The 136,675-nt window shown below is 52.1% G+C and overlaps 9 protein-coding genes and 1 non-coding gene across 23 annotated transcripts in view; 5 read left to right on the top strand and 5 right to left on the bottom strand.

Moving 5' to 3' along the window:
• The window catches only part of Clcn7 (chloride voltage-gated channel 7), a 28,105-nt gene extending 7,131 nt beyond the window's left edge, over window positions 1-20,974 (top strand). For both annotated transcript variants that reach the window (XM_028854586.2, XM_028854588.2), the window contains exons 2-25: window positions 3,131-3,199; window positions 4,687-4,758; window positions 4,886-4,951; window positions 5,430-5,562; window positions 5,910-6,019; window positions 6,932-7,012; window positions 8,214-8,276; window positions 8,384-8,467; window positions 9,568-9,661; window positions 9,945-10,009; window positions 10,510-10,626; window positions 11,056-11,110; window positions 11,783-11,843; window positions 12,450-12,588; window positions 13,193-13,286; window positions 14,944-15,113; window positions 16,219-16,270; window positions 16,559-16,686; window positions 16,910-16,995; window positions 17,298-17,427; window positions 18,221-18,280; window positions 18,363-18,539; window positions 18,920-19,000; window positions 19,210-20,974. In XM_028854586.2, the coding sequence (XP_028710419.1) occupies window positions 3,131-3,199; window positions 4,687-4,758; window positions 4,886-4,951; window positions 5,430-5,562; window positions 5,910-6,019; window positions 6,932-7,012; window positions 8,214-8,276; window positions 8,384-8,467; window positions 9,568-9,661; window positions 9,945-10,009; window positions 10,510-10,626; window positions 11,056-11,110; window positions 11,783-11,843; window positions 12,450-12,588; window positions 13,193-13,286; window positions 14,944-15,113; window positions 16,219-16,270; window positions 16,559-16,686; window positions 16,910-16,995; window positions 17,298-17,427; window positions 18,221-18,280; window positions 18,363-18,539; window positions 18,920-19,000; window positions 19,210-19,296 (2,274 nt within the window). In that variant the 3' untranslated portion in view covers window positions 19,297-20,974. The remainder of the gene's footprint in view (window positions 1-3,130; window positions 3,200-4,686; window positions 4,759-4,885; window positions 4,952-5,429; window positions 5,563-5,909; window positions 6,020-6,931; window positions 7,013-8,213; window positions 8,277-8,383; window positions 8,468-9,567; window positions 9,662-9,944; window positions 10,010-10,509; window positions 10,627-11,055; window positions 11,111-11,782; window positions 11,844-12,449; window positions 12,589-13,192; window positions 13,287-14,943; window positions 15,114-16,218; window positions 16,271-16,558; window positions 16,687-16,909; window positions 16,996-17,297; window positions 17,428-18,220; window positions 18,281-18,362; window positions 18,540-18,919; window positions 19,001-19,209) is intronic.
• A 133-nt stretch (window positions 20,975-21,107) lies between these two features.
• Window positions 21,108-30,836, top strand: Ccdc154 (coiled-coil domain containing 154). Of its 8 annotated transcripts, none has more exons than XM_037201476.1 (16): window positions 21,108-21,765; window positions 22,014-22,227; window positions 22,327-22,516; window positions 22,716-22,762; window positions 23,043-23,138; window positions 23,566-23,689; window positions 26,365-26,466; window positions 26,553-26,681; window positions 26,753-26,880; window positions 27,178-27,304; window positions 27,394-27,531; window positions 28,893-29,012; window positions 29,134-29,210; window positions 29,467-29,584; window positions 29,714-29,800; window positions 30,077-30,836. In XM_037201476.1, exons 1-16 carry the CDS (start codon window positions 21,759-21,761, stop codon window positions 30,743-30,745), a joined length of 2,373 nt encoding a protein of 790 aa, XP_037057371.1. In that variant the 5' UTR covers window positions 21,108-21,758; the 3' UTR covers window positions 30,746-30,836. The 8 variants fall into 8 exon arrangements, with proteins under 8 accessions (XP_037057371.1, XP_037057374.1, XP_028710423.1 ...); XM_037201479.1 differs by having other exon boundaries at window positions 21,108-22,227; window positions 30,077-30,181; window positions 30,350-30,836; XM_028854590.2 differs by having other exon boundaries at window positions 21,108-22,227; window positions 26,756-26,880; window positions 30,077-30,264; window positions 30,350-30,490.
• A 442-nt stretch (window positions 30,837-31,278) lies between these two features.
• On the bottom strand, window positions 31,279-32,293 carry Percc1 (proline and glutamate rich with coiled coil 1). Its single transcript, XM_028854614.2, has one exon. The coding sequence runs from the start codon at window positions 32,240-32,242 to the stop codon at window positions 31,433-31,435; it is 810 nt and encodes a 269-aa protein (XP_028710447.1). The 5' UTR covers window positions 32,243-32,293; the 3' UTR covers window positions 31,279-31,432.
• Window positions 32,294-44,121: 11,828 nt separating this feature from the next.
• On the top strand, window positions 44,122-45,143 carry C8BH16orf91 (chromosome 8b C16orf91 homolog). The gene is made up of 2 exons (XM_028854671.2): window positions 44,122-44,226; window positions 44,306-45,143. Exons 1-2 carry the CDS (start codon window positions 44,195-44,197, stop codon window positions 44,685-44,687), a joined length of 414 nt encoding a protein of 137 aa, XP_028710504.1. The 5' UTR covers window positions 44,122-44,194; the 3' UTR covers window positions 44,688-45,143.
• A 3,281-nt stretch (window positions 45,144-48,424) lies between these two features.
• Unkl (unk like zinc finger) lies at window positions 48,425-97,200 on the top strand. Its single transcript, XM_028854545.2, is given in 16 exon segments — window positions 48,425-48,464; window positions 48,467-48,500; window positions 49,420-49,629; window positions 61,466-61,642; window positions 62,589-62,722; window positions 67,456-67,591; window positions 72,056-72,173; window positions 73,693-73,777; window positions 74,892-74,974; window positions 76,679-76,738; window positions 81,849-82,026; window positions 90,921-91,004; window positions 91,622-91,849; window positions 92,619-92,821; window positions 93,251-93,505; window positions 94,485-97,200. Coding segments are annotated over 16 exon segments (2,181 nt in total). The 3' UTR covers window positions 94,641-97,200.
• On the bottom strand, window positions 50,165-50,270 carry LOC114681263. Its single transcript, XR_003732878.1, has one exon. It is a non-coding gene; the product is annotated as a U6 spliceosomal RNA (small nuclear RNA).
• On the bottom strand, window positions 97,096-104,304 carry Gnptg (N-acetylglucosamine-1-phosphate transferase subunit gamma). Its single transcript, XM_028854546.2, has 10 exons — window positions 104,089-104,304; window positions 103,950-104,017; window positions 98,644-98,698; window positions 98,493-98,576; window positions 98,321-98,414; window positions 98,134-98,248; window positions 97,968-98,050; window positions 97,766-97,897; window positions 97,596-97,677; window positions 97,096-97,506 (listed from the first exon to the last, which is right to left on the bottom strand). Exons 1-10 carry the CDS (start codon window positions 104,277-104,279, stop codon window positions 97,409-97,411), a joined length of 1,002 nt encoding a protein of 333 aa, XP_028710379.1. The 5' UTR covers window positions 104,280-104,304; the 3' UTR covers window positions 97,096-97,408.
• A 56-nt stretch (window positions 104,305-104,360) lies between these two features.
• On the top strand, window positions 104,361-106,886 carry Tsr3 (TSR3 ribosome maturation factor). Of its 2 annotated transcripts, none has more exons than XM_028854547.1 (6): window positions 104,361-104,528; window positions 104,615-104,834; window positions 105,229-105,422; window positions 105,879-106,055; window positions 106,184-106,247; window positions 106,508-106,886. In XM_028854547.1, the coding sequence occupies exons 1-6, from the start codon at window positions 104,417-104,419 to the stop codon at window positions 106,710-106,712; spliced, it is 972 nt and encodes a 323-aa protein (XP_028710380.1). In that variant the 5' UTR covers window positions 104,361-104,416; the 3' UTR covers window positions 106,713-106,886. The 2 variants fall into 2 exon arrangements, with proteins under 2 accessions (XP_028710380.1, XP_028710381.1); XM_028854548.2 differs by having other exon boundaries at window positions 104,426-104,509.
• Baiap3 (BAI1 associated protein 3) lies at window positions 106,710-120,898 on the bottom strand. 3 transcript variants are annotated; one of them, XM_028854539.1, is made up of 34 exons: window positions 120,690-120,898; window positions 116,117-116,250; window positions 115,823-115,910; window positions 115,546-115,626; window positions 115,200-115,307; window positions 114,583-114,642; window positions 114,360-114,426; window positions 114,057-114,252; window positions 113,711-113,755; window positions 113,514-113,591; window positions 113,287-113,389; window positions 112,849-112,956; window positions 112,669-112,764; window positions 112,467-112,570; window positions 112,213-112,333; window positions 111,637-111,761; window positions 111,461-111,551; window positions 111,283-111,339; window positions 111,104-111,201; window positions 110,952-111,003; window positions 110,704-110,834; window positions 110,476-110,599; window positions 110,257-110,400; window positions 110,073-110,165; window positions 109,786-109,977; window positions 109,627-109,695; window positions 109,461-109,540; window positions 109,281-109,389; window positions 108,895-108,966; window positions 108,666-108,746; window positions 108,463-108,583; window positions 108,263-108,386; window positions 107,979-108,184; window positions 106,710-107,896 (listed from the first exon to the last, which is right to left on the bottom strand). In XM_028854539.1, exons 2-34 carry the CDS (start codon window positions 116,239-116,241, stop codon window positions 107,793-107,795), a joined length of 3,453 nt encoding a protein of 1,150 aa, XP_028710372.1. In that variant the 5' UTR covers window positions 116,242-116,250; window positions 120,690-120,898; the 3' UTR covers window positions 106,710-107,792. The 3 variants fall into 3 exon arrangements, with proteins under 3 accessions (XP_028710372.1, XP_028710373.1, XP_028710371.1); XM_028854540.2 differs by lacking the exon at window positions 120,690-120,898 and adding an exon at window positions 120,105-120,356; XM_028854538.2 differs by lacking the exon at window positions 120,690-120,898 and adding an exon at window positions 117,871-118,417.
• A 5,474-nt stretch (window positions 120,899-126,372) lies between these two features.
• Ube2i (ubiquitin conjugating enzyme E2 I) overlaps window positions 126,373-136,675 on the bottom strand; it is a 15,234-nt gene continuing 4,931 nt past the window's right edge. For all 3 annotated transcript variants that reach the window (XM_028854599.2, XM_028854600.1, XM_037201565.1), the window contains exons 2-7: window positions 136,470-136,546; window positions 136,249-136,332; window positions 135,314-135,386; window positions 130,967-131,076; window positions 130,753-130,832; window positions 126,373-128,392 (exon numbers count right to left, since the gene is read on the bottom strand). In XM_028854599.2, coding sequence (XP_028710432.1) covers window positions 128,329-128,392; window positions 130,753-130,832; window positions 130,967-131,076; window positions 135,314-135,386; window positions 136,249-136,332; window positions 136,470-136,535 — 477 coding nt within the window. In that variant the 5' untranslated portion in view covers window positions 136,536-136,546 and the 3' untranslated portion in view covers window positions 126,373-128,328. The remainder of the gene's footprint in view (window positions 128,393-130,752; window positions 130,833-130,966; window positions 131,077-135,313; window positions 135,387-136,248; window positions 136,333-136,469; window positions 136,547-136,675) is intronic.

The raw sequence follows: 136,675 nt of genomic DNA, 5'->3' as shown, positions 1-136,675 counted from the left end.
ATGCTTACCCATAGCCAGCACCTCTCCCACCATCCTCTTAAACTTTCATGGTTTCATTTCCATAGCCTTGTGGGTCTGACTCTTGGCACCTGTGCTATGGTGGAACAGTTGTTGATGGCCTTTGGCTTGTCTAGCTCTTCAGTGACAGGTAAAACAGACTGGCCACTGCCCTTCTCTCTGCTGTGCCCCTCAGCCCCTACTTCCCTGTCCTTGTGTTTTCTCCTGGTCACGCAGCACCTAGGGGAATTTCCCTGAGGAGGTGAACAGGGTTCATGGTGGGTGACACTTCAAGAGCCCTGTGGGCTCAGTCAAGTTCCATGTTTATATGAAGTTCAAATGCAACCAGAGTACTGTGCTGTCATCCTGTTCATGGTGGTCCTCAGAATAGACTGTCCCCAATAAGGCATATAGAGGGTGGCCTGCTTATATGTAGCCTCTTGGCACAACTTGCCTGACCCAGCATGCTTGGTATGGTGAGTCTGTCTTTTCTTTTCTTTTCCTTCTTTTTTTTTTTTTTTTTTGGTGGTGTTTTAAGACAGGGTTTCTCTGTGTAGCCCTGGCTGTCCTGGAACTCGCTCTGTAGACCAGGCTAGCCTCAAACTCACAGTGATCCACCTGCCTCTGCCTCCCCAGTGCTGGGATTAAAGGTGTGCTCCACTACCTCTCCATCGAGTCTGTCTTTTTTTAAGTGAGATTGTGGCAGGACTGGAGGGGACTCTCTAAGTGATCCTTGCCCTGCCTGTCATGTGTGGGTCATGTGAACCAGGGTGACCAAACAGAAAACAACCTTACCAAGAGCAGCCCACAGTATCCCAGCTGGAAAGTCCAGAAGTGGACATGGATTGGGGGCAGGATGTGTCCCCTTCTAGGTCCCCTCCAGGTGAAATGGTTAGATGTTTGTCACCTCCTCTGGTGCTCTTTCCTCCTGATCCCTGTGGTACCTGAGGATACTCAGGGTGGAGGTTGTCAGCCAAGCCCAAAGATGTGATTTGGTGATGCTTTCTCCATCCCCCAGTTGTGAACATGAACCCCTGCCTGTGTATGCACAGGAATGAGCGGGGGCCAGGGGCAGCCAGCCGGGTACCTGACTTCCTGCACTCTGTCCCACAGGATGCCTTCCTCATTTCTGTCACCCTATGTTGTAGCTGGTCGGTAGATTAGGAGTTAATCTATGATAAGGCACCAGAGGGAACCCCTGGCTGTGGTGAGCATACATACAGCTGTGGGACGTTTATAAGTGTTAGTCTGCTGCACCCCTAGAAAGGCTCCAGGGGAAGGGGAGCTCTTTCCTGTATATTTGGGGGTAAATGTGGAAACATTCCACCTATCTGCAGCTCCAGGTCACAGTGCCTGTAAGAACAGGAGTCTGGGGTCCTGGGTGTCGGGAGCTCTGCAAGGGTTTCTGGTGTTTCTGGGATGGAAGGAGACAGGTAAAGGGAGCTTTGGGTGGCTGTGGGCTGGGAAGGGCAAGTTCCCAAAGCTTGTTGGGACACAATATAGGGATGAACCATCCAAGGAGACAGGCCCCTCCTGGATTTCAGGGCCCTTAGACCAGAAGCTTCCTTACTGGTTCTGGTTTCCTTTCCTGTTGTAGTTATGGTTCTTAACTGGAAAGAGAGGAAGGCTGAGAGGGACTTGAGTGCCCCAGCCTGGATGCTTCTCATGTATCAGCTGTATTTTGTGTCCCTAAGAAGTACTTGAGATGCTGGGAGGTAGTGTCACACGCCTTGAATCCCAGCACTCAGGAGGCAGAGCCGCACGGATCTCTGTGAGTTTGAGGCCAGCCTGATTTACAGATCAAGTTCCAGGACAGGCTCCAAAACAACATAGAGAAACCCTGTCTCGAAAAAAACCTAAATTAATTAATTAATTAGTTAATTAATTAATTAAAAAAAGAAAAAAGAAATGCTTGGGAGCTGGAGAGTTGGCTCAGCAGCTAAGAGCACATACTGCTCTAGCAGAGGACCCAAGTTCAGTTCCCAGTACCCACATCAGGCTGCTCCCAACTCCAGCTGAAGGGATCCAACATTTGTGGCCCCTACAGGCACCTCCATGCACAGAGACATATTGACACACAGAATTTTAAAATAAATATTAAAAAATAAGTGTAGCTCCAGTGTGGTGGTGCACACCCTTAATCCCAGCACTCAGGAGACAGAGGCAGGCAGAGTTTGAGGCCAGCCTGGTCTACAGGATGAGTTCCAGGACAGCCAGGACTACACAGAGAAACCCTGTCTCAAAAAAAGCAATAATGATAAAAGTAACAATAATAATAAAATGTAAATGCTTGGGACCCCAGTGAACCTTGATGGGGTCTTTGGAACAGGAAAAGGGTAAAGGAACAGTGAGGCTGGGCCTGCAGCTGCCTCGGGTCTGGAAAATAGCTCCAGGGACAATTCCAGTCTGCGAGCGATCTGCTGGGCTGGCCTTGGTGCTCCCGCTGTCTTCCACACTTGGTTTCCATCACAGCTACTTTGCTTTCTAACAGTGAATGGAGGGCCCCATGGCTCTTGCCCAGCAGCTCAGAAGTTGGCCTTCCCAGGAGCCCCTACCAGCACTTTTGTAAATACCCAGGAAATAGTTGAAAATGGGCATAAGTGCCACCCTCCCCCCAACTTTTCCACTACCACTTACTGGGCTAACAGTCTGGAAAGTGTCCTAAGAAAGGGCACTGGCTGCCCCACACCTACCTCAAGCTGTAGCACCACAAGAACTTCCACCCTTAGACCCACTCAGCTGTTACAGCTTCTGCTTGGGAGGGCTGCATTAGCATGCTTGAAGCAGAGAGAGGCCTAGAGAAGCTGACTAGACATGACTTTGTGGAGGTGGTAGGCAGGGGAGGAACCATAGCTTCATGGCAGTGGACCCTGACTTGCTTGGACACATCCTGTAGCCCTTGGCCCTGGTGCATGGTCAGTTTCCTCTCATATGGAGTAGACAGGATGGTATATTAGGGTGAGAAAAACTGGGCTTTCTGTCCCGTGCTAGCCTTCTCAGGGACAGGCTGCGCATGTCAGGAGCAGACCTGGGTTCCAACACCAAGGAGGGCAGGATGTGAGGGTGGGAATGAGAATGAGTTGTATTCTCCCTCCCTCATCTGGTGTCCTCATGGCCTCTCTTCTGTTTGTAGTCTCATTCTGCACTTTTCCGAATTGGACAGATGAACAATGTGGAGCTGGACGATGAGCTTCTGGACCCGGTGAGTGGTGTTATGTCCCCTGCTCCCACTGAGCTGACCTTAGCAAAGGGAGGTGGAAGGGTAGCATGGTCGGCAGAGATGGCATGCAGAATATGGATACGGTCTCTGAGGCCAAATGACCAGCAGCAGCCTCAGATGTGAAGGGGTGGGCAGAAGCACTGTGGAGGAGGCCATGGAGCACAGAGGCCTTTGGCAGGAGTGAGCTTAGTGTGAAGATATCTAGGTGAGATGGGTCTCAGAGGGATGAGGAATCCTCAGGCATGAAGAGCAGCCATTTCTTCTGACCATGGGATGGATTCTGGCATCCCCAAAACAAGATTTCCAGGGACTAGGAGGGCACAGTGCTCTTACAGAGTACCAGAGTTCAGATCCTAACATCCATGTCAGGTGGCTGCACTTCCAGTTCCTGGGGATCCAGCACCCTCTTTTGGCCTCCATAAATGCCTGTACTCACATGCACATGGCTATACACAGGCACACACATGCATACAGATAATAAAAAATAAGTCTTGAAAAAACAAACATGAGTGTTTCATGAGCCACTCCTCTCCTCTGGAGTTTGCTTGTCTTTGGTGCTATCTGCTGCGGTTTTGCTTGTCCAGAGGGCAGTGATGCAGAGTGTTCTCACAGGCCTGAGGGTGTAGGTGTCCTCAGAGGCCAGGGGCATTGGATCCCCTGGAGCAGGAGTTGCAGGCTGTTCTAAGTCGTGTGGTGTGGATACCCAGAAACCAAACTTGGGTTTTCTGCTAGAGCAAACACTCAGCCTCTGATCATCTCTCTAGACTCCTGTTTTAGCTTCTTTTAGTGCTTTTGTTGTTAATTTAGACTCGGGGATGGAACCGAGAACCTTGGGCCTGCTAGGCAAGCACGCTGTCACTTAGCTGCCTCCTTTCTTCTTAGGTGCTTTGCCACGTAACCCAAGTTGACCTTGAATTTCCAATCCTCTTGATTCTGCCTCCGGGGTGCCAGGATTGTAGGTGTGCTCCACCACACCTAGCTTTGTTGAGTGTTTCTAATGCTTTTTCTGTGTTTATAAGATGGTCTGTGGCCTGGCAGTGGTGGCACGTGCCTTCAATTCCAGCACTTGGGAGGCAGAAGCAGGTGGATCTCTGAGTTCCAGGACAACCTGGTCTACAGAGTGAGTTCCAGGACAGCCAGGGCTACACAGAGAAACCCTGACTCAAAAAAACAAAAACAAAAAACAAAAAAATTTCGGATGGTTTGTAGACCTTTGTCCTGATATAGCACATCTGTTGATTTTTTTAGGATGTTAAACTAACCTTATACTCCTGAAACAAACCTATGGTGTTTGCAGGGTCACATTGAAGGGTGTTTGTGTCCAAATCTAGCGGGGGGTGGTTTGTAGGTTTCTTGTGACTTCCCAGCCTTGGGTTTCAGATAATGCTGAACTATGAGATTTGAGACTCAGCCCCTTTTCTTCACCTTGTTCCTATTAAAGAGCATGGGACTGCCTTTTTCTTCCACAGGATGTGGACCCTCCTCACACCTTCCCCAAGGAGATTCCACACAATGAGAAGCTCCTCTCCCTCAAGTATGAGGTGGGCTCCCCATCCTCCCTCCTGAGCTCAAGCCCTGCCTTTCCAGCCCTCTTCCCTGTCACCTGGCTGTACTTGCACTCTGGTCCCTGGTTCAGTAATCAAGTACCTTGTGTCCTGGTCTGTGTAGAGCCTGGACTATGACAATAGCGAGAACCAGCTCTTCCTGGAAGAGGAGAGACGAATCAACCATACGGTGAGCAGGGTGGGCTTGTGGTTTGTTGGCCTGGGTGCTGGCACGTTGGGCCAGGCAGTGTCCCTGTTCCATCCCCTCCCTTTTCTCCTCCGAGCCTCTGGGTTCTACTGCCACGCTTTCATGATTTGTGTGTGGAGGATGGGGCTCTGAACATGTGACACCAGATGCTGGAAACTTCGAGGAGTGCTATAATCATCATGGCCAATAAAGCTTCTGCAGATGGCAGACAGTGCCTCGAATGCTAGTAGCTAGTTGTGAATTTGTGTAGGGAATGTGACTTACCTCCTTGTGACTTCCTGTGGCCCTCAGTGGTCATTGAAACATTGGCTGGAGGCTGTTGTTAGCAGATTTGGGCTGAGAGCTGAACTTTGTATTGTGTGTGGTACAGCCCTTGAGTCTGCCAGCGCCAGAGCAGTGCCAACAGGCACCTAGCTGCAGTGCCGGCCATGACTGCACCATGTTTCCCATCCCTGTCTAGGCTTTCCGGACGGTGGAGATCAAGCGCTGGGTTATCTGTGCCCTCATTGGAATCCTCACAGGCCTGGTAGCCTGCTTCATTGACATTGTAGTGGAGAACCTGGCAGGCCTCAAGTACAGAGTCATCAAGGACAGTATCCTCTAGAGACACTCAGCATGGGGCACATGGGGTGAGGGTTCATTAACAGAACACAAGCATGTGCCTTCACAGCAGGCAGTAAAGAACAGAGCAGGCCCAACTCCGTAGAAACTACCCCTACCATACACACACAGGTCAGCATATGGGTGGTGTGTTCATAATCAGGCTGTGAGATGTCTCTAAGTTGTCCACTTAGCACCATAGCCTGCTAGCTAGTCAGTAGTTATGCTGGTCCAGGTCATGAGATGATCTGGGCCAGATAGACCGGCCATAATAGTGAGACAAGCAGGGCAGTTGTATGCTCCAGATGTGCAGCAGTACCTGTCCTTGACGATCCCTGAGACATCGACAAGTTCACAGAGAAAGGCGGCCTGTCCTTCTCCCTCCTGCTGTGGGCCACACTGAACTCCGCCTTCGTGCTCGTCGGGTCCGTGATTGTGGCCTTCATAGAGGTAAAGCCACTGTGTGTAGGAGAATGGTTACCCTAGATCCAAAGTGGGCACAGGTCTCAGTGAATGGATGGGCCCCTCTGTCTTACCCACCATGGACCCTATTAGCTTATGAGGATGGAGGCTTTCTGGCAGAGAGCACCACAGTGTGTACAGATGAGAAGTATTCAGTCAGAACAGAAAGAACACTGGGGCTTCCTCAGCTTAACTCCTAGTGGTACCATATTTAACCCAGCAGTACAACTCTTACCCAATATCCCCTGGCCACCCAGTTCATACCCAGACCATATGTGTGCCACACCTACCCTGTAGTCACATGTAGCTAGAGCTAAATCTTTCAGGGCCTTCACGTAGCTAGAGAATGAAGTATTCTAGGGCCTACAAAATCTCAGGAGTTTGGACAACTCTTGCAAGGATCCAAGCAGAGGGGGCAGCAGGACCAGCCATTCCCCAGGGAGACTACTCCCATCCCACAGATGGCCCCTCCAAAATGCATCTTCATTCCAAGGCTCCCGGGGTCCTCCCTTCTCCAGCTCCCTCTATGCTTCTTTTCCTTTTTATGTAGTGAAAGAAGAAATAGACAACATCCAGAACCTTCTATGTGGATATAGACCAGCTATCCCATATATAGGAAGTTTTAGTTCCTGCTTGGGACATGATGAGTGTCTTGTCCATCCTGGGGTATTTCCTTCATCTAGCTCACTTGGGGATACATGACCACCAGACTCTACCCTTGGCCCTTTACACATGCCCATTAGGTTTTTTTTCAGGGGTCTTTCCATTCTGGGCTGGGGTAAGGAGGAACCTCTATTTCCTGACATGAAGCCCTTTTCCACACCTGCTCCCCATGTTTCTTGTGGTTGTAAGGCTGCACCCCCTTACTCTACCTGCTCAGTGGCACTTCTGTCTTTCCAGCCAGTTGCTGCTGGTAGCGGAATCCCCCAGATCAAGTGCTTCCTCAATGGGGTGAAGATCCCCCACGTGGTGCGGCTCAAGGTGAGGTGTGCAGGATTTCTGCTGGTTTAATTAAGTCTGTCTTTGCTTGACCCTCCACACCTGGCACAAGCTCTGTGCACACCAGCTCTTGTGTGTGCACACAAGGACAGATTGTACATCTGAAAGTGGCAAAAGCTGGTCTTTGTCTGCAGTCAGCAGTACACATCTATAACTCAGGACTCTGTGGCCCTGAGTGTTTCAGAGCCAGAGGGGCTAAGCTAGGCTTGGAGACGGTCTGCCTTCCTTTCCCTAGTTTCCAAGTTCTCTCTCATACTCATAATGTGTAATACTGGCAGCATCCTGATGCCACAGAGGCTGGGCAGTTGTCAGCACAGTCTGTTTATTACTAGTTGTTTTTGCCTGACCAGCCTTTCTGCCTGAGTCTGGACAGACACTGCCTCCTGCCCCTGTCTCAGAAGGCAGATGAACATTGGCCTCCTTTGATGTACTCCCTTGCCTAATACTCCATCACCTCCCTGGGGTGCTCCCCGTCCTGGTGCCCTATAGCCAAGGAAAGGCAGTGTAGTCACATTCTGGAAAGCAAGAGACCTGTGCTGCTACTCTGCTGTAGACTAGGGTAGACATGATGCTTTTGGGCATAGCACTGACTTGTTACCCACACTAGACTTAGTGGAACACGAATGTTTCGCTAAACACCTTTAGCTAACAGACTAGGTTTGGGAGGCTTCCTCAGAACCTGCATTGAACATGATATCCTTCCCAGGGCCCCCTCCTACCTGCACCAGGGGCCATGTATCAAGGGAGGCATGTATAAGTTGTTTTATTGTTAATGAGCCCAGATGACAGAGTAGCTTTCTGTTCACCTTTGACTGCCCTGAGCATCCACCAGGCTCATGCAGTTCAGGGAGTCACAGTCCCTCAGCCTCCATCTTCATGGTTCTTGGCCTGATATGGGGAGAAATACTGGGGTATCCGTGTAGTGGGTGCCCAAATCTCCAGGTGGAAACACCCTTATGTTCATGAGATGGGGGCCATACTTTCAGTCCCGGCTAGTAGTTGTCCTCAAGATAAAGCTGTACTGGCCTAGAGCAGAGGCGTAGTCGTAGGGCAGCATTTGCAGTGTGGGTGGATGATCAGGGTGAGTTCTCAGCAAGAGTGCTGGCTCTTCTTGAGCCCTTGGGGCTCAGGCATGGGTACAGCATGTTTATTCAAACTCTGCATCTTGTTTCCTTGTTTCCAGACGCTGGTGATCAAGGTGTCCGGTGTGATTCTGTCTGTGGTAGGGGGACTGGCTGTAGGAAAGGTAACAGAATGAGTGATACTGGTCCCTTCTGAGTCTGGGTTTCTGTCTTTGGGAGGACCCCGAGACCCATGCATGGCCTCTGAGTACTGATTGCTTTGTGCTCTCAGGAAGGGCCAATGATCCACTCAGGTTCAGTGATCGCTGCTGGGATTTCACAGGGAAGGTCGACATCACTCAAGCGAGATTTCAAGGTGAGTACTTCCATACATACATGGACTGGGGATTCACAGACGTGTCTCAGCTGGTCTCCTGCCCACGCAGTCTTCATCCAGACTTCTGAGTCTCCCTCAACATCCAGTTCCTGCCGGGCAGTGGTGGCGCATGCCATTCATCCCAGCACTCAGGAAGCAGAGGCAGGCGGATCTCTTGAGTTTGAGGCCAGCCTGGTCTACAAAGTGAGTTCCAGGACAGCCAGGACTGTTACACAGAGAAACCCTGTCTCGAAAAGAAAACAAACGAGCAAAAAACACATCCAGTGCCTGTCCCTATCTTTAACTCTAAGGACAACCTGGTCTGTTCCCAGTCCAGGTAGTTACAAACCATGTGGACTCTCCATGTCAGTTCCTAGAATTCTGGTGTTATATGCTAGTGTGATTCTGTTGAAAAGGATCTATAGCTCTGACTAGCTTCTCACAGGGACAGTCGCTTAAGGGAGGTCAGAGCTTTAAATGGCTACTCAGGTACATGGTACAATTTTATCATGTTTCTCACTGTTACCAGCAGTAAGATGGGCGTTACACTAAACTTACATGTTGATAAGTCTATAGCCGTCTTTGAAACAGTCACTCTGTATAACCCAGGCTGGCCTTGAACTTAGGATTCTGTCTCAAGGCTTCTGAGAGCTGAGGTGCCAAGGATGCACCACTAAGCCTGACTGAACAATCCTTTTTAAAGTCAAGAGTAAGTTTAGATTTTTCCACCCATTGGATTTTCTCCAGTTAGTAAGGTAGAGCTGGAACAAGAAGTTCATAGACTTCTTGCCTGTGTGAAGTTGGGTCACAGTCACAAATGGAATCCTGTGGTTATACTCTCAGCTGTGGGGACATGGGCACCCCAGCTCTCCTGTTTTCTGTCACTATCTCTAGTATTGCTCTCTGAATCCAGTAGCTACGGTTGTGATTATAATGATGTGATTGTTAGAAAAAGGCTCCCTGCCTGATTATCTAGAAAAAAAGGTCCTGCCTCTTACATCTCTTCTTTGGTCCCTTTGGTGGGACCTGTTTCCAACTTCCCTTCCTGTGATAAGTGACCCTTCAGAGCCTCCTCAACACCCTCCATCTTTCTCTTTCAGATCTTTGAATACTTCCGCAGAGACACAGAAAAGCGGGACTTTGTCTCAGCTGGAGCTGCAGCTGGAGTGTCTGCTGCATTTGGAGCCCCTGTGGGTAAGGAGGGGCCAGTTCCGCCTCATCTCTGGCTATGCCCTGGGGTGCTTTGTGGTTGGCCAGGATGGGGAAGCAGGGCTTTTCTGTAGGCATAGTTCTATTTGTAGGTAAGTGCCAGGTGAGGGTGTGGGCAGTGTCTTACAGCCACCAGCTGTGGCCTAGTACCAGCTAGCAGCTTCCCTGTGTCATGTTCTTAATTCCCTGCGGCCTCTGTTGGGCACTGGCAGTGGGCAGGCTGCCCAATGGCCTGGGTGGCACTTTAGGCCTGCCATTTGCCTTCTAGGTGGGGTTCTGTTCAGCCTGGAGGAAGGCGCCTCCTTCTGGAATCAGTTCCTGACATGGAGAATTGTAAGTGCCTGAGGAAGACGCCCTCTGGCCAGGGTGATCATGCTTCTCCCTCCCTTGAGACTCATCATATAGCCAGTCCATCCTTCTGTACTGTAGAATGCCCCAGGGGGTCCAGTTGCTCTACACGCGTCCCAGGTGTCTTGGTGCTGGGAACCCCAGAAACACTACCTTCTCTTATGTCCTTCATTGGCTTGTCTGTAGAGCAGCAACGCCATCTTTGCCCACTTGGCTCCAGTACCCTGCTTTTTGTCTTAGATGGGGTATCCAGACACACAGCTTTCCAAATGACAGTAAGTCCCAGCCTCCGTGTCTGGCTCTGGCATTCAGATGAGAGTGTTCTATATAACTTGGAGCCTAGGTGGGCCAGATGTGGCTTTGAGGTGTTTGGGTGGGTCAGGTAGAGCTGTGAGGACACTGAGTACTGAATGGGCCGGCCAGGGCTCTGAGGGTGCTGGGTGCACCAGGCAGGTTTCTAAGGCTCTGGCTTCTCTCTGCCACAGTTCTTTGCTTCCATGATTTCCACCTTTACACTGAATTTTGTTCTGAGCATCTACCATGGAAACATGTGGGACCTGTCCAGCCCAGGCCTCATAAATTTTGGAAGATTCGACTCAGAGGTAACTTGTCAGCTACATTGTTCCACCTTGCCCTTTCTGGTGCTACCTCAAAACCCTGTTGGCTGAGACTTGAACATGGCTTTGGGAAAATCTAGTTCTTAGCAGGGATGTTGAACTCTTGCTTGTCAGTTTGAGGACCCTGTAGTAGTGCTCTGGGAGTGTGCACAGAGTCTGCTCCCTCGGGGCTGTGAGTGTACTACAGCTGCAGTGTGAGACTCTCCAGTATTAAGTGTCAGGCTGCACAAACCACCCAAACCAGTTCAGCCGTGAAGGTTATAAGGTCTTCTCAAAGACCATTTATCTCACCTATGGACCTCTGGTTCTGTATAAAAGTGCTAGAAGGTTCAGTGCATGTAGACAGAGTCTCTGTTCAGTCCTGTGATTTAAGCAGCAATTTCTTAAAGCCTTTGCTTTTCCCCCTCTGCACAGAAAATGGCCTACACCATCCATGAGATTCCTGTCTTCATCGCCATGGGTGTAGTGGGTAAGGCCCCTCCCTATAGCATGGACCAGAGTCAGTCTGTGTTGGGGAGGATGGATTCCCAGCTTTAGAGTGGTGCAGGCTTGGAGTTGTCTTTGTCAGGATCTCCATCCTCACCTCTGGGCACTGCCGTGCTAGAATTCTTACTAAGATGCATGCAGGGGTGGGCACTTCAGAAACACCCCAGAGCTTCAGACCTGGAATGAGATTCCCCTGGGGTGGGGGGTTTACAACATCTACAGGGTGAGGCCTCCTTATCTAAAACACTCAGGGCCTGAAGTGGTTCAAATTTCCTTTTTTTTTTTTTTTAACTCCCAGAAAATCCCCCCCCCACACACACACATACACAGGGTTTCTCTGTGTAGCTTTAGAGCCTTTCCTGGATCTCGCTCTGTAGACCAGGCTGGCCTTAAACTCACAGAGATCCTCCTGGCTCTGCCTCCCGAGTGCTGGGATTAAAGGTGTGCACCACCACTGCCCGGCACCTCCCAAAATTTTTTTTTCCTCCCATGCTCAGCTCATACTGCTCTGTAAGAAGCTGAGTGGAAGGCAGAACAGCCTTAGTGACAAGACTGGGAAGCCATCTGACGGTGCACCCTTGGCAGGACCTTCCCACTTCTGGGGCCACCTCTGTCCTCCCTGTGAACCTAATGTTAGTCTCTTTTCTGGTCACAGGAGGTATTCTTGGAGCTGTGTTCAATGCCTTGAATTACTGGCTAACCATGTTTCGAATCAGGTGAGAAAGAACCCCGTTTTGTGTGCCAGATTGACAGGCACAGCCCCACTGGACGCAGGAAATGGACAAATTGTAGCAGCCTTGTCAGTGATGATCCTTTCCTGAAGGTCTACCCAGCTGAGCTGCTCAGGATAGGTCGGGAATGTGTGGCCTGGGGGAGAGGGACAGGAAGTGGAAGTGGGGGAGGGGCTGGAGGAGCTTCAGAGGCTGAGTGCTCCTCCCCTGAGAGACATTCCTCAGGTCCTGAGGTCTGAAAGCTAGCAGCCCTAGGTGAGTTAGCTACTGACTACCTTCTGCCTGGGGTGCCGGCCCTTTTATTAGAAGAGAAGCAATCAAATTTGGGAAGACACTGTCTTCCTGGTTTTTTTTTGCACAGGTCTTAGCTGCTGTGGTGGTGTAGCAGGGTGAGTTGTTACTGAGTAGTCTGTAGCCATAGGGAGAAAGATAACCCTAGGAGTCTGGGCCGATTGATCATTAAACCTGTGTTGTTTTGCCCTCTCATCAGTGGGTTCTGGGTCAGGTTGCCATGGCAACTGCCAGGAGAGGGCAGGTGAGGCTACCCCTGAACATCCCTGCAGCAAAGTCCACCCTGGCTTTGGTCTCTAGGTACATCCACCGGCCCTGCCTCCAAGTGATTGAGGCCATGCTGGTGGCTGCTGTCACAGCCACAGTGGCGTTCGTCTTGATTTACTCATCTCGAGATTGCCAACCCCTGCAGGGAAGTTCCATGTCCTACCCGCTCCAGGTAGGCATAGGCCTTGGGCTGGCCCTATGAACAGGACCAACTCTCCTGAACTCTGGTTTCCTGGAGGTAACAATGTTAGTAGGCCTTAGGCTTGTTCTGTATGTAGGATCCCATAGTAAGCTGAGGCTGTCTTTCAGGTGCTTGGGGAGTGGGTGGTAGTACTAGACTGATCTCACCATAGTCATTTCCAGACACCTCCTGGAGAGAGCTTTAGAATGGGGCTCAGTTTAGATTAGAGAAGTACATACCTGTAACTGTACAGAAACCATATAGGGATACTTGTAGCAGCTCATAAAACCCCCAAACGAGAGCTGCCTCTCTTCTTAGGCAAGCAAATGATGTGTCCTCCGTGTAGTAAATGGCACTCATCCCAGAAGACTGGGCCTACTGGTTCCCAGGGCCAGTGTCTAACTGTTGATTCTGAGGCATTGCTCATGCAGTTCCTAGTTTCCTGTTTCTTCTGGATAGCAGGGACAGATGGACCTCCATCTCCCAGAGAGGTGGTCATACAGTGAAGTCCTGGCTGAATTAAACTTGAGCACTCAGCGGCACAGGATCTGCCCTGTGGCCATCTCTCCCTCTGTCCTTTCTCTCAACTCTACAGCTCTTCTGTGCAGATGGCGAATACAACTCCATGGCTGCAGCCTTCTTCAACACCCCTGAGAAGAGTGTTGTCAGCCTTTTCCATGACCCACCAGGTATGTGCAGTCAGCGTGGCCAGGACTTACTAAGGACAGTGGGCAAGTTCTTGGCCCAGAGGTCACTGCCCTGGGCTAGGAGTGAGGAGTCATCTCTGGTGTGGTGAGGTGTACTGGAGTGCAGGAATCAATGTCGCAGAGTTGGAGACATGGGGTTGCACAGTTCTGTGGAGTACCTGGTAGCCAAGCACCTGGACAGGGACTGACTGGGGTCCCCATCTTCTCCTTCCTTCCTAAGGATAGTCACCTGAGTCACCTCCATCTCTCTCCAGAAGAAAACCCAGCCTGGTGACTCCATGAGCAGGCCTTTCTGGGCTGCACCATACTCCTGATAGTGCCAGGCTAAACCCCACACACCATGCCCAAGCAGAGCTGGGCAGCCTGAGGCCTGTGTCTCCAGCTCCTCCCCTTCTGTTTTCCTTGGCTGTCTGCTGCTGTCAGTGGTAAAACTCTGACCAAACCAACTTGGGAAGGAGTGGTTTATTAGCTTAGAGAGGGAAGCTGAGGCAGGAACTGAAGCAGACTATGGAGGAACACTGCTTTCTGCTTGCTCAGCTACTGTCCTTATACAGTCCAGCCCACCTGCCCAGGGATCATACTGCCCACAAGAGTGTTGGATCCTCCCACATCAATTAGCAATCAAGAAAATGCCCCCCCAGGCATGTCCAAGCCAATCTGATGGAGGCAGTTCCTTCGTTCCCTCTTCACAAGTGTGTCAAGTTGACAACTGAAGTTAACCATGATATCCATCCTGCCCACAGTGACAGGTGTTTATAATTCTTGCCTGTCATAAGGCTACTGGGGACTTCCTGTTTGGGAGGCTGTCCACGGGAAAAGATCTTGAAAATTAATGGATAAATTTGGTATAGAATAAGCCAATGGCCTTCTACACATAGACCTCTGCCCTTCCTGACCTGGCCCTGCTAACCTCAGTAATCTGTGCTATGGTGCTCTTAGCCACACAGACTGGCGCATCCCCTAACCCTGGCCGCCACATAGGCCACTGTGGTTCCTCTCTATTTGTCCTTACTTCTCTGGTTTCTCACCCACAAATATAACCTTGGCATCTTGTCTACATCCCAGGTCTTGGAGTTTTGTCACCGAATTACTGTAGCTGGGAGTGGTTTAGGAGCCCAGTAGGACGCGTCTTGGCCACCTCTCACCTCTGGTGTTTTCCCTAAATTGGTAATTGTTGCTGGGCTCCCAGGCTTAGGCCATGCTCAGGCTCAGGCGATCTGTCCTAATGCAGCTGGCATATGTAAAGTCACACCAATTGTGAGTCCAGCTGAGCTGGAAGTCTGCTGCTCGCAGGAGTGTGGGCTTCCTCTTTCTCCTAGACGAGGGACTCCACATGGGGCAGAGCACATTCACTGCAGGCTCTTGCTCATTCTGGGGAGTTTGGTGCTGACATGGAGCCTGGGTGGTCCCTGAATTTGATACCTGTGCTGCCAGCTTGAGGTCACCTTGCTGCACTTCTCACCATCCCTTCTGACTCTGGGGACCTGCCCTTCACCTGGAGAAGCTGAGAATGCAGAGTTTCCTGGGCACCACTGGGAATCTGGTGGCCTGGTTCTCAGGTTGGAAGCACATGGCCGGCAGGCCATCCCTGCCCAGGCCTGAGTCCCAGCTACAGCTCAGTGACCTTCCTTTTCCCTAGGCTCCTACAATCCCATGACCCTAGGCCTGTTCACTCTGGTCTACTTCTTCCTGGCCTGCTGGACCTATGGCCTCACAGTATCTGCTGGTGTCTTCATCCCATCCCTGCTCATTGGGGCTGCCTGGGGCCGACTCTTTGGCATCTCCCTGTCCTACCTCACAGGGGCAGCGGTGAGTTGGGAGAGGCATGCCAGAACTCCACTGCTCAAGTGTTCCGGTGACCCTAGGAGCCAGAACAGGGGAAATCGGGGTATCTAGTGCAAGTAGACAAAAGTTCTGACACTATCAAGTAGTCCTGTCATGTAATGGTGGAGACATGTTGGGGAGGTGAGTGAGACTATCACAAGGGAAAGGAGCCCAGATCCTCCAGCACTGACCTGCATGTAGGCCTCTTAGCCCTTCCTGTCACCAGCTCCTGGTGGAGCTTGGGGTCTCCATCTGTGTGTATGTTTTCTCACTCCAGTCGTTTGAGTGAGACTGCCAAACGATAGAAAGGATAACAACAGGAAGCCTGTGTCTGCCCCTCCCCGTCCTCAGGCTCAATTGTCTGTCGAAATCTCCTTTTGGTTGGGGTCTGTCTCTGAGATGTGATTCATAAGAATGATTGCTTTGAACATAAACAGTTCAGTGGCATTTACTAGATGCTTAGCATTGTGCAGCCATCACTTCCAGCTCCAGAGCTCTTTCTTCACCTAGACAGGAACCCTCTGCTGTTCAACGTCGATCCCGTCTTCCCTTCCCCAGCTCTAGTAGCCTCTAGCTTCCTGCTGTCTCTGGGCTCATCTGTTGCTAACACTTCCTAGGGCACACAGCGTGCACCCTCATATGTCTCTGCAGTCTCCAGTTGAGTGTGACGTCTGCTTGTTCATCTCTGTTGTAGCATGTCCTAGAATCTTTTCACAGCTGAATGTCTTTCCTTGGGTGATCCAGTGTGTCTGCGTGGGCAGTGGCACCTTGTGCATACTTTTGCTCTGCTGTCCTCCTTCATGTAGGTTTCTCAGCACAAAGCAGGCACAGTCTTCTGAACTCATGGGTGTGGGCAGGTGGTAGGTAGAGTTTGTATACCTCGTCCCTATTCAAGGCACACCTAGCTGGAACGTTAACACACAGGTTGTAGCAGAGGGCACTGGAGTAGAATGTTCTGCATGTGAGCCTTGGAATTCACTACTGTGTGTGGATCAGTAGGCCAAAGCATAGCATCTTCACTGGAATGCCCTGGCAGATTTGGGTGAGGGTTGCCACTGCCTCTGATACTCAGCCATGTTGCCTCCCACAGATCTGGGCAGACCCGGGTAAATATGCCCTGATGGGAGCTGCTGCTCAGCTTGGTAAGCCCCAGCTTTTGCCCTGTTTGGTGAGTGGTTCTCACTTGTACCCTGCCCACCCATTGTGAGTTCCACCAAGACTGGCCTTTGCCATTCATGTGAGCAAAAGAGGACGTGAGGCAGGTGAGGTCATCAGCCCCATGGCATGGCCAGGTAGCAGTAGTCAGGGCCCAGCAGTTACCATCCTTGCCTCTGGGGTCTGGAAAGATAGGCGGGTAAAAAGACTGCAGACATAGGCAGAGCTGGGGATCCTGTATTAAGAGGGATAGGGGCTTATGACTACCCCCACAGGTGGGATCGTGAGAATGACCCTTAGCCTGACAGTCATCATGATGGAGGCCACCAGCAACGTGACCTACGGCTTTCCCATCATGCTGGTGCTGATGACTGCCAAGATTGTGGGCGATGTCTTCATTGAGGTATGCAGCATGAGAGGGGTGGTTTGCCTCTACTTACCCTGATGCTAACCTTGTAGCCTAACACTGGGGTTCGAGGTTTCTTCTGCAGCTGCAGAAGAAAGAGGGCCCATTGAGCCACTCCCATATGCCCTCAGGACTAGGGCAGTTGTAGGGCTCTGAGGGAGGCAATGTGCCTTCAGGACCCCGGGCCGGGCAGTGTCCTGAATCATGATTCTGTACCCAGGGCCTCTATGACATGCACATCCAGCTGCAGAGTGTGCCCTTCCTGCACTGGGAGGCCCCGGTCACCTCACACTCGCTCACTGCCAGGTATGGCCAGCTGGCCTGCTAAGCCCTTGGGTTCCTGGGTGCTGTGGGTGGATGTGGACAGGGAAAACACTGAATGTCTGTGGAGAGCCCAGGTACCGGGGTTCTTACTGTAGCTGTCCATGGCTGGTTTTCCAGTGCCTGGTTAAGTCTGTAGCATGGAAATGGGGGTCTTGGGGTCCCAAGTCTGACAGCTTCTTGTCTGTCAAGTATTCACATGTTACTAAAGCTCTTAAGGAAGTACCTTGACAGCACATGATATGAATGTCACAGAGATAGGGTCAATGGGTTGGACCTCTTGGCAGGGAAGTAATGAGCACACCTGTAACCTGCCTGAGACGGAGAGAGAAGGTTGGAGTCATCGTGGATGTTCTAAGCGACACAGCATCCAATCATAATGGATTCCCCGTGGTGGAGGATGTGGGAGACACCCAGGTACTGTGGGCACCTCTTGTTGAGTATCAGTTCCTTTTTATTTTGTGCCCATGAGCAGCATATATTGGAGGAGTTCAACATGTAGTTCACCTGATCAAGATACCTTTATTTTTTTTCAAGATTTATTTTTATCCTGTTTATGTGTTCTACCTGCATGTGAACCACCTGCGTGCATGGTGCCTGCAGAGGCTAGAAGAGGGTATTGGATCCCATTGGAATTGGCATTACAGTGGTTGTGAGCTGCCATGTGGGGGCTTGGAATCAAGCCCAGGTCTTCTGCAAGAGCAAAAGTGCTCTTAACCACTGATCTATTTCTCCAGCCCATGATCAGGAAATGTTGTGTTGGATATAAAGTAAAATCCCTCTCTTAGCTGGCCTGTCCCCACAGACTACAAGCCTTGTATAGTTCTGACTGGACTGGACTTCTCAGTCATGGTGTTGGTGGCTGTGACATCTGTCAGGAGCTGCCAAAGAGATGTGAGACCAGCTGATGTTTACCCCCGGCCCAGTTCTTACTCTGTTGGGATATGTTGGACATTGGCACTGGTGGCTTGAAAGAAATGTGAGAAACTTGCTTGGCTTAGGTCTTGCTACCTGTTGATCCCATTCTCAGCAGGTGGCTTCCATGCTCTGCTGACGGGGTTAGCCCTGTCTCAGATACTTTAGGGATTAGCAGGATTGTGTGTGAGAGATGCCCATTTCAAGGCCTGTGCTTAGAGGTGACCGCTAAACAGCAACCGTGGGCCAGAGTTTCCCACTGCAGTCTCAAGGCCTCTGACTCTTTCCTCTCCAGCCAGCCAGGCTCCAAGGCTTGATCCTGCGCTCCCAGCTCATCGTGCTCCTGAAGCACAAGGTGCGCCCCGCAGTCCATGGGTGGGAGTGTCCTGGGCACCATCCTTCATAGTGGCAGATATATAACTGGCTGCTGCCTGCAGGTGTTTGTGGAGAGGTCGAACATGGGTCTGGTACAGCGGCGGCTGAGGCTGAAGGACTTCCGTGATGCCTACCCACGCTTCCCCCCAATCCAGTCCATTCATGTATCCCAGGATGAGCGGGAGTGCACCATGGATCTCTCTGAATTCATGAACCCCTCTCCCTACACAGTGCCCCAGGTACTTATTGACCCAAAGGGGGCAGGGCTGCGATATGGTTGACCTCCAGGGCCCAAGCTCGATGCCTTGTACACTTTGAAAAGGTGGTAAGGAGCCTCTGGAGTAACTGCTACCAGGTAGAGAGGAGGCCTTCAGGGATGGTGCAAGTCAGGCTTGCTGCCTGGGATGGGCCATCTGACAGAATTTATCAGGGACAGCCTGAGAGAATTTGGGCTTCAAGTAGCATTGGGCCTCAGAGAACCCCACTAGTAGCACATAGGGGCTTGGAGTCAGGTATGCAGGGAAGGCACAGCTCAGGACTCTGGAAATGCCTGGTTTGGGGGTGGAATCCCTTTCCACAGTGGAGTGGAGCCGGCTAAAGGCAGTTAACTACCTTGCAGGAGGCATCTCTTCCTCGAGTGTTCAAGTTGTTCCGGGCTCTGGGCCTGAGGCACCTGGTGGTAGTAGACAACCGCAATCAGGTAAGGCTGTGCTCTGTCCCGCTAGAGAGTGCTGGAGCAGGCTCACACTCTGCTTCCTGTATCCCTGCTCTCTGGTGGGTGGACATTGGGTCTTGTCTGTCTCGGGACAGTGACCCTTGGGACCTAGCCTGTAGTTGCACGCCTGCTTAGCACTGGTATGTGGAGTATGCTGTCATATGGAGAGAAGTGACCTGGTGTTGTTTCTGCAGGTGGTCGGCCTGGTGACTAGGAAGGACCTGGCAAGATACCGCCTAGGGAAGGGAGGCCTTGAAGAGCTTTCACTGGCCCAGACGTGAGGGTTGGCTCTACCCTTGTGCAGTGGCACCCGAGCCCCTCTGCACCTCCTCCCAGGGTCCCTGGTCTCAGCCAAAGCCTTGCCCCCTGGGCAGTGCAACAGCAGGAGCAAATGCCCTCCTGGGCCTGGCTGGTGTGGGGCCAGACCCTTTGTCTTGGGCAGTTGGTTTACATCAGCAGCACTTCCCTTGTCCCCAGACCCTCCACCCCTTGGACTTGCCCCTCTCCTGGGTTCCTCCTCCAAGGATGAAATGGTGTGTGATCACACCCCTTGTGGCTCACTTCTCAGAGCCAATAGAGGCTGGTGTGTGTGTGTGTGTGTGTGTGTGTGTGTGTGTGTGTGTGTGTGTGTGTGTGTATGTGAGAGAGAGAGAGAGAGAGAGAGAGAGAGAGAGAGAGAGAGAGAGAGAGAGAGAGAGATAGGGGGTGCAGGCAGGCGTGAGCTCCTACCTATTGCTGTTTCTTCTGATTCTGAGCACCTATGCTGTGGTTGTGGTTGTACTGCCCAGACCAGCCAAGAGCTTCAGCAGCAAGGGCATGAGGAGCTGCGCGGCCTGGAGCAGGCTCTACTGGGGAGCCTACATGTGCCATCCCATGTCTTTATCCAGAAGATGGGGAGACTGGTTCTATGCCTAGGGCTTGAGAGCTGAAAATCACATGAAGACTGAATCTGAGTTCACCTACATCTGCCCCAGGCTGGAGGTCATGGCATTGTGGACCACAGCAGGTCTTCCCGCGGCACTTAGGACCCTGATGGCCATAGTGGCTTTGCTATTGACTGTACTGTGTACACCCTTGGGCAATGGCCTTCCAGGACCTGGCCATCCAAGGGTGGCCCTAAGATGGACCTGTAGCATCAGAGCCAAGGAGCCTCACCTCTAACCCTGTATTGTCAAAGCTGGCTCCACTGGACCAAGCTAAACCTGAAATCCAGAGTCAGTCTTCTCCCCAGGACGCATTGTAAAGGTAGTTGCAGTTGTTTCTGACATGTCTGTTACAAGGCCACATAGGTCCTTCTTTGGAAAGCTGCCATCTGCTGCCTCTCAGTTGTCCTCCCTCCAAAGGCCTGGCTCTTCCTTCTATGAGGAGATTGACTAAGTGTGTCGTTGAGTTTGGATATGGAAATGAGAGACTCCTTTTCTCTGTCTAGGGCTCAGCATTCTGGGGAGTTAGGCACTCAGCATGTTGATAAAATAAGTGCACCTTCTATGGACAGTAGCTGCTGTCTGTGATGGGCAGTGGTTGCAACTCTTGAGGAGTACTGCAGCTAGCCCAGGGCCCAGTAGGGGGGTCATCCAGGGGCCCTGACCTCCTCATCCCCATCTTACAGCCTCGCTCTCAGGCTCACTGCAGAGTGTGGTTTCTCTCACCTGCTTGGATGACATCCTGTCTGTCCCCAAGCCTGGGCATGCCAGGCTCTGCATGACAAGAAGTTTAACTGACCCACCATGCCTGCTCCGCTGGCCCTGGTGGGTAGGTCTTCGTGACAAAGCCAGGGGTGCTCTGGATTGGGAAGGGCCATATCTAAGTTGAACCCAAGGGCATGAAGAACACTGCACAGGGCCTCAGAGACTCGGTACCAAAAACGCATGTGCAATCTGTCCACAGTCTGTGTTGACTACATGTTGAAATGATATTTTTGGATATATTAGGTTAAATAAAACAAAACGTCTCTCCCAATATTCTCATTATGGCTCTAGGGAAGGCTGAGTAGCATCATTTGTGACTGCCATTCTACCCTCTGGGTGTCTTTTCCCAGATTCAGGGCTAGCTATGTCCCATTTGCCTGGGACCCTCACTTTCTGCTCTATGTGTGTGACTCAAGGGCCTGTGAAGGTTCATGGACAACCTCTTCACCATGGCCATAACCCAGTAGCTCCAGAGCCAGAGGAGACCCTTTTGCAAGAAAAATGCTTCATAGTCCCTCCACATCTTTCCAGGAACCAGAAGTTAGGGAGCCTGCAGGACAGGGTGGATGAGGACTCAGGTTCCACTGGCAGTTGGCCATGAAGTCATAGGGTTCTGTTGAGAAAAGGAAGGTTCTAGACTAACTCGGCTGTACCTGCCTCCTTCAGCAGGATTCACTGAGGAGGCAGGTATAAGGGCAGGACCCCACTACCTCATACTTCAACTGCTCTCAGGGAATCCACAGCCTTTCCTCCTGAGTCATCTTCTCCCAAAGGTCCACAGTCTCCTCTCCGACCCTGTCTTCTCAAGATCCAGACCTCTCCTCTCGGCCCTCACCTCCCTAAGTCCCATAGCCTCTCTAAATCCTTGCCTACACTGTCTCAAAGCCTTCTCTTCTACCCCTCAACTGGTCCCCAGTCCCTGCAGCTTTCTGGCCCTGATTACTCGCCTCCCTTCAGCCAACCTCTCAGCCACCCTGGCCTTGGTGTCCAGCTCTGGGCAGTCACAGGAGCTGATACCATAACCTGAGCTACAGGTGGTGACTGCAGGTGAAGCCATGTCAGGTGAGTGTAGAGGAGCGTATATGCAGAGCAGTCCCGCTTCTGGACCTCGTAGGGGTTGATGGAGCTGGCCAGGTGGAATATTTACTATTCTTGCTTCCCAGAACTGTGTGTCCTTCCTCGGGGCCCTTAACCCCTCTTACCTGAACCTCTAGCAGGGCTGATCTCTGTGACTCAGTAAGGGCTCAGGTTGGCATTGAGCAAGTTTACTGCTGTCTCCATGCATGAGCTCCCAAGGTGCCTCCTTCCAGAGCTAGCAGACAGCTCCTCACTCGGACTTTCACCTCCTTCACAACTGAGCAACGTCACACTCGAGGACCTGGAGCTGCTCTTAACAGAAGGCCTAGCTAGTCCTGAGCCCTTGTGTGTGGAGACCCCGGAGAGGTATGAGTGCAGTGGCCTGGTATCCAGCTCCTTGGTCCCTGAACACGACACTCCTAAGCAGCGGAAACTGCTGGAGCAATGGTGAGCCTTGCTGAGTATGAGAAACAGGGAGATGACACACTGAGGGAGTTAACCTCTAAGAGAGACACAACTTGACCCAGCTGCTCTGGCCCTGATCAGGGTAGCTGAGCTGCAGGCTGAGGTGCTTCGCCTGAGGGGACACAAGGACCGCTGTGAGCATGTCACACTGGGCCTGCTTCGTGAACTGCTGCAGGTCCGTGCCCATGTGCAGCAGCAGGCCTCCGAGCTGCACCAGCTGAGGCAAGAAGTGCAGCAGGCAGCTCGGAGCCCTAAGAAAGAGGCGCTAGAGGTGAGACCCTGGGCAGGGCAGCAGACATAAGCAAGCCGCCCTTTTCCTGGTGCTTGGAACAGCTTCCTGGGCCCTGACCCTACTGATCCCACTGGTTCCATGCTCTGACTCCTACACATCCACCTGCATCAGTGCTGGAGGGACTTTGCAGACAGCATACTTGGCCTACCTAGTCCTTCTTTCCTCCTCCTCCTTGCAGTTGTCTGGACCTCAGAGCCAGAACCAGATAAAAGCCCTGGATAAAAGGTACACACACAGAGACAAGCATAAGCTTCAGTGGGAGGGACTGGGGCCCACCCATGCTTCCCACAGTAGCTGGTGTTAGGGTCCACGTGGGTGTCTGTTCCCCTAACTGGACTTGTTTAAGTAAACGATACCTATAATAGTCCAACTCAGACTGGGTCTTGCATACAGTGGGGCAGACTGCACAGATGGGGGAGGCTGGTTGCAGAGCCCCATGGCTAGACCTGCAGCAACAAATGCTGCCTAGCTGCTCTGGGGCTGACAGGGCAACTCCTTGTGCCAGGCTGGTGGAGGTCCGAGAGGCTTTGACACAGATCAGGAGGACACAGGTGCTACAGGACTCAGAGCGGAAATGTACCGAGCAGGAGATAAGTCTCAGGTGGGCCAATTCCCTGGACTAGCTCCAAACCAGTTTTGCATACACATTGGGAGTCTCAGGCCTGACCAAGGCTGAGAAGTCTCAGGTGGGCCAATTCCCTGGACTAGCTCCAAACCAGTTTTGCATACACATTGGGAGTCTCAGGCCTGACCAAGGCTGAGGTCCTATCTGCCCTGTGCCCCTAGTGCCACCAGTGGGCCATCCTCTGCCATTAGTGACTCACTGCTGACTACTGGGGGCCCCACCTGCCTGCTCTCCTTTATTAGGTGCCTTGCCCTCACTAGGGACTCCAAGGTCTATTTCCACTTACGTGTGTTACCTGAGCAGGTTGTGTACCCCAGTCTAAGAAGGAGTTAGGGTCCCAAAGCCCACCAGCATCACTGTGGTTCCCCAGCTGAGTTGGTGTTACCACACCTGCTGCCTCCAGGGTGACCAAGCTGACTGACTTGCTGAGGCAAGAGGAGCAGGGCCGGGAAGCAGCCTGCAGCACCCTGCAGAGGAACCAAGAGGACACCAACCAAAAGGTGGACCGTGGGTTGGCCAAGATGCAGGTACCTCTTGAAAGCCAAGCCTAGCTAGCCTAGGCAGGAGTCATCCAAAGGTCTCTGAGTAGACCTCTAGTGTCCTGAGCCTCTGGCCTTGCCGCCAGTGGGTCTCCCTTCCTCCAGATGTTTGCCAGTCTATATAACACAAAGGTATGCTCACCGGTACTACCCTGTCTGATGTGGTAGCCTCTCATCCACCTGGCATTCACTGACATTAGCTACATTCTCAGGCATTGAAAACCTACCTCTGCCGTCACACAACCACGTTTCAAGTGCTGTGTGCCTATAGTTTGGGGGGAAAGAAATCATGGGCAGGAACAGAGACCTCTCGCTGGCCATCTCAGTGAACTATCGGAAACAGAACATCTGGTCCTAAAGCTACTTCTGCAGCTATTTTCAGGTTTAGCATTTCCCTCAAGTAGCAGTCACAAATCCCCAGGCCAGCATGTTCTCCCTTCTGCTTGGAGCCCTTAAGGGGTGGGGGACTGTCTTCCTCATGGGGCTAAAGAACAGTGACGCATACCTGCCACCCAGCTCCTTGGCCCTATAAACAGAGACCAGTAACTGCAGCTGCTGTTCTGTGTGTCCAGGATCCTCACAGGACCGGGTGGGCAGAGCATACTGGATGCTTCCAGCTGTCCCAACATAATTTTGCTGCCCAGAGGTAGTGGCATCCCTCTCAGATCTTCTGGGAAGCTAATGCATTGGCATCATCCAGAGCATAAAAACTTTAGGCTAAGGATAAGCATATTTCTCATATGCTAGGCATGGAGGGTTCAGGCCCTTTGAGGGCTCTTCAGCATTGGTGTCAGGACTTTACACCCCAATACCTGTTTTTATAATAAAGTTTTGTTGGCACGGAGCCACGAACATTTGTTTAGCATAGCGACAGTGGCAACTTTGGACAAGAGTTGGGAGGCTTCAAGGGAGACCCTGCGAACTTGAAATGTTTGCTGTCTGATCGTTCAGAAAAAGTGGCTGAGGGATGGAGTACTGGCCTGGCATGGACAGAGTTCTGGGTTCAACCTCCAGCACCCCTAAAACTGAGTGTGGTGGCACATGCTTGTAATTCTAACCCTTGGCAGCTAGAGACTAGATCAGAAGTTCAGTATCATCTGCCGCATGACAGATATGAGGCCAGCCTATATCTGACCCTATCTTAAAAGAAAAAGTCTGGCAATGGTGGCACACACCTTTAATCCCAGCACTTGGGAGAAGAGGCAGGCGGATCTCTGTGAGTTTGAGGCCAGCCTGGTCTACAGAGCAAGTTCCAGGACATCCAGGGCTACACAGAGAAACTGTCTTGAAATGCCACCCCCGCCCCCCCCCAAGAAAAGAAAAAGAGGCCAACCATGTTTTAGGTTCCCCTTCTACAGGGGAGGAAGACCAGCAGTGTCTCAGATGATGTGAAAGCTTCCTTGAGAATCATCTTCTCCGAGACTACAGCCCAGGGCCTGAGAGCTGGCTCTGTTGGCAGAGCTCCTAGGGCTGTGGAGAAGGTGATAGGTAAATGGATATTGTGAGGCAGAAGGTTTCTTAGAACTTCCTTTGGTACGTGTAAGGAGGTGAGAGCCTCACTGTAAAGCCCTGGCTAACTTCAAACTCACAGCAACCGTCCTGTGAACCTCATCCTCCTGAGTACTGGAGTTACAAGCCTGTGCCACACAAACGGCTTTGTCAAATCCTAACATTCCTGGGGAGACAGAAGAGAGACTCGTATTCATTGCAAATAGGGAAGGGACCAACAGGGTTAAAGAGAAATTCGAAGTCCAGCTTGGCAAATCAATAAGCTTACTGGGGCTTCTTAGAGGCACATGGGTAACACAGACAATGCAACCCCAAAAAGCTCCCATGACCTCACCATCAAAATTTCACCTCTTCTATACTCCAGCATTGGACTAGTTGGGGAGGAGGGAGTGGTGGTCGTGATTTCACAGAAAGGTCTGGTGACTCCCCTCCCTCCCTCCCTCCCTCCCTCCCTCCCAGGGGGACTGTTAGCCCCATTCCCATAGACAGCTGTCTGCTTAGGACTGTTTCTCATGGCCATGACCATGGACCAAGATCTCCAGAGGTCACCAGCTGCTCAACTCCATAATGGCACTGGCTATGTCAAGTCCTAAAGGGGACAACTGTACTACAGAGGGTGTGAGGTGGGGGGACAGAAGGCTGGGTTGGACCTCGAACCTCTGCCCTGTGCCTTCAGACCCTCAGAGCAGCAGGAGAGCAGCAGAGAGAGGAGGCAAAGCCCAAAGGATTACATCTAGAGTTCCCTCCCACCCTCTTGATGAGGTCTGTGCATGAGGTGTTCCCACATGGATGGGATGCTCTCACATACTGGGTGTGTTTCCACATCTGCTTTCTTACCGAGGCACCAGCTCAGCACGGAATTCAGTGCCCACTGTACAACCTTCCCTAGATACATATGGGACTCTGAATGTGTGCCGAACTGTCCAGACCTTTATAACCTTAACCTTTAGGTCGCTTCCTGGCCCATGAGCTAGTGTTTTGGGGGACAGTGGGTCCTATCTGCCCAACCTTCCTTCCTGCCCAGTGCATGCAGCCTGCCTATGCAGGGATTGGGAACATGGGGGAATGTGACCTGGGTGAGAGAATGGATACCCCAGGCAGGGGGGGGGGATGTCCAGTGGGGAGGCTTCAGGTGGCTGTGTGACCCCTCCCAGGACCAGGTGACTAAATTCAGTGAGGATCTGAGCATCCGCTTCCTAAAGAGGGAGACCAAACTGTGCAGTTTTCTTCAGAAGTGTTTCATGGCCATGGAGCAGGTGAGGGCCGGGTCGGGGCCCAGTGTCCTCATGGATTGCCCACCGGTGGGCTCACAAATTCACAGCAGCTAGTGCTGTCTCCACAGAGAATGAAATCTTCAGAGAGCACACGACTGATGGCAGAAAGCAGCCTTCGAGAGGAACTGGAGAGCCGCTGGCAGAAGCTGCATGAACTGACAGAGGAGCGCTTGCGGGCCCTGCGGACACAGCGTGAGGTAGGCCTGCTGGCCAGGTTGGCTGGGAGATGCAGGGTAGTCACCAAGGCTCAGGGCCACTTCTGCCACAGCAGGAGGAGGAAGGTCACCTGCTGGAGCAGTGCCGGGGCCTGGACAAAGCCGTGGTCTACCTGACGAAGTTTGTGCGACAGAACCAGGTGTCACTGAATCGTGTCCTGCTGGCTGAACAGAAGGCTCGGTGGGTGTCATGTCAGGACAGTGGGCCACCCAGTCCCTTGCTCAGCTAATCACTGGCTGAGCTCAGCTGGGGAGTGCCCTGCCGCAACCCCTGCAGCTGCAAGTTAAGCACTAGGCCAGTTGGATATGCTATGACAGACTAGCAGCCCTCTGCCAGAGCTCACCCTGACCCTTGCTCACAGCTCTTTCTTGGTAGCACCCATCCTCTGGTCCATGGAATCACCTGGAAGGTCCCAGAGCTAGCAACCAGGTCCCTCACTGGCTAGTGCTAAGGGACAGTTTGAGCATCAATATACAGGGAGGCCAAGGTGAGCTTGGAGGAGAGCCAGGCTGGAGAGCTGGCCACATACGTCCATGAGAATCTGGAGGCTGTGCAGATGGCTGGCAAGCTAGCCCAGCAGGAAACCCAGGGCGCACTGGAACTGGTAAGGGGCTGAGTGAGTGGTGGTCAGCAGGGATCCCTGTGGACATAGGCATCTGGCTAGAGCCTCCCTGACCCCACACTGTCCTGCAGCTCCAAGAGAAGAGCCAGGTCCTAGAGGGGTCAGTGGCAGGGCTGGACCAGAAGCTGAAGGGCCTGAATGACCACTGTCTAGCTCTCAGCTGGAAGCTAGACCTGCAGGAGCGAACCGTAGACCTGAAGCTGTCCCAGGTGAGGCGGAAGACCCACAAGGAAGGGCAGTAAACAAGATGGGGCCGAGGGTAGAGACCCGATCCTCTGAACCAGGCAGGGTGGCTCCTGCAGTACTCACAGCCCCTTGGCACCATCTCTTTCTCTTTCTCCTTCCTTCTTTCCTTTCTTTCAACACTTCCCCTTTTACCCAGGAGGTGGTGGCACACGCCTTTAATCCTAGCACTTGGGAGGAAGAGGCAGGTAGATCTCTGTGAGTTCAAGGCTAGCCTGGTCTACAAAGTGAGTTCCAGGACAACCAGAAACCCTGCTTGAAAAAGTAAAAAATCAAAAAACAAACAAACAAAAAAAAACCACAAACAAGAGACAGGTGGATCTCTGTGAGTTCGAGGCCAGCCTGGTCTACATAAGCGAGGTCCAGGAACGGCACAAAACTACACAGAGAAACCCTGTCTCGAAAAACAAACAAACAAGCAAAAACACAAACAAACAAATAAACCTCAAACACCTTTTAAAGGATGTAGTTCAGTGGGTTTTGTTTGGTTTTATATTTTATTTGTTTGGATTTCTTTAATATATATATATATTCTTTTATGTGTCTGTGTGTACATACCACATGTGTGTGAGTGCTCAAATAGGCCAGAAGAGGGCATCAATCTCCTGAAGCTGAAGTTACAGATGTTTGTGAGCCATGGGAACCAAACTCCAGTCCTCCGGAAGAGCAGCAAGTGCTTTTAACTGCGGAGCCATTTCTTCAGCCCATTATTTTTTTTATTGTTGTTTTGTTTTAAGCCATGTAGCCTAGGCTGGCCTGATACTCCTAATTTCCCTGCCTTAGCCTCCTGAGTGTTGGGATCACATGTCTGAGCTCAACCCTAATCCTAACTAAGACCCAGTGGTTTTAGTACATTCATAGAAAAGTTATCAGCCAAGTCAGCTTCAAAGCCTTCTCATGACTTAAGATAGAAACCCCAGAGCCTAACAGTCTCTCTTCTCCTCCATCTAGTTCTGATTTGTGTGCACTAGGCTTGGGTTTCTCTCTTGAGCTGCCTTCATGGGTCATCCCTGTTGTGTGGACCCACGCTTCACCCCTTTACAGCTGGATAATATTCCCACATGTAGACAGGCCATGCTTCACTTATCCCTCTGTTGATAGACACATGGGGCTGTTCTCTTCCGTAGCTCCTGTGACCACACTCTCTGGTGTGTCTCTGTGACCACCATGGCTGCCATAGGCCAGGCATCTCTGTCTCCACAGTGGCTGTCTAGGCACCTGCAGGGCTATATACAAGCATACTTACAGCCAGACACTCTGCCTCCTGGCTTAGTCAGCCTAGTCTACCCCTCTGTGTACCATCCCTCACTGGATGTTGAAATTGTAGGTACAGGCTGCATGGGAAGGTGTGGAGAGGAAGTCCCTGCAGGGTCTGGTCCAGTGGCTGAAAGAGGTCTCAGCTCACTTGCAGGAGGTGCAGGAAAAAGTGAACAGCCTGCCCCAGCAGGTGGGTAAGGCCAGGGTGCAGCCAGCCTGGAAGATCCAGGTCTTGGCTGGGCTTGAGCTAGCCTGGTGCTCCCAGTAACTATACTGAGTCATCTTGGGCTCCTACATCTTCCACATTTCAGATAGAAAGTGTCTCCAACAAATGTGTTCTTCACCAGAATGATGTGGACCTGAAGATCTCTGCTGAGGGCAAGGCCAGGTGAGATCCAAAGCCTCCCAGGGACCTCCTGATTGTCACTGGTCCCCACAGTACTCTTCCAAGCCCTGTACCTCTCCACCTGTGCTTGCTCTGTCCCCAGCCAGTCCCACCCTGAGCTCTACCTCCTGTGGTATAGCCTGCATGCACTCTCAAGTTTAGCCCTATGACAGCCTCAGGAATCCTAGCTCAGGGCTAAGCCTTCTTCCTTGGGCTCTGGGACACCACCCCCCCTACAACCAGCCCTTGGTGCCCACAGAGAGTTTGAAGTTGACGCTCTGCGACAGGAGCTAGCCACCGTGCTGATGTCTGTGCAGTTTCTGAAGGAGGAGAACCCTGGGCGTAAGATTGCAGAGATCCAGGGCCAGCTGGCCACGGTACCCCTTGGGCCCCAGGAAGTCACCTGTATCTGCTTCCCTAAACTCCGGGGTCTTGGTGATTCTGTAGTAGTGGGTACATCTGGACGTCAGCAGTCCATGTCTACCCATGATTGGAGCTGTGTTTAGTTTCAGAAGCAAATAATAAAGTTAGAGAACAGCCTCCAGGCCAACAAGACCATCCAGAACCTCAAGTTTAATAACGAGACCAAGCTGGTGAGAGGAATCTCGTGGAGAACCACTGACCCCCTCTCCCTCTGCCTACCTGTCCCAAGTCCCTCTGTGCCTGTCTTCATGGGGCCCCAGGCAGTTCACTAGCAGGGTGGTACTGAACAGTGCTTCCTAGCCATGAGGCCCTGCTGCTGGACTTCCTCCCTAGAAGATGTCCCCACATACACACATCCTCTGCCCACCCCTGTGACCCATTCCCCATTTCTCTGCAGTTGCCCCGCCCCCATGGGTCCTGTTAACACCGTACCTCTGCACTTGCAGCGCACAGAGGAGATTGCAGCCCTGCGGGAGAACATGCTGAGCCTGTGGAGTGAGGAGGGCCCCTGGCCACTGACCCTGGGCAGCAAGCGGGTATTCATGTCCCTGGTGAGGCAGCGGTTCTTCATCAAGGACATAGCCCTGGGCGAGCTGGTCTCTGTGAACTCCTGGGGCGTGTATCAGGCTGTGAGGTGGGCAGCTGAGAGCCTGGGTCTCCTAAGGGTAGCAGCCCAGCCACAAGGAGTTGCGTTGTGGATGAGCTGTGTCTCTGGGCAGGTGGCTTCAGTGGAAGACAGTCCTCTTGAACTTGGTGGCCCATCAAAGACCAGGAGCAATCTCAGCGATGACCCACTGGAAGCCTGTACCCAAGATCATGTCTCTGACCCTGTCCCAGAAATAAAGACTCCAGTTCTCGTACCTGTTGGAGCCAGGGTCTCCTGTTGTCTGATGGAAACGGCTTTTCCACAGCTCATAGGCCTGATAAGGGGTCAGGTAGTGAGAGAGACAGACCAAACTCAGAAGGCCCAAGTTGTCTGGCCCTGGAGGACCCTTCCTGCCCGGCCTAGCCCAAGGCACTTTTATCACTTCTCACGGCATTTTTGTGTAGAGGCACCCAGGCCACACCTGTCAGGACCCACCCCGGCTACCTGTGAGGACAAATGTAAGGAGTGAGGACACGGAGTGTGTCCTCACATCATCCTCAACCCTGCGCAGCTGCCATTAACCCTGAAGTGCCACAAAGGAAGCCACTTGTGAGCATGAATCTGGAGAGTCAATATCTGCTTCTTTGTGTGATCAAGTAGTGTCCCTCTTATGGCCTCTCGAGAAAACCTGGCCTTTGCATGAAGCTCCGCGTCCTCGCCGCCAGCCTAGCTGAGGAGACGGCACTAGAATCCTCAGCCCTACAGAGAGAGACGGCAGGGAGGCCTAGCCGTGTTTGGTCCCTAACCCAGCCGCCCTTTGCCACTGACTTGAATCTTGGGGCTGGCTTGGTAAAGAATGGGTCTCCCCAGAGGGACATGTTTGCAAGTGACTCACAGTTCCTGCCTAAGTTCTGTCCACTTCCTGTGGGCAGAGTGTTGAGGCCTGCCGTGTGTAGTGGGATCCTCCAAGAACTAGTAGCCAGGTGTGGCTAGGTCTAAACAAGCGTTTGCTCTCCCTACTCAGTGCTGGTGGCGGCAGTTCTAGGCTCAGGATAAGCTCAGATCCTCTCAGGCCTGCTCTTCTCTTGAGGGGGACGTCAACTGTTTGGTTGCTTGGATAGACCCACTGGGGAGGTGCCTGGGCTACAGGAAGGAGAGGCTGGGTGCCCGAGAAAGGGCCCCTGCTACCCCAGCACAATCCTGACCCTCCCACTCATTAGATCTCAGTCAGTTGTGTCCCCTCCAGAGCCTGGGCACCTCCACTCTGCAGCTCCGCGCTGCCCTCAGCAGACCAGCTGGCCAGAAGATCACTGAAATCCGGCGTGTCTGCATGCAGTAGGCCTAGGGGGCTGGGCACAGGCTCCTTCCAGAAGGATGGCGGCAACTTCCTCTGGGTCATGGGGGTAATGTGGCTGTACTTGCGCTCCAGCCTCAGTCTTTGACAAGCTGACACTCTGGGCCTGGAGAACTGCAGAAGCCCATAGTCAAAGAGCTCGGCCAGGGGCCCCAGTGGTGGCACCCTGTCTCCTCTGGGGCCCAGCCTGTGCACCTGACCCTCAGGCCCCCCAGGCAAATGCACACCGAGTTCAGGAGCCTCCTCATCCTCCGGGGGCCCATCCCGGGCCAGGCATACTAGGTCAGCATAGTACAGATCCCGGGCAGAGCAGCTGGCTGGTTGGCTGTCAGAATAGACATCCTGGGCATCTGGGTCTTGCCCTGTGTCCTTGCGTCCAAAGTACCGCTGGATGTCGCCACTGATGAGCTCTGAGAAGCGCAGCAGCTGCATTGGGGTCTCAGGGCTGCTGGGACTCTGGGGAGCCACTCCTGAGCTCGGGGAGTCTGGTCTACAGCCCTGTGGCACCTCATCTTGCAGCTCCTGGTCTCCCTCTTCCTCCTCTTCTTCCTCCTCCTCCTCTTCTTCCTCTTCAGAAGTTTCTGGAGCCTCCAGGTCTGTGGGCAGGAAGGACTGGTGTGTTGGTAGAGGCAACCGGAAGTCACAGACAGACCGTATCACACCAGCAGCCATCTTGTTGGAGTTCCAAACTTCTGGTGGGCGGTGGTCCCGGGGTAGCAGACACAAGCTAGGAGGGAAGTGAAAAGGTAGGTTGGCAAGTCACGGGTGGCAGTGCCCACTGGACACAGCCCGAATGTATGGTCCTGAAAAGGCTGCCTCGGCTCTTTTCTCTCTTGATCCCTGGGCCTCCTGAACTCAGAGAGACCCTACCTGCCATAGTCAGAGAGGTGTACAGGATCCTCTTGTATAGGGTGGGGCCATCACAGAACAGAGGAACCATCAGAATCCCCACAGTTGTGGTCACACAGGCCACAGAGTAGGGTAGGAGGCAGAAGTCCTGGAGATCAGTGCCATCCAGACAGGCAGGCACAGGCACTGGACAAGGAGTCTCCCTTGTCCCAGCATGGATCACTGTGGAGACAGGACCAACACCTGCCTTCACAGATCCAGACCCCTGGCAGATGCTTGGGGAGCTTCAAGGGCCGTGGTGGCCAAAGATCCCCACCTAACCTGGTTCTTACCTAGCTACAGTCACGGCTCTGGGGTTCTTTTCTGAGGTGGTACATTGTTGGGGTTTAGTTTGTTTGTTTTTTGCTTTTGTTTGGTTTGGTTTTCTTTTGTTTTGAGATAGGTTCTCTTTTATAGCCCTGGCTGTCCTGGAACTTGCTATGTAAACTGGACTGGTCTCAAACTCACAGAGGACTGCCTGTCCCTGCCTCCAGAGTTCTGGGATTAAGGACATGTGCCACCATTGCTGGGTAGGGGTTCTTGTTTTTTAAGGGTCTAGCCAGACAGTGGTGGTGTGTGCCTTTAATCCCAGCACTCAAGAGGCAGAGGCGGGCGGATCTCTGTGAGTTTGAGGCCAGCCTGGTCTACAGAGCAAGTTGCAGGACAGCCAGGGCTACACAGAGAAACCCTATCTTGAAAAATAGGGAAAAGAAAAAAAAAAGGGGTCTCAATCTGGGCATGATGACATATGCCTTTCATCTCAGTATTCAGGAGACAGAGGCAGGCAGATGTCCGGGTTCAAGGCCAGCCTGGGCTACAGAGTGAGCACCACGACAGCCAGGGCTACACAGAGAAACACGGTCTAGAAAAACTAAAAAAAAAAAAAAAAAAGAAGAAGAAGAAGAAAGAAAGAAAGAAAAAGAAAGAAAGGAAGGAAGGCGTCTCAGCTTGGAGAACCTGCGTTAATCTTGCCTTAGCCTCCTGAATGCGGGACTGATAGGCATGAGGCACCACACCCAGCCAGCCCTGGGTTTTGATACTTGATCACAATAGGAGAATACTTGAGTGCCCCCCCAGACCTCCTGCCAAGGGTGGGAGGGAGAGATGAAAGATCCCTAAAGGAGTGGACCCCACGGATTACTGTGCAGGTCCAAAAAGGCGCAAGGACAGCTACTGAACCTGAGGAAGAGGAGGTGATTGGGAGAGTAATGTGGCTCTTCCTGGCTAGTGGCCCTGAAATGGCGGAATCTGGATCCTAGAGTCACCAGGCTCCTTCACAGAGAAAGGGGAGCAAGCATCTAACTAGGTGTTTCAGAAGAGGATCCCTCTCTCTGAGAGGCCGGGGTATGAGTGGCCCCTTGGTCAGATCCCCTCAGGGTCAAACTGCACAGCCCCTCCCTGCTGTCCTGACACCCTGAGTTTGGGGAGCAGAGACTGGCCACTTCCATGTCTTACATTGCTGGATCCCCCAGTCCCAGGAGGTGCCCAGTGGTCCTGACACTAGTCTTTGAGGGTGATTGCTAATGGAGAGCTCAGTGCAGACGTATTCCCTGTGGGAGGAATCCCCCCCCCATCCCTCCTCACCATCCCAGAAGACTCCAGCCCACACACCCAGGCTCCTACCTGACTGGGACTGCAGCGCTCACTCAGCAGGCCCACCTCCACCCGGGGTGCAAGCATTTATAGCTGGGCTCCACAACTGCCTGGGGCCGGCAAATATTTGGCAACGGCATTGTCATCGCAGACTGGGCAAACAGATCCCGTTTGCTTTAGCACCCAGCAACCAGAGCCCCGCGGGGGGAGTGCCCGCAGACCGCCTCACCTGCACGCAGCCTGCCCGGGGACCGTGGAGTGTTTGCCTCAGGCCCAGCTGGCCCACACCCTGGACCCGAGGATCCTTATCTGTGCTGCTGATTGGGGCCCCATCCAAGCCTTGTCAAATAGGCGGAAAATTAAATTTCATGCTATTTTGAGTTCTGGAGTACGCCTCTCCAGAAGACATCCTGCCTGCGGTGCATGCTATAAACCATGCTCTGCGGCAACGGGTCGGGGACAACGGGAAGGGACAAGGCTATGCAGCAACCGCCCACCAGGTCCAAGATGGGAGCTAATACTTGCAGCCCTTATAACCTCTTCCACGCTTCTCCAGCCTCTGGGCCTTTGTGCTCTGAGATCAACCACAACCACGGTAAGGACTGTGAGGACTCTCCTGTAGAAGCTGCCACCCACTTGCCCAGAAACCCAGCTGTAGCTGTAGTTAGTCTGATTGAACCCACTGCTGTCCTGATCATCCTTAGTGGGGTTGGCACAAGGCACCTCCCTTCTTTGGATGCTCCTACACCTAAGCGGAGTTGGGGGCCTCCAAAGCCTGCCTGTCCTCTGCAGTCCTCCTGAGGCCCTCTGCCTTTCTGGTGGTGTATTAGCTTCCTCTGGCTTCTTTAATCGCTGATCCCAAATTGGTGGTTTAGAACAACAGGAAATGACTCTCTGTCCTCCTGAAGGCCAGAGTCCAAACTGAGATGTCAGCAAGGCTGGTTCCTTCTGGAAAACTGAGGAGCTCCTCGGGGTGCCAGCCGCTTGGTGTTCCTTGTCTTGAAGCCTGTCATTACCACCAATGCTGTCGTCTTCACACAGGCTTTCACTCTTTTTAAAACCTCGAGACAAGGTCTTGCTCTACGGCCTATGCTGGCTGTATGTAAACTAGCGGCCAGCTGAGTGCTGGGTTCACAGGCATGCGCCACCAGGCTTGGCTGGCAATTCTTACAAGGGTGTTCACCAGAGAATTTAGGGCCACCTGAAGCCAGCACATCCTCAGCTTCACTAGCCACATCAACAAAGACTTTCTTCCAAATACATTCATATATTCAGCGGCTTAGGGTAGATGTGCATTTAACGGGGACACTATTCTAGTCGATCCAGGTCCCTTCCAGGAAGAATGTGGCCCCCGGGGCATTCAGCTGCCCTGAAGTAGCCCCCAGTGAATTCAAGTGTCATCAACTATGGTTCCTTCTGCTGGGGCTAGTTCCAAGTGTGGTGGTATTGTGTTCCCCAAAATATTGTGTACTCTAATAAATTTATCTGGGGTCAGAGAACAGACAGCCACTAAATACAAAGGCTAGAAAATGGTGGCACTCACACCTTTAATCCTAGCATTCCAGAGATAGAAATCCCTCTGGATCTCTGTGATTTCAAGGCCACATTGGAAAAAGCCAAGCATGGTGACACACGCCTTTAATCCCAGAAAGCCAGCCTTTAATCCCAGGGAGTGGTGGTAGAAAGCAGAAAGATATATAAGGCGTGAGGACTAGAAACTAGATGCATTTGGCTGGTTAAGCATTTGGCTGGTTAAGCATTCAGGCTTTTAAGCAGCAGTTCAGCTGAGAGCTATTGGGATGAGGACTCAGAGGCCTCCAGTCTGAGGAGACAAGACCAGCTGAGGATCCGGCGAGGTGAGATAGTTGTGGCTTGTTCTGTCTCTCTGATCTACCAGCATGGACCCCAATAACTCGTCTCGGGTTTGATTTTATTAATAAGAACTTTTAAGATTCCTGCTACATCCAAGGGCAGGAAAGCAGCTCATCCCAGCATGCTTTCACTATCTTAGGCCCAAAGAGTTTGCTGATTGTCTCTTCACCTGGCCAAGGGGTTAAGAGGGATGTGGGTACCATTTACCTTCCCCGGGTCCTTCCTTGTTCCAGACGCTACCTCCACTTCAGGCAAGGACAGCACCTTGATTTCAAGTGAGTGTGACCTTCTTGGGACTCTAATATTCAGGCTGAGGGCATGTCACCTGACACTCTAGCACACTGGCCTTCAACCTTTTCCTGTCCCTGAGCCCATACTTGATGGCTTCAGTCAGTTTGTGGCTCCTGGAGGTAGGAGGTTAAGTGAACCAACCCTGAAGATACTCCCCACCTAAACAACAACATCAAAATAGGTCGGGCAGTGGTGCCACAAGCATTTGGGAGGCAGAGGCAGGCAGATCTCTGTGAGTTCGAGGCCAGCCTGGTCTATAGAGCGAGTTCCAGAATAGGCTCCAAAAGCTACACAGAGAAACCCTGTCTTGAAAAACAAAACAAAACAAAACAAAAAATATACTTCCCACCTGGTCACTGGAGTCAGGACCCTCACCCAGCAGGGGAAAGCCAGAGGGATATGAAAAGTCCTCAGGGATGAGACCCTCCAAGGGCTACACTGAATTGGGGATGTGCTGAGATTGGTAGACTGCTTGCCTGGAGTGCCCAAAGCTCAGGGTTAGATCTCCAGTGCCATATAAACTGCATATGATGGTGCATGCCTATAATCCCAGCATTGAGAGGTGATCCTTAGCAAGTTCAAGGCCACACTAGGCTACATGAGACCCTGTGACAAAACAACCTGTAGGCAAGGCTGACACCCTGGCATAGATGTCTGGAAAGCTGCTCACATCATAGGTTGTATGCCTGGAGAAGGGCAGCCTGGAGCAGGGCTGACTTCTGCCGTGGAATGAAGTGTGCCTGGCTAGGCCCAGTTCTGAGTGTCCATTCTGCTCCATTTACTTCTGACCATGTCAGGCTCCAGGGTCTAAAAACACCCGCCACTCTTGGCTGTGGGTGACCCTGCTTCAGCCTCAGGCAGCTTACCCACTGGAGCCCAAACCTGCAGGAGGACCAGGCACGGGGGCGTGTGTGTGTGTGTGTGTGTGTGTGTGTGTGTGTGTGTGTGTGTGCAGTTGCTCCAAGCTGAAGCCACATCACCCTCTACTGCTGGTTGTGAGGGCACGCTGGCTCAGGAAAGGGATGGAAACACGTGGATGATGTGACACTGACAGGTGAGCCTGGGGTCTACAGCTGAGCACTTGCTGGACAGGCAGGGAAGAGGTAGCCAGGGCCTGGGGGAGTTGGGTAGAGTACCCAGAAGGGCAGGTGGGCTGTGGCCTGCACTCCACCCCCACCAGCACTGGAGACAGGGAAGACATACTGAGGCTGTGGGTGCCGACTGCCACCGCTCATGTGGTCAAGTCTTGGGCTTTCTAGACCTCGGGCTGGGTGCTTCAAGGGAAGGACACAGGACACAATTCTGCCCTGGAGAAGGGCCCACCTGTGTGACCAAAGAATGGGCTTTGGAAGAGCCGGGTATGAGGCAGGGGATGTAGATGGACAAGCTGAGGCAGGAAGGGTGTCCCAACAGAGGAAAGCATCTGAAAAGACCCAGCCACCGCCAAGGAGCTAGAATCCCCAAGGTCCTCACAGTCTTCACCATATAGACATGGGGGGCCAGAGAGCCTGAGGCTAGAAGATGCCTCACTGCTGGCTTTGAAGATAAAGGAAAGGACCATGAGCCGAGGGATTTGGGGACTTTCAGAAGCTGGGAAACAAGGAATCCAGTTTTTCTTGCAGTCTCTGGAATGTCATCTATGCCTTAATTTCAGGCCAATGAAACTCTCCTGGACTCCAAACCCTTCTTGGGAAACCCACCTAGGCCACACAGCTGACCTCATAAACATTGGCACAAAAGGAACACCGTAGTAAGAGTCATGGCTGCAGATGGGGCTGGGTGGACTTGTAGGACCCCGTGGCTCCCAGCATGGGGATCCCCTCTACCAATGTCCTAATTGAGATCATGCTCAGGTGAGGTCAAGAAGTCCAGAGCTGCCGAGTGGTGGTGGCGCACACTTTTTTTTTCTATTATCAGCTTGATACAGTATAAATTCTTATCCTAAAAGTGAAATGTTTCACTGAGTCTTGCCCAGTAATTGAGTAAAACCAAAACTTATTATAATCCACAGTCATCCTAGGGTCCCCCTGCTATGTAGCCTCCCTGGTTCTGTGGGTTGCAGTCTGATTGTTCTTTGCTTTATATCTAGTATCCACTTATGAGTGAGTACATACCATGTTTGTCCTTCTGGGTTTGGGTTACCTCACTCAGGATGATATTTTCTAGTTCCATCCATTTGCCTGCAAATCATGCTGTCATTGTTTTTCTCTGCTGAGTAGTACTCCATTGTGTATATGTACCACATTTTCTTAAGCCATTCTTCAGTTGATGGGCATCTAGGTTGTTCCCAGGTTCTGGCTACTACAAATAGTGCTGCTATGAACATAGTTGAGCATGTATCTTTGTGGTATGATTGAGCATTCCTTGGATATATGCCCAAGAGTGGTATGGTTGGGTCTTGAGGTAGATTGATACCCAATATTCTGAGAAACCAGGTGGCACACACTTTTAATCCCAGCATTTGGGAGGCAGAGACAGGTCGATCTCTCTGAGTTCAAGGCCAGCCTGGTCTACAGAGTGAGTTCCAGGACAGCCAGGACTACACAAAGAAACCCTGTTTAAAAAAAGGAAAAGAAAAAAGAAGGCTGGGCAGTGGTGGCACACACCTTGAATTCCAGCTCTCGGGAGGCAGAGCCAGACGGATCTCTGTGAGTTAGAGGCCAGCCTTGTCTCCAAAGCAAGTTCCAGGAATGGCGCAAAGCTACACAGAGAAACTGTCTCGAAAAACCAAAAAGAAAGAGAGAGAGAGAGAGAGAGAGAGAGAGAGAGAGAGAGAGAGAGAGAAAGGAAGGAAGGAAGGAAGGAAGGAAGGAAGGAAGGATGGAAGGAAGGAAGGAAGGAAGGAAGGAAGGAAGGAAGGAAGGAAGAAAGAAAGAAAGAAAGAAAGAAAGAAAGAAAGAAAGAAAGAAAGAAAGAAAGAAAGAAAGAAAGAAAGAAAGAAAGAAAGAAAGAAGAAAAAAGAAAGAGAGAACTCCAGAGCCAAACAATGGTGATCCATGATTGTAATCCTAGCCCTGGGAAGGCAGAGACTGGAAGACCCTGGGATCCAGCTAACCTTGCCTTCTTGAGTCTCAACCCAGTATGGGACTGTCAGAAAATAGAAAGGTAAGGCTGATCATGGTGGCACAAGACGTTAATCCCAGCATGTGGGAGGCAAAGCCAGGCAGATCTTTGTGAGCTCATGGCCAGTCTGGGTTACATAGTGAGTTCCAGGACAGGCCAGAGTTACCTAAAGAGACTCTGTGTCGAAAAATAAAAAACAAAAACATAAACAGCACCTGAGAAACCACACCTAAAGTTGTCCTCTGGCCTCCACATACATGAATACACACATTCACAAGTGCCCTTCCCACATACATGCACACCCCACGACACATGCACATACATATCATACATACAAGCACACATGCAAGGAAACCAAAAAACACCAGAGCCTCAGCTGTTTCCTATGTGTGGAGAGGCCCTCTCCTGCAGAAGGAGGGCGTGGGAGGTCACTCCCCAGGGCTGCCTCCTCCCCAGGGCTTGGGTTTTACATACCCCCACCCCCACCCCTCCCTTCCCCCCTTGTCTAACCCAGGCATGTGAACATGGGAGGAGGCCTTTGACAGCTTTAAGTCCTGACCTGACCAGGTGCAGAGATGCTCGCTGGTGCCGGCTGAGAGAAGGCTGTCCACTGACAGGATCTTGTCCTTACCCTGGAGTAATTCTGACGCTCTTCACTGCCTGGCAAGAGACTGTGGGGGAAAGCCACAAGCTGGGATGGAAGATTCTAAAATGGGGAGAAACCAGAGCAGAGTGCTCTCTGGGAAGAGAAGCCTAAGAGAGGCCTGTGGGGCCGGCATGGGATGGGAGGCCTGAGGGAGGAACCAGAGTGCTGCTGCGGGAGTCCAAGCGAAAGGAATGGGGATCTCACACGGGGCAGTCTGAGAGTGCCGGTGTAGGGGAGACCCGGAGACTTAAAGAGTGTGGGTAGGGAGTCAGCCCCCCACTTTTCACCGCCATGTGTTGTCAGCCATGTTCACGGCAGACTAGGTGTCCTGCAGGTAGAGACTGAACTCCAGCTTTTGTCTGGTAAGGCTTGGTTGGAGGACTCTGGGTCAGTGGAGACACACACTTTCCTAGAATGGTTGCCTCATATGTCTAGCTGGCAGTTAGTGGGTGGATAAGGCCCGTCTGGGCCCCTGTCACCCTGGCTTTGTCACCTGCCATTTCAAGACCCTGGAGGGGGCCGGGGCTGAAGCATATGTCCTAGCATCTGCTCCTAACTGGGCAATGGTTTGGGCTGGGCCCAGAAAATCTCTTTGCCCGCTGTCTCCTGCCCCGCCAGCCCCCACTGTCAGACCTCAGACCCTGGGAGAGCAGGACTCTGCTCTTACAGAGACACAGACCTGCCTGGCCCCAGGCACCTGGTATCTATCTTCCTGGGAAAATCAATAGCTCCAATATGTCAGCTCTTAAGTGGAGCTACAATAAATTACCCTGCCATTAAGCACAGTGACGGCTGCCGCCTCTGCCGCCCCATTAGAGAGACATTAGGCTTCCTATGAAATTTCTCTGTGTGCTTTGCAATAATGAGGGCTGAGGTGTTGATTTATGTCCCTGAGGGGCGAGGCAAAGGCTCCATACACAGTATGGTGGCATATCACATCTTGGAGCTTCTACTACAGGGCTGCTTCTCCAGCTTCCTGGCCAGGCTCCTGTAGCATAACCTTCTAGAAAGAGTGATTCCTCCAAAAATGTTTGTTGGAGGATGGTTGGTCCAGGAGTAGGTGGCTAAGGAATGGGGTCCAAGGACACAGGGCACTGCCCTGGACCAGATGCCTTCAGGAGCAGAGTGATGCTAAGGTGGTGTCTGTATCAGTTGCTGGGGTTCTGTGACTGAGCGCCATAAACTTGGTGACTTAGAACAACAGACATGTGGGGCTGCGGAGACGGCACAGCAGTTCAGAGCACTGGCTGCTCTTACAGAGGACCTGGGTTCTGTTCCCAGCACCCACATGGTGGCTCACAATCATCCCTAACTACAGTTTCAGGGGGTCCAGCACCCTCTTCTGGCCTCCATGGGCATCAGGCACACACACAGTGCACATACATATATTCATTGCAAAACACACACACATAAAATAGACATTTTTTTTCAAAGGCAGGGTTCTCTGTGTAGCCCTGGCTGTCCTAGAACTAGCTCTGTAGACCAGGCTGGCCTCAAACTCAGTGATCCACCTGCCTCTACCTCATGAGTGCTGGAGTTAAAGGTGTGTGCCACCCCGACTTAAAATTTTTTAAATTAAAAAAGAGGATATAGGCCAGGTGGTAGTGGCACACTCCTTTAATCCTAGCACTTGGGAGGCAGAGGCAGGAGGATTTCTGTGAGTTTGAGGCCAGCTTGGTCTACAGAGCTAGTTATAGGACAGCCAGGGCTACACAAAGAAGCCCTGTCTTGAAAAACAACAACCAAAGGAGGATGTATTCCTGATAGTCTGGACTAGAGGTGTTCGCCACCACCACCCAGCTTACAAAGACCTTCCATGTGGCTGGTGACCCGACGGTCTGGACTAAAGGTGTTCACCGCCACCGCCCAGCTTACAAAGACCTTCCATGTGGCTGGTGACCCACGGTCTGGACTAAAGGTGTTCACCGCCACCGCCCAGCTTACAAAGACCTTCCATGTGGCTGGTGAGGCTCAAGCTCGGGTCCTCAAGCTTGCATGGTGAGCACTTTTACCGACTGAGCTGCCCCCCCCCCAGCCCTAAGTTTCTGTCTCTGATCTGAGACAGTCTTTGAGACTGAGTTGGGCTCACTGGTCATTGTCAGAGGCTGGTCCCCCCCAGGGTGAAACTAACTCTTGCTTCACCTCCTTGATGGTCCCATGGCTTGTCCTGGGCAGCTTGTGTCTGGCTTCCCTAGAGTCCTGTCTAGGAGCCTGGCTCCCTTCACACCTTAGGGCCTCAAGAGCTCTACCTCCTTCAGGAAGCCAGCCCAGCCCACCCCACCCCCAGCTTGCACATTAAGTTAGTATATATAAGCCTATATATTAGCCTATAGTTAAGGCCCTAGGTGCTGCTAGGTCCTTGCCAAGAGAGTGGTGTGGTAGCGTGGGGTTCTGTGCTGGAACAGGTGGGGCAGGGAGGAGGAGCTGGGCAGACAGGTGCCTCTGTTGACATAGCAGCTCTTAGCCAGGGTCCTGGGTTGGGCCTCTCAGCATGGGGAGGTCTCACAGGTTTTGCTGGGCTCCAACATCTCTAGTATCCCTCCTGCTCTAACATAGTGAGTGCCTGGGACAAGCACGTGAGTGGGAGGCTTTTGCCACTACTAAGTGGGCACAGGAGCACAGCATACTCCAGGTAACAAGGAGGCTGCTGATTCTGTTTCATCCTGGGGAGGATTACAGCTCCCAGGACCCTCTTTTGCCCACAAAACAGTAAGTAGCCAAAAGCTAAGGTCACCTTCACGATGACAGACTGAGTGTGCTGCCCCAAGAGGGAGACCGTGAGCAAAGGGAAAAACCAGGCAAAAACCAGGTCCCAAGGTCCCAGCCTTCTGCACTTGGAGGGAACAAGGCATGTGGATTTACAGGTTGCCCAGTAAGCCTGCAATTGGAACAGGTACCAATTTCCCTGCAAGATTCTGGATCTAATTTACTTCAGGTCTCTATTTCCCTGGGTGGGGAGAAGTTTAAGTTCAGCTCTCCAGCAGAGAAGTTTCAAGGGAAGACAGGTCAGCGGGGCTGAGTGTTTGGAGGTGAACTTCATGTCTTCAGGAGCCAGGTTGCTGCACTGTGAGGGGTTGTCTCTCCCTCTCTGAAGCCTAGTGAGGGCACCCTCCACCTCTTTAGGGGTGCTGTGTAAGACTGGGCTTCCCCTAGCAGGAATGTCTACCTCACTACCAGTCACAGGCTGAAAGGTCAATTTCCCGTCTAACTTCTCCCTTCCCATGCTCTGGTGCCTTCAGACACTATCCCCTGAGCAAAATAGAAGCATGGGGACTCTGCTTGCCCAGAGGGGATCCTAGGTTTCTGGGACTCACAGCTGTCTGACCCGTGAGACAGAGAGGGAGGTGTTCATATTTTTTTGTGACTGGTTCATAGATCAAGAACAAATCCAGAGTGACTGTCATTAGTGGGCGTGTTACCACGCCCAGGTGTGATATAACTCATGGCAGTTTCTATGTAGCATAGGTACACAAAAGATACTGTTGGGGCTGATCCTGTCTTTTGATTTTGTATTTTATATCGGGTTGGTGTTCTAGCTATATAGTCCAAGCTGGCCTGGAACCAGCGGTCCTCCTGTCCCTGCCTCCGGTGTGGGGATTACAGGCTTGCCTGGCTAGGGCTGATTCTGAAGATGCTCAAAACGCCAGGTGAGGAACGGAGTTTAATTCCAGAATCGCCTCCCTGTAGGCTGGTAAATTATCCAGGGTCTGGACATCCCCCACAGAGCCATTTCCATTTTCCCTGAGGGCAAAGGGTTCTGGGGACCTGGCCAAGCGGCGTCTACGATGCGAAGGCTTCCCACCTTCGGGCATAACTGAGGTGGACGTAGCTGGCAGCTGAGACACTGGCCAAGCAAGAGGCTGAGACCCTGGATAGAGCGCTAAGAATGGAAGACGCGCTTCGGAAGAAAAGAGACCAAGTCCCTCCGGGATGATGGTCCTGGAAAGAAGACAGCAGAGGCCAAGGGTTCTCCCGTCTGTGCGCATCTCGGGCATCAGACTGAACAGCCCTCCAGCCAAGCTCTTCCCGGAGCCGCCCCGCAGGCTCAAGTCTCCACCGAGAGACTGACAGACATAGACCAAAGCCATCGAGCCACCAGGGCGGAACCCCGAGACGGAAGAGCTCGAGGGAGGAAGCGCGTCATTTCCGCTGCGCGGCTGGACACACGTTCTGTAGTCGTGAGAGATAGTGGATGTGAAGTTCAACTTCCGGTTTTGTGCGCCGGAAGCCACGAAAGCGCAGGGCGCCGCCGAGTGCGAGCCGAGGTCGCAATGAGCGGTGTCCTGTGTTCCCGGGGTGCGGGGTGAGCGCTGTGAGGTGCAGGTGGGCTGGGGCGGGAGGCGGCCGTGGCGGCGGGACGCTGACTGCTGACTCTCTTCCAGAGCGGTCCGGGCTCTGCGGCTTCTGGGCTGGGCTTCGCGAAGCCTGCACCCGCCGCCCCATGGCGGGTCTCCAGCCCAGCCTACAGACAGGGAAGAGGAGAAAGACGACCTCAACCTCCCCATCCAGTTTTCCTCCAGCAAAGCCACCCCAACCCGCTGGACGGTGGAGCATTCCCTGGGGAAGGAGCAGCAGCGGCCCTTGTGGAAAGTGCTGCCGATCACCTTCACCCTCACGATTCTGATCCTCTGGTGCTATCTAAGGCAGGAGACTAGCACGGACCAGTGGTTGAGACAGGTGTTGGGAGAGGAGGAGGACGAGGAGGAGCCGGACGGTCGTCTGGAGGAGCCCGAAGCTCCGGATTTTTACGGAGCTAGAACGTAACAGGGTTCCTGCTGAGGAAGAAAACAGGCGGCCGTCCCTCTGTTCCGTTGTCGAGTTTGGCGGTTTCTGACCTGATTCTGTATGCGTCTTCGATGCTTTAAAAGGACTTTTGGAGCTGAGACGCGAGAACACAGCACGGAAATGGAGGCTTGAAATCTGATCCTTGCCAGGACACCAGTGCCCAGTGATTACGTCCAAAGGACTTTTGAGGTTCATAGAGAAGGTTTTGGCTGCCCCGTGTGCTGTTGAGTTTGTGATGTGTTTGTACAGCCTAATCATGTTTCCGGAGCAGTTCTGGTGGGGATGTTACCTGCAGTTCATTTGCTTTGTGACACAGAATAACTGCAGAAGGTTCGCACTTTGTATTATGCCATGGTGTGTACAACATCAGTTGGAGCTACTTTAAATGCTAACAGATGCAAAATACATTTGTAAAGTCTAATGAACACAATTCTCCCCTTGCATCAAGTGGTTTTTTGTTGTTGTAGTGGTCGTTGTTTTTCGTTTGTTTGTTTTGTTTTTTTTGAGACTGAGACTTCCCTATATAGGTCTGACTGGCCTGGAACTGGCTGTGTAGCCTCACCTCAGACAGAGATCTGTCTGCCTCTGCCTCCAGCTCTCCAATGATGGGATTAAAGGTGGGCAGCAGGATCTATGGCATCTTGTTTTAAAAGGAGCAATTTTCTAGGCCAGCAGCCAACCTTTTCTGTTTTTTTGCTCTTCTCTCCCACTTGAGAACTTAAAACAAAGCAAAACAAAAACTAAGTGCTTGCTAGTATTGAATGCCTGTAATCCCATCACTTAGAAGACTGAGGCAGGAGGATTCTAAGTTTGAGGTCTGCCTGGGCTCCATAGGGAGACCCTGTTTCAAAAAACAAACTTACTTTTCAATGACCCAGTGGGTTTTTGTTTCTGTCTTTTTTTTTTTTTTAAATTAACAGTGTTGGGGGTTGAACCCAGGAATCTAGCATGCTAGCCCACCACTGAGCTCTATTCCCAGCTCACATAGAATTGGTTTTGGGGGAAGGGGGAAAATGCTAGGGGCTGGAGAGATGGCTCAGTGGTTAAGAGCATTGACTGCTCTTTCAGAGGTCCTGAATTCAATTCCCGGCCACTACATGGTGGCTCACAACTATCTATAGTAGGATCTAATGCCCTCTTCTGGTGTAAAGGTGCAGATAGAGCGCGCGCGCGCGCACATACACACATACAGATATATAATAAATACTTAAAAAAAAAAAAAGTCACATTCCATGCAGCAGGTCCACAGTGCTCCCAGGCAGATCACTTCTCCCCAGTGATGTGGGTAGTTGAACTCATGAGCAAAAGGAGAACTTTGTCTGTTTGAGACAGTGGGCACACTTACTACACACATCTGTTTGGGGCAGTAGGCACACTTACTACACATCTGTTTGGTGTTTTTTTTTGTTTGTTTGTTTGTTTTTGAATTTTAAGACAGGGTTTCTCTATAACCCTGTCGTTCTGTGGCTGTAGCTTGTGTTATTCCTAAGGTGCTCAGCCTGGTAAGTGCCCAGAAAACATGTAGGGAGAGGACCTGCAAATATCAGCCAGCACTAGTGATTGCTGCATGTATGAGAGATAGATAAGCTGTTGGGCAGAAGGAAATTCTTAAATAAAACATGTCCTTTCAAGGGAAAAGGAGTTAACCTAACAGCCACTTAAAAAATTAGATTTTTTTCTTTGTTTTTTGTTTTTGAGACAGGGTTTCTCTGTGTAGTTTTGGTGCCTGTCCTGGATCTCGCTCTGTAGACCAGGCTGGCCTCGAACTCACAGAGATTTGCCTGCCTCTGCTTCCTGAGTGCTGGTATTAAAGGTGTGTGTCACCATCACCTGGCAAAAAAGTTAGATTTATTTTATGTGTATGATATATGCATGTATGTGCACCACATGCTTGCCTGGTGCCCATAAGGTCGGAAAAGGGTGTCAGATTCCCTGGAACTGGAGTTATGAATGGCTGTGAGCCAACATGTGGGTCCTGGGAATTGACCTTGGGTCCTCTGGAAAAGGAGTCAGTACTTTTAACGACTGAGCCATCTTTCCAGCCCCAACAGCTACTTTTTGTAAGCTCTTAAAAATGGAAGGTCTCAGTAGTGTTGGGCAGTCTTCAAAAAAGTGAGCCATTACACAGAGAAAAACCTGTTTTTGTTTTAAATTTCCAGCCCTTGAATAACAGCTTCAATAAAAAGGAGACTTGGCCAGGTGGTGGTGGTGGCGCAGCCTTTAATAGCAGCACTTGGGAGGCAGAGGCAGGTGGATCTCTGTGAGCTCGAGGCCAGCCTGGGCTATAGAGTGAGTTCCAGGACAGGCGCAAAGCTTACACAGAGAAACCCTGTCTCGAAAAACCAAAAAAAAAAAAAAAAAAAAAAAAAAAAAAGAAAGAAAGAAAGAAAGAAAGAGATTCTTATGTGGATGCCACAGGTGATGGAGTTTTCATTTCCCACTCTTCAGCAGTCTTTGAGATGTGTTTATTTCTCTGTAGATCCTGTCTGTCCTTCCCTGCTTTGTTCTTCTGTTTGATCTATTTTGAAGTGACAATGTTCCTGGTTTTTTGGTTTCGTTGAGACAGGATCTCTTACACCTGGGGCTGGCCTAAAACTCACTATCTCCAGCTCTTGAGTGTGAGGATTACATACTTGTGCAACCACATCACCTTCCTTTTTAAAAGAAGTTAATTTCAGGGTTTTGGGGCTAGGGATAATACTCAATGATAGAGTGCTTGGCTAACATTCACAAGGCTCTGAGTTCAACCTCTAGCACCAAAACCAAACCAAACTACCAAAAGTTTCAAACAAATGTCTACAAAATGTCCCATGAAGCTGTAAGTCATCCTACTGGCAAGTGATAATTTTACCTTTTCCGTATTTTAAAATGTAGCTTACATACTTGGGCCATATTATTTTTGTTCATATTTCATATGGGTGTTCCTAGAAATGGGACAGATTATCTTCTGTAAGCAGGAGGATAAACTGCTTTCCAGCCTTTCCTTTCAGAGTACCTGTGGTCTTAGAGCTTGCTGCTCAAACTATCCCTCAGAGAACCATGCTGTCAGCTGAGGAGTTGTGGTCACTTTTCTTTGCATTTACGATGTCTCGTGTCACACAGTTTCATACTAGTGAATGCTAGCCCTGGCTTCTCCCTTGCGAATTCATCCTAGCACCTGCAGAGCCCCGCCCCCAACGTGCGCCCAGCACCCTGTGGATCCCAGCCCACTCATTCCTGACCACCCTGTACATCTTTATCCTATGCACTCATCTGCCAACCTTTTACACAATGTTTTTTTTTTTTTTTTTTTTTTTAAAGCAGCTCAACAGAGAATTCACACTCGGTCCATCCTGAAATTCACAATTTTTTAATAAAGGGGTGGCCATCGCCACAGTCTAATTATAGACCTTTTCTAGCTAAAAGAAGCTTGTGCCCACGAGCAGCCCTCGCGTCCCCACACCGGTCCATGGCCCTGGACTCAGAGGCCAGCGAGGGGACTCTACCCCGACGGGCGTGTCCTGCTTTGCGCCTATAACTTGCTGCCGTAGGGGGCCCGCAGGTTCTGCGTGCCGCCCCCGCCGCACAGCGCGCGTGGGCGAGGGGTCGGCGGGGGCGTGGCCGGCGCGGCGTGCCCGGGGGTGTGGCCGGCGCGGCGGGGGGCGCAGGGGGCTCGGTGCGGGGGAGATCCGGGGGCGCCGGCGCGGCGCATGCGCGCTGCATTGTTTTGACTGAAAATGCCGTCGGTTTCGAAAGCGGCGGCGGCGTCGCTGAGCGGGTCCCCCCGCAGACCGAAAAACCAACCCACTACAGGTCAGTGCCTGGGCTCCGGCCCGTGGCCTCCGGGACGCCACGGCGCAGGGGAGCGGCTCGTGCGCGCCCCGGGCCCGGGTGTCGCCGATGAGGGTGCGCCCCGCCCGCGCCCCCGCCGCCAGCCCTTGCGGGTCACGCCGTCCGGGCGCGGGCCGCCGCCTAAGGTGGAGAGGTGGTGCCCAGGGTCTTCGGTGACCCCTGGCCTGGGGGCCCGGCTTGCTTCTGGTCTCCCGCGACACTGCCCGCCAAGCTGGAGTCTGGAAACAGCGCCTGCGTTTGGGGCTCAGGGCCGCGCCTGGGCTGGAGATGGACGCGCGACCATCGGAACCCGGGCAGTCGCCGCCTGAGCTTGAGAGGCGGCGCCCGGGGTCTGGGGTGGCCTCTGGATGGGAGGCGGAGTCGCACCTAGGGTCGGATGGACGCCTGGGCTGTGAGCTTGGGGGTCGTTTCTGCGGCGCAGAAGAGGGGTTGCGCTTGGTGTGGGCGGGTGGAGCTTGCAGTCCATCTGGAACCCGAGAAGGGAGTTGCGCGGGAGTCGGGAGACCGGGTCGGGAGATTGAGAGGTGGCGCCTGGGGTCAGGGACTGTGTTGAAGGGGGCGGAGAATGGAGTCTAGTTGTGTAGAGTTATCTGGGATGGGACTTGGGGGTGGCACGCTGGGAGGAGGTGTGCGCCTCGAGTTGGGGAACTGGGAAATGGTATTTGGGGTCAGGGGGCGGAGAGTCTAATGGAGTTACCTGGTGTCTGAGTTGGGGGGTGGCGCCTGGGGTCCAGGGACTGTGCCCGCGGAAAGGGGACGGTACCAGGCGGTGGAAGTCAGATGGACTTGGGGGGCTTTGGGTCTGGGACCCTGCCCCGCCGCGTCCAAGGGGCGTGCAGCCGGCGGCGGCTGCGGCCCGCAACGCTGTTTGTCTTTTTAGGTATCTAAAGGAGTTTAGGACAGAGCAGTGCTCCCTGTTTTTGCAGCATAAGTGCAGCCAGCACAGGCCGTTCACCTGTTTCCATTGGCATTTCCTAAATCAGCGTCGGCGCAGACCGCTCCGACGGCGGGATGGCACCTTCAACTACAGCCCGGACGTGTACTGCTCCAAGTATGATGAGGCCACCGGCCTGTGTCCCGACGGCGACGAGTAAGTGGGGCTCCAGTGGGTGGCTGTTGGCCTCTTCCCAGGACAGGTCAACAGGTCCTTGAGGTTCCTGGTTTTTGTTTTTAAAAAGGATCTCTGTGTAGCTCTGGCTGTCCTGGAAAACTCTGTAGACCAAGCTGGCCTTGAACTCAGAGATCCACCTGCCTGCCTCGGCTCCCCAAGTGCTGGGATTAAAGGTGTATGCCACTAGGCTGGCTCCTTGGTTCATTTTAACATCTACCTGTGGAGGGGAACTTCATTTTCACTCAGGTTTTCAGCAGTGTCTGTGTGAGGGGTTCCCCATTTTTAGGCTAGTTCCCTGAAAGATTAGGTGTGTTGTAGGGGAAAGTCTTAGGTAATTCAAACAGATTTTGATTTACTTTCCACCCTTACCCTGCCCCGTGCTCTACTTTAAAATTGGCCGGTGTTTGGCAGCCACCGGGTTTAAAACGGTTTCGTTCGGTCAGTACATGTAAGCATGGAATGTTTCTTTGCTGCTTACTGGTATTTTTTTGTTTTGTTTTACATCCCGACCGCAAAAAATACGGAACATTTCATGAATTTGCGCGATATCTTTGCGAAGGGGCCATGCCAGCCTTCGCTGTATTGTTCCAGTTTTAGTGTGTGATGCTGAAGCGGGCACTTCCCTGTGTATTTTAAAGAAGGGGAGCGGAACTGTTAATCTGAGAAGGATTCTTCAGATGATTTCGCTTTTTTTATTATTATTAATAATGTATTGGATATGAAATGACACCCATGGCCTTGCATATATTAGGCAAGGACTCCACCACTGAGCTACCCTCCCAGCTCATTATTTTAAAAAAAAAAAATTTTTTTTTTTTTTTTTTTTGGTTTTCCGAGACAGGGTTTCTCTGTGTAGTTTTGCTACCTGTCCTGGGTCTCGCTTTGTAGACCAGGCTGGCCTCGAACTCACAGAGATCCACCTGGCTCTGCCTCCTGAGTGCTGGTATTAAAGGCGTGCGCCACCAGTGCCCATCTGGAAAATTGTTTTATTAGCACATTGTCATTTATGTAACACTTTCATATTTTAGTAAGTCAAGGTTTTGTTTGGGTTGGTTTATATTTTACACGTTTCCTAATGGTATTATGAACAGATGTCTTTGTGTGTCTGTACGCTTGTGTACGTGTGCGCGCGTGCAGGTGCAGGGGGTCTGTGGGTGCTCATACTCTTGTGCATACCTAGATGGGAGTCCATAGGTCAGCCTCATGTGTGTCCCTCACCTTGTTTTGAAAAAGAGTCTCTCATTGGCCTGGAGCTGGTCAAGTAGGTTAGGCTTGATGGTCTGCTAGCAAGCACCAGAGACTGCCTGTCTCTGCCTCCCTATCAGTCACTGGGACTGCAACCGTGTGCCGCTGTACCCATTTTTTTTTTTCTTTTCTGGAGTTCTGGGGATCAAAATCAGTTCTTTCTTTTCTTTTGTTTTTAAATCAGTTCTTTATAGTTGCAAGGCAAGTATTTTACTGACTGACCGTCTCTCCAGCCCCAATTGTCTCATTTTGAAATACGGAGACAGAAAGTCCAGGTCAGACTCTGTGTTCAGAGGGAGGTGGTACATAGTATTGAGAGGTGTTACCTTGATCCTTTGGGCAGTTTGGGGATGTGGGGCAGCTGCTTCCTGACTGTGAGGTCAGTCTCTGTCTTGAAGGCCTGATCGCTTGACACTGGAGGGTCTGTCACCCAGTAAAGTCATTGTCATAGCTGGAGGTTCTTTTTGTTTTTGTTGGATGTGGGGAAGTATGGCTGTTTTCATATGTATGTTATGAGAGAAGCCAAGGGCCAACCCTCTTCCACTGATCATATCTCTAGCTTCCCTCAGAGACTCACTATGTACTTCCAAATGGCCTGGAACTTACTGTGTAGACCTGACTGGCCTGGAACTTCCAGTAATTGCTTGCCTCTGCCTTCTGAGTGCTAGGATCTTTTTTCTTTCTTTCTTTCTTTCTTTCTTTCTTCCTTTCTTTCTTCCTTCCTTCCTTCCTTCCTTTCTTTCTTCCTTTCTTCCTTTCTCTCTTTCTTCTTCTTTTTTTTGTTTTTGTTTTTGTTTTTTTTGAGACAGGGTTTCTTCATGTAGTTTGGTGCCTTTCCTGGAACTCACTCTGTAGACCAGGCTGGCCTGGAACTCACTCTGTAGACCAGGCTGGCCTCGAACTCACAGAGATCTGCCTGCCTCTGCCTCCCAAGTGCTAGGATTAAAGGCGTGTGTCACCATACTGGGCTTTTTATTTATTTATTCCTTTAATAGGGATTTTCTGCGTAGTATAGGCTGACTTTTCAGCTCTGATCCTCCTGCCTCATTCTCTAAGGCTGGAATTACAGGAATCATCACACTTGACACTGTGCCCTTCCTTCCTTTTTCTTTTCTTTTTTATTTTATGTGGTGCGTTGGTGGTTTGCCTGCATGTATGTCCTAGTGAGGGTGTCGGGTCCCCTGGAACTGTAGTTACAGAGTTGTGACTGTCCTGGGGATTGAACTCGGGTCCTCTAGAAGAGCAGCCAGTGCTTTTAACTACTAAGCCATCTCTCCAGTCCCATCTTTTCTTTTCTTTTCTTTTCTTTTCTTTTCTTTTCTTTTCTTTTCTTTTCTTTCTTTTCTTTTTTTGAGACAGGGCTTCTCTGTGAAGCCCCTGGCTGTCCTTCGTTCTATAGACCAGGCTGACCTTGAGCTCACAGAGATCCACCTGCCTCTGCCTCCTGAGTGCTGGGATTAAAGGCATGCGCCTCCACCTTCATCTTTTGGGCAGTTTGGGGAGGTGGGGGATAGCTGCTTCCTGCTCAGAGGTAGGGTGTGTGTGTGTCTGTGTTTCTGTCTGTCTTGTGCACATGAGAGTTCAGGTGCCCACAAAGTCCAGAGGATCTCCTGGAACTGGTTGTGAATTACTCCATGTGAATTCTGAAAGCTCAACTTAGCTCCTCTGCAAGAGCAGTATATGCTCTTTTTTAAAAATTTTTTTAATGTATTTATTTTCATTTTCTGTGCATTTGTATTTTGCCATGGGTGTCCTGTCCTCTGGAACTAGAGTTACAGACAGTTGTGAGCTGCCATGTGGGTGCTGGGAATTGAACCCAGAGTCCTCTGGAAGAGCAGTATATGCTCTTAACTGCTGAGCCATCTCTCCAACCCCTCACAGAAAGGTTGTTAGTAGATATATTGTTGCTGGTAATGTAGCTCCAGGGCCAAACTAGATAAGTAATGTCACCTGCTGAGCTTCAGTTACAGCAGTGTTCTAGAGCCAGCAATACGGTTCACTAGGTAAAGAAGCTAGCTGCCAAGCCTGATGATGACTTAAGTTTTACCCTTCGGACTCACATAATGGAAGAAGAAAACTCATGCAAATTATACTCTGACTTCTGTACACATGCTCTTGTAGATGTCTGTGCTTGCACACACACACACACACACTCTAAATACATACAGTACTTTTTGTTGTTGTTTTGAGACTGGATTTCTCTGTGTAGCCTTGGCTCTCCTGGAACTCACTCTGTAGACCAGGCTGGCCTCAAACTCAGATCTGCTTGTCTGTACCTCCCAAGCACTGGGATTAAAGGCAAGTGCCACCACCACCCAGGGATAATTTAAAACAACAACAACAACAAAAACCATAGTCAGGCCAGGCGGTGGTGGCACACACTTTTAATCCCAGCACTCGGGAGGCAGAGCCAGGTGGATCTCTGTGAGTTCAAGGCCAGCCTGGTCTACAGAGTGAAATCCAGGACAGGCACCAAACTACACAGAGAAACCCTGTCTGGAAAAAATAAAAGAAGAAAGACATGCAACCTGTGGAATTTAATTTAATTCTTTTTGAACTAGCTCCTTCAAATATGTCCTTAGAAGACAGGTGACTCTCTGGCTAAGACCTGGGCTCCGTTCCTAGTTTTCCATGATCTCTTGGTCACCTTGGGGCCGCTGCTGCCTGAGCTTGCAGCAGGAGTACATGAGGCAAATGGTACCCTGTAGATGTAACCACTCGTCTTATTAAAATAAGAAACACAGAGCCAATGTAAAAGAGAAAGCCGAGAGGTCAGAGCTTAGAGATAAAATCTTACCTCCTGCAGTGCTCCTAACTTCCCTGAGAGAGAACTTCTTCCTGTTTGTCTGTCTTTAAATAGTCTTTCTGTTCTGCCTTCTCATTGGTTGTAAACCCAACCACATGACTGTCTCATCACTGCCTGTAAGTACCGCCCTCCAGGTCTTAAAGGCGTATGTCTCCAATGCTGGCTGTATCCCTGAACACACAGAAATCTACCTAGCTCTTCTAACCATCACGCTCTTGCTATGGCTCTAATAGCTCTGACCCCAGGGCAACTTTATTTATTAACATAAAATTAAAATCACATTTCAGTACAAATAAAATATCACCATAGTACCTGGCTTGTCTGACCTTGTCCTAGAGTATGGCCTGGGGATAGCTCGTAGAATTCACCAGTGATACTTTTAATTTGTAAAAAGAAAGTGTGACTTGGGCTGGAGGGTTGGCTCAGTGGTTAGGAGCACTGGCTGCTCTTCCAGATGACCTGGGCTCAGTTTCCAGTACCCACATGGCAGCCCACAACCCATCTATGACTCCAGGTCCAGGGAATCTTCTGAAGTCTGCAGGTGGCAGCTACACACATAGTACACAGATGTACATGCAGGCAGAAAACACACACATACAAGAAAATAAATCTAAAAAGAAGAAATAGAGCATGTCTCGGGCAGTTTGTGGTTCTGAAACTTGGTTGTCCTGGTTATTGGAGCATGTCACTGCTGGACACCCAGGGTGTGTCGCTCTGTAGATCCGCCTGCCTCTGCCTCCTGAGTGCTGGGATTAAAGGCGTGCGCCACTACCTACCACCTGGCAGGTATGTCTGTTCTTAACGGGGTGAAGTGTGCTGCAGTGATCACCAACCTACAGGTGATCATCTTTAGCTGTGTCCAAGTGATAATTAACCATATGCTGACATTGTTACTGACATGTTAGCTAACATTCAGGCTTAGTAGTTTGTAGTTTATCGGTAGGAAACCTAAGTGGGACTTGTCCAGATGCTTGCCATTCAGTTTGGGGTGTGTTCTGTGGGCATGTGTACTTAAAAAGAGTCAGATGTGTCTTAGGAAAGATTTTTGTTTGTAATTTATCTAGAGCACATGGGCTTGCCCTTCAGGAAGCATTTGACGGGCTTCCTCCGCTGGGAGTCTCTGCTTAGTAATTACTGAGAAGGACTTCCCCATCACTGCACATGTGGAATGGCTGGAGTTTGTCTTATTAATAATCGCATATTCTGGTTCATGCAGGGTTGCCATAGAAATTGTAAATTAGATAGTGCCTTCCAGAGCACTGACGGTGGGACTTCCTCTTTATTTCAGGGTCTTGAAATTCCTTTTTTTTTCTTCGTTCTATCAAACAGTCAATGAGCATTTATTTGTTATAGTACTAGAAATAGAACCCAGGTCCTCAAGAAAGCTGGGCTTTACCTCTAAGCCTCATGCCTAGACCCACAAATCCATTATTTTAAAACATCAGCATTTCTCAGTGCAAAGCCCCCTTAGCCAGTGTGTAGTAAAGTGAGCAGCCAGTTCGTCTTGGTGCTGGCTGGGCCCATCCAGGGCTCTGAGTCTGCTCCAGGAGGATGGGCACCTCTGGGTGGCAGCAGTGCTGGCCCTTGTCAGCAGCCCTCCTCTCCCCTCACCCTTTCCTTCTGGGTTGCCCCCATCACTAACCTGGGTGAGCACCCTCTCCTGAGTCCTCTCTCCCTTTCGAGTCCTCCCAATTCTCCCTTGTTGACACACACGCTCCCTGGGAAATCTTACTGTCAAACAGTCCTGTTAAGATTGCTGCTGCACTCTCCTGGTTGGTGGTCACCCCCTGCCTGCCTCCTCCTGTGACCCCTATTCAGCCTGTCCTCCCCTCTGATACTTCTTGGGTAACTACTGGACCCCTGCCAACTACTTCATTTGGAGGTTTGGCTCCACAGGGTACTACTGCCTGCTTCATCCCATCCTGGATGACAACTTGCCCCTTTTTTTTTTGGTGGGCATGACATTTTGCCAGTGTTGGCCTCAATTAGTTGCTCTGGGTCATGTGTGGTGGGTCTTGCCCTTGTGGGGACTGGCCTTCAGGCTCGGCATGGCCTGCTTAGGTTGGCCAGCTAATTAGCTAGTGGTGGATCCATCTCCCACACCCATTAAGCAGCATCTAGGGCAGGCAATGGGGTTACATTCATCCAGCATGGGTGCTCCTGGGGCTGCAAGCAAAGTAAGTCAGTCTGTCATCTATCCATCCATCCATCCATCCATCCATCATCTTACTATGTGACTTTGGCTGACTTCAGACTCACCGGGTTCTGCCTGTCTCCTATCTCTGACTCCCAAGTGCTTGGATTAAAGTCATGTGCTGTCACACCAAGTACCTCTCTTTTGAGGTAGTTTCTGGGGAGGAAAGTGGGACCGGCATGAAGGATAGAAGCTCCCATTCTTACCTGAGACCAGGTATGGTACCTCGTGGGATCGGGTGCACATCACTTGGCATTACATATGCCTTCCTGAACTCTAGGAGGCAAAGGCAAACTTGCAGAGAGCCAGGAGCGTGTACCCATGGTTGTTTGGATGGAGAAGGTTCAGGTAGCTCCCACTGTGTGCCAGCTGACTGTAGTCTTACTTAGGCTGTCCCTGGTGATGTAGCTGGCTAAAGGCTTCAGTTTGTCTTATTTATACATAAAATCGAACTCATTAATTTGATGCAACTTTCCTGAGCAGCGGGACTCATTTTCCTACTTAGTTCATGGGGCAGCCCCCTTCCCATTTCCTAAAGATACTTGGGGCATCTGGGAACAGATATTGTCTAGGTGGGTTTCAGCATATAAGGGGGCTCTTTCATTGTGGATCTTGAATGGAAACTCTCTTGGTCAGTGTTCTGTTGCTGTGATGACCATGACCACAGCAACTCATACGAAAGACAGCATTTATCTGGGGCTGGCTTACAGTTTCAGAGCTTTAGTCCATTATCATCATGGTGGGAAGCATGGTGGCAGGCAAGCAGACATGTTGCTGGAGAAGTACCTGAGAGGTCTACATTTGGATCCACAGGCAGCAGGAAGAGAGAGACACTGGGCCTGCTTTCAGCTTTTGAAACCTCAAAGCCCACTCCCGGTGACACTTCCTCCAACAAGGCCACACCTCTTCCCCCCCCCCCACTTGATTTTTATTCTAATGCAAGTGGTGATGAAGCACCAGCCTGCCCTCCATCTTAGGCTTAAAAGCCATCTTATAGTAAAGACAAACCAGGTTCATTCCTGTTTATGATTAAACCTCTGTTTCTCAAGGATTGGACGGGTCCTACCTGTAACCTTAACGACAAATTGTTCTGGACTGCCTGTTCAGGAATGGCAATCATGTCTTTGTTTTAAGAAGTTCTTTAACCATCTTGCACCCCTGCCTTTGTTTTTTTTTTTTTTTTTTTTTTTGTTTTGTTTTGTTTTGTTTTGTTTTGTTTTTTCGAGACAGGGTTTCTCTGTGTAGCCTTGTGCCTTTCCTGGGACTCACTGGGTAGCCCAGGCTGGCCTCGAACTCACAGAGATCCGCCTGGCTCTGCCTCCTGAGTGGTGGGATTAAAGGCGTGCGCCACCAACACTTAGCTGTTTATTTTTATGTGTCTGTGTGTTGGTATGTGCAGAAGCCCTCAGAGGCCAGAGATGTTGGATCCCCCTGGAGCTAGAGATAACAGGTGGCTGTGTACCCCATGTGGATGTTGGGAACTGAACTTAAGTCTTCTGCAAGAGCAGTACCTTTTCTTAACCACTGAGCCACCTCTACAGTCTCTGGAATTTCCCTTTTTGTTGTCGGTTTTTTCAGATAGGGTTTCCCTGTGTAGCCCTGGCTGTCCTAGAACTCACTCTGGCCTCAAACTCAGAGATCTGCTTGCCTCTCCCTCTTAGATGTGGTACTCTAGCCATCAAGCCTGCTCATGCCTCCCATTCATGGCAAAAGTTTGCACAGTCTCAGCTCACACTCACCCTACAGGGAGTCCAGCTTTCACTTAAGCCCTAGGCCCTACAAGTTTTTTATCTTTATCTATTTTTTGAAACAGGATCTCACTATGTAGCCCTGGCTGTCCTGGATTTTGCTTTGTAGACTAGGCTCTGAACTCACAGAGATACACATTCCTCTAGCTGACTTGTGCTGGGATTAAAGGTGTGCACCATCATGACTGGTCCCCCTTGAGTATTTATATGAGTAAGAGTCTTTCCATGGAGATATCACAGGTAAGAATGTGACACATGCCATAGCCATTGAGATACAAGACAAGCTGCTCTAAGTCTTAGAAATGGAAACTTGGCCTGGGTGGTGGCGGCGGCAGCGCACGCCTTAAATCTCATCACTTGGAACGCAGAGGCAGACAGATCTCTGTGAGTCTCTTGAGTTTGAGGTCAGCTGGTCTACAAAGCGAGTTCCAGGCCAGCCAGGGCTGTTACACACAAAAACCTTGTCTCGAAATAAAACCAAAACCAAAACAAACAAAGACATGCCCATCATTAAGGCATTTTCTTTCTATTTGATCTAAGCTCAAGCTTTGAGGTCATGGAGTAGTGGGCAGCGACTGCCTGGCCAAGCAGAAAAGAGTGCTGAACAGTGGGAGTGCAGCTGCTCTGTGGAGAAATCCGAGACTGGGCTCTGGTTGCCATGGCAATGGTCCTGGAGCAGAGAAGCAAGGTGCCCCTCAGCACAAGTCAGAGCAAACCCCATGAGAATGGACATAAATTTAGTGTAAAATTGGGAGGATGGATAAGGGTGGGTGAGTTACCTCTGCGATGTAGGGACCTCTCTCTCTACCCCTCTGGAGTGATGTCACACCTTTTTCTCTGATGGGATGGCAGTTTGAATGAATGACCACTGGAATGGGCCCATCCCCGGTCACTGCAAGGTAGATGTGGGCTGTAAAGGGAGGTGAGGCCCATTTCATGATAGTCAGGATTTGTTTGTAGTGTTGTCATTGCCCGCCCTCCCACACACCACACACCACACACCACACACCACACACACACACACACACACACACACACACACACACACACACACACACACACACACACACCCTACAGCATGAGGCCTCTTTGCTCTGTTCCCCTATATTTCTCTGGTTGTTTATGACTCTTGGGAGTATATAACCATGCTCCTGTTGCGTGATTGTGACATGAGTGACATTGCCTTGTCTTTTCGATTTTGCCCCAGGTCCTGCCTTGTCTCTTCCCAACCCCTTCCCCTCCTTGGGGTCCTTGAAAGCACCAGGATGTGGACTCAGAAGTTACCTTCTCTGATAATAACTTGTCAGAAAGATGACATGACTTGTGTGTGTGACAAAAATGAACATTTAAGAATTTTATTCAGGGCTGAGAGTATTGGCATACACTTTTAATCCCCGATTTCAGGATGCAGAGGCAGGCAGATCCATGAGTTCGAGGCCAGCCTAGTCTACATAGGGGTTCTGAGCCTGCCATATCTACATAGTAAGATCCTGCCTAAAAATTAAAAAAAAAAAAATAACTTCAGAACTGTTGAAATGGCTTAGATAAAGGTACTTGCCACCAAAAAACATCATGGGTTAAGTCCTGGAAAGAACAAACTCCTGGAGTTGTTGGACACATAGATAAAATAAACAGTATAGTAAAACATTTCTTAGGAAAGAAAAATAGCCAGGTGGTGGTGCTGCATGCCTTTAATCCCAGCACTCAGGAGGCAGAGGCAGGTGGATCTCTGTGAGTTCAAGGCCAGCCTAGTCTACAGAGCTAGTTCCAGGACAGGCTCCAAAGCTACACAGAGAAATCCTATCTTGAAAAACCAAAAAATAAAAAAAATAAAAAAAAAAAAAGAAAGAAAGAAAATAGTAAAGGCTAGGTATTGTATCCGTCTGTAATTCTAGCACTTGGGAGGTTGAGATAGAATTAAGAGTAAAAGGCATCCTGGGGTACATAGCAAGTTTGAGACCAGCCTGGTGTATAGAAGACCTGTCTCAAAATACAAACCAGGTAGGAGAGTTTAGTTCCCAATTTGAGAGAAGTGATGGGCACAATTTGGAGTTGCTTGCTTCCTGTGTAGTCTAACTTAGAGAGAGCAAGATCACTCTGTGGCTTGTCCTTTAATGCTTGTTTGTAATAAAATTAGTTCTTCCTTTTCTTGAGGAGATGTTTTTGTTTTAAACTCTGTTTACCACATTAACTAAAAGACATTATTTAAAAACCAGTAAAGGAGGGCAGGAGCTGTAGTTCAGTGATAGAGCACTTGCCTAGCATGCATGCAGTCCTAAGTTCAATTCCCAGTATTTCCAGGGGAAAAAAAGTGAACTATTGACTTAAAGGTAGATAACAGTATGTTAAAAAGTAAATAAAGCCGGGCGGTGGTGGCGCACGCCTTTAATCCCAGCACTCGGGAGGCAGAGCCAGGCGGATCTCCGTGAGTTCGAGGCCAGCCTGGGCTACCAAGTGAGTCCCAGGAAAGGCGCAAAGCTACATAGAGAAACCCTGTCTCGAAAAACCAAAAAAAAAAAAAAAAAAAAAAAGTAAATAAAATAAAATCAGTGGAGGGCTGGGACTGTGCAGCTCATTGTTTACCTCGTGCACAAAGCCCTGGGTTCAGTCCCTAGCACCACATAAACAGGGTGTGGTAGTCACCTTAGCACGGGGATTGGGTAGAGGCAGGAAGAAGTGAGGTCATTGGTTATGCAGGCTTGGGTTACATGAGACCCTGTCTTTCTTTCTTTCTTCTTTTCTTTTCTTTTTTTTTTTTTTGGTTTTCCGAGACAGGGTTTCTCTGTGTAGCTTTGCGCCTGTCCTGGAACTCACTTGGTAGCCCAGGCTGGCCTCGAACTCACAGAGATCCGCCTGGCTCTGCCTCCTGAGTGGTGGGATTAAAGGCGTGCGCCACCACCGCCCGGCCTAACAATTTATTTTTTCTTTTTTCTTTTTTTTTTTTTTTTTGACCCTGTCTTTCTTTAAAAAAAAGCCAATCACTTTCTCACCAGTCAGAAGCCTCTGTCTTTATTTGATCTCATGAGTTTTGGCATAGTAATTAATGATAATAAAGACAATGTCTTAGTTTGCTTTTCTCTTTCTGTGATAAAACATTCTGACCCAAAGCAATTTGGGGGAGGAAATGGTTTAATTGGCTCACACTTCACATCACTGAAGGAGCTTGAGGCAAAAACTGAAGCAGACACCTTGGAAGAAGAACTCTACTTACAGTCTTTCTTACTGCTTACTCACTTGGCTTGCTCACTTCACGTTCTTTTTTTTTTCCCCTTTTTGTTTTTTGTTTTTTGGGTTTTTTTTTTTTTTGAGACAGGGTTTCCCTCTGTAGCCCTGGCTATCCTGGCACGTGTTCTGTAGATCAGACTGGTCTCAAACTCACAGACATGTGCTACTTTGCCTCCCCAGTGTCGGGATTAAAGGCGCCACTACAGCCCTGCTCAGTTTGATTTCTTACACAATCCAGGATCACCTGCCCAGGGTTGGAACCGCCCACATCCATTATCAATCAAGAAAATGCCTCACAGATTAGCCTACAGGTCAGTCTGATGGAGGCATTTTTCTCAGTTGAGGTCCCCTGGTCTCAGATGACCCTGGCTTGTGTCCAGTTGACAGAAAACTGACGAGCACCAGTAGCAGTGCATGGTGTAAACTATGGAAAGGTAGTGGGGCCAGGTCCTCATTCGGTAATGTCACCCTTCGGTCAGAGCAGCCCTCGGTGAGCAGCGGTGTAGAAGCAGCTACTCAAGTGGGAGGCAGGTGGAGCGCAGGGTCAGCTCTGAGTCTACAGGAAGTAGTCAGTGTGTTCACCCCTCTGCTTCCCAGATGCCCCTACCTGCATCGAACAACTGGGGACACTGAGCGCAAGTACCACCTGCGCTACTACAAGACGGGCACGTGTATCCACGAGACAGATGCACGGGGCCACTGTGTGAAGAATGGTCTGCACTGCGCCTTTGCACACGGGCCCCTGGACCTGCGGCCACCTGTGTGTGACATCAGGTGAGTAGAGTGCCTACCCAAGGACCGGCTTCCTCCCTTGCTGCTTCCGGTGTCTTTGTTTCAGAGCATCTGTTTCCGAGTCCCAGTTTTATTCAGTTACCGTTTGGGTACAGGGTCTCCTGTGTATACCACACTGGCCCCAGCCTACCCCCCTGCCACTCTTTGGGTGCTAAGATGACAGAGTTTGCCACCGTACCTGTTTATGGTGCCTACGGATCGAACCAGGGTTTCGTGCGTGCTGTGCAAGCACTGTACAAACTGAGGTCCATCCCTGGCCACCCCTCATCTGTTCTGTTTCCTTGTGTATCGTGAGCCACAGATGGGACAGAGGTGTAATGCTTTCTGTCTAGACAGATGGACAAACATATTGTGTGCCCAGCTGCTGTGGAAAGTAGATCCTTTCTGAGTCTACATCTTTAATACCCTAACACTTGGGAGGCCAAATCAGGCTCAGGCTGCCACGAGTTCAAGCCCTATCTGCAATATAAGGTGACTTAGTAAATACTGGGACATTCTGGGCTACAGCAGAGTGAGCCCCTCTCCTCCTACTCCTAAAAAAAAAAAAAAAGCCAGGGTTGGTGGTACACGCCTTTAATCCCAGCACTCAGGAGGCAGAGGCAGGCGGATCTCTTTAAGTTTCAGGACAGCCTGGTCTACATAGCAAGTTCCAGGAGAGCCAGGATTACATCGACCCTGTCTAAAATAGGGGTGGGAGTGGGGCCAGATCCTTTGTAAACGAACCAGCTCTAAAATTGCAAATTGAGATGGAACTGGTGTCCTAAGACAAGGCTGCTGTGCTTGATGCCACTACGGTAGGTTGGCCCTAAACCTCCAGGCAGTGCCCTTGAAGGGACAGATCAGGTGGCTCTGGAGCCATGGATTCTGCTGGCTTCCCCACCTTCAGGGACTGAAGGCCATAACTGCTGTGCTGTGCTATTGTTTGCAGGGAGCTTCAGGCTCAGGAAGCCCTGCAGAACGGCCAGCTCAGCGGTGGGGATGGTGTACCTGATCTGCAGCCCGGGGTCTTGGCCAGCCAGGCCATGATCGAGAAGATCCTGGGGGAGGATCCTCGGTGGCAAGGTAAGCCCAGGCTCACTGCAGTACCTGCAGGGGAGAGCCGTGACCTTTCATTTGGTACCTGCTCCGTTCATGAGTTCTTAACATAGCTTGCAGGAGGGTCAGATGGAAAAACCAAGCTCCCTCGGTCCACTGCTAACCGTTAGCCATTTAGGAAACAGATGGCCAAATGGGATTTGAACCCAGCCATCTGGTCCCAGAATGTGCTGACCCGTAGCCTGTCATCTTGGTGGGTGGAGTTGGTTGGCTGTGGGGCTGAGGGAAGTGTCAGGGCCCACAGCAACTTCCAGGCAGCCTGTTCCAGCACATTGCTAGCTGGTGTCTCCTGCCACCTACCCCATTAAAGTCGGATCCACCTGCCTAAACCTGGGTTTCTGTGGAGCTGGAGTTTAAATCAGATGTTTGTCTGTCCTTGGACTTGTCCCCTGTGGCTACGAAACCCATATTCCCTGAAGGCCCCGTGAATGATAGTTGTGAAGAGTAAAAGTCTTGTTTTGTGGTAAAATCTGCATAAAAATCACCCGTTTTAGGGGTTTGGCAGGTGGCTTGGGGAATAAAGTGCTTGCTGTACAAGGATTGGGGTCTGAGACTGGATGCCTAGCATTCCTGAGAAAACCCGAGTGTCACAGTGCAGGCCTGTAATCCAAGCAGTAGGGAGCTGGAGACAGGAGGACCCTGAAGGCTTGTTCTCCAGTCAGTTCAGCTAGTTGGTAAGCTCTGGGTTCCAAATCCTAAGGGGAAAGGGGCTAGAGAGAGGACTCAGCAGTTGACAGCATGGCTGCTCTTCCAGAGGACCAGGGTATATTTCCTAGCATTTACATGGCAACAGTCGTAACTCCAGTTTCCGGGGATCTGATGCCCTCCTCTGGCCTTCATGGGCACCAGGCACACACATGGTGTACAGACATTACATGCAGACAGACACTCCTACACATAAAGTAATGAATGTTTAAACATAATAAGATGAGAGTGCCAGAGGAAGACACCTGATGTCAACCTCTGCCCTCCACATGTGCATTCAAGGACATGTGCACAGACAGACACACACACACAGGAAACTCTATATTCAAGGGTAGTCGTGTGTGTTACCTATGGACTGTGAAGGTTTTTCTGTTTGTTTTTGTTGTTTGGTTTGGTTTTTTTGAGACAGGGATTCGCTGTGTACCTTGACTGTCTTGAACTTGCTCTGTAGATCTGGCTGGCTTCAAACTCATAAAGATCTGCCTGCTTCTGCCTCCAGAGTGTTGAGATCAAAGACCTCCATCACCATACCTGGCTTTTTCTTTTTTAAGATTTGTTTTTATTTTCTTAATTATCTATATCTGTGTTGGGGGTATGTCCAGTCTGTGAAGTTTTCAGCAATACAGTAAGTCTTGATGCACCTCCTCCAACTTGCTCTGCTCAGGGCTGTCTAGGTTGTAAGTAGTATGTTCAAATCGTAGATGGTCCAGCTGTGGCTTGTATTCCTGCAGTCCTCTTCCCTCATTGGATAAAAGGAACAGAGCTAGGTGTGGTGATATTTTATTTGTATGTCAATAAGTAAAGTTTGCCTGGAGCTCAGAGGACACCACTAGCCATAAACAAAGTCAGGTGGGGGTAGGCAGTAAAGGCGCGGGTTAGACAGGAAGATGCTGGTTCGGTTCTCTTGGGAAGCGACAGCGGTGTGGTGAGCTAAGGTTAGTTGGTGGCTGTTCTTATTTCTCTGATCCCTGTGGCTTTCACCCCTGTATTTGGCTCTGTGTTTCTTGTTTTATAAGACTGTTTAGAAATTCGTCTACAGCTAGAGGCCAGAGGCTGGATAAATTAACAGCACGACTGTGGAACTGTTTCTGACTCCGTGTCCGCCTCTTGCTGTGGTCCCCCTGCTATGCTGGCTGGCACCGCTGAGACTCCCACTGTCCTCTTCATTGTCCCAGCGGGCTCAGTGCTGACGAGCTCTGGCCTCTTATCACATTGCAGGTGTTGGGAGAGGAGAGGGCCCTGCCTGCCCAGTCTCTGTTGCAGAGGGAGACTTGCAGTGGCCTGTCCCACCGTCACAGACAGGGTGTGACAGTCAGCTAGAGGATGGTGTGGCAGCAGCTTCATGTCTGGCTTTGCGTGTTTTCATCACCCTTGTTCAGCAGCTTCTCTGTTGGCAGGATCTGTTCTCCTCCTCCAAGCAGGCATCTGGTCCAGTGCCACAGGTGGGAGGTGAGAATCCCCACGTCTCTGTAGGGTAGATTTGACTCACCAGAACCTAGCTGAGCAAGAAGGAGAGAAAGGAGGTGATTTTTAGGGAATCTTTACTCATGTTTCTGTTTGCTAAGGGTTTTGGTTTTTGTTTTGAGATAGGGTCTCACTAATGTAGCCCAGGCTGACCTTGAATTCATAGAGATCTGCCTGCCTCTGCCTCTCTAGTGCTGGGATTAAAGGCATGTGCCACCACCTCCCAGCCTTGTTTTGTTTTTGTTTGTTTTGAGACAGGGTTTCTTTGAGTGGCCCTTGCTGTCCTGGAACTCACTCTGTAGACCAGGCTGGCCTCGAACTCAAAGATCCAACTGCCTTTGTCTCTCAAGTGCTGGGATTAAAGGCATGCGCTACACCACCCAGCATAAAGTCAGTCATTTTTAAGCTGAATGTTGATGATGCACACTTTGTGATTCCACACTTGGGAGGCGGATGAAGGATGATCATGAACTCGGGCCCCGCCTAGACTACATAGCAAGAGTGTTTCATAGAGTTAACACAGATACTGAGCTGGGCGTGGTTGGTATATACCTGTATTCTTACCATTTGGGAGTCAGTCTGAGCAAGATTGCAAAATCTATGCCAGCTTGAGCTACAGAGCCAGCCTGGGCAATTAATGGGACCCTGTCTCAAAATTGAAAGTAAAGAGGGTTGCGTTTGTGTAACTCAGTATTAGATCACTTGCCTGGGCTCTAGGTCCTAGGTTCGGTCCCCAACACTTCCCTAACAAAAGATCCAAGGTTTACTCTCCAGCAGTCTGAGCAGAGCATGGTGGCTGACACCTGACCCCAACACTGGGGAGGCAGGCACAGGAGGTTGAATCTGAAGCCAGCCTAGAGTACACGTAACCTGTTTTTTTTTAAAAAAAAAAATGTGAAGCATTTTTGAAAGAATTTCTTCTCCTCTCCTGTAGGAGTGGGCATTCAAATGCTATGGTGCTTAGGTAGAGGTCACAGGACAACTTTTGGGGATCAGTTCTCTCCTTCCACTGTGGGTTCCAGAGATTGAACTCAGGTTGCCAGGTTTATGCAGTAAATGCTCTTACATGCTAAGCCATCTCACAGGCCTAAAAGTATTTTTAGTTACCGCAAACTGAGAAGAAAATCCAGGCCTATGTTCCTGTGCATCCCAGCCTCATTGACAGCATCCACAGTGGCCACCTACACTGGCCAGTCACCACCCAAGTCTGTGGAGATTAGGGTTACATTTCAGTAAGTTGACTTTTTCTTAAGGGAATAGAAATAGTTCCCTTAAGAAAGAGAAGACATTCCTGAGAATGGGAGTAGGTCAGTGAGCTGAGTACAAACATAGTCTCAAAAAAGCTGTTTCTGGCCAGGTGGTGGTGGCTCACGCCTTTAATCCCAGCACTTGAAAGGCAGAGGCAGGTGGATCTCTGTGAGTTCGAGGCCAGCCTGAGGTTACGCAGAGAAATCCTGTTTCAAAAAACCAAAAAAAAAAAAAAAAAAAAGCTGTTTCTGTTGTTTGCGTGTGAGGTAGGTTTGTGCATGCCTGTGAATATGTGTTTGTGGACAAGTGAATATGCATTTCTGTGTGTGTGGAAGCCCAAGGTTGACATCAGATGGTGTCCTCTGTCACTCTCTCCCCTCTTATTCATTGATAAAGGGTCTTCGAGTTGTACCCACAGCTCACTGGATCTGCATTCTGAGTGATGGAATTACAGGCAGGCCGGCATGCCTGTGTGGAATTTAGATAAATCCTAGGATCTGAAGTCTGGTCCTCAGACAGCAATCGCTTAAGACCACTAAGCCGGTGCACAACTTTAGTCCCAGCACTCGGGAGGCAGAGCCAGGCGGATCTCTGTGAGTTCGAGGCCAGCCTGGGCTACAGAGGGAGATCGAGGACAGGCACCAAAACCACACGGAGAAACCCTGTCTCGAAAAACCAAAAAAAAAACAAGCCACTAAGCCCTGGCCTGTCAGCGGTTTTTAATATGGTCACACAAGTGTGTGATCATCACTTCACTGTCATTTGAATTCTCTTCCTTTTTGAGATAGGGCTTCATTTCACTAAGGCTTGCCTTGAACTTGCCATGTAACCAAGAATAACCTTGCGTTTCTGGTGCTCGTCTGTGCCTCTCCAGTGCTGGGATTACAGGCTGTCCCACCATGCCTGTTTTGTGCTAGGGACTAAGCCAAGCTTTGTACACACTAGATGAGTCCTCTACTGACGGAGCTGTATTTCCAGCCAGTTCCCAAAGGAATCCATCCACTTAGCAGGGCTTCCCTGTCTTCTGGTGCTCTTTCTTCTCTGGGTTTCTCTCCTCTGTACGTCAAATGAATGTTGGTCATACTCATAGCCTTGTGCCTGGCATCTCCCACTGCAGTCCATAGTACGGCAGGTCTGGTCCTTCCTCAGGGTGAACACAGGGGTGAACTGTGTTTGATTATCTACTCAGTGGTGATGGATGTGTGGCTGTCTGGGCTTTGGGCTGCTGTACCTGATGTTACTGTGAGCACTAAAGGCTGGGTTTTCTTGCATCTATTTTACAGACAGTAACTTCGTATTGGGCAGCTATAAGACGGAGCAGTGCCCAAAGCCACCACGCCTATGTCGCCAGGGCTACGCCTGTCCCCACTACCACAACAGCAGAGACCGCCGTCGGAACCCCAGGATGTTCCAGTACAGGTGGGTTCAGGGGCCACCGGCAGGAGGACCCTGAGCCATCTCCCAGGTGTTCCCCATCAGGGGTCGGCTCTGGTTGTTGAACATGTCTCCACTGGAACCACTGGCCTGACTGCTGCGACCCCCGCTCTCTCTGTTCATCTGACAGACGCAGGGCCGTGAGGCTGCTTCACTTCTTTCCTGGGACTCTTGCACCCCATGCTGGGGAGGGGGAGCATTTTCCAGGCTGTTGCCGCAGAGACGTCCACTCTTAGAATTCTCCCATTGAGGAGTCCCTGCTCAGCAATGCTGTCACCCCATAGGCAAGGACGCTGTCTTAAAGGGCTGGGTGGGCTTGTTAGAGACAAAGTAAAGGCTGGGACAGCTGTTGCAGGGTAAGGGAGGGCAGAGCAGGGGCCTAGCTCTCTGCACTCAGGCAGGTGGTTCTCACGTGATCCTCCCACTGTCTGGGGAGCGCAGCTGGGGATACTCCTGCAGCCTGTCCAGTACCCTGGGGTGTTTCTCCCGGGCTTCTGGTAACAGTGCACCACCCTATACAGTGCACCACCCTATACAGTGCACCACCTTATACAGTGCACCACCCTATACAGTGCACCACCCTATACAGTGTACCACCCTATACAGTGCACCACCTTATACAGTGCACCACCCTATACAGTGCACCACCCTATACAGTGCACCACCCTATACAGTGTACCACCCTATACAGTGCACCACCTTATACAGTGCACCACCCTATACAGTGCACCACCCTATACAGTGCACCACCTTATACAGTGCACCACCCTATACAGTGCACCACCTTATACAGTGCACCACCCTATACAGTGCACCGCCTTATACAGTGCACCGCCCTATACAGTGCACCACCCTATACAGTGTACCACCTTACACAGTGCACCACCTTATACAGTGCACCACCCTATACAGTGCACCACCTTATACAGTGCACCACCTTATACAGTGCACCACCCTATACAGTGCACCACCTTATACAGTGCACCACCTTATACAGTGCACCACCCTATACAGTGCACCACCCTATACAGTGCACCACCTTATACAGTGCACCACCTTATACAGTGCACCACCCTATACAGTGCACCACCTTATACAGTGTACCACCTTATACAGTGCACCACCCTATACAGTGCACCACCTTATACAGTGTACCACCTTATACAGTGCACCACCTTATACAGTGCACCACCCTATACAGTGCACCACCTTATACAGTGTACCACCTTACACAGTGCACCACCTTACACAGTGCACCACCTTATACAGTGCACCACCCTATACAGTGCACCACCTTATACAGTGCACCACCTTATACAGTGCACCACCTTATACAGTGCACCACCCTATACAGTGCACCACCCTATACAGTGCACCACTCTATACAGTGCACCACCCTATACAGTGCACCACCCTATACAGTGCACCACCTTATACAGTGCACTACCCTATACAGTGCACCACCCTATACAGTGCACCACCCTATACAGTGCACCACCTTATACAGTGCACCACCCTATACAGTGCACCACCGTATACAGTGCACCACCTTATACAGTGCACCACCTTATACAGTGTACCACCCTATACAGTGCACCACCTTATACAGTGTACCACCCTATACAGTGCACCACCTTATACAGTGTAACACCTTACACAGTGCACCACCTTATACAGTGCACCACCCTATACAGTGTACCACCTTATACAGTGTACCACCTTATACAGTGCACCACCCTATACAGTGCACCACCTTATACAGTGTACCACCCTATACAGTGCACCACCTTATACAGTGCACCACCTTATACAGTGTACCACCTTATACAGTGCACCACCCTATACAGTGCACCACCCTATACAGTGCACCACCCTATACAGTGCACCACCTTATACAGTGCACCACCTTATACAGTGTACCACCTTATACAGTGCACCACCTTATACAGTGCACCACCTTATACAGTGCACCACCTTATACAGTGCACCACCCTATACAGTGCACCACCCTATACAGTGCACCACCTTATACAGTGTACCACCTTATACAGTGCACCACCCTATACAGTGCACCACCTTATACAGTGTACCACCTTATACAGTGCACCACCTTATACAGTGCACCACCCTATACAGTGCACCACCTTATACAGTGCACCACCTTATACAGTGCACCACCCTATACAGTGCACCACCTTATACAGTGCACCACCTTATACAGTGCACCACCCTATACAGTGCACCACCTTATACAGTGCACCACCTTACACAGTGCACCACCTTATACAGTGCACCACCTTATACAGTGCACCACCCTATACAGTGCACCACCCTATACAGTGCACCACCCTATACAGTGCACCACCTTATACAGTGTACCACCCTATACAGTGCACCACCTTATACAGTGTACCACCTTACACAGTGCACCACCTTATACAGTGCACCACCTTATACAGTGCACCACCCTATACAGTGCACCACCCTATACAGTGCACCACCTTATACAGTGCACCACCCTATACAGTGCACCACCTTATACAGTGTACCACCTTATACAGTGCACCACCCTATACAGTGCACCACCTTATACAGTGTACCACCTTATACAGTGCACCACCTTATACAGTGCACCACCCTATACAGTGCACCACCTTATACAGTGTACCACCTTACACAGTGCACCACCTTATACAGTGCACCACCCTATAGAGTGCACCACCTTATACAGTGCACCACCTTATACAGTGTACCACCCTATACAGTGCACCACCCTATACAGTGCACCACCCTATACAGTGCACCACCTTATACAGTGTACCACCTTATACAGTGCACCACCTTATACAGTGCACCACCTTACACAGTGCACCACCTTATACAGTGCACCACCTTATACAGTGCACCACCCTATACAGTGCACCACCCTATACAGTGCACCACCTTATACAGTGCACCACCCTATACAGTGCACCACCCTATACAGTGCACCACCTTATACAGTGTACCACCTTATACAGTGCACCACCCTATACAGTGCACCACCTTATACAGTGTACCACCCTATACAGTGCACCACCTTATACAGTGCACCACCTTATACAGTGCACCACCCTATACAGTGCACCACCTTATACAGTGTACCACCTTACACAGTGCACCACCTTATACAGTGCACCACCCTATACAGTGCACCACCTTATACAGTGCACCACCCTATACAGTGCACCACCCTATACAGTGCACCACCCTATACAGTGCACCACCTTATACAGTGCACCACCTTATACAGTGCACCACCCTATACAGTGCACCACCCTATACAGTGCACCACCTTATACAGTGCACCACCCTATACAGTGCACCACCTTATACAGTGCACCACCCTATACAGTGCACCACCCTATACAGTGCACCACCCTATACAGTGCACCACCGTATACAGTGCACCACCTTATACAGTGCACCACCCTATACAGTGCACCACCCTATACAGTGCACCACCCTATACAGTGCACCACCCTATACAGTGCACCACCCCTGCAAAGGACGGAAGGGCGGCCTCACCCAGCAGGCACTGCGCCTTTGGCTTTAGTGGGATGTGAGTTAAAGAGTTCACCTTCCAAACTGATAGCAGAGCACTGAATCTGGAGACGGTGAGTTCTGGGGGTTGCTGAACCTCCTGCCCTCCTGATTCTCACCTGCATCTGGGTTGGGGTCCCACCAGGCTGATGGTCCCCCGTCTTCCAAAGCATCAGCTGCTCTGCCTCCAGCTGCCCCTCCCTGTGTTGCTGGCCTTTGGCTTGCGACACAGACCTCCGTCCCCACAGGTTCCTCCTTCAGCCTGTTGGACCTTTTCTTTGCAGAGGGCTACCCACCCTCTCCTCTTTGTAATAGCCCCATGTCCCCTGAGTGCCCCGATATACCTGTTCTTAGAGGTGAATGAAGATGGTGGACTTGTGACGTCACTGCTTTCTGAATAGCTTCAGGGCCAGGAGACCTGAGTAGAAAACCAGGAATAATACAGATCGGTGGTGTTGTCTGTCACCACTGCAGGCCTTAAGAGGACCAGTGGACATCCTTGTAAGAACGACGGAAAATCAGATAAAGGGAAAAAAGAGTCCCAAGGCAGGAATTCTGACTATAAACCCCAAATGAGTGACCGTGAAGCCGCCAGAAAGTGTGGGAAGGGTGGGGGATATGGGTCACTTAAGCTGATTAAGAGTCTGAAAACAGCATCAAGTCTCAGATTCTACTTTGCTGGAGAAGACAGAGCCCTGGGCCACCCCCCTGTGGGTCCCTCACCCTTCACACAGGCAGCCCTGACTCAGATGGCAAGTTCACCCTGTTTTCCTTTGCACCCCTGAGAGGGAACATGGCCACTGTAGGTTCACGTTGCCCTCTGCCCTCTGCATTCTGAGCACACGGGGCACACTCTTCCTCCTCTAGGTCTACGCCCTGCCCCAGTGTGAAGCATGGTGACGAGTGGGGTGAGCCCTCACGGTGTGACGGTGGGGACAGCTGTCAGTACTGCCATTCCCGTACGGAGCAGCAGTTCCATCCTGAGGTAGGCACGGGGCAGGGCCTGGACGGAATGATTGGCAGCTCAGCAGGGGCCTGCTGTGTGTGTGTGGGATCCTCACCGGAAAGGGCTCGTAGGACCAGAAACGTCACTCAGTGCACATTGTTGAGTTACACTGTGAGATGTATTAAGTCAGCCTAGGAGGGGGTGGGGATGGGGGTTGGGGGGAGGGAGGAACGACCCCCATGGAGTGAGGACGACACTTCTCTTTCCCAGAACAGGGAGTCTGAGCAGGGGGCACAGTTCTTACAGGGGTTCCCCTTGCCTGCTGGTTCTGGCTGCCCTGTTGCCAGTACCTGTTGATGTCCAGCTGATCCCGTGGGGCCCACAACCACCCCGAGTGCCATGTGAGGTGAACTGTCTGCCCTGAGACTCTCTCTTGAGGATGTTCCACGGGTTCAAAGGTCACCACCAGGATGATCAGAGCTGTCTGTCCTGTGGAATGTTCTGGATAGGTGTTTGGCCCTGTCCTTGTGAGTTCACCTTGATGACTCAGTCACCAAGCAGAACACATTTAGATTTGAGTTCAAATGAAGAGGCAAAAGGACTGTCCTTGGAGCCCTGAGTCTGCGGGGAGCTGGGGCTAGGCTGGAGGACCTGAAGGAAGTGGGACTCCATGCAGACAGACGTCTGCTAGTGCAGGGGTGCTGTTGTCGTGCCCGTACCCGAGCCTCTTAGTGGGTGGTGTGGTTTTGGTGTCTGGGCAAGGGTTGGCTCTTGGGGTAGAGTTCCTGGTGCCGAGGCTTGCCTGTCCTTTGCCAGGTCCCCGTGGTGAGTGTGGTACCCTAAGTGAAGTGGTGAACAGTCCAGTCACGAGTTAGATGCTTGTATTCATTGAGCAGGCTTTGCCTGAGCTTCTGCTGTGTGCCAGAGGTAGACCCCTCTTCCAGAGATGCAGAGTAGAGTGGCTTGGCCTGGAGGTCTGATGGACAGGTTTGGCCCTGGCCAATGTGTTCTTCAGAGGAGGGTTTTCAGGACCAAGGGCATCTAGGGGCGAACTGTGTGGTGGCCACCTTTCCATCACTAGAAAGAAAAGGTTTGTGTAGCTCCAAGTTTTGGAGGTTCCTATTCATGATCACACGGCCCCAAAGCTTTGGGCCTGCCCTGCCTCCACAAGATCTTGCCTCATTGTTCTAGGGGTCGCCCACTAGCCCTGACTTGTCAAGGTTTCACCATCTTCCAGTGCTAAGAACCAGGCCTTATGTGAACTTTTGGAGACACCGCATAACTATTCTACAACTGGAAGTGCCGCACAGTCTGGGATGGCTGGTGTGTTCCGAGAGCCAGCTGTGCGGTCTGGGATGGCTGGTGTGTTCCGAGAGCCAGCTGTGCGGTCTGGGATGGCTGGTGTGTTCCAATAGCCAGCTGTGCGGTCTGGGATGGCTGGTGTGTTCCGAGAGCCAGCTGTGCGGTCTGGGATGGCTAGTGTGTTCCGAGCAGCCAGCTGTTTTCCTCTCCCAGAAACCCAGATCAATAAGCTTCTGTATTTTGTCTTATTTCCTAGATCTACAAATCCACAAAATGCAACGACATGCGCCAGACTGGCTACTGCCCTCGGGGCCCCTTCTGTGCCTTTGCACATGTTGAGAGTAAGTAGACAACCTCCCGCCTCCTGGGCTCTGGCCACATCTGCACATACGGCCATGCCCATTTAGATGGCTGGGGTGGGGCTCACGCCACATGCCTGGACCTGCCTTGCCCTTGGCACCTGAGACAGGCTGGACCTGTAAAACTTAGAAGGACACTTGCCCCAAGGCCTGCTGGGCCCCACCTACCTCAGGGAGAGCCAGGGCTGTTTGTCATTCACTTGCTCACCCACACCTTGCCCTGAGCTACTGTTCTAGTGGGACTGAGTGGCAGTGGCTTTGTGGAGTCTGTCTGTCCATGTAGCTGGAGGAAACACCAAGGTCTCTTAGTTAGGCTTGGCCAGCTGCTCCGAGCCTCGGAGTCAGTAATTGTCACATAGGTTCATAATAGATCCTCTAGAGCTGTCCTCAGCTCTGGAGTTGGGGCTCTGGGGGCTCTAAAGTAGTTACAAACTCAGACTTCACTTTCTGTCTCATTTGGGATGGCAGCTGTTCTGTTCACACTTGACCTGTTGATTTTCCTCTTAAAGTTACTGAACCCAAATGGCACTGTTTGGGGTCTAGAGAGATGGATCAGTGGTTAGGAGCATGGACCGCTCTTGCAGGAGATGTGAGTTGGGTTCTTTGCCAGCATTCACTCAGGAGGCCCACACCACCAGGGAATCTGATGCATGCTCAAGGACTCCTTTGCACATACCCACGCAGAGACACACATCATGCACATACTTAAAAGTAGACTTTTAAAAATAGATTGGTTTTTATGTACATGAATGTTTTGTTTGCATATATTTATGTGCACCACACGCATGCCTGGTGCCTGCAAAAGCCAAAAGGTGTTGCATTCCTGGAACTGGAATTACAAATGGTTGTGAGCTACCATGTGAGTTCTGGGAACTGAACTCAGGTCCTCTGCGAGAGCAACAAATGTTCCTAACCATCAAGCCACCTCTACAGCCCCTAAAAAGAAATCTTAAAAAAAAAAAAAAAAAAAAAAAAAACAGCTCTGTCAGGGCCGGCCTGCCATCCAGAAAAGGGGAAGAGGTTGTAACACCAGCCTGTGCTCTCCGCCTGCCCAGCTGGCAGCCCCTCGGTGCCAACTGCTCTCTCTTCTTGGTAGAGAGCCTGGGAATGGTGAATGACTGGAGCTGCCGTGATCTCAATCCCAACAGCACCTCGGCTTACAGCAACCAGCCTGCAAGTGTAAGTAGACATTGGTTGGCTTAATCACTCTACTGGGGACAGAGATGGGATGACATTTGGGTGGTGTGGTTGGAGGCAGTCTACACGTGGAGTTGAGGTTCCTTCTAGAAGAGCCTAGAAAAATCCTGGCTCTATTCCTGCATGGGCTGGAGCAGGACACGCTCCCGGTGTGCTGACTGGCCAGATCTTGCTTTAGCAGGTACCCAGTGCTTTGCCTCACCTTTGCAGATGCCTTGAGCTGTCGGGTTCCTAGGCAGTTGGAGGTCATTAGCAAATGATGGGGTCTGCCTCGTCTCTGTTACTCGACACTCCCAAGTGTTGGATAAGGGCATCGTGGATCTGATGGATGAGGATGGATGGTCTCATCGTACTTAGAAATCACTTCCTGTCCGTGTCAGAGTCAGCCACTAGAATAAATCCTGGAAAGGGCTCCCAGTATGGGGACAGGCTTCTCAAAAATGAACTAAAACTAGTAACTGGTTCTAAAACTGTTTGAATAACATTGAAATATTCCTGAATTTGCTGGGTGGAGGTGGCGCAGACCTTTAATCCCAGCACTCGGGAGGCAGAGGCAGGCGATCTCTGTGAGTTCGAGGCCAGACTGGTCTATAGAGGGAGATCCAGGACAGCCAGGGCTACACAGAGAAACCCTGTCTCAAAAACAAACAAACAAACAAACAAACATTACTGAGTTTGTTGAACAGAGCCACTCCGCTTAGCTTGTGCCCTTCGGGTGTCGCTGGACTGTCTTACCGAGGCCGCTTGGGTCGGGTGGACCCTGGGTCTGCTGACAGGCCGCTGAGACTCTGGAAGTGTTCTTTGTGGCCGACAGGCCAACATCTGAGTCTGTCCTGGGTGGGTGCAGCAGGTGTGCTCTGCTGGTGTCAGCTCAGGGGACCCAGTGCAGCCGTCAGACTTTGATAGTGCATTGCCACTCTGGTGTCAGTGAGATGTCCTGGGCCCCTTCCCCGGAGTGTGTGGACCGTCTGGGTTGAGAGCCTGTGGAGACAGCTCTCCACACTCAGGCTTTGGTGCCTGGGACCCTGCTGGCACTGTGTACCCAGAACTTGCCACTTTTCTCTTGGGATTGTCACAAGACCCTCACAGGGCCACTAAAATGCCTGGAGCGATCCTCCCTCAAGAAGGTAGAGCTGGGTCTCCCTTGGGCAATACCCACACTCCCCTGCAGTGTCAGCCTCGATGCTCTTTGGGTCAAACAGGAGAGCAGGGCTCTTAGTTCTAGTCTCCAGCATGATGCCCTTGAATTTGACCACCTCATCCGAGGGCCTGGTTAGTGTGGTGAGTCCATGAGCCCATAGCCAGGCCTTCTTGAACAACTCCTTGGCTCCTGGTGCCTGTGCAGTGTCCCACAGACTGTCAGTCCTGAATGATCCAGGTGTGGGAGGGGCTTTGGTACCACGAAAGCACCTTCTCGGTTTCACAAGTCTTCCAGGACTTGTACTTTCTTGGTGTTTTGTTTTTGGTGCTGTTAGTTTTTGTTTTGAGGCAGGGTCTTATTATATAGCCTAGGTTGGTCTCAAACTTAGGATCTTCCTGCTTCAGCCTCCCTTGTGCTGGAATTACAAGCCTGAGCCAGCACACCAGTTCCAGCATTTTCTAAATTCTAAACAAAGTGTAAGACTGTGTGTTTTCAGAAGATGTCTCCTCCTTGCCTTTCCAACCTGAGCGGTCCTTCTCTTGCAGGCCAAACGGAAAGACTCCCCCTCTGAAGGAAGCCAGAAAGCTAGTGAGGACAGCAAGCAGGTACAGTTCTGGGGCCACATGGCTGTGCAGCTGGAGAGCTGGCTTTCTAGGCCTTTCCATACACTGTGTGGTCTTGCTCTACACCAGCTAAGTCCCCAGTCCTAGTGCCCATGTGCTCTGTAATTACCTTTCTCTTGTGCTTGGATTTATGTGTTTGTTGTTTTGTTGTTAAAAATATTTAAGCCAAGTGGTGGTGGTGTATACCTTTAATCGCAGCACTCAGGAGGGGCAGAGGCATGTGAATCTCTGTGAGTTCAAGGCCAGCCTGGTTTACAGAGCGAGTTCCAGGACAGCCAGGGCTACACAGAGAAACCCTCTCTCAACGCCCCCCCCCCCAAATTGTGTCCTTGAAAACAACAAAACCAAAGCCTTGTGGCATTTTTCTTGGGCAAACACAAGCCTTTCAGAACCTGTATATCAGCCAGCTACAGCCACTGTATCAGTGTCTCAGGCAGAGGTTTAAGCAACAAACTCTATTTCCAAGACTTGAGGTTAGAGACTGAGGTCAAGGTGGGGTCAGGCCCACAGACTTGTGTGCTCTCTGTGGCTTCACAGGGTTAGTTAGCCCTGGTGCATGTCTTTGTCCTCATGTCTTACAAGGACCCCATTCACCCCGTCAGTGACCTCATCTTAACCTACCATGTCTATGAAGATGACTCTTGTGTCACCAGGCAGTGGTGGCGCACACCTTTAATCCCAGCACTCGAGAGGCAGAGGCAGGCGGATCTCTGTGAGTTCAAGGCCAGCCTGGACTACAGAGCAAGTTCCAGGACAGTCAAGGCTACACAGAGAAACTTTAAAAAAAAAAAAAAGCACTCTTCTGTCCAGATTAGGTCACAGCCAGATGTCATAGTAGTAAGGGTTCCCACCTAAGGATTTGGGGGACGCTGTTGAACTCACACCTCCATGCTCACGAGCCTGGCTTGTTTCTGGGAGTGGACGTTGGTGGCTCTGGGGAGCCTCCCATCTGAAGGAAGATAGCCCGTCTGTGTTCATTAAACTTCTTCACAATGCCCAGGTCTTGTGCTGGGAGCTCCATGTGTCCCCAACCCCAAGGCTTTTCCCCAACCAGTTTGGCTCCATACGTTGCTTCAAACTAAGTTGCCTGTTTTAGGAAACAGGGATTTTTGTCTTCACAGCGCTGCCCTAACGACTCAAGGTCGTGTCTGTTTCCTCTTCACTGTAAAAGAACAGTGAGTGTTACAAGGTTCCATGGTCCATGCCTGTAACCCCAAATTCCAATACTTGATAGGCCAAGTCAGGAAGGTCATGAGTTCAAGGCCGGCCAAACTACACTGTCTCTACCTCAAAAATAAATAAATCAATAGTAGTCAGCACTGACTGAAAGATTGCTCTGGGTGAATTGTCACTTTTTCCTGTGGGAACGTTTCTATCCTCCCTTGTGTTCTGCTCTCACAGAGCCAGGCCAAGGGAAGGAGGGTGAGGTGTTCATGGTCACAGGACAGAGTTTCAGTTGGGGAAGGCGAAGGGTTCTGGAAACTGGTGATAGTGTTTGCCAAGGGTGAATGTAATTAATGCCACAGAAGGAAGTATACATTGGGGACCAGGTCTTGTAGTGCAGACACATCAAACCCCAGCTACTTCAGAGGCTTGAGGCAAGAATACCACTGAGTTTAAGGCCAGCTTGGGCATGGTGTAGTAAGGGATTGTCTTGAAGGTTAAAAATAAAGGGCTGGGGAGGTAGCTCAGTGATAGAGTGCTTACCTAGTGTTTTAGTTGGGGCTGCTATTGCTGTGATGAAACACCACGACCAAAAGCAAGCTGGGGAGGAAAGGGTTGATTGACTCACACTTACATATCACTCACTGTTCATCACTGAGGACAGTCAGGACAGGTACTCAAACAGGCCAGGAGCCTGGAGGCAGAGGCCATGGACGGGTGCTGCTTACTGGCTTACTCAGCCTACTTTCTTATAGTCCAGGGGTGGTCCCACCCACAATCACTAAGTAAGAAAATGCCCGGGGCCTAGAGAGACGGCTCAGCGGTTAAGAGCACTGACTGCTCTTCCAAAGGTTCTGAGTTCAATTCCCAGTAACCACAAGGTGGCTCACAACCATCTATAGTGGGGTCCAGTGACCTCTTCGGGCATGCATGTGTACATGCAAATGGAGTACTCATAAAAAAAAAATACATAAATAAAATAAAAAAAGAAAGAAAGAAAATGCCCAGGGCTGGAGGGATTAAATGACAAAGAGCACTAGCTGCTCCTCCAGAGGACCTGGGTTCACTTCCTAGCATGCACATGGCAGCTCACAACTGTCTGTAACTCCAGTTCCAGGGGATCTGACAGACACACTCAGGCAAAACATCAATTCACATAAAATAAAAGTAAATAATTTAAAAAATAGTAATAAAAGAAAAAGCGCCCTATACCCAGATCGTGTGGAGGCATTTTCTCAGTTGAGATTCCCTCCTTTCAGGTGACTCTAGCTGTGTCAAGTTGATATAAACTAGTCAGCGCAGCTAGTATGTGAGACCTAGGTTAAGTCCCTAGTATCACAAGGAAGTACATGCTTCGGAATGATGAAGGGCCAACCAGATGGTTCAGCAGGTAACAGCTTGTCACCATGCGTGATGACCTGGGTTTGACCCCTGAGACCCACAGGTAGAGGGAGAAAACTGACTCCCATGAGTTGTCCTCTGGCCTGCACACACATGCATCCATACACATATATTCTCTCTCAATAAACAAAATTAATAAAACCCAGAATGACTAAATGATTACTTTTATCCTGTGTGTGTATAGGTGTATAGCTATCTGTCTGTCTGTCTGTCTCCATCATCCATCTATCTGTATCTATCTATCTATCCATTTGTCTATCATCTGTGTGTGTGTGTGTGTGTGTGTGTGTGTGTGTGTGTATAGTTGTTATTGAGACAAGGTTTCTCTGTGTACCTCTGGCTGTCTTGGAATTGGCTCTGTAGACCAGGCTGGCCTTGAACTCACAGAGATCCACCTGCCTCTGCCTCTGCTTCCTGAATGTTGTGATTAAAGGTATGTGCCACCACCACCTGGCTTCCTGTGTATATTTAAAAGAGAGAGAGAGAGAGAGAGAGAGAGAGAGAGAGAGAGAGAGAGAGAGAGAGAGAGAGAGAGGGAAGAAAGAAAGAAAGAAAAAAAGGAAGGAGAGAGAAAAGCCAGGCGGACAAAACCGGCCTGAAAGGAGGAATACCCCCTGGCGGTGTCTCTCTGGCCGCTATGTCTGACTTGCTCGTTGATGGAAACCCTTAGGTTGACCCACTGTGGTTGTACATTTGTGACCATTTTGACCTTGAACGGAAAGGATTTTCAGGGTCAAGCAGTCTCCTAGCATCCTACATGGGGAAAAGGGATGCATTCTCTGCTGGAATGATTGGAGGGGTGTTGTCATAGTGTGTTCCACTCTGAGGCCGGACTATTTTGGTTTCTTGAAGACCATGCATGGTACCACATGCACTAATGAGAACCCAAGGTATGGTTGTCCCCTCAAACACATCTGGAAAGAGAGGATGGTACCTCAGTGCCCTAGGCAGGTCCCAGTTCCTCAGGCTGTCAGTTCCCAGATGGGGTCCTGGTGCCCCACAGCCCAGTTAATACTGTTGCTGTCCTCACAGTGTGGGTGAGGAGATGACCTGCCTGAGCTACCATCTGGCTCTCTCCACTGCCCTCAGACCAGCTATGATGTTTTGGCAGTAACATCCTGCCACCTTACAAGTTCTCTGCATTCTTGGTCTCTGGTTTAAAGTCCAGGAAGGTTTTTTTTTTTATTTTTATTATTTTATGTGTTTGGATATTTTTTTGTCTGCATGTCTGTCTGTGTACCACATGCATGTCTAGTACCCACGGAGGCCACAGGAGGCCATTGGATCCTTGGGAACTGGAGTTACAGATGGTTGTGAGCTGCTCTGTGGGTGCTGGAAATCAAACGTGGGTCCTTTGGAAGAGCCACTTAACTCCTGAAGTATTAAAATCCCAGAAGTGACAGAGCATAGATTTTTCCTGGAGTTTCAGGCAATAGGCCTCTCTACTAAACCAGGACCTTGTGGGGAGTGACATGCTCCCCATTATTTGGAAAGAGCTGCATGTGTTTCTAGTGGTATTGGACTTAGGTGAAGTCTGAAGTTTAAGGTAGACAGGTGGAAGGGGGCAGTAGTGATAGGATCCAAGATGCTGGCCTTTAGGCTGCCCTGGGGTGGCCTTCAGTCTGACCGATTGGGACCGCCCATCTCTGGACCGGGCCCACTGGTGAAGGAGGTGGCCGAGAGACAGCACAGGTGCCTACAGCTTCTGTACCTGGGACCTGCATGATGGGGTTACCCCTAAGCTGTTGATTTCCAGCTGTGACGTGTGATCTTATCATCTGTAGAGAGCTGGTTCACTTCATGCTGGTAACAGTTTCTTTCAGCCCATGGCCAGTGGCTGTGACTTGCTGAAAGAGAACACCTATCCTCTCTTTGGCCCAGACACCTCTGTCACTCCTGAGTGTGGGGTCACTGGGTACCCTTGTGGGACTCATGGGGGATGTGAGTGCCCTGGTGATGGCTCAGGGAGGTGTGGCGAGGCCCAGGATGCATGGGCTGCTTTTTCTCGATAGAAAGATCCCAGTTTCAGCACACAGGTTTGATTTTGGTGTCAGTGTCCATTGTACCGAGACATGCTGAGGGCCGCCAGCTCTGCTGCCTTGTTCCCTGAATCTAGCCTGGGCCGTCTGTTTGCTATCATGTGACTTGTATCTCTTGTCTATCAGATGGAGATGGTCCCAGTTTTCCTCAGTTTTCCCTTTTCTGGTCACTGGGTGGGTAAGCAGTGGGGAGGGCCACAGAGGCTCCTGGGAGGCTGGGGAGAAGGGTTGGCAGGCCCCCAGCCCCTGGCCTGTCACAGGTTTTTATGTCTGCTAAGACGCTTTCCACATCTGTTTGCCTGAGTGACAGCAAGACAGCCGTCGTGGTCAGTGCATGCAGCAAAGGGTTCCCACCCCCTGCAACCCCGAGACCCTGGCTGCCCTTGTGTGCTGCTCTGCGGACGGACGCTGGCAGCCATCCCCCTGCGGTGTCTGCTGCTCTGGTGCTCCCAGCAGCACGTGCTCACCCGGTTTGTGTTTTTGAACAGAACCACCTCGCCGTGTTCTCAGTGCTTCACCCACTGGCCCCCAGCATAAGCTCCAGTGTGGCATCTAGTTTGGCATCCAGCACTGGCTCAGGGAGCTCCTCTCCCACCGCTCTGCCTGCCCTCCCTGCCCGTGCCCTCCCACTGGATCCAGCTGGCAACACTGTGGAGGCAGTCCTAGGTAAGTCCGCACGTACAGCGGTTCACACTGTGTCTGTCGTAGATGTTCAGGATGCACTGCTCTGTAGAAAAGCCATTGACATGGTTTTGTTGTCTCTCAGTTTGAATCACTCGGTGCTCTGCAGTGCTCAGAACTGCAGCCTATGTAGAGCCCGCATCAGATAGTGCACAAAACACCCAAGACCCGTGGCAAGTGGGCCTTGTGTCCCAGGGGCCAGAGGAAAATGGGGAGGCTAGTGAGAAGTGGCAATGGGGATCATGATGAATTAAAGGTGGGGGTGATTGGGGCTGGAGAGAGGGCTCAGCGGTTAAGAGCATAAGCTGTTCTTCCAGAGGTTCTGAGTTCACTTCCCAGCACCCACATGGTGGCTCACAGCCATCTGTAATGAGATTTGGCATACATGCAGACAGAATGCTGTATACATAATAAATAAATCTTTTTTAAAAAGTGGGGACGATGACAGGGTCCAGAGGAGAGTGGTGAGGAAGCCTGGAGCAGATAACAGAGCTAGCTGTCAGCTTGGTGGTAGCTGGGCTAGGATGGTGTATCGGCCTGAACAGCAGCCAAGGGCGTGGGCACAAAGGCCAGGATGAGTTAAGCAGATGGGCTGAGGCCAAGAGGAGTGAGGGCCTGCATTCCTGTGTACACAGGTGCTCGTGAGTCACAGGTAGCATGTTCTGAGCTGCCGCATTCTGGGGTCCCCAGGGCCTAGTTGACCCCAAGCCCGAGTTGTTTTGGTTTTGGTTTTGTTTTTTTGAGACAGCGTTTTTCTGTGTAGACCAGGCTGGCCTCAAACTCACAAAGATCCACCTGCTTCTGCCTCCTGAGCTCTTGGATTAAAGGAATGTGCCACTGCCACCTAGTGTTTTTTTAAAAGATGTTATTTGCTTTTATTTTTTATATATATGAGTTTGCCTAAATATATGTCTGTACTGCGTGCATGCATTGCCTATGGATGCCAGAAGGAGGGAATTGGTTCCCCTGGAAATGGAGCTAGAGATAGTTGTGAGCTGCCTCATGGGTGCTAGAAATTGAACCTGGGGTCCCCTAGAAGAGCAGCCAGTGTGCTCTTAACCACTGAGGTATCCTTCCAGTCCCCAAAGCCCGTATGACCATGGGAGGTACAAAGAAGGATGGCATTTGTGGTGATTTCAGAGATGAGGAACTGGAAAGGTAAGCCCTCTAGCTTGAAATAGGTCATGCTGCCTAGGGACCCAGAGTAAAGATGTCCGTGTCGATGTACAAGTAGACAAGCCTTACCTAGAGGACACAGAGGTGTCGCCATTCCACAAGACAGCACAAGCTCTATCCACGTAGGCCTGCTACATTGGATGCAGGTGGAGAAAGATGCCACTAGTGCCGGAGGAGGAGAATTCCCTCCACCATCCTCAGGGGTCATTAAAGACAGTCCTGTACTACATAGGGACTGCTGGGGAGTCCTGGAGCTGGTGGATGTGCTGATGGGGCTCCTTCTACCACCACCACCCCTTTTTTTTTGGTTTTTCAAGACAGGGTTTCTCTGTGTAGTTTTGGAGTCTGTCCTGGAACTCACTCTGTAGCTCAGGCTGGCCTTGAACTCACAGAGATCCGCCTGCCTCTGCCTCCCAAGTGCTGGGATTAAAGGCGTGCGCCACCACTGCCTGGCTCCCTTTGGTTTTCTAGTGTAAAAGTAGAGAGGATACATAACAGAAAAATGTTAAGGGAAGTTAGATTCCCATCCCTGAACAAGCAGACTGTGTGGGCTCACCAAGGTGAAAGATTGAACCAGGTGCTGTGAACATTAAATGAATTGTCAGGTGTTTCAGATTGACAGATGTTAATGTATTTGCAGTAGTTTCCAGTCATCATTTAATATGCAATGCATGGTCTTAGCCGCAGAATCAGAAAGTTGGAAAATGCATTTAAAATTTTTTTTTTGCATTATGGGGAGGAATGAAACCCAAGGCCTCAAGTTTGGTAAGCCGCCTGTCTTCATTTACAGACAATGTATTGTAGTTGCTGCTTCCTAGTTAAAATAGTGAACGCTTCCTCTCCTCACTCCTGAGGTCATATGTAAAGTCATCTAGTTGGGTACTGTAATCTCAGTGCTTGGGAGGCTGAGGCAGGAGGATCACTGAGTCCTCCTAGACTGTATATCAAGACCCTCCCTGTCTCAAAACAAAGTCATAGCTGTAAGAGCCCCGTCTTCAGCATTGCCTGGCACAAGTCAGTGGCTGTCTTCCCAGTGATGGGTATCCATGGTTCCTAGGCACAGGGACAATCCCTGCCTCTACCCAGTAGCTAGTCTGACCCACATGCCGCCGCCTCATGGGGTTGGCCCTCATTCTGCGTCTTTCAGTTTTAAAGGGCTGGTGATGAAGAGGGGGTAGACTGGAAGGCAGTGTCTCTTTTGGGTTTCCTTCTAATTAAATAAGCCAAATGCAGGGCCTGCACATACTCGAGGGGCAGGGCCGAGGTGGGGCGGAGCGGAGTGGTTCTGCAGAGAGTGTGAACACACCTCCGGCTCTTGGCCACGGGGGAGTGAGCTCCTATGAGCATTCCCTATGCTCGGCCCATCCCCTCTCTCCCCTGCCCCGCCCTCCGTTTCCGTCCCCACCCCTGCTAATCCGGCTTTCCGCCGCGAAAATCTTGCCCTCTCTAGCATACCTGGTAGGCGGGTGCTGTGGGGGCGTGGCCTGGTGCTCCGGGGGCAGGGTGCAGAGCGTGAGTGGGCGGGGCCTGTGCGCCAGCCCCGCCAGCGGCTGGCGAGGGCGGAGCGCGAACCAGGCAGGTTTGAATCCTCAGTGACAGCCAGGGCTGCGGAGGATATGAGTCAGCATTGACAGTGGCTGCGGCAGATCCTGGTCTCGCGTCAGCCTGGCACCAAGTGTGGGTCGTCATTTCTCGGCGCTTTGGAAAAGCAGGCATACATCCTCCCTCCTCCTGAGGTGTGCATCCCCCTCTCCGGTGCGTGTCCTCCAGGGGGGCTTCTGTCCTACACTCACGTCCTCCCTGGTGGTGTTCCCCCTTGACTGGTATCTCCTGTTGAGATCGTCCTGGTTGGCCAGCGTACCCCCAGGTGAAGTAACTGCTGGTAGTTTCCCTTCTAAGTGTACCCTTCCATCTTGGTGTGCATCTCTTCAGGTCATTTCCTTTCAAAATGCATGTCTGTCCAGGTGCATGTTCCCTGGAAACCATGTACTTCTTTCACCGTGAGAGCATGAGATGGATACCAGGCTTTTCAGACTGCAGAAGAGGTTAACTTAGATGCCTACTCTTAAGAACTTGCTTTTTGTTGGTGCTGCTTACCCAGGGCCCTGTTGCCCTCAAGGTGGCCCTCCTGCAGCCTGTCCCTAGAGTACTGGTGTCCCCAGTTCCTCCTAATTATCCCAGTTCAGAGTGCAGGTATGCTGGTTGCTTGGTGCTCCTCTGTTCTGTAGTTGCAGATAGGGAAGGCACCCATCCTGTCTTGCCTTCAGCTCCTTCCCACAGTCGGTGTGGTCTGTCACTTCGTGTATCCCTGATCCTGGGGGACTGCAGCACCTTTTGAATGTGCTGTGTCATATTGGGAACTGGGGATACCTGGGGCAATACTCAGCAGCTCTCTGTTGGTTGCTGTTGAGGTCCAGGTGGCTTCAGGCCATTTGGTGGAGCCAGTTCTGAGTTAGGCGACACAGACTGGCCCTCAAACACTTGTAGTTTGTGAAATGAGGCTCACCTGGATTGCCTTTTCCTAAGTTGGTTCCTCCTTTAAGTGTGATTCAGAAGTACTCGGTCTGATCATTTGGAATATTAGGGTTGGTGAAGTTGGAGAGAAGAGCCTGGTGGACTAGGGTGTAGGATGGGCTCCTGAACAGCACTCAAAAGAGTTGGGGAAGCTGGGCGGTGGTGGCGCACGCCTTTAATCCCAGCACTTGGGAGGCAGAGCCTGGCGGATCTCTCTGAGTTCAAGGCCAGCCTGGGCTACAGAGCAAGATCCAGGACAGGCACCAAAACTACACAGAAACTGTCTTGAAAAAACAACAAAACAGTTGGGGAGCCCCTGGCTCTAAAATAGGGCTGACAGGGCCCAGAGGCTCCCCAGGGAGCCCCTTTTAGCTGACCTTTTGCTGGTCTCCAGGACAGCGGCTCACCCCCTGTGCTTCTCTTTGGGACTGATTGCATTATGGTCCCGTCCCAGCTTGGCCCCTCTGAGCTGTATGTGCTGTGTAGTTCCAGGCTGCCTCTGCACCTAGGACTTTGTGCTGAGCCACAGAGACCGTGACCAGATTGAAGCATCCAGGGAACACACGTTCCCACTTCTGTGCCTTTCTTTGCTCCTTGGTTCTTCGAATGAGTTTTTGGAACTTTGCCAGGGGTACAAGAGCAGTGGAACTGTCCCTCACTTAATTCTCCAGGCTGTCGCCTCCCTGCTCCAGATCAGGTGTAAAGGCTGGGTTGGGGCCTCTGCACTGGGACCAGCAGAGGCAGGACAGGGCAGGTTGCTGTGTGGAAGGATGGGGCATGTCCTCTGGTCTTCCTGCTTTGCCAGCTCTGTCCAGATGTAGTGGTTCAGCACACAGGGTTTGGGGGCTGGTGAGATCTGCGACTGGGGGGACATGCTCAGCAGTGGGTTATGATGAGGAAGGGCAGTGGCCAGGGAGGACTCACCAGGAAGCCTTGGCCAGCTCACTCAGGGTCTCAAGCTTGAGGAGCTAGAACTCCGTACAAGACAGGACAGGATTGTCCCTGCAAGTGGGAGGCAGCTACAAGAATGGCCAGAGGATGGATGGCAGGAGCTGCGAAAGCTGTCTGGGGTCTTAGTGTGGGATAGAGAGAAAGAGCTGTGCTTAGCTTGTTGTCATTGAAGAAGGGCCCCTGAAGCATGTCTGCTCTTGGGAGACACCTGCCCTCCCCAGCAGACTGAGAAATGAGATCCTAGGGGTGGGATGTGCTGCTGGGGGATAGCCATTTAGGGCACAGAGAAAGGGAGTAGGTAGTGTTGTGAGGATCCACCACAGAAGATGACTCCAACGTGGGTTTGAGTCAATAGAAAGTCTTTACTGGCCAGCTGGAGACTACCCTGGGTGTTCGAGACCAAGTGCAGTCCCGAGCCTTTCTCAGCGTGAGCTTTTGAGCACAAAACCCACATCCTGGGCTGACACATCTCATTTAGCAAGAACAGTTAGCCAGAAGCAGAACTATAGAAGCCAGAAAGCGGGGTTAGTACATTTGCGGACTTTCCCAGACTGTGGACTTAGATGGGGTTAGGGCTCTGTTCTCATTTTGCTGCCTTGTGCTGGGTTTTAAGGCCTGAATGGCACTCTGTCATGGCATCAGTTGTGCTAAGGTCTTGGGGCTTACTAGGGTCTGGGGTCCTGTTACCATAGGGCTTCAGAAACCACTATATATAGACTGGGAAAGGCTTCAAGGCCCCCAGAGGGAGGCTGTGTGAGTGGGGTGCAGGGGTGCAGGCTCAGCAGGGAAGAGGGAGCCCTGCAGAAACAAGTGCCTTGCAGGATGTAGAGCTGGACAGAAGGGTCTAGAAGGCAGAGAGAAGAGTGGGGCTTGAGGAGGTATGAGAACGAGAGGGCTAGGAGACTGAGCAGAGACAGCAGCAGCAGGGCAGGGCCTGGGCGCAGATGCCCTGACCACGCTGAACCCAGTTTGGCATGCGTTCCCAGCGAGAGACAGGCAGCTCTGTGAGTGCGGAGCAGGCTCTGGAGACCATGGGGCAGACATGGCAAGGGAGTGTCTCCAGGTGGGATCCCTTGGTTGTGGGTTGATTTGTATGTCCCCAAAAAGATGAGTCTAGACTGGGAATATAGTTCAGTGGTAGAACCTTTGCCTAGACTGTGAGGCTCAGGTTCGATTACCACCGTTGTCCTCATTTGGAAATGAGGTCTTTGTCGTCAAGTTAAGATGATGTCGTTAGAGTAGGTCCTGATGCGCAGTGGTGGTGTCCGTCTAAGAAATATGGACACACGAGAGAGAACAGGATCGTGGCCCTGGAGGCGGTCAGGGCCCATGTAGCCACATTCTAGGAAGAGCTGACATCCCAGGAGGTTGAGCAATAATCCCTAAGCCAGTAGAAAGAGTGCAGGCAGGTCTGCACACTTCGACTTTGAACTTCAGGACTCAAAGACGATAAACTCCTGAGCTGAAACTACCTAGGAGGGGTCCTCAGTCCCCACAAGCCCAGGATACCCATGGTCCCTGGTCAGCTGAAAGCCCAGAAACCCATATCTCTCTGTCCCAAGCTGTTGCTCAGATAACAGGAGGTATGTACTGAAGGACCTCAGAAGCTCAGTCAGGGACAGGTGTCCAACATGGGGAGACACACAGGAATCAGGAAACCTGTGCAGCAGGAGGCCTGTGCCATTCATCAGCACTGGGACAGTAGCCTGCTTTGCCCTGATTTGCTTCTGCATTTGGACTCTCATTGCGGAGTTTCCCCTGGCAACTTGGTTTTTCTTTCCTTGTCCTGATTCTCTACAGTCATCACACCAGTGCCTGGGTCCCGTGGCCCGAGAACATTGGGTTACAGAAGTAGGTGCTAGGGCAGCACCATCGTGCCTACACTGTATCTTGTTGCTTTCCTAAGCCTCATTGGATGGGGTGAAGAGGCCTGATTGAGAGCGGTTCTTATTAACCCTGTTCTTGAGTGTCGGGGTCCATGGTGTCAATGTCTAGGCCGGGAGCCCTGGGTTCCAGGTCTCAGGACCTGGCCAGCCCTGCCACCCTGCTCACTCACTCCGCAGCCTTATTGGAATGGCTTGTATTTGGGAGTGGTTGCCTGTAGATTTCTCCCACCTGGGGCCTCCTGGGGGTGGAGATCCCTGCAAGGGGTGGAGATCCCTGCAAGGGGTGGAGATCCCTGCAATGAGTGACCACGTGGTACAAGGGGGGAGATGTGCTCTGGCAGCCTGCCTCAGTTCCCTGAAGAGTCCTCGAGACCCTTGTCTGAGGAGTTCCTTTCTCAGCTCCAGTAGTGAGGGACATGGCTAGGTCTGCGGGAGCTGGGGTCCAGTTGTGCCAGCAGCTCTAGAGATACATTTAGAAACAACAGAAGTAAGCCAAAGGGTCCACTCTGGCGTGAGCCAGTATAATGGGTGTCACACAGCCACGAGGCTCCTCTCAGAAATTAGGAGTGTCTGGCTCACTCCTCATGGAGCCCCTGAGAACCAGTCATCAGGAGAGGTGTGTTCTGTGTTTGGCTCGGGTGGTCACCATGAGGCTGAGAATGAGAATCAGAGACCAGGAAAGGACGGTATGACTGGTGTTGGGCTCTGGTGTGCCCCCGTGCAGGTCCCCACAACTCTGAAGTGCAGCTGGGACTGTGGCAGTGCCACCCCGTCTCTCACTGATTAGGGTGTCATTTGCATTCCAGGCCACTCCTCGGTTGCAGCTACCCTTGAATTGATCTAGTGCACTGGCCTCTGCCACCCAGTGCCTCCTTTACTTCATGGTAGACATGGTTCCCTGAATTCTCACCCTGGCTGAGACGTGTCTGGCTCTGTGCTAGGTAGAGACTCGACTCACCCTTGGGCAGTAGGGGTATGCTGGTCACCTATATGTCACTGAGCAGTTCACCTGAAGTCCCTAATGGACATGACCTAGAGGACGTGGTGACATGCTACACAGTTGGAGGCAAACAGTGGCTTCTAGAGTTTTATGTTGACCTGGTACAGAGAGGTTTCCTTATAGCCTGTGGACTGTCATCCTGTTGTAGAGAGGCCTTTTGTATCCAGCAAGGGGAGAAGACCAGGTCCTTCAGGGAAAGTTTATGGTGACCTGTGGCATCTTTTTTATTGGGATTACAGGCATATGCCACCATACCCAGTATGTATGTTATCTTGAAGTTGAATTCAGAGTTCTTGGGAACTGGGGGGGGGGGGGGGGCTTGGCCAGCAGTGGGGCATAGACTGTGCTGATGCACTGTGAAGGTTAGAGTGGAAAGTGGGTGGGAGAGACAGTGGTCACCATGGCAGCTGCAGTCTCATTGCTTCTCAGCACAGGTCCCTACATGTCTGACTGTGACTGTAAGGGAATGCGACACCACTCACAGGCATAGTCCTACAGCCAATTCCTGCCCCCCCTCCCCTCTGGCTGTGCAGCCATCAACACGTCCCTACTACATGGTCCCTGAACAGCAGCCCCGTTCTGGCTGTGCTAGTTGGAGGCATGTCCTGGTCTCCTCCTCCTTCTGAAGTTCACTATGTAGACCAGATTGGCCTCAAACTGTGATTCTCCTGCCTTAGCTTCTGTAGTACTGGGATGCCAGGTGTATTCTATCACACCCAGCAACCTCTGCCCTTGATAAGGAGACTGTTTCTGACCTGAGTGTGGAGGTCCTGGTCTCTCTTAAGTCCTCAAGGTGTCAGAGTTCATTATCTTAGTGTTCTGCCTAAAATGGCCTCAGAACCATTTGCCTGTTGGAATTGACCTCCTGTAAAATTTTTAATAGTTGAATGTATTTTCTTGGTCAAATTTTAACAAGTGGTTAGAAGTAAAGGAGACAAAGGTGGGCATCTGGTACATTCCTGTATGATCCCAGAACTTGGGAGGTGGAGGACAAGAGGATCAGAAGTTCAGGTTGCCCTCGGCCACATAGTGAGTTGAAGACAGTCATGAGCTACATGAGATCCTATCTCAAAGAAACAAAAAGCAAACCAACAGAAGGAAACAAAACAACACCTAGGAAGGAGGAGGTTTGTGGGCCAGGGCTGTGTCTCTGAGTGCAGCCAGGGCTGTTCAGATGACGCACTCTGGCTGTGGAGGAGAAGGCAGAGGCAGGTGCTGCAGTGGGTTGCCAGGGGGCACTTTGGCTCTAGCTAGGTGGGTGTTGGTGGATATGGAGTCAGAGATTCCTCCTAAGAGGTTTTGTGTCCGTGCTGGGTGAGAGGTGAGTGGGTAAGACCAGGTTTATCTTACAGGTTCTGCATTAGATCTCCATCTTAGTGACATAAATATCGCGTCCTTAGATAAAGACTTGGAAGAGCAGGACCTTGGATTGACAGGTGAGAGCGCTGACTGAGCTCAGTGGAACCTTTAACTTCGTGCATGCTGCCTGGCTTAATGGAGGGGTTGGGCGGGAGGCATCTGCTGGGATCCTCTTCTTGGAGTCACCTTCTTGCCTCTGCTACCTGCCTGTGTGGCTCAGTTTCCTGCTGCTTCCTCAGTTTACCTCTGTTGTGACAAAGCAACCCTTTAGACTTGCCTGGGGCCTCTAATGAGGAAACACAAGAAATTATTTTTACGGCTGTGTGGCACAGAGAGAAGTTCCTATTATTACATAATTTTCTTCATCCTGAAAGATACTTTCTCTGTTTCAAAAGAAATCTACCCATCTTAGAGTCCTGGTGGCTCTGTGAGTACCATGCTAGTGGCAAGTTCCTGGCTCTGCCAGGACCACTACCAGGGCTCTCCTGAGTTGGGGGTGCCTGACAACTACACCCCTCTGGGTGGTCCTTGCTCGCTGGCCTGGTTCCTCTGGTGTCTTCTGAGGTGACCCTGCCCCTAGGTTTCCCTGGTGTCTAGCTGCCTAGTTACTGACCTACAGGCTTATTGGCAAGTGGTCTATGGCAGAAACCCCGCCTGCCTGCCCTTGTTCACTCAGCCTCCCTCCTCCCACCAGGTCCCAGGTCGCTGGCAGGCTCAGCACCCGTCACCATTCCGGGCTCCCTGCCCCGCTCGCCATCCTTGCACTCGTCCTCATCCCTGTCCACCTCCCCACTCAGCTCGCTCTCCCAGTCCCTGTCGGGGCCACTCGTCTCCTCGGCTATGACGCCCCCCCAGCAGCCACCACCCCTCCGGTCGGAGCCGGCTACGCTGGGCTCTGCAGCCTCATCTTACAGCTCTTTAGGTGCGTGCCTGGGCGTGGGTCCCTCCCCGCCGGCTCTGGGCCCTCAAACAGGTCCTGTCCAATCTAGTCCTGGGGATTCCTGACTGCAGGGCTTCTCACCTCCATAGTTCTGTGTCTTGAGAGGCACCACCTGCTCCAGCCTACGTGGCATAGATGAGGGGACAGACATGGTAGACGTGTTACCTTGGGACATCTGGCTACCCACAGCTGGGCATTCTCACAGCCTTCCTCTACATCACAACCTCTTGCTTGCCAGCTCACTTAGGGCTCTGGGTGGGGCATACATGGAGCTACCTTGGGGTCCCCACAGGCACAGTGTCTAGGATTCATTGTATGATACAGGCTGAGAGGGAGCTGGTATGACAGATCAGCAGGACTCTTGTCTTCTGCTCTCTTATTTCCATTAAGAGGCTGTTCACATCTGTTCTATTTAGAAATGTGCCCATCTCCAGATGTATTTTAACTGATAATTAACATACATGAGGTAACCTTAGAACTAGAGCTCTTCTGAACCTCCAGGGTCTGCTATATAATGAGAACTGTTAGGGCTAGGAACTCTGAACCTATTTTCTGTTCACACTCTGATCTTCCTGAGCCAACTGGGCCTCATTTAGGGGAGGCAGTCTTGGAGCTGAGTCTTGAGCAGTCATGAACAAGTGACTTACAGGGTACCAAGGTGGGTGGCCAGGTGAGGGGCAGAAACACCTGCAGACACCTCAGGCCTTGGGTGCAGCATGGACTGTATCATCCCTGTCTCTCCTAAACTCAGGTTTGAACGGCGTCCCTGGGAGCATCTGGGACTTTGTTTCTGGCAGCTTCTCTCCTAGCCCATCCCCCATTCTGAACTCTGGCCCTTCGGCTTCCTCAAGTGCAAGTCCAAACAGTGCTGAGCTGGCACGGGTCAGGCGACAGCTAGAGGAAGCCAAAAGAAAGATCAGGCAGTGGGAAGAGTCTTGGCAGCAAGTGAAGCAGGTGAGCATGTGGGAAGGGAGGGGCTGGGCTTGCGGGTGAGGGGAGAAAGGGGTTTGGATACATAGGCAGGGCAAGTGAGCATGTGGGAAGGGAGGGGCCGGGCTTGCGGGTGAGGGGAGAAGAAGGGTTTGGATACACAGGCAGGGCAGGTGAGCATGTGGGAAGGGAGGGGCCGGGCTTGCGGGTGAGGGGAGAAGAAGGGTTTGGATACACAGGCAGGGCAGGTGAGCATGTGGGAAGGGAGGGGCCGGGCTTGCGGGTGAGGGGAGAAGAAGGGTTTGGATACACAGGCAGGGCAGGTGAGCATGTGGGAAGGGAGGGGTCAGACATGTGGGTGAGGGGAGAAAGGGGTTTGGATACACCGGCAGGGCAGGTGAGCATGTGGAAGGCCAGGCGTGGCTGCCTTCTGCATGGTATCTTGGGTTTTAGGCCTGTGATGCCTGGCAGAGAGAGGCTCAGGAGGCCAAGGAGAGAGCCCGTGTGGCGGACAGTGACCGGCAGCTGGCCGTGCAGAGGAAGGAGGAGGTGGAGGCCCAGGTGAAGCAGCTGCAGGAGGAACTAGAGGGCCTGGGTTTGTCCTCACTGCCAGGGCTGCGGAGCTTGGGGGACATCAGCGACATCCCTCTCCCCAGGCTGCATTCCCTGCAGAACCAGCTGCGCCTGGACCTAGAGGCCGTGGACGGGGTGAGTCCTGCCAAGTAGTCGCTGTCACTTGGGGGGAGGGCAAAGGGGACTGGCTAGTGAGGGCCTGAGACCTAGCCAGATAGTGCTTCTCCTTCCTCTTCCCTGGCTTCTTGCCTGGACTCGGGTTGTTGCCTTTTGCATGTGTCCCATTGACCACAACGAAGGTCCAACTACCACATGTCCTTTGTCTCCAAGATGCAGTGCCCTGGGCTCGGGCTACTCTCAGCCATGGGATCCCACTTAGCACTCGTGGGCACCCAGCTGCCAGCCTTGCCTGTGGCTAGAGTGGCGCTGCTTCAAGACCCAGCTCTCTGATGGGGCTGGGGGTCTTCCACTGACTGCCCTTCCCTGTGGACCTCCTGCCAAGTGTCCACCCCAGGCCTGACACTCAGGATTTCTATGGCACTGCTGCTGTAGCTGGTGGCCCACTGTCCTGGGATACAGTCATTTGCTTGGCCTTACTTGATACGACTTGTGCCAGCCTGGTGCCTTGACCTGACTAGGGGCAGTAAGAGTGAAGAAAAGACAAACACTGAAGAAACAAAACGTGGACACAGAATAGCTGGGGCCAGGTGGGCTGTGCATGCTTCTGATGGAGCTGTGCCTACTACCAAAGCAACCTGGAACCTTAACGTGTTTATTACGTACAGCACAGAGGAGGCAGCAAGGAGGAGTTAGCTTGTCTAGGTGGGAGGAGTCTGTAGGTGAGCAGTCTCAGAGGAGGAAATATTTGCGAGGAGGAAGCTGCATGCAGTTGCTCTTTTTTGCACACACTGGTCAAATGTTTTTAAACACTCGAACTTGGACCAGAGGAAGGCTTTGCCAATCCCAAGCCTGACCTCTATTGAAAGGCTCTGCCAGTTTCCCATGGGTCTGAGGCATTATCCTTCCTTGATATAGTCCTATCCGTGTCAACTATACACATTCACTCAGGGCCTTCTTGGCTCCCCACACTCTCAACAACCACCTCTTCCTACAGGTGATCTTCCAACTTCGTGCCAAACAGTGTGTGGGCTGCCAGGAGAGGGCCCGTGGCACTGTCCTTCGGCCCTGCCAGCACCGTGTCTTATGTGAGCTGTGTGCAGCCAGTACCCCTGAGTGCCCCTACTGCAAGGGCCAGCCCCTCCCATGGTGATGAGAACCAGCCCCATTCCTTCCCTGGTGAGCAGTGCAAAGGCCTCAGCATGTCCTGTGCCACTACAGTGTCGAAACTGGCCTCCAGTACCACCCACGCCAGGATGTGAGTTCATGCCCACTGCCCAACAGCCTTTCAAATCACTTTTTCTTCCCTACCATGTCCTACCAATGGTGTCAAGGTATTCTCAGAAAACCTCTGAAGCACCACCAAACCCACCGCCTGTCCCAATGGGCAGGTGGCATGTTTTTGGTGCCCCCAGTCCTGACACTGCTGTGGCCAGGCCAGTGGGAGGTCAGGCCTTGTCAAAGCACTTTGTAAACCGAGGAATTTAGACATTATAAATTGTATAAGCTGCTTTCTAGGTCCATGTTTTTTAATATGCGATAACATGAAGCTTTATAAGTGTACTGTGAACTTGAAGTTTCCTATCTATCAGTTTGTTGTTAACTCATAGTAATGGTAACTACGTTAGATTTCATATTCTGAAACTATTTAGGAAATGAACATTTATCTAGTAGTGAAGAAGACCTAGGATTTTTACATTTTAAAATTAAGTGCAAACAAATAGTATTTATAAGCAGAGTGGTTATTGAGAGACACATATACATTTAGATGTTCTTAATTTTATGAAAGGAACTAATTTTCCTAAACATGTGCGGGTGCACATGTAGATGGAGTTTTATATTCCAGTATCACAGAGTGATATCCAGAGCTCTGTCATGCACTTATGTGATCCGTGGCCACTTCCAAGTGCCTGTGCCTTGCAAAAGAAGTGAAGGAATTGGTTCATTTGGTTTTTTTCTTCTCCCTTGAAAGACAATTTCATGCTAATGAAAAATGCAGCAAAGGAATCAGGCATTCAGAGGAGTCCAAGATCTACGAAGGAGCTGTGTTCTGATGTCTTGTCTGTAATGGCAACGGTGCTGTGGACCCTGAGTCGCCTGGGCACCCTAGCTTGTGCTGAACTAAGGGACTGTGCACCTGGACTGCAGTCTGCTGCCCCTGTGACCATACTCAGCTCTGGCTGATCCAGAGATTCCGTGACAGTTTTAAGCAAACATCTGGTACCTGAGCTGTGCATCTAGTTATTACCAGAATCCATCCCATGACCAGCAACCCCGGCTCTGCTGCAGCTCACCCATCAGCTTCCAAGGTGAAGGCAGTGCCCGCACCTCACAGCTTGGCCTCAGGCCCATGGCTAAAATTCTGCTGAGGATGTGTCTAGGGTGATGACTTCAGCCTCCTACAATGAGGACTGGGACTGTTCCTGGAAATCTAGGGGGAGACATCTGTCCAGGCAACCCCTACCCTTGGTGGCAGACCTAGGCAGGGCAGGTATCCTACCTGCGGGTTCTGCCCAGGCCTAGAAGTGGTTCTCTTCTCCCATGGCTTTGCCAAAGACTTTTAATAGCATTTTTTAAGTGCAAAGTGACTAGGTAAAACGTTTTTATCAGTGACCAAATTAGAATGTATTTAATATAGTAGGAGATTTAAAAGCATTTTTTAATATAAGACAAACTGGTAGAAAAACTCTATCACTTTAAAGGAAGTGGATCCTCAACATTCCGCAGCTAGCCCACTACTTAATAAGGTAACTATTGACCTGGTTTTAGTAACTGTTTTGTTTTTAATTATAGTGATAATGATTTCTTAGCTCAGTACCTAGATCATGTGTATTTTGTGCTACTGTTACCATGGTTTAAGATTGTTTCTTTTTAATCATATTTATGCACTTGTTTCCCATACTGGCCTTTGGTCTTTGTGGTAACAGGACAGTGTTTGTGATTGATATCTCATCTGGACATTTTCAAGTTGTAACAGTTACAAGCATTAAGCTTTAGATTGTGTGTAAGCTACTCTGGTTAAACTCCTCCTGGGCTAACATTCCAGGCTAGGGCTGTGGCAGTTATGGGACTGCTGTGTGATGGCTGGGGAGACAGGAGGCAGTGTCCACTGGGTCCCAGCCCATGAGGGGAGCTCTCCTGAGCATCTGCTCTTCTGGAATCAGGCTGGGCTCTGAGGACAGGTGTGCAGGGGGAAGACCAAAGAAGGGGCCACTTCTCCCATCCATCCCAGACCTGTGAGCTAAGGCTCCTAGGATCTACCCTGGGTGGGAAGGGCCAAGGAGGGGAGAGATGGGTTTAAGGCCCATCTGTGGGTAATGGAGGTGAGGCCATGGGTCTAGAAACTGAGGCTCACTATGGTCCTGTTGCTTGTTGTCTTTTAACTCTCTAGTGTTATTATAAACAGTAAACAATGGTGTCAAAGTTTTGTGTGCCTGGTTGGCAGACCTTCCCCCAGTGTGGATGCGCATGTGGATTAACTTATGGAAGCCTTTGTGTGCATTTGTTTTCAGAAACTAGTTGAGAATGTTATGTGAATGGAATCTTCTTAACCCAGAAGGTCGTATTTATAATACATACCCATTTACTTAGTGAATTGTTTAAAGTTGTTAACATTTGTTTAAATTTTTTTACTATAGCATTTATGCAATGGTTTACAGAATTCATGGAGTTATTTTTTATCAGTATGAGATTAATTAAAACTTTGAAATTTATTCTGTCTGGGTCTCTGAGCACAACAAAGACTGGCCAGCAGGTCCCTGCATCTGTCAGTGACCCTGCCTGGCCTAGAAGATGCCAAAAGAAGCCATGTCTCCACTACACCAGTTTTGTGCACCCCGCTGAGACCACACCTGACCTCTCTATGAAAGGACACTTGAGGCTGAGGATGTTTCTATTCTTTATCTTTCATGACCACCTGGATCACAGGATGTTCCCACGTAGTCCTGGGTCACCCCGCAGCTGCTCGGAGGTTGTGCCAATGGGGAGCTGCTGACCCAGGTGCTTAGAGTGGGCGGTTTCTGCCAGAACGGATGGCATGTGAGGATCTGTCTCCCCATGGCTGCAGGCCCCAGGGTGACTGACAGCCGACCAGGGTAGGCAGACTGACCTGTGGGCTGAGTGTGGGGGATTCCATGCTGGTCCAGCAGACCGGTCAGTCTTCGTACCTCCTGGGACAGCTCTGAATGTGCCTGGACAAGAATGCCAGCCTGGTCAAACCCTGGTAGGGGCTACCAGGACTAGGGACCCTGTAACCTTCTCCCTGTCCCTAGACTCTACCTTTCTACAGTTGTCCAGGGTCTCAAGCCCCAGGCCCTTGGAACCTCCTGCCTGCTGGGTGGGATGAGTTTCTCCTGGGACCTTTAAATAGCCAGCATCTTCAAAAAGCACCCTCAGCAACTTCTTATAGCCCTGAAAGTGGAGGAGGCATAAGGAATACCTGGTAGAGTAGGCAAGGGGACACCCCTGAGTGTGCACCCACCTGCAGTGTGATTAGCTCGTCTGCCAGGTCCTGTTCCATCTGGTCCCAGCGCTGCTGCAGGGCCTCTGGCAGGGTTGGATACACTACAGACCAATAGGTGCCAAACAATGCTGAGCCTCTCACCTACCCTCCTCTTCCTTGGACCCAGCCCTACCCAGAAGCCTACCTAACAAAGAGTGGGGATGGCAGACGAGGGGGGTCTCGAATGTCAATGCATAGATACAGGTGCTTGGCTCAGACACATGGGCCAGTCGACTGGTCTTCCCACAGGTAAGCTCCACCTGGGAAGAGAGCCTCAGTAGCTTGTGGGGATGGGGTAGCTCTCTACCACTCACATCCCCTCTGGGCCTCACCTTGCTCTGCCTGCTTCGGGAGTGGCAGGAGTCCCCATCGGTCATCCACATGCCCTTGAAGGTATTGTTGGTGATTTCCCACTCATGCCAGATGCTGGGGGAAGAAGGGTGGCAAAACAGTGATGTGGGGGCCTAGGGAGCAGGCAGAGCACTGCTGCCCCGCTCAGCTTACCCAAGGATGCCGCTGTAGGCATTCCAGCGGAAGGTCTGCTCGTGCTGGGTCACGTTGTGGAAAGGGCAGAACTCGTACTTGTACCTAGAGGCACAGGAGCGTGAGGAGCCCTGCAGGCCAGCCCCACTCCACCCACCAGCCCGGCACTCACGTCGACTCCACTAGGCTGAAGCACTTGCCAGCAAGTCTGGAGAGATGCAGGGGCCCTGGGGGAGAAGAGCACAGCAATTCAACTTAAGTGTAAACCTGTATTACCCCTAAAGCTAGAAGCTAAGGCAGGCAAGAGGGCACTAACCATCAAGGGCAGAAAGCGCCAAGCTCCCTTCCCTATAGGATTGGGAATGGTCAGATGCTGGCTGACCTAACCCCTGGGGAGGACTGACACATCACAGAACTGGCTATCTGTGGCAGGACTCCCATGCCTGTTCCTGTGGAGGGGCCTCAGTGTCTGCCTAGGCTGCCCGCAACCTGGAACCTAGTTGCAGACTTGGACCACAGACCCAGTGGCAGACACTAGCCAAGAAAATAGAGGGGTGTGTGTGTGTGTGTGTGTGTGTGTGTGTGTGTGTGTGTGTGTACATGTGTGCATACATGCTAGTGAGATTTGGGGAAGTTAAGGTAATAGCCATGTGGCAGCCTCAGGAAAATAGAAGGACTGACTAGCCCAAAGCTTAGGACCAGTCTGCAAAGATTGCCAGAGTATTCTGCTTTTTCAAAGCACCAATTTTCAACAAAACCCACAAGCCATACAAAGAAACAGGAATACATGTTTATTCAAAGGAGCATTTAAAAAATCCATAAGCCAGGCTATGTATGATGGTGCACACCTTTGGTCCCAGCACCCTGGAGGCAGAGGCAGGTGGATCTATGCTCATGAATTGTTTTTTTAAAAAAAAAATCCATAAGCCAATGGGGAATTCCATATCCAAGAAAACCATCCTTCAGATAGGAGGGGGCTGGTGAGACTCAGTAGTAGAGTGCTTACAGGTTTTGGAACTCTGACATTGGAATACATGCTTGTTACATCTTGCTAAGCCCACTGTATCAACATACAATGATGTCCTTTCTAAAGAACCGCTAGTCTCTGAGCTGGGTGGGCATTGTAGTGCACACCTTTAATCCCAGCACTCGGGAGGCAGAGGCAAGTGGATTTCTGAGGTCCGGGCCAGCAAGAGTGTCAGAACAAAACAAAAACCCTGCCACTCTCTGCCTATTGAATGGAGGGCTTAATCTATTTACATTTAAAGTAATTAAGCAAGACGACAGACATGTAAGCAGACAGGAGCTGTCCTGTTACCCAGACTGGTCTCAAACTCCTGTGTTACAGTAATCCTCCTGCCTCAGCCTCAAGTGCCTGGGACTGTGGGTGCATACTACTGTGCCTAATTCCTCCCGCCTACTGGACATGTAACCCAGGGTCCACACATGCTATGTGAGTGCTTGTTTGCTTTGTAGTTGTTGTTTGGGGTTTTGTTTTGGAGACAGAGTTTCTCTGTGTAGCCCTGGCTGTCCTAGAACATGCTCTGTAGACCAGGTTTGCCTCAAACTCTGCCTCCTGGCTACATGAGTGCTTTCTAAACTGAGCTACACCTAGTACTGGGCCTAACTTTCAGTGACAACATCTGATTCTTTGTCTTTTTTTTTTTTTTTAAAGATTTATTTATTTATTTGCTGGGTGGTGGTGCATGCCTTTAACCCCAGCACTCAGGAGACAAAGGCAGATCTCTGAGTTCCAGGATAGCCTGGTCTACAAAGTGAGTTCTAGGATAGCAGAGAAACATTGTCTTGAATTTTTTTTTTAATTTTTATTTTACATATCAGTGTTCTCTTTGTATACATGTCTGTGTACCATATTCAGTGCCTGTGGAGATCAGAAGAGGGTGTCAGATCCCCTTGAACTGGAGTTACAGGCAGTTGTGAGCTACCATGTGGGTGCTGAAAACCGAACCCAAGTCCTCTACAAGAGCAGCAAATACTCTTAACCATTGAGCCATCTCTCTAGCCAGTCCCTGATTCTCTTTTGAAAATACTGCCATTTTTATTGTTATTACCACTGAGATTTCTTTTTCTTTTTCTTTTTACAAGGCAGGTTTTCCCTAGGTAGCCGTGGCTGTCCTAGAACTCAGAGGTCCACCTGCCTTTGCCTCCTTAGTGCTGGCATCAAAGGGTGTGTGCCCCCACACCTGGCTGAGACTTTTAATTTTTCAATTCAGATTTTTACATTAATTAATGTGACTACCATGGGGATTTAGAATTTTAAATTGATACGGGGTTTAGTAGCACACACCTTTAATCCCAGCACTCAGGAGACAGAGACAAGTGGATCTCTAAGGCTGAGGCCAAGTCTGGTCTACAGAATGAGTTCCAGGCCAGTCAGGGCTACATATTAAGACCTTGTTTCAAAAATGAAAAATTTAGCCAGGCGGTGGTGGTGGTGGTGGTGGTGGTGGTGGTGGTGGTGGTGGTGGTGGTGGTGGTGGTAGTGGTGCAGCACGCCTTTAATCCCAGCACTTGGGAGAGGCAGAGACAGGCAGATCTCTGTGAGTTCAAGGCCAGCCTGAGCTACAGAGCGAGACCCAGGACAGGCACCAAAACTACACAGAGAAACCCTGTCTCGAAAAACAAAACAAAACAAAAAGGAAAAATTTAAAAAAAATTTAAGTTAACCACAATCCCATATAGGAAGAACTGCTATACAGCTCCCTCAGACCCTTTATAATTCACGTTTCCGATCACATGCTCAGACTGGCTGCTCACTGACCCAGATGTATAGTCAGTTCTTATGCACTGATTTTTTTTGGGGGGGCGGGCTTTCTGAGACAGGGTTTCTGTGTAGTCCTGGCTGTCCTGGAACTCACTTTGTAGACCAAGCGTGTTCAAGGCTAGCCTTGAACTCACTGGAGATCTGCCTGCCTCCACCTCCCAAGTGCTTGGACTAGTCTGCACCACCACCTGGCATGCACTGATCTTCTTCATTGCAGACTTGGCAACCACAGTAGTAGCATGGGTCTTTCTCATCCCTGTAACTCTAGCTACTTTATAAGAGATCTTCCTTCCTGTCTTCACCCAGCCACTGTATGGTGTCCTCTCAATTCAGGATGAGTAGCTTCACTTGGTGTTTCTGCTAGGGCAGGTCTACTGATTCTCCTGCAGGGTCTGTTATTTAGAAAAATACCTGCCTTTTTGAGGGAGGACGCTAGGGACTCAACCTAGGGCCTCGAGTATATATTCTGGAGTTCTAGTGCCTTGTGGCTTCTCCTAAGAAATGCACCTTAGCTTCTTCACCTCAGGCTGAAGTGAAGGAGTGGAACCAGACACACTGTATGAGCTATGTGAGAAAAATAAGGACAAAAGCTGGTTCTCTGAAAAGCTCAGCAATCCCGACACTCGAGAAGCTGAGTGGCGTGCTTTCGTGCATGTAATCCCAGCACTGAGGAGGCTGCAGCAGGAGAGGTGTGGAGGTGCATGCCAGCAATGGGGAAATGACTTATTCTGGAAAGCATGAGGAACTGAGTGCAGGTCCTCTGTACCCACATAAGAAGCCGGACGCCTGTAATCTCAGTGCTGGAGAGGCAGAGGTGGGGTGTACTTGTCTCTGGGGCTCCCTGGCCCGCTAGCCTCACTGAACCCTTGAGCTTTAGATTCGGTGAGAGACCCTGACTCTTAACGTGGAAAGCAACAGAGGAAGACACCCACCTTTGACCTCTGGCTTCCACACAGGGGTACACACAAATACACAACAACACACAAAAAGAAAAACACAAGGGGGCTGCAGAGAGCTTAGTGGTTATGAGCACTTGTTGCTCTAGTAAAGAGTCCTGGTTCAGTTCCCAGCACCTACATGGTGGCTCACAGTCATCTGTAATTCCGGTTCTAGGAGATCTAATGCCTTCTGACCTCTACAGGCACTTCACACAATATAGTACACAGACATACATGCAAGCAAAGCACTCATATACATAAAATTTCTAAAGTTTACATAAAGATGAATAAATAAAATAGGAAAACCTGCGGCTAAACTGACCAGGAAAAGCAAAAACTCAAATAATTAAAACCAGAAATGAAGGTTGGGGCATTTGCTACCAATTTTACAGGAATAAAAAGGATTACAAGTCACTATGGACAATTTTACAACCATCAAATTGATGTAAATGAAACCGACAAGTTTCTCCAAAACACAGGGTGTGCCAAGAATGGATGTGAGGAAACAGAAAATGTAAATTTAGTAAGCAAGGCATTTTAATGCAACCTGTCGCCTAGGCTGAATAACCGTCCAACCAAGTAGGTCTCTTTCACACCTCTCCCCACCTCCTCTCCATTCTCTCTCCTGCCAAGACTGTCATGGAACTTACCATGTAGCCCAGACCTGGTCTTGAACTAATGATCCTCTCCCTCAGCCTCCCAAGTGCTGGGATTGTAGTCTTGTGACAGCCTTGCACACACTCTACTCTTTCCTTTTTCTTTCCAATATTACTCTCTATTAAAAATAAAATTAAACATATTTGCAGTTTTGGGTTCCTGGCAATGTCTAGCCCCTCCTCCTAGCCAACCAAGGAGCTACAAGCTAGTATGGAAAGGCTATGGTGAAATCCACATCTTATGCCACCTCCTTACACACATACATGTGCTCACAGTGTGATGGTAGCAGGCCTTTTGGACTCCCGTGTTTATCAGGAATGCCCCAAGCAGTGTCATCCCATGAAAAGGACTTAAGATTTGTGATGACTGCTGAGCCTGACTGGTTCACTGCTGGAGGAGACTGGTAGATGTTCCCTGCCTACAGCTTCAGAAGCTCCAGCCATAGGCTACCTCTCCTCCAGGGGACCAATGCTACCAAGCAGCATGTCCAGCACACCTCAGATAGTGGGTCACCAAATCCCCAGAGTGCTGTCCTCTGCTAGCCAACGTCCCGTCATGCTGAGTCTCTTTCAACAGCTATGTCCCACTCTCTCTAGTCCAAAGTTCCCAGCTTTCCCGTGCAAAGGATTTTGATCTTGCTGATGCTCCCTCAAATCTAGACAGGGCTAAACACACCTGGAGTGGCCTCTTCATGCCCAACACTCCTGCAACTCCTAATCAGTCTAGGTACCTGTGGGAAGTGCAGACTTTAGGATCACAAGTTTAGGAGGCCAGCTTAAGTCTGTATGGAAACTCCATCTTAAAAACACAAAAGCTAGGGATGTAGCTCAACGCTAGAGCTTGCCTAGCCTTAGGTAATCGCCAGCACAGCGGGGGGAGGGGGGTCGAAAGGGGGTTAAGAGTTCCAGTATATACTCCCGAACATCTAAACACTCACAGGTTGACACACGGATGCATGAACCTCCAGCGAATACATTATCGGAATCTTTCATCCAAGGCACCCCATCCTGCCGCCCCCACCCCCAGCCGAGGGGCTTCCTTCGCCGCCCCGCCCCCCGTCAGCACCTCGGTCAGCTCCACGCTCCCTCCCGCGCTCACCCGATACAGGCGAAGGCTCTCTCTTAGGCTGAAGGCGACTTGCCTGGGGCAGGAACGGGTTATTCAGCCTAGGGGACAGAGAAAGTCAGGGAAGCCGGCCACGCCCGGCCCCCAAGCCGCGGGACCGCCAGACACTCACCCGAATGTGTTGGGTTCCTCTACCACCTTCATCTTCCCGGCACGTGCCGGCGCGGGCCCTGCGGAGAGCGAGGCGATGAGCAGGGAGCAGAGGCCGGCGACGCCGACGTGCGGAGGGGCGTGCTCGCGGAACCACCGACCGCGCGCCGCGAGCCCCAGCAACATCAGGAAGCCGGCCAGCCGCACCGCCATCGCGCCCGGGGGCCGCCCGGTCACGTGAGCGAGAGCAGGAACTGCCTGCCCGCAAAACCGGAAGCGGCGCGAGCGAGCGCGCGCACGCGCACACCGCTCGAGCAAAACGCCGTGGCTGGAGGGTTTTATCCGGGGCTATGGGCCGCAAGAAGGTTGCGCGCGGGTCCAGGACGGAGAGCGGTCGTGTCCGGCGTCCCCCCGGCCGCTCTCTGGATGCTTTCGCTGACGAGGTGGGCGCTGCGCTGCGCGGTGAGTTTGGAGCGATCGGAGCAGCGAGCGGATCGGGCTTGGAAGCTGGCGCTGAGAACCCGACCTTCCTCTCTCTCTCTCTGCAGCATCCGTGCAACCTGAGGCGGCCGAGGGCCAGGATGTCCCGGGCCCTGCGGCGCTGCCTTGTGCCCTGGCTATGTGGGAGCTTGGCCACTGCGATCCCCGGCGCTGCACGGGCCGTAAAATGGCCCGCCTGGGTCTGGTACGATGCCTGCGCCTGGGCCAAAGATTTGGCGGTCTAGTGCTCAGCCCCGTAGGCACTCAGTACGTGTCTCCCGCCGACAGGTAGGCACCGGAGGCCTGGGGGACCGGGGAGGTGTCGGAGTGCCCTCTCCATTATCTTGTCTTTGTTAAACCGCCCCTTATGGTGAGGATCATTTTCTTCAAGTCTTGCTTCTTGGTCTTGGATGGCCACGCCTTTCTCATGGGCAGGGTTGTATCAAACTTGACCCTTTTCATAAAGCGAGGCTTAGAGTGTAGAAGAGCCTAGCAGAAAAACTTAAGTAAACGTTGTCCGGCTACCCCCAGCAGCTGCCCCCAAGCTTGGTAGTGAGGGCTCTTTGTACCGTTGCAATAAACCATAGTTTGGAAAGACGAGCATATCTCATCTGTAGTGAAGCCGGTCTCCAAAGACATGTCTTACTTGGAGCCCCAGAACCTACCCTACACTCTCCGGCAGACAGCTGGTGGCACAGTCAGGGGTCGCTGTCATAGACTGCTCCTGGGCCAAACTGGATGAGACACCCTTTGGGAAGATGCGGGGGAGCCATTTGCGGCTCCTGCCTTACCTCCTGGCTGCCAATCCTGTAAACTATGGCCGGCCCTGCAGACTCTCCTGCGTGGAAGCTTTTGCTGCTGCCTTCTGCATTGTAGGTGAGTTTCAGGCTGCCGGAAGCCTGGCGTGGCAGTCCGAGACCTGCCTGTGCCCCCCAAGACTGGTTTCTTCTGGCCAATTCCGAGCAGGGGGATGTGAGGAGACTCTATTGGGAGCCATTGGGCAGGGTTGGTTTCAGTTCCAGTACCCACATACAGCCTTGACCTTGGGAAGCGGAGGTAGAGGCAAAGTGGACAGCTGTGGGTCGTCGCTGTGGTGACAGCGCTGCCCCCAGACTCTGTTCTCAGCATCTGAAGGGAATGTAGGATTCAAGGGGAGGCCCCGATGGAGACCTCGTGAGACATTGGGACCAGCATAGCAGGACTGTTTCTCAGCAAATGAGAGGAACCTGGGGAACTGAGAGGTGGTGAAGCTTCCTGGGAGGGCAGGAAGGGGTGATACAGCTCTGCTCTCTAGATGGGTCCCAGGTGTATTTCTGGTTTCTGTTCTACCAGGCTTCTCAGATCTTGCTGTCATTTTGCTTCAGAAGTTTAAGTGGGGCAAGGGCTTCCTGGACCTGAACCGAGAGCTCCTGGAGAAGTATGCAGCCTGCCATGGCCCAGAGGAGGTGCTGCAGGCCGAGCAGGGGTACTTGGCTAGCGCCAAGGACACCCCTGAGGAGGAGGAGATCGGTGAGGCCTGGCATGGTTGGGAGCCCCAGGGCAGCTGGGAAGCCCCTTCAGGTCCTTTGGAGCCTGGAGCCGCCAGTTTGGCTCTGCCCTGAAATCACTTAAGAGGTCACCTTCCTTTCTACGTTCAGATCCCTTTGATGTGGACTCCGGGCGAGAGTTTGCAAACCTCAACAGGCCTGTGGCCAGTACCTGGTAGGTCCTGTGGATCCACGCTAAGTGATGGCTCAAGCCCAGTGTGCTCCTGGAGCCTTGGCCCAGTCCCTCCTGCCTTGTGGGTGTGGCTTCCCGAGCAAGGAAGGCCTGGTGCTGATTACAGAGTTTAAAGCAGCTGCCTGCTGGAGGGGGTTGGGCGCAGAGTATCTCCTGCTTGAGGGCTTCAGTGGTTGAGTGTCACAGGGAAGGTAACCCTGTACTGGCCTTGTCCATACCAAGGTACATTCCCTCCCTTCCAGGCTGCCCGTGGACATGGATGACGCTGATGAGTCTGAGGAGCACAGTGAGGATTCTGGGGAGGACAGTGGTGAGTGTGAGGAACGAGGACCTGGTGCTAATGGAGGAGACAGCAGCTGCTCTCAAGAGGCAGAGACAGAACAAGAGGCGCAGGCCAGAGACCCCCCTGAACTCCGGGAAGAAGTCAAGAGACATCAGAGAGACTGAAGGTTGCAAACAAGTTCATTGTTGAAGCTGCTGTGCGTTAGTCCAGAGGTGGCAGTGGAACCTGGGGATGGACAGGCCTGTTGGGACACTTCTGTGACAGCCTTGTTTGGAGTCCTGCCCTAGAGCTCTGCCCTAGAGTTCTTGATAAAGCCAAGGAGGGGCCTCCCAATATGAGTTCTGCTGCTTCGTACTTGGCTAAGGGTTGGGGAAGTCTACCTGGGTGGATCTGGGCTGTGGGGTAAGTCCGGTATGGTCACATACAGATGTGTAAAAGGATATCTGACCAGCTGGCCATAGAGCACTTAACCCTGATCTCCACCTGTGGGCAATGCCCCTTTCCTCATGGTGACTATGGGAGAAACTCTCCTGGGCCCAGGAGCCAGGTGGGAACCAGAACTCAATCCTCAACCGGTCCCTTGCTCACCTGCTGCGGGTAGAACATCTAGATCAGGAGAGAAGCTGCAGGCAGGAGAAACCCTCACCCTCTGCCTGGACCCTGGCAGCTGCTAACCTAACTTGTCCCCTGGCCTTCTTGCCTCTGCCAGTGGAGACCTATCCTGGGGGAGCAGGGCAGGGCCTCCTCTACGAGGCTTCCTCTGTGGTACTACTGCCATGAGACATCAGTCATTTCTCATCAGGCCACCTGATGGTTACAGGGGTGTGAACAGCAACACTGGCCGTCCACCCCTGGCACCAGTACCCTCCACTCCCTAGTTGTGACCACAGATGTCTCCAGATACTACCTCATGGCCCCTAGGGGGCAGAGTCCACTGAGATCTTATGACTACTGCACCAGGGAAGAGAGCCCACTGGGGTCAGGTCCCATCCGTCCATCCTGCTCTGCATCCACAGGCAGATGCTGGCCAGGTCCCTCTGAGTTGGCTGCTCATATTCAAGGTGGGGCATGCTGGGGCACAAAGGGGTCACAGCACACACCAAAAGACACAGCCAGACAGAAGCCACAGGGTTCAACCAGCGCAGGCAGGTCACATGGTGAGGGAGGGGCCCCCAGAACCCCTGGCTGCACAAAGTGGGCCCCACAGGGAAGTGGGGAGGGCCAGGCTGTGACCATCGGGGTGCTCAGAGGTCAGCCTCCATGCTCTTCTCCAGCTCCTTGAGTTTCTTGACAAACTCTTGTGCCTCTTTGTTGGTGCGGCCTTCTAGCATCCGCAGGGCAGACCTCACTGTAGGTGGATATGGAGGTGGGCGTGAGGAAGCCAGTCTGGGCCAGGCCCACCACCCTCAACCCCATGGACTCTCACTCACCCTGAGCTCTGGGCCTGCGCAGGTGTAGTGTGATGGGCTGCCCGGGTCTCATGCCCCCTCCCACATGTGGCCTTGCGATGCCACTGACGCCACCCAGGCCAAGGGCCGCCTCCCCGGCAAAGTCATTGGTGGACAGCCAGTCGTGGTCCATAACCGTGAACAGCACGCAGGCCCCGCGGCGGCGGCATGCCTCTGCAGGCACGGAGCTGTAGACAGGGCAGTCAGGAGCCTGCCGCAGCCATATGACTCAGGCATGGGGCACAGCAGGCCAGGCAGGCACTCACAAGTGGAAGAGCTCATCATACACCGGGTGCAATGTCCGGGCTTTCACCTGGGTCCTCTGGCTGCGGACCAGTGGGAAGAGGTGTGGTGGGCCAAGCTCCACAATCACAAAGGGGTCACTCAGACCTGGAAGACACAGTGTGAGCCAAATGTCTCCCTGGCCCCTCCCCCTGCTGCTGCTGCTGCTGCTGCTGGGCCTCACCGTTGGCATCCAAGGGCAGTAGATCTGCTGCATGCAGCACCTCCACAGCCAGCCTCTGCTCAGCCGCTTCATAATGGCATCGGACAGTCAGGCGCCCAAACCGGTTCTGCTCCAGAGACCTCTGTGGGAAAGGCCAGGGGAGAAAGCCAGTGAAGGAAGCCGGGTCTCCGAGCAGGCCTGTGGGTAGACGACGCCAGTCCCACCTGCTTGAGCTTGTCCAGGTAGAACTGCTCGATGCACTCTCGGGTGGAACATTTGTGCAGCCGCAGCTCCTCCTCCAGCCTCTGCAAGGGAAGCTGGCACTGGTGACTGGTCCCTGGCAGGGCAGCCAGGGGCCCTCACAGAGGCTTCTGAGCAGCACGAGGCTGCCCACTGCAGGGCGGCCGGCTGAACTTGTTCCTACAGAAGGCTCAGCTCCTCCAGAAAGCTCACCTTGTAGCTTCCATCCCTCAGGTTCTCCAAGGGCAGCCCCTGGCCCTCAGCATGGAAGAAACTGACCAGAGCCTACAACAGGGAAAGAAGAGAGGCTTGTCAGAGGGCTGGCCTGTGCTGAAGACCTGCAGGTTCGGCGAGCACTGGGTCTTAGGAGCCAAGGCAAAGCCGCTTCTCAAATCCGAGGCACCTCAGACATCCCCAGGAGGCCTGGGAAATGCCAGCGCCTGAGGCCAGACAGCTGTGGGAACAGCTGTCCTAAGGTGTTTGGGCTGTAGGGAAGAAGAGCTGCCAGTAGACTGGAGTACCCGGGCAGGTTTAGTGTCCTATGGGGCAGCAGGGAGGGGGCCTTGGGAGACGGACCTGGGGGTTCCTTGGGACCCTACCTCGAGTGTGAAGTGGAAGCGACCATAGAAATCAGCGGAGACGTCTCTGTTTGCACTCAGTGCCTGCAGAATGGCCTGAAGCAGCAGCTCCCAGAGAGCCTCCAGCACCCTAGAGGAACACCCTGGGGTGACTCCCTGGGCCAGCAAGCACCCCCACCTGCCCCACTACCTAGCTGGTACCTGCTCAGGTTCTCCTTCACCAGGGAGTCATTCAGCAAGGCCAGCTTCTCGTCTAGGTATTTCAGGAGTGGGGCTACAGCCTGTAGGCAGGAGTCCTCAGGGCTGGCCCAGCTGGACCTCAGCCTGCCCCCGGCATACCGACTCCCCGCCGATCCCCTCCACTTACCTCGTCATTCTGAATAGAGTCGGGGGACAGACTGATGTGCTGGACGTACTTCCTGATGTCTGCCACCATCTGAGAGAGGGGTGGTGCTCAGAACAAGAGTAGGGATTCAACAACAGTCCCCACATGACTACGAGTCCCGGGCCCCACCCCTCTGCCCACCTTGGAAGTCAGATGTGCTGTCACGGTGTGGGCCTCCCGCTGGAGATCTTCATCCAGGGCCTGTATGCTGCTGAGGAGAGGGCGGGGGAGCACTCCCTCCAGGCCACTGGCCCCTTCCGGCCATGCCAGGCCTCTTAGCGCTTGCCCAGAAGCTCTGCGCACCAACTCCACGTTGTTGAGCACCACACAGAGCTGGGGAGGTATGGCCAGAGGCAGCTGGGCAGCTGTCAAGGGAGTTGGGGGGTGACCCCACCCAGCCACCTGTCCCCTTACATCCAGCCACTCACCTGTTCACTCACGGCCTCACCAGCAGCCCCTGGCTGGGTGTCCACCTTCTTCCTCAACAGTTCCGTGTAGAAGAGGGAGGCCTCACACATGTCCTGGGGCAGAGATGGGCAGGGAGCTTGGGACCCTGCCCCTGCCCCTGCCCCATCTCCTGATCTACTCCCCACATATCCCCAGCCCATGTACCTGGCTGAGCTGAGTGCCTAACGTCTGGGCCTGGGCAGGGTCAGGCCAGGCCAGGCGGACCCAGAGCTCCTGGATGTGGCTGAGGCAGAGGCTGGCGGTGGCCGCGGAGCTGCTGTGTTTGGAAGCCGCATCCACAGGCTCCAGCTACAAAGGCAGAAGGGGGCTGATGTTGCAGGGGTACAGGATGAGCCAGCACCGTGCAGCTGAGCACACACTCACCGTGTCTACATCCACAGCTCCCTGCAGACGCCACTTGGCCTGGTCCCTCAGCACCTGCAGCCAGAGCTTCACAGCCGGCAGAAACGGGGTGTGGATGCCAGCCAGGGCAAGGGAGCGGCTTTCCCTGCAGTGAACACTTGCTCAGAGCCCATCAGGATTCACATACCTTTACCCAGAGGTCTCCAGGTTCAGAGCTAAGGAGATACCAGTTCAAGGCGGGGTACCCACCGTCCAGGGATGCAGCTCCAGAAACGCTGGGTATCTGCCAGGGTCAGGTAGAGCTCAAAGAGCCCTGAGGCTACCTCTAGGTTCATCTTGGGACTCAGCTCCTCTGTCAGTACCCATGCCTCCTCAGCCACCTGCTCAGATGGTGGGATTAGGCCATTGCCAAAGTAAATCTAGGGACCCTCTTAACCAGGGACTTCTCCCCGGTCTCCAGTACCCACAGGCACCCAGGGTAAGGGACTCCCCCTCACCAGACGTTCCAGCTGCCGGAAGGTAAGAGTGAAGAAGTCCACCTTAAGGATACTGTAAAAGACAAGCCTCAGCCACCCGTTCCCACCAGCCAGCCCTTCCATTCCAACCCAGCCCGTTCTGGCCAGTGGCAGCACCCAGGGCAAGGGCCTACCCATGGAAGAGGCTGGCGTAGACCCCATAGCAGGACTGCAAGTCCTCATAGATGATGTCTGCAAGTTCAACAAGCCCCGCTAGGCGCTGCGGCCCTGGCTGCAAGAAAGCCAGGCTTGAAGTGACCAGCGTACCCCCTGAACACCCTGGGTCTCCAGCCCATGCCGTCCAGATCCACACCTGCTCTCGAGGACTCTTGGTGTTCAGGAGCTGGTCATACCACTCACGATTACCCCGCTGTCGGAGTAGCCAGGAAAGCAACGCAGCGGATTGAAGGGAAGAGTCAGGTTAAGCACCTGTGGACAGCAGGGCCTTGCAGGGGCCAAGGGAAGGAGGGCCAAGATGGGTCCGGACACACCTTCAGAGCAGCAGCAATGTCCATGCTGAGCTCTGTCTCGAAGGGGCAGATCTCGAAGGCTGGCTGGAAGAGCTGTAGCTTCTCCAGGCACCTGGTGAGGACGGCCAGCTGAGGAGGCCTGCTCCCACCCCCGGCCCTCCAGCCCCCCCACCCCATCCTGCTGTGCTACCACCCACTTGAGCAGCAGCTCCAAGCGATACACAGCCGTGCTGTTGGTGGCCGGGAAGTAATCCCGGAGCTGGCGCAGCAGCCTCAGCCCGAACTCCGAGAAGGCGGAGAAGCTGTCAGCTAGGCTCTCCTCCTGCAGAGAACGGGTTCTTCAGAGTCAAGACAGGGACGAGGTCCAAGGCAGCTCTGCTCACAGACACTGAAAACCACTGCTCCGGGCAGCCAGCTAGCCCAGTCCCTTCCCAACGGCCTGTCCCACTCCTGACTCCCACAACTCTCCCCTCGCTGCGCCTACCGGCCGCAGCGCCTTTATAGCTCCTGTCCTCGCAGCTCCACACTGCCGGTGCCCACTTGCTCCCGCTGCTCGGACACTCGCCACCTCAGAGGCTTTGCCCTCAGCCCAGGCTGACCTCTGCGGCATCCTTCCAAAGTTACTCCATTGCAACTACCTCCTCCTACTGCACAGCACTCTCCCCCATGTCATGTGTTTCATGTTTTCAAACCTACCTATGAGGTAGGTCCCTTGGCTCCCAGTGGACTCTTTTATCAATAGCACACAGACCTGTAGCCATGTCCATACCCACCTGTTCCTGGGGCAGTGAAGCTGCCTCCTCCCAGTGTGCCTGCACATCTTCCAGCAGCCCCAGCAGGTAGCCATAGTCCAGGGTGCGTGTCTGATGGTGGCGGCTACTGACTTGCCAGTGCCTATGATAGGAGTCCAAGCTGGTGGTCTGCTCTTGCACAGCGGGCCCCACCCCACAGCACTGTCTTTCCCACGCTCCACCCGCCTACAGCCTCCTCCGGCGGCTCTACCCACAGGGCCACCCTGCCTACTCACAGCACCGCCAGCTGCAAGGGTGACAGATTGCTTTGGGCTCCATGCAGACAAAGGACAGTGGTCCCAGGCCCACTAAGCTCACCACGCCAGCTGCTGGAGTTCGGCTGGAGAAGAGAGCCAGGGTGGGCAGAGGCCAGAGAGCCACCCCATCCCTACTCTGGACCCCTGACTCTCTACTCAGCAGACCAAGGGCACCCACTACCTCCTCTACTCGGTGCTCAAACCGCAGCACGCGGCTGAGGAGCAACAGGTAGGACAGGAAGCCTGAGCGTCCACGCTGACTCATAACAGTGTCCCTCTGGAAGGCAGAACCCGAGGTCTGTCATCAGCTCTGAGCCCTGCAGGCAGGGGTGTGCAGATGTGGCTCCCCATAGCTTCCCACCTGGGTGGTGATCAGCTTGAGGACCAGGTGGCAGTCTCCTTGCACACGGGAGGCACTGGAGCGTGGTTCCAGCTTAAACCAGCGGTCTGCACCCGCCACAGGCACCTCCTGAGAGGAGTGGAATGGGAAGGTGTGACACCAGACCTCGAGACTGCCCCTTCTCCCTCCCACACAGTCCAAAGGGCTCGGTAGTAGGGTGCTTTCAAACCCCGGTAAAGACAAAACAAGCTCCCCTCTGGGACCCTGAGGAGAAGGGAATGATGCTGAGTAGGTGCCCAATGCAGCCCACCTCCTCCAGCCCCAAGAGAGTAGGATGCTCTATGGGAATCATGGGACACTGCCACTGGAAATGCCCAAGAGCTCTGGGGCATCCCCATGCACCCACCAAGGGTCCTAATCATCCATACACACCCAGTTAGTGTTCCCTCCCCCACACACCCTGATAGGGATGTTGAGGCAGCCCAAGAAGTCATCAGTGTGGTCCTCGGTGGGCCCTGCTGTCCCATTTGCACGGGCCGACTTGACAATCTGTTTGAAGTATCTGGCAAAACAGGTGGGGTAGCAGAGTGGTATCACTCTGGTGACCCTGGAAAGCCCCTGACCCCTGTGACTAAGCTGCATGCACAGATCTAGGGTTATGACTCCCCACCTCCCCCACCCCATACCTGCTCATGCCCTTCAGGCCAATAACTTCATTCAGCTTCCTGCATGCCTCTGCCAGGGATACGTCGTCATCGTGGTCCCTGAAGGTGGAAGATGGTTTGACTGGAGTTCCCAGCCCAGCTTGGAGCTCGCCCCTCATTCTGTCCCAGACCAGAGATGCCACCCCATCCCATGCCCTGCCAAGCTCAGGGTCCTCTACCAGATGTCCAGGTGCAGCTGGTCTGTGTTGACATCCTCAATTTCACTGCAGAGAAGACAGAGAAATGTGTATGAAACTCCCAGGCCACATCCGGCCAGGGTTGAGGCAGGGAGAGATCCAGGAGCAACTAGTAGCCATGTTCTCCACACAGACTGCTGGGCTCACATCCTAACCTCTACTGGCTACCAGCTATGAGGCCACAGGGACACAAACAACATCTGTCTGTGGGTCTTTGACTATTCCTCTGGGGAGTGGGTACATTACCAGTCCCTCTTACAAGCTTCCTGAGCAGCAATGAGTGGTCATCGTTTGGGGCATTTGGCTATCATCACGCTAGGAGCCTTACAACAGGAAGTGCTCTTTCCAGACAGGATTCAGGGTGCTGCTCTTGACCTCGGTGACCTGGATACACTTGGCGGGCAGTGGGCTGCTACGCTTGCTGCCTTTGCGGAAGCCAAAGCGCTGCTCCTTCTGCCCGCTCGACTCCTGTGGGGCACTAGAGGCCGGCAGGATGCCCAGCATGCAGTATGGATCACTGAAGCCTGAAATGGAGCAGGTGCCTCAGCCCTCGGCCCTCGCATTTTCCACTGCCCACAGCTCCCAGGAACAGCTGCCAGGCACTACGAGGGCCTACCAGATACCCACTTACCATTGGGGTCTTTAGCCAGAAGGTTCTTGGCGCGCATGACGGAGACTTTCAGGGCATATGTGGGAGCCTACAGACAGAAGGGTACTGGGAGACTTCACAGGACTAAGCAGCCTCAGCATGCATGTTACAGCCCCCCACTTTTCCTGCCACCCTGGTATCCCTTCCTGCCCCACAGATGCCACTGCTGGCCAGCCAGTACCTGCCTGGGTGTGCACAACCTCACCTTGGCTTTCTTCACACGAGTGATGGCCTCCGTGTGTTCTTCAGAACTGGTGCCAAACACCTGTGGGTGATGGGCAGGTAAGTAGGAGTCTGGGGAAAGCTTGTGTTGTCTCAGGAGTCTCAGGAATGTGCACAGGAGGGAATTGTCCCTCTGCCCTACCATGTGGAAGACCGCCGCCCAGCTGGTGCTATGGTTCCGAGCATTCAGAGGAGTGAGCGGGTGAGGGCATGGCACAGATGTGGTGAGCAGGGCGGAGACAGGATAATGCAGAGCACACACCAGTGGGAAGGAAACATACCCTCTGACTACTCTGCCCTCCTCTGAGTACCAGCCGGCCCTTTCTAATTGTGTCTGTGTTATCTGTCCTGCATCCTCTGCACATGTGTCTCCATGTCTAACCAGGTCTCCTCCACCCACCGTGGATATTCACCAGTGGACACTGGTGTGTGCATTTTGTGTTGTCATCCAGGTGATACTGGCACCAGAGTGTGTGTGTGTGTGTGTGTGTGTGTGTGTGTGTGTGTGTGGTGTGTACAGGTGCACACACACACATCTCAGTCCTCCCCAGAGTGAGGCAGGGTGGTGGGTGGGGCCCAGGTGGGTGGAGCCCTGCTCACCTGCTGAAGGTAGCTTAGCAAGACCTCCTCGTCATCCACCTGGTCGGGGCCCATGGTGCCTGCCCGGTGGAGGACTGTGTACAAGGCCTCCTCGTAGAGCATCTCCACCTTCAGGAAACAGGCCCTGAGTTCCCAGCCACAGCAGAGCATCTCAGCCCCTGCTCTACCCTTCTGGTGCATCAGCCCCAAGCAGCCCCTCCCACTATGAGTGGATCCCCAGCCTTAGCGCTCCTGCTCCTGCTCACCCAACTGCCCTACCCACCTGTCACCAGACCAAGGGCCCTACAACCCTAGAGAAAGGAGTTACAGTCCCTCCCTGGGCTTAGACACCCCGGACACCCATTACCTCCTCCTGGGTCAGGTTTCTCATGCCACGGTTGGGGTCCACAGGCTCAGCAGGGGCCGGGGAACCACTGCGCAAAAGAACCTGTGAGGGAGTTAGAGCGCCAGGTGAAGGTCTGTGAAGGCAGCGGCGCCTGAGTCTGCAGCTGCCCCCGGACCTCTAGCTGGATGAACGAAGGTGCTCACGAGATGAGAGGTTTGGGGTGGGGGTCAGATAGGACCTAGAACAGTAGCCTGTGCTGAGTAGCAGTCCCTACACCATTTAGAAATGGGGTCCTCACCTCAGGGCATGGCAGGCCCTGTCTGCCATCCCCCTTTTTCAGGATGAGGCGCATGTGGGCGAAGAACTCCACACCGTCCCCAGGTTTCCTGGAAGAAAGCCTAGGTCAGAACATGATTCAAGAAGCCACAGAGAGAGTGGATCAAGGGGACAACCACGGTGTTCTTGGCCTTGAGCTTAGACCCCCTTGGTCCCTCTCCCACCCATGTGGATTGGCACTGGACAAGTGTACAGGCCAGCTAGTGGAGGGAGGCCAGGCCCACGTGCCCTGCACAGTCGGCCCTGGGGTACCCACCAGGCCCCTGTGGCGGGCTCCTGTGCGTCTGCGCCTGGGTTCTCCTGCTCCGTCTTACGGCGGAAAGATGGGCAAACCTGCACCTGCCTGAGCACGCTGCTCTTGATGTCCAGCAAGGTTGACATGGCAGCCACCTGCAGCAAGCACATCAGTTTGTCCTTGGCTTTACCACTGCGCCGCCGCCGCTGAAGCTAGCAGAGGGGACTAATGGCCCGCAGGTCTGAGGCCACCCTGCACTGTGCTGAGTCCCCGCAGGGGACTTTACGGACGCTGCTGCCACACCAGACAAGGGACCTAATAGCCTTTATGTCCCTTGTACAGCGGCCCTGGGATGTGGTGACAGATACCCTCAGGTGGGAGTGCCAGGCACAGAGTTGGTTCTCTGAGTGAAAGTACAGTGGAGACAGGTATGTTCTGCTCCCACATCCAAGGCTGGTATGTACCCCAGCTGAGCCCCAACCCCCCAGGACAGTGTGACAGAATGTGTCTATTACCAGGGTCCTCACCAATACCCTTGTCCAATTGGAGCCAGAGCAGATAGTACACAGGCCTTCTCCACAGAAGGCCAAAACAGCGAGGCAAGACACTAGTCTGTGGTTTGGCCCTTACACCCATGAGTCCGGGGTAGGGTTGGCACTTGTCCCTGAGGCCAGAATGCCCAGGAGGGAGCTGCTCTATGGTCCTTACACATATCCAACACAACATAAGAGCCAGTGCCCTCTGAAGCAGAGTTATCACCCCACAATCAGTAAAAAGGAGCATGAAACTCTTGTGTCTCATTTGGGGGAGGCTGGAAGTGTTCAGCTGCATCCCGAGCTCCCTGCTTACTAGTCCACTGAATCAGTTGCCCGCCTGTTGCTGTGGCAACCAAGCTATCCTGCTGCATCCTGCACCCTGCCAAAGCAACCTGGATGTCATCTCTAGGAGAGTGGCTTCCAAACTGCTAATGGAGTCCAGGCCCAGGGTGACGCTGACCCTGACCCTATGGCCTCCTGTCAGCCATTCTAGTCGGAACTTGAGGTCCGGGGGTTGAAGTGTATGGACTGAGCACACTGGTAGCCCTGGTAGGTGGACTGGGCATCAGGGATCACAGTGGCAATTCTGAGACTGAATACTAGGAGGGCACCCTTCTTTTTGGGGTGACAGGCTTAGGATCATCTGAGAATCTCTGCTTCTCGTATGCTTGGTGAGTGCCCAGACCTCGCCTACCCACCCACATTCGGGAGGAAGAGCTGGCTGTATCTGCATCTGCATAACCTTCAGCAAGAGCTGTTTACTCCGTAGACCCCAAATTGAAGGGTAATGTGGTACCTAGGATACGGTGGCCTCCCGTATTTCCACGACACCACCCTGTGCATCCCCCACCCTGGGTCATACAACCACTTCTGGGCCTGGGCCTTCCCCACACTACCCCAGGGAGGTCCCCTCTCTTTCCTGAGACACACTATCCCCCATCCAGGCCATCTCTGTCATCTCTGTCACACAGCACTCACCCCTTGGGGTCCCTGTCTTGATGGCCACATTAACAGGATACATGTAGTCTGTGCCTGCCACCCACCACTGGACACTGACACTCATCTACACTGTCTCATTAGTCCTAGCAAGGGGAGACTGTCACTTCCACTTCATAAGACAGGAAATGGACTCCACGGCAAGTTCTTCTCCTGGCCCAGGGTCTCGGGGTGGTCAGAGGTTGCAGAGCTTCTTTGGGCCACGGAGCCTGTCTGTCTGTGGTGAGAAGCTCTCCATCTTACCTCTGTTTCCACCATTCCCACTGGCCGAAGCCAGCATTCCTCGGGGGTGCTGCATTCTGACCCCTTTGCTCCGACCAGTGAGACCCCAGAGCTGCAGACGTGAAGGAGGCCAGGTGGCTCTGCACCCCGAGGGGAGCCCCACAAACCTCCTCCCAAATGCGAGAGCCCGGCAAGCTTCTGCCACACGTGGCCAGTCCTGAGGTCCCAGGTGGCCAAGTGTCACAGGCCCCGCTCTTCACTAACTAGAGGGAGGAGCGGCTCCCTCTGCACCCCAAGCCAGGCAAGCAGCTGCTTCTTGAGCCGTTGCCAAGGCAACCGCCAGCTGCATCTACGTGTGATAGTGTGATGGGGCTACAGGGGCTTGCAGTCCCGGAGACAAATGTGACGCAGAAGCAAAGCAACCTGACGGTACAGGAGCTAAGGGAGGCACCCCTGCCTTGGCTCAAACAAGGAAACAGGTGTGGGCTCGGGAACCTGCCCGGGGTCACCAGCCGCAGGTGCTATCCGGGGACGTAAGGCTCTGCTGTGCAAACACTGTATTTTCCTGTGGTGTCCTGAGCTCAGGTTCAGCTGTGAGCCCGCTGCCCCCCCCCCCGCGTACCCCCATCCTGAGTCTGTTGCTAGGATGAGGCTAACAGCAGTATGTCAGCTGCAGTCTCCATAAGAGCTGGCTCATCCTGATGCCCAGAAACAGCTCTGGTCCCCTTGGAAACCTCAGGGTGTCTCAGCAGCTGTTACCGTCTCTGACCCAACCGCCCGGGCCCTGAGAGACACCTGTCAAAGAGGCCTCTGTGTCCAGCCAGGACCTGATCATTCATCGTCACAAACCTGTAAGCATTTGAACACTACCCATGGATTTCTGGAAGTCTCAACCTGTAGAGGGCAGCAGTGAGCTGAGTGCAGCGCTACCCCCAAGCCCCACCTTCTACCAGTCTCTCTGGTGGGCCCAGGTCAGACGCTAGTCTCCATTTCACTGTCCCTTCTGGCCTTGGAGAGTAGGACAGCAGGATGTGGCCACAGCCCTGCTCACCCCCAGTCACTAGGGCCAGAGTCATAGCTCCCAACTGTCCAGCAAGCAAAGGAAGGACCAGACACGAAGCTCTTTCCATATGAACGGGGTGGGGTGGGGTGGGGGAGCTGAGCGAAAGCTAGTCACCACTCCTGTCTGTGACTGGGGCAAGCTGTGCAGAGGCAGGATTTCACCCAGGACTCCCACCCTAAGCTGTCGCCTACTAGCCAGCCATTTGAAGATCTGGTGGTAACGAGGCAGAGAATTTAAGGGCAGCTTAGGAGAGGGCTGGAGGGGTCTTCCTAGGCTCCCAACCCATAATAAGGACTAGAGTGCTGAGGAGGCACCTTTAGTGCATATGGACCTCTGGACACTGGGACAGATGGTGGCAGGGTGGCATCCCGGGGTCTCTTCTTTGGTCTTCTCTGCTTCCCACCCCTCTTCCTGGCCAGTCCTCACCTTACCTCTCAGACCCTTCCCAAGTTTTCCTGGATTCCCAGATCTCCCCCTGGCCTCTGGACCTCCTCAACCTCCCCTCCTCGTGAGGGACAGTGGCCAAGTACGGCTCATCTGGTCTACCCGTTCCACATGCTGCTTGGGCGCCCATTCCTCCCTGATTTCCCAGGAAGGAGCCAGGGGATCTGCACTTTGCTCTCTGTAAGTGAACTAGAGCTTCTCAGGTCAGAGGCCAGCAGCAGGCAGCAGGGATGCTCTCCATGCCCCACTGATAGAGAACGGTCCACTCTTCCCAGGAGCCTTACCTGCCACTTACCTGTCTCTGTTGAGTTGCTCCTGATCGGCTGGTTTTTTTTGGTTTTTTTGTTTTTTTGTGATGGGAGGGGGATTGTGGTTACCCTCCCCCCCATTCTGTTGTAGTTTCTCCCCCTGGAAGGCAGGAGGTCCGAGGGGAGTATGGGAACTACTCTGTTGTAATATTTCTGTGTGTGTGTGTGTGTGTGTGTGTGTGTGTGTGTGTGTCTGTCTGTCTCCCTCTGTCTGCCTGTCTCTGTCTCTCTGTCTCTTTCTGCCTATTTCTGTCTCTGATTGTCTCTGTGTCTCTGTCTCTGTCTCTGTCTCTGTCTCTCTCTCTCTCTCTCTCTCTCTCTCACACACACACACACACACACACACACACACACACACACACACACACAAAACGTCAGACCCCAGACCAAATGGTGGGGCCCGAATTCCTGGGCGACCACCAGGGAGGACCAAGGCTTACCCTGGGCAGGAATTTCAGGTTAGTAAGGGCAAGGGTCTCACGGTCGTCGGAAAGTGGGAGGGACACGGGCGCTGGGGGCCCTTTTCCTCCCGCTAACTTGATGGGATTCAGCCCTCTAGAAAGGCTTCAGAGAAGCCCCGCGGGGCGTCTCCGAGGTCCCCAGCTCCGCTTCTGTCAGCGGCCTCTACTGGGAAGAGGGGTCACAGTCAGGTAGCTCAGCAGCGACCGTGGGAACTGGGGTAGCAGGTGCGCACTCTCCGGGTCGTGAGGTCCCGCCCTTCAGCCCTCCCCCGCGTTCTGCAGTGCAGACCCCGGAGCGTCCTCTACTGCGTTCAGAGCCCAGGACGCCGGCCGTGCGACCCCGCCCCTCTGAGCACGCGCGGCCTCAGTTTCCCCAGGGCCTCAGTTTCCCGTTACCCCGATGCCTTCAATCCCCGAGCCCCATGGGGAGCGGAGCATATTAGCCAGAGGGCCTGAGCCCGAGGGGGCCCGTCGCATCTGTCTGTCTGTCTGTCTGTCTGGGTGGGAGGCAGGTTAAGCCCCGACGGCAGTCTGACGGCACCGGGCAGGAGTTACAGCACTCACCGTGGACAGGGGTTCGGGGACCACGGGGGTCGGGGGTCCCTGCTGGCGTCGCTGTCGCACTGGCTGGGGACACCAAAGCACAGCGACCGCTAGCAGCCGCGCGCGCTGGAGTCTGAGCACTGCAGAGCGGGAGCGGCGGGCGGGGGGCGCGGGCGGGCGGGCGGGCGGGCGGAGGCGGGGCCTGGCCTCGTTTGCTCGTCAGAGGTTCCAGCCCTGTCCTCCCCCACCCTGCGCGTCTGGGGTCGGGAGGGGGTTCTTGCCCACCTGGTGCTGGCCAGAGAACCCCTGCTCCGGGCGCTGGGCTCAGTAACCCACAGGTGGGTGCAGAGAGGGGCGCTGCGTTGGATCTCGCTTGGCTGTGCTAACCCCTCCACCACCACCACCACCACCACCACCACCCCCGCCCCGAGGGAGGAGGCTGTCGCGGGGTCTCCTTCCCAGGGCCGCAGGGAAGAAGCTACAGTCGCCCAAAGGCGAAGTGCCTGGGTTTCTTGAAGTGCTCTCCAGTCATATCCAAAGCCAACCCTCTCACCAAAGCTCTGCCCCTCAGTACTGCCTGGAGCTGCTTTCTTCTAGGGAGATCAGCTCTGGCATTAACCTGGTACATCTCACGACGTCACTGTTGTCCGTGAGTGCGTGCAGAAGATTGGGTTAGGCCACAGTAGCCGGACTCTGCTCTTCCCAGGCCACTTATTCCCTAGAGTCCCTCCTCACTCAATCTCCACCGCTTGAGCGGAGATGGTCACCTGGAGGCTTGTTAAACCAGTTGCCTGTCCGTTCCCGAATGTGCTCGCTCTGGAGCTGGGGGAGAGGACATACCCGACAGGGTTCCTGCTGTATAGGTTTCCCAGCCACCCAGGGAGAGCTGCTGAGTCGTTCTGGCCTGTTCTAGGGCTCAGTAGACTTCTGGGGACCAACTCTGACCTCGGTGGGATACCACTGGCCACCTTGCTTTAGAGTTTATCCCAAAGGTCTCGTTTTTATGGGAAGGACGCCAACCAGTGTGAGGATCAGGAAAACAGGCCTGAAAATCCTCCACCCAAGACTGTAGCAAAGAGCATCTCCGCTGGGGAGGGCCAAAGTGAGGCTGGCTTCCAAAGGAGCGCCTGCCTGGCAGGGGTCCGTGGTCCTCATTACTGGGAACTGGGGAGGAAACTTCTGGGGGGCAGCAGCCTGGCCAGAGCCCTTCATCCCAGGGAGCATACAGGTGAGGTGGATATTGCCACCTGTCTGTATCCCAGATCACAGCTACAAGTCCTGCGCCCTTCCCTGTGAAGATAGGAGACAGAACAGAATACTGTCCTGCAGGATGTTCAATTCCCATAGTCAATCTCCAGCTTGGCACAGCCAGGGCAGGCGAAGGGGATAAAAGATGTGACCCCACGGTCAGGACAAGGATGTCAGATGAGCAAGGGAAGGGGTCCTGGACTCTGTGCCCCACACTGCCCCTCTATAGGGGATAGGAATTGGAGTCGAGCAGCTGACCTCCCTCCCAGGATCTGGAGTTGCGCCCACTATTGAAGTCTTGCGTCAGGTTTTACCAACCAACCTGTTGGAACAAACACAGTCTGGTTGCCATGGTGATGGTAATGGCTTTAGGGTAACAGGATGAGCTAGAGGCTGCTGTAAACAGGAAGTGGGGGGGGCAGCCCCACTGCAGGGGCTCCAGCCTCTGAGACTCTAGACTGCGGGAATCTTCGCTCCTGTCTTTGACAGGGGAAACTGAGATCCAAACATGGAAAGAGGGCTTTGAGTCACATAGCAGCAGACTGAGTCCCAAACCCATCCCCAAGAGTCCAGTTTCCCCTGGGTTCTTCCCTCCACAGACCTTTAGTGTGTGTGTGTGTGTGTGTGTGTGTGTGTGTGTGTGTGAGAGAGAGAGAGAGAGAAGGGGGGGGTTGAGTGAACGACAACCCATTGGTGACTCAGGCTGGCATCTTTGACTCATTCTGAGGCTGTCACGGGTCGGAGCTGCAGGTCACTTGTACACACTCCTCCTTTTGCTCAGAGCCTTGGTTGCCCTCATCTGTAATAGGGGATGCCACTGACCCCAGAGACTGCTGGTTCCTGGGCTAGGCCTGAACCTGGAACCATGCACCTCCTACTGCAGGGAAAGGCAGACCACCCAGTGAGGACTCATAGGGGACAGAGGGCTTTGGGGCTTTGGCCAAGCACCCCCAGGCCTGCGAGAATCTGTCCACCTGCTGAAGAGAAGTGGCTTTGGGGGTATGTGTGGCTCCGGAGAGCCTTCTGCCTGAAAAGCTGGTCCTTGAACTGCACTTCACACCAAGTATTTTTGACTTTCTGCATCCAATATCCACGTACCTGGAACCAGTTCAGGTCTGGGGTGGTACATGACTTTTTTTTTTTTAAGCTTGTTTTTGTTTTTGTTTTGTTTTAAACCAAAAGCCAAAAAACAACCATGTTCTCATGTAGCTCAGATGGACGTCAAACTTCAACTTGTTATGCGGCTATGGTTAACTCTGATTTTCTGATCTTTCTGCCTCTCCCTCTTAAGTGCCGGCATGTGCCCCCATTCCCAGTTGTATGCAGTGTTGGGGACTGAACCCAGGGCTTTGTGCACCCTGGGCAAGCACTCTACCAATAGCTACATCATTAGACCAAAGGTTGACTGATCTGTCAATCTTTTTTGTTTGTTTTTGTGCAGGGCACTACTGAGGACCTAACCTAGGGTATGAGGCATGCTAGGCCAGCATGTTACCCACCAAGGACTATCCCCAGCTTCATGTCCTGTTTTTTGTGGGGCCTGGCTGGAGGGAGGCAAAGGAAGCATGTCCTGGACAGGGTGCAGCCAAGGGCCACACAAAGGCTATTGGGTGGGTCTGTGAAACTCTAGAAGGCCTGGTGCCAGCTAGGGGCCCATTTTCCATAAGGGCACATCGCTGTGGTCAAAGGCTGAGTGGAGACAAAGGACAAGGGCTGCTATCAGGAGACAGCTGGACGTGCAAGGTGCCCCTGGCTCCTATGTGCCCATCATTCTCTGCAGAACCTGGGGCTTGGAGGCATCCTCTTTCTCTCATCTCTGGGCCCAGAACCTTCCAGAGACAGGAACTCCTGGAGGGGTGAGGACTTTTATTTTAAAGGGGTGTCCTGGGATGAGAACACAGATGATCTGGCCTGGGCAGGCAGGGACCCAGATGGACAAGCCCAGAGTTGTTTCCTTACATTTTTGTTGCCCCTTTTCTCCTCCAAGAATTCAGGTATGGCCTCCAGGCCAGGCCAGGCCAGGGACACATGATGGCCCCAAGTCAGGCCCCTCAGCAGGTTCAATGATTCCTCAGAGGCACTAACAATATCTGGAGGCCTCTAAGAGTCTCAAGAGCTACCAAATGCCCCCACCCCCAACTCAGTGTCAGGGTCAGCTGGACAGGTGCCCAGACACAATGTTTCCTGATCCTTCCCTTCTGGAATTGGTTCACATCACTTCCTGCAGGTACAAGTCAGTGCTGGGCCCAACCTCAAAATTGGTCCCCAACGGGGGGGGGGTGGGGGTGGGGGGGGTGGGGGTGGGGGGGGAGGGCAATAAACTCTAAACCATCACTGTTGGGGGCAGCAGTGGCTAGGCTTTCTAGCTGGCCAAGTCCCAGTGGGGCTTGATAGATGTGAGGTTGTGCTGGCTACTTTGATGTCAATTTGACACATGCTAAAGTCATCTGAGGGGAGGAACCTGATTTAAGAAAATACCTCCAAGACATGGTGGCAGTGGCCCATGCCTCTAATTCCACCACTCAGGAGCCAGAGGCAGGGGATCTTTGTGAGAATGAGGCCAGCCTGGTCTACAGAGTGAGTTTCAGGATAGCCAGGGCTTAACAGTGAAACCCTGCCTTGAAACTGTCCTCTCCCTGGGGGAAAAGAAAAGAAAAGAAAAAGAACATGCCTCCATAAGATTGGGCTTCGGGCAAATCTGTAGGGCATTTTCTTAATCAGTGATTGATGGGGGAGGGCCCACTCTATTGTGGGGGGTGCCCTCCCTGGGCAGGTGATCCTGAGTTCTATAAAGAAAGTAGGCTGAAGCCGGGCAGTGGTGGCACATGCCTTTAATCCCAGCACTCGGGAGGCAGAGCCAGGCGGATCTCTGTGAGTTCGAGGCCAGCCTGGTCTACAGAGCAAGATCCAGGACTGTAGCTAGCGTTTTCCTGCCTTGCCCATGTGGGACTGGCGGGTGACAAAGATTTGTCCTGACTGTGGGCAAGGCAGGAAAACTCAAGCTACACAGGACAGGCACCAAAACCACACGGATAAACCTGTATCGAGAAAGAAAGAAAGAAAAAAAAAAAAAAGCAGGCTGATAAATTCTATAAGCAGCCATGAGGAGCAAGGCAGTAAGCAGCACCCCTCCATGGCCTCTGCATCAGCTTCTGCTTTCAGGTGTCAGCCCTGCTTGAGTTCCTGTCCTGACTTCCTTGGATGATGAACAGTGATGTGGAAGTGTATGTAAGCCAATAAACCCTTTCCTCCCTAATTGATTTTTGGTCATGGTGTTTTGTCACAGCAATAGAAACCCCAAGACAAGAGACCACGATGAACACTGTGGACAGAACACCAGGCCCAAGTTCCTAGGAGCCACAAAAATCGGCTTGGGAACCCAATGGGCAGGGCCAGTCCTGGACACTAGCATTCCTGGAACTGTCAGACTTTATTTACAGATTTTAAAACTGTGTGTGTATGTGCGAGTGCACGCGCAGTTTGTCTGTGCGGGTGCTTGTGAAGGTCAAAAGAGGGCCTATTGGATCCTCTGGAGACTGAGTTACAGGCAGTGATTGAACAGTCTGATGTGGGTGCTGGGAACCCAGCTCCACTCCTCGGCCAGAGCCGGCTGTTGCCACAACCAACTACACCAGGATGAGACTCTTCTGTGGTCTTGACCTTAGTTTCCTCATCTGTAAAATGGGCAGCCAATACTTTTGGAATTCAGGTCTTTCATGTGTAAATTATGGAAGACCAGAGTGACTTGAATGCATGAAGTCATGCCCTGTCCGTCCCCCACTCCCAACCACGAAGGACGATTGGTTTATATTTCTATTCAGTTCAGTAGCAGATCAACAGGGACTTCGACTGGGTGGCCCTCAGGACAATGAAACTAGGCAGTGGGCTTGAGAGGAATTTGGAAGTTCCCAACAGATAAGAGAAACAGGCTGAGTTCTGAGTGGTTTGTACTGATAGAAGCAGAGTGCACCAGGAACCCTGGCTAAATGCTGGCCGTCACCTCAGTTTCCCTGTCTGTCTAGTGGGGACACTACTATGACTCAATTCATAGGGCTGCTATGAGGAGTCAATGAGTTGATCCACACAGAGCTCTCATTTCTGGCACGAAGTTATTATTATCTAAGGCCCTAAGCCTCAAACATCTATTGTTAATTTGAATAATTTCTGAAATCATGGTGAGCCCAGGAGAAAACATTTGTTTTCACAAGTTCATCAGAGGCTGTATCTCTCCAGCCACAGCCCCACCTCCACCAGACTCCTCAAGGAGCACTTTTAGTAAAACTCCCCTCAGGAGGAAGACCCACCCAGGGACCAGACCTTACTTCCACAGGCCTGGGTATGCTGGTGAGGGGTGGACACTAAGGGTGTGAGTGGCTAATGGGTATGAGAGAGACCCCACCAGGACTAGCAGACAGTAAAAGGCAGGAAGAGGAAGCCAAGGACACAACCTGAGGGCTGCAGTTTGTGGAAATGTTTTAATTAGAGGATTTGTAGATACAGTGGTTAATCTGTGGCCCACAATTCCTTACCAATGAGGCCTCATGCTGGGATACCCTCCTCCCCACCATCTGAACACAGGATGGTCACAGACCAAGTTCTCATGTTACAAGATTCACATCTCTGGTAAGCCAAGGACCGTGGTACAAAAGGAACATTTCATAGCTGGAGTCACTACAGTTTGCTAGAAACATCAGTTACTTTAGAATACTTTTAACTATAAAATATATTGAATTTCCATATATTAACCATATACATGTGAACCTATTACTAAATGTAGTCAGTTGTTACAAAATAAGACATTCTGAGAGCAGGCTACACACACACACACCAGCCTGAACTCCCCGGGGGAGGCCCCGAGCCACTGTCCATCCAGCTCAGCTCCGGACTGGATTTGTGGCTAAACATACCCAGTCCATACAGGTGCCACCAGCTGTGGGAACACAAATCCCTCCAACTTCAGAGTGAAGACTCCTGCTGCAGACCTGGGCATGGGCCCAGCCCTCCCTTGCTTGGTCCCTGAACTTGAGTCACTGGTGACTGGTTCCCATGCCAAGGGTCTTCCAGGGGGTCTCAGGAACAAGTCTGATGGAGCCCGTGACCACCGGCAATGTCCACTGCACCTCCCTGTGCACTGTGAGCCCCAAGATCACAGACCCAGCCCGGCCCAGGCATGGGCTACAGCCTACTGCTAGGTAGCAGCTTCACCCCAGACCAGGTCCAGCAGAGTGTGTGGACAGTGGTACCCGAGGTAATCCTGGGCCGAGGTCATGCCCATGCTGGTCCTTTGGGTTGTAGGGTGGGATTGAATGCAGGCCAGGAGGTGCAGGAGCTGTGTGCTCAGGTGCTCTAGACAAGGACCTGCTGTTTGCCAGGGCCGGTGGCAGGGCTGCCTCCTCCAGGGTGCAAGGGCAGGGCATCAAAAGGCCTGAAGCCAGCTATCAGGGCCCAGTGGGGCCCACAGTACAACTGGCAGGCAGGGAGATCAATACAGGCAGGCCACTGTGTCCTTGGCCCTCACTTGGTCTGGATCAGCCAGTCTTTCACCCTGCTGGGTTTATGAAGGCCGATGCAGATTCCGACTTCTTGAGGGTCTCATGCCGCCTGGTACCTTAAGGCCCAAAGACCCAGGTGGGGAGAACAGGACACACCTCTGTACATAGTCCTATTTACAAAGAGCCAGATGAAGATGGAGCTGCATGGGGCCTGGGCACAACTCTAGCAGAAGCTGTGAGAACTCCTAGGTGCTGGTCCTGGGGCTCAGCCTTGGTGCCTGGCAAGGGCTGCAGCCATATAAGGAGGCCAGACATAGTGAAGTACCTCCTCACATTTTAATGATGATAATGCAACAAAACCTTTATATAAACAGTTTATTTACTCTAAACAGCAACACAGACAGAACGCCATATAAACACAAAGGAAGTGGTGCAGAATGGAGATGCTGGCCAACTTTGGATCTGAGGCTCATAAGCAACAGCCCAGGTTTCTGAGGAGGACGAGGGTGGGGAGGGAGGGACAGTGTGGTTCTGTCACACAGCCAGCTGGAGGCCAGAGCTCTCAACAGTGGGAAGCATGCCTGCATCCGAGCGCGAAGAAACTAGCTCCTAGGGGCTTACCAAGTACAAAAGTTTATCATTTTACAGCAGTTGAAATACTGACATCAATATTAAAATAAAAGCAAGTTTTACATAACAATCAAAAATACAAAAGACTGAAGGAAGAGACCCTGTATGAAAAACTGGGGCAATTCAGCGAATTGAGACTGTATATGCCAGTGGCGGAAATGGAAAATGGCGCCCGCTCAACCCTCCCAGGCGACTAGTAACTGTACGCAGCGACTTAGATCTGCAAAAGGTTGTAAACAAGTTCTTGCCAAGCCAATCCCTTCCTCGTCATGGAGCCACAGGGCCGCTGCTTATGAGGGGGCAAACTTCTTCGCTTGTGCTCGAACCCTTTTCTCATATTCCACTCTGTTTTGGCTGAGGAGGTCAAGAGAGAAAAGACAGTTAGACAGGGTGGTAACACGACCCGCCTGGGGGCAGGGAGGCGAGTTGGTTGTACCCAGCAGCCACCGGGACAGGGGAGGGACAGAACACAGACGGTCTTGGCTCCCTGCAGTCACTACCTGTGCTCTGTCTGTCCTCTGGGGAGTCAGGGTCTTGTCTGTGCCCTGGCTGGAGTGCAGCGACCCCCCAGCACACTCCCTCCCACTTGTCTGTGCCCTGGCTGGAGTGCAGCGACCCCCCAGCACACTCCCTCCCACTGCTGCCCAGTAAGTGCAGTCTGCTGGCTCCACTACCAGGAAAGCAGACCAGTGGTGAACTCAGCACATCACAGCCTAGAAATCTTGGCTAAACTGACCTCCTCACCTCAGTCTCTCAGTACAGCCAGGAACTCAAGGGTGTCTCTCTACCTAGCAAGTTTAGCAAGACTGGTCTTAATCAGCCATAACAACCAAGCACGAGACAGCGCTATCAACTAGAGGACAGCCCGTTGGCACTAGGTTTTGCTCAGTTCTGATAACAGGTAAGAGACTTTCAATGTGGAAGGCATGAGGCCACTGTTGACTTCATACCTAGGCTGGCCTGCACTATGCATGGGAACAGAAAACTGACATAAGAGAACAACATGACATTTACAGGCTGGGCTCCTTAGGGCAGCAGTTCTTGGGGGTCTCACTGGACAGCCTGAACTGCAAATATCAGTGAACTTGCCAAGTGCCTCTAGAGCAAGCCCGAGCCCAAGCTGCCCGCCCCCAGACTTTAGACACTCTCAAACCTGACAGACAGGGTAGCCAAGGTGCAAATGAAAGGTTCCTGTGCCAAGGTCACCTCAGAAAGGCCCAGTACCAGAACCCTAGCACGGAGGGCATAGTACTTAGCAGCACATGCTAGTCCTGGGAGGGGCTGATGAGGACAGCAGCCCAGCCCTCATCCAGTAGTACTGCTATTTACTAAACAAGGACACTGACCAGTGACAGCAAGGCACTAGCCACTCAGGAAAGAGGGACACGAAGCATATATATATATATATGTAGTGACAACAAGCAAGCCAGTGACAGAGATCTGGGTGACGCAGCAGAGAGAAACCCCACCACTGAGAACTGCAGTAAGGGCTGGAGGAACAGAGCACATGTTACCTAGGAGGGACCCAACCCCTCAGGCCAGCTGGGAACAGAGCTAAGTACCAGCACAGGGACCGGCTCCAAAGGCCTGGCAGGAGCCTACCTGCTTCATGGGCTGCACAGTCCCTGTGTCAGGAGGCACACAAGCCAGTAACAGTATCCCTCCCACACAGCGGTCAGCGCACACACAGCAGGCAGTGCACCGAGTGGAAGACACGTCCCCAAGGTACCAGTGACAACTCGACAGGCCTGCCTTGGCCACCGGAGAGCAGGGCACAGGCACCAAGGCTGGACACGCACCCAACTTTCTCCGGCCTCTTCCCTGAAGAGGCAGTGCATACCCACTCCTCCTTCCTCTTCCTGCCTAGCTCTTGGGAGGAGCAGACCCAGTGATCCTTGCTCTATTCCCATTGGGGTGGGTAGAGGGTGGTGCCTGGGACACAGGGAGGGCAGCAGGTTCAAGGTCCTTGTAATGGCATCAATCTGGATTCCCAGCCACAATAACTCCAGTGCTTGCCTAGAGCAGCAGACCCTTGTAGACAGCAAGAGCGAAGCACACACACAGCATGTTTAGTTTGGCATCAGTTCTCGTTCCGGTGCCATCCTAATGCAGAGGCAGACAATTCTTTGGTGCCTCCCTGGAAGTCACCAGACTCCCACCCTAACTTCTTATGGCCCCATACAGTAGCCCAGAGGATGGGGGTGGGGTGGGGGTCCAGGGCACCAAAAACATGGGACCTCTATTTTGAGGGTTTTCCTTGCCTCGCAGCACTGGTTCAATCGTCATTCAAACTCTAACTGACCCTCCCTCAGCAGATGCAAACCGAGCCAAGAGCACTGTGCTCCCATGCAGCAGACAAGAGCTCTCCACACCTACCACAGATCACTAAAGGTCCGTCCACCAGCACCCATCACCTGTTCTCTATCTGCCATCTTGTCTGTCATCATGCTCCAGTCCCGTTCTTGCTCAGGGTAAGTAAGCTCTTTGTACATACAGTTCTGTTGCTGGTAGGTCAGATACGCACAATTTCCCGGATGGTTCTCCGACCACATCCCTCGGTCACCTAGTGTAGTGCTGCCACCCAGTGGGAGTTCATGCCTCTTGCTCAGGGCCTCCCCGAGGAAGACTGTTAACACCCCAGAGCTCTTATCTGACAGGCAGCCAGTCTGCACTTCCAGGGAAGGCAGGTTAGCCAGTGGGCAGTTGCTACTAACCAGTAAATTGTGTAGGCCTCTGCTTGAGCTGGGTCTTGAATATTTGGTTCATTTAGAAGTTCTTGTATTCCTAATAAGATCTGTGGGAGAAACAAAAACAAACAGCTAATGTTGATGGGGCCCGGGGTGGGTGGGTGGGTGGGTCTGAAAAGCTGCCTCGGCCACTGTGAACAGGACAAACACATGGCAGCGTGCCCAGCTGGCCACTCCATACCTGTTTGATCGTGATAGCTGGCCTCCAGTCCTTGTCTTCCTCCAGGATGGACAGGCACACTGTGCCAGAAGGATACACGTTTGGGTGAAACAGTGGCGGCTCAAATTTACCTGGAGGACAGGAAGGAAAGGAATACTTCTGGAGGCAGATGCTGCACCCCAGCCAGCCCATGCTGTCCTTGCCTGCCTCTCGACACTCAAACTCAGTAGCAGAGGGGCCACAAAGACAAAGATGAGAATACACCTCTTCCTCCTGAGCCACGCCTAGATACACCAGACAACTCTGTCTTGAAGAACTGGAGCAGCCAGAAGGGACTCTGGCCAGGAGCTGAGGCACTTGAGCCTATGGCCTTCTCCCATGTCCCTAGTCAGTTTTAAGGCTGGAAGAACAGGCCAGAATAAACATCCCACAGACCTTCCCAGTGTAGAACACATCCCAAGACAGGCTTCAAGTACAGCACATTTCTTTACACAGAAAAGTCTGCAAGGTAAGCCTCACGCAGGCACTCTCCACAGCTGATAGTTGAGGACTTGCCTCACTGTGACCTAGGCAAACTTCTGATGTTCTCAAAAATGTATACCCCAAAAATGACAAGTCTAAAGGCAGCCTGGCTTATCAGCACATGAAGGGGTCTGGGGATGGAGCTCTGCGGCAGGGCACTTCCTGGTGTACCTAAGGCTTTGGACTGCTAACAAATGGGCTGGGCAGCTGTGGCGGCACACCCCTACACCAGCTACTTTGTAGCGCAGGCAGAAGATTATGAGTCAAAGGCCAGTCTAGCCTCTTAGTGAAATCTGTTTTTTAAAAAATAGGGGTAGGGTTTAAGGTTAAGAACACTGTGCTGCCAGAGGATCTGGATTTAATTCCCAGGACTCCTATGGAGACTCACAACTGTTACGGGACCTGGGGAGGTTTTTTTTGTTTTTTTTTTCTTCTTCGACTCAAGGTTTCTGTGTAGCCTTGACTGTCCTGGAATTCACTCTGGAGACCAGGCTGGCCTCAAATTCAGAAATTTGCCTGTCTCTGCCTTCCCAAGAGCTGGGATTAAAGGTGTGTGCTACCACTAGCAGCCAGTTTAAACTCCAATTGCCCATGAGCTTTGTGTTTTTTTTTTTTTTTTTTTGGTTTTTCGAGACAGGGTTTCTCTGTGTAGCTTTGCGCCTTTCCTGGAGCTCACTTGGTAGCCCAGGCTGGCCTCGAACTCACAGAGATCCGCCTGCCTCTGCCTCCCGAGTGCTGGGATTAAAGGCGTGCGCCACCAATGCCCGGCGCCCATGAGCTTTGAATAACAAACAAACGTGGGCCTGCAGCTCAGTGACGGAAGACCTAGCATCTGTGAGGCCCTGGTTCAAGCCAAAGCAAAATAAACACAAAATTAATGAAGAAAGACAAGACAGAATGAACATCAGCCACTCATGCCAAAGCTCACAGGAAACTCCTAACTCTTCTGCATAGGGTCTGTCCAGAAGGGCTGTGGTTTACAGTGTGTGCCTTGTGGTTGTGGGTTTCTGCATACCACTCGAAGCAAAGCTGTGAGAAAGGACTTGAATGTGACTTGTGCCACAGGTCCACCGACATGCAAACGGGGGAGGGAGAGGGTAGTGGGTGCCAAGGTCCTCAGCTAATCCCATCAGGCTCTCCAGCTCAACTGTCTCACAACTGGGCCTGAGCCTCCAAAGTCTTGGTTCCCATCTCCACAGAGACCCCTGGCAGCTGCCTTAAATTGTCATTACTTTAAACAGAGGAGGACGTGGTGGTGGCGGTGGCGGTGGCGGAAGACACCTTTAATCCCAGTACTCAGGAGGCAGAGGCTGGATCTTTGAGTTCAAGGCCAGCCTGGTTTAGGGATGGAGTTCCATGACAGCCAGGACTACACTGGAAAACCCTCTTTCAATGCCCCCCCCCCCAGATATATATATTTTTTAATGCACGAGGGTATTTTATCTGCATGTATGTTTGTAACCATGTGTGTGCAAAGCCCATGGAAGTCAGGAGGGTGTCAAATCCCCTGGGACAAGAGTTATAGCCAGTTGTGAATGATCATGGAATACTAAAATCCAACCTTGGTCCTCTAGAAGAGCAGGTCGTGTTCTAACCCACAGAGTCAAGAGCAGTTCCTGGCAGCCGCTTTAAAGGTGTGTCTTGTCCTGTGCCCCTTACTGTCTTCTCAGCACAAACCCCCCTCCAGCAGACATTTCTCTCAATTCAGGGCTCATCCTTGTCTTCTTTTAATTGCACTTTTCAGCAAATTCAAGTTTAATCTCCTGTGACAACCATGTTGTCGTCTTCTAACGATGACCTGCATTTGAATCTCAGCTACCAGGCCCCTCTGCTTTTAGCCTCACTCCAGAAGAACTACTTTGAGAGGCATGGATCAAACATTAAGGAGTCCACCATTTTGCTGTCTGGGGGATTGATAAGCCACACCCTTGCTTCCCCGACTCTCGGTATTTCCCGTGCTGCTACTAATGCACGCCTGCAACAGCGGACCTCTGGTCGTCACCACTGAGGCTTCTGTAGCATCTCCACTGCTCAGACCTAGAGTAGTGGCAGGCCAGCTTTAACGGTCACGGCAGAGATCTTCCTGAGAAACAGCTAACCCTTACACTCTGCAGCAAGTGCCCAAGAGCTCCTGCTGCCCAGCTATTGGCTACATCTGTCTTCCTCTTTTATGAGGGGTTTATTCTACTTCATGGCTGCTTACCTCCTTGGTAACCTAGAAGACCCGGAGATCTATGAGGTGTTCTCTGCTCCCTGCATCTCTGTCACTAGCTACTGTCTAAAACTGTCTTAACTCCAGGGCCACAGATAGCCAATCCCTATGGCCAGCAACTCTTATACTTCCTTGGTGAAGACCTTCCACCTCAAGATCATGGAAAAACCTCTGGAGCCTTCTCCAAAGCTGACCTATTCCCCATTCACTTGGTTGAGCTGAACCTACAGGCTGTGGCAAAGGGGACCCCCATCTCCTAAGCAATCCCTGGTAGTTTCATCACATATTTACTGGGTAGGTATGGCTTTTCTGGACTATCTACTCTGTTTCATGGTCTGCTTGCCCTGTCTTTGCTAACCATGTCTTGGTAACTGGTGATCCACCCTGCTAACAGGTCTGGACGATCTGTTTACACTGGGTCTCCAAGACTCTGCCCTTTGCATCTCCACACACACTCTGGAGCCTGCCTGACTGAATGGGACACCCTGTGGCATGTGCAGACCAGCTAGAAGGATGGTCATCTTCCTATATAATTGTGGGTATTCTGGGCTTCTCAGAAATGTTCATAGTTTCCAGCATCTAAGACCTCTCTCTCAGGGTATTTGGTGCTACTGTGAATAGCTTAGTTTTCAAACTTCCATGAGCTACAATCCATTTCTTCATTCACTTCTTCCTCGTAAGAAGTTTCATCCTGGTTTTCCTTGCCTCACTGTATTTGCTTAGGATTCTGGCACCACATGAAAGCACAAGACAAGCAACTGTGTCTGTCTTAATCTTAGATACCTATCCCCTAATTAAAAGAACGCAGCCGGGCAGCAGTGGTGCACACCTTTGATCCCGGCACTCGGGAGGCAGAGCCAGGCGAATGTTCAAGGCCAGCCTGGTCTACAGAGTGAGTTCCAGGACAGCCAGGGTTACCCAGAGAAACCCTGTCTTGATCTCATCCCCCAAAAAGCCCACTAATAACGGCACGGCAGAGAACAATGAGACACAAGGTGATCCCCAAACAAAGCAAGACTCCATTCAGTGGTTCCCAATAAGCGATGTTTAAAGTATTCCTGGTGGGGTCACTGCAATGGGCAACATCTCTATTTACAAACCAACTGTGAAAGCTCAGACCTGGTCTTATGCTGGGCAGAATTGCCTCCCAAAGCAAGTTCTGCTGACCTCTCTAGCCTTCTGGACACAGACTAGCCTTCTCTTTTGACCTAAAGGCCCGAAGGCTCATCACTTAGGCTGCACACAGTCTCTTACTGGGATGCTGGACATAAATGGGAATAAACAGAATGCACAGACTGGAATGAGGGAGATTCTTCTCTCCTTTAGTGTTTTGAATTGAACTCAGGGCCTGATATATACTAACCACTCACCCAACCTAGGGGAGCTTCTAGATTCCTGCTTTCCTACTCCCCAGTGGCACCTGCGGGTACCAAAGTGCCCAGGAGCTTAAGCTTGGAACTCACAACTTTCCCTCTGACACATGCACTTCTATCCTGGGACTTGTGACTCAAAGCAACTCACCAAAACTGCCTTTGTCCCAGCACTGACACCTGCTTGCTGGGCAGAGCATCCACAGACATGGGTCCCAAAGGCAGGCTCTGGGAAGGGGACTGCAAACTCTCTGCAGAACTTACATTTTGGTGGTGAGGACGGATAGTCATCTTTGAAAAGCATCCGCAGTTTGAACAAGCCTCCTTCCCATGGTGTCTGTGGGAAAGGAACTAAGGTTAGTGTGTGGCTTACTTGCCCGGCTAAGCCCAGAAGTTCCCCCAAACCTAGGTCCTTTGGGCCTGTTCTTTGACTGCCTCCACACCATCACTGTACCTCTGGGACTGAAGACTCCCACTGTGCCTACTGGGAGCTAGACAAGGGCCTTCCTCAGGTAGGATGGAGGCAGAAGCTGCCTTAAACACATGTAGGGGAGCCTACCAGACGCTGGAGGGCTCAGGACCCAGTTCTTGGGCAGCTGAGAACGCCAAAGAGCTCAGCAAACAAAGCCGGGCCCAGGAGCTGAGACCTGTCTTACTTAGTCAAGTCAGCACCTTGGATCCCACCTGGGAGGGACAGTCTTCCTACCCCATCTCATGTGATGGAAGCCTCACCCCACACTCTGCAATAGAGTCTTGTACAGACGAACCCATGGACCCCAGCCTGCATTTCTGCTCAGGCACTAAGCTGAACCTGGAGGCCCTAGTTTAGACAATGCCTGAAGTAACAGGACTCTCCCTCTCATATACTTTACATGTTCTGGGCAAGGACAGACAATTGGTAACATTGAGGCCAATGTGCAGCAAGACACACAGCCTGTGCTCTCCAGGGGCACCCTGCCATTGGGGCTCACCACTTTGTAGCCAGCAACCTTCACCAGGGCTGTTCACTAATCCAATGACTTGCCAGGGTCCAAGCCTCCCTACTACCACAACCCACTCCTTGGCTTGGTGAGGGCTGTGACCTGGTGGGCTAGCTTCGGTAAGATGTCATAGATAAGTGAACCCAAGTCTCTTCTAGTAGTTCTGCTCCCTCAAGTCTCTTGTGAAAAGTTAGGTACAAAGCCAGTGGCAGCCCTTACCCCTTTCTTTCCAGGGATAGCGCACTCCCAATTCATCAGGTTCATCGTGCCATCAGGGTTCTTTGTTGGGACAGCCACAAAGCCCTGAGAAAGAACAGTCACAAAACAAACCAGCTCAGAGAACAAGCCTGGATCTCACCCAGTGGCTACAGGCTGAGCAGCAGGGAACACAATCCAACAGAAGGCCCCTCCTTGTGGCACAGAAACAGAATGCTCCTTACAAAAGGGTGGTCCTTCCTCCAAGCTTTCCTTTCCTGGGCAAGTCGGCTGAGGGCGATCCCCGACATATTCAAAGTCCCTGGAACAGAGAGCACAGAGGGAGGGTTAGGTGAAACACACACACACACACACACCTCTCTGCGCCACCTTCCCACCTCCAAGAAGCAGGTGAATAAGGCTCAAGTCCAGAAGTCCAGGTGGGCAAGCT

This window comes from Peromyscus leucopus, chromosome 8b, assembly GCF_004664715.2.
Source record: "Peromyscus leucopus breed LL Stock chromosome 8b, UCI_PerLeu_2.1, whole genome shotgun sequence".
NCBI classification, from domain to species: domain Eukaryota; kingdom Metazoa; phylum Chordata; class Mammalia; order Rodentia; family Cricetidae; genus Peromyscus; species Peromyscus leucopus.
This window is presented reverse-complemented; position numbering and strand designations above follow the sequence as displayed.

Coding starts and splice junctions, on each gene's coding strand:
- Baiap3 (XM_028854538.2), bottom strand. Junction 108,584..108,665: donor ACCTGGACAAGCTCAAGCAG/GTGGGACTGGCG, acceptor CCTTTCCCACAG/AGGTCTCTGGAGCAGAACCG. Junction 108,185..108,262: donor TATGATGAGCTCTTCCACTT/GTGAGTGCCTGC, acceptor CCCTGTCTACAG/CTCCGTGCCTGCAGAGGCAT.
- Tsr3 (XM_028854547.1), top strand. CDS start 104,417: ATGGGCCGCAAGAAGGTTGCGCGCGGGTCCAGGACGGAGAGCGGTCGT. Junction 104,529..104,614: donor GGTGGGCGCTGCGCTGCGCG/GTGAGTTTGGAG, acceptor CTCTCTCTGCAG/CATCCGTGCAACCTGAGGCG. Junction 106,056..106,183: donor CCCTGAGGAGGAGGAGATCG/GTGAGGCCTGGC, acceptor TTCTACGTTCAG/ATCCCTTTGATGTGGACTCC.
- Percc1 (XM_028854614.2), bottom strand. CDS start 32,242: ATGGCTGCTGGTGTGATACGGTCTGTCTGTGACTTCCGGTTGCCTCTA.
- Ccdc154 (XM_037201474.1), top strand. CDS start 21,983: ATGCATGAGCTCCCAAGGTGCCTCCTTCCAGAGCTAGCAGACAGCTCC. Junction 22,517..22,715: donor CTAAGAAAGAGGCGCTAGAG/GTGAGACCCTGG, acceptor TCCTCCTTGCAG/TTGTCTGGACCTCAGAGCCA. Junction 27,532..28,892: donor TAGACCTGAAGCTGTCCCAG/GTGAGGCGGAAG, acceptor TTGAAATTGTAG/GTACAGGCTGCATGGGAAGG.
- C8BH16orf91 (XM_028854671.2), top strand. CDS start 44,195: ATGAGCGGTGTCCTGTGTTCCCGGGGTGCGGG. Junction 44,227..44,305: donor CTGTGTTCCCGGGGTGCGGG/GTGAGCGCTGTG, acceptor ACTCTCTTCCAG/AGCGGTCCGGGCTCTGCGGC.
- Gnptg (XM_028854546.2), bottom strand. CDS start 104,279: ATGGCGGTGCGGCTGGCCGGCTTCCTGATGTTGCTGGGGCTCGCGGCG. Junction 98,249..98,320: donor CCCGAAGCAGGCAGAGCAAG/GTGAGGCCCAGA, acceptor CTCTCTTCCCAG/GTGGAGCTTACCTGTGGGAA. Junction 97,678..97,765: donor CCCTGGACAACTGTAGAAAG/GTAGAGTCTAGG, acceptor ATTCTTGTCCAG/GCACATTCAGAGCTGTCCCA.